This window comes from Chiloscyllium plagiosum, unplaced genomic scaffold (assembly GCF_037043375.1).
Source record: "Chiloscyllium plagiosum isolate Xiang-an unplaced genomic scaffold, Cpla_swu_hap1 HiC_scaffold_22, whole genome shotgun sequence".
Classification (NCBI taxonomy): Eukaryota; Metazoa; Chordata; class Chondrichthyes; order Orectolobiformes; family Hemiscylliidae; genus Chiloscyllium; species Chiloscyllium plagiosum.
This window is the reverse complement of record NW_028270160.1, coordinates 50573898-50718076: the sequence shown is the minus strand read 5'-3', so window position 1 is coordinate 50718076 and position 144179 is coordinate 50573898. Positions and strand designations below refer to the sequence as shown.

The following is a 144179-nucleotide window of genomic DNA, read 5'->3' as shown; positions in this document are numbered from 1 at the left end:
GGCCTCCAGTCTGAAATCACCCCTCCACCACCACCCTCTGTCTTATACCATTGAGCCAGTTCTGTATCCAAACAGTTAGTGCTCCCTGTATTCCATGAGATGTAACCTTGCTAACCAGTCTCCCATGAGGAACCTTGTCAAACGCTTTACTGAAGTCCATATAGATCATGTCCACTGCTCTGCCCTCATCAATCCTCTTTGTTACTTCTTCAAAAAACCCAATCAAGTTTGTGAGACATGATTTCCCACGCACAAAGCCATGTTGACCATCTCTCGTCAGTCCTTGCCTTTTAATACAAATCAGTGGATAGAAGGAAACTGTAATTTATTACCATGCAATCAAACCTATACTCCATCAAAAACACTAATTAGTTACACACACAGACACAGACACAGACACACAGACACACACACAGACACAGACACACACACACAGACACACACACAGACACACACACAGACACACACACAGACACACACAGACAGACACACACAGACAGACACACACAGACAGACACACACAGACAGACACACACAGACACACAGACACACACAGACACACAGACACACACTTGCAATCACAATTTAGACAAAAGACGAATGGTTTGGCACAGATATAGAGTGGAAAAAGAATATAGATCAGGTTAACAAAGTTCAGACGGTGACAAGTCCAGATTTCAAGGGTGAGTTAACTCATCTCTCTGAATCATTTTTTTTAATTTTTTTTTAACAATGATGTCACACTGTTGTCTGTAGGTTGAAGGTCAGTCTTTGATTTGATGGTTGAGCAGGTGCCAAGCCCAGATGTGTTAAGAACCTTGTCATTCGAGTAGAAACATGCTGTGCAGTCAGTTCAGAGACAACAGCAACGCAAGTTATACCAGGGCATTTACCAAAGTTCCACAGCAGCATGAAATTAGTACAAGGCACAACATTTGCAAGAAAACTCGAGCTTTGACTCTTGCGAGGGGATTCTAGGATTTTAAAATCTCTCCTTCTTTAAGCCATCTGCCTGTTTCATTTACCCTCAACATCCCACTTGAAGCTGACAGGATATTTTAAGAGTCAGTATTGGGCTCTGGCGGGTGCTCATGGAATCAGGTTTTAAAGTCTCCACCAAGACATTGCAGGAACATGAAGAACAGAACACTATTTTTGAGAGAGAATAAAGAGAAGAGAAGAGGGAAAAAGAGTGGGAAAAAAAAGAACTTGAGCTGGGAGCTCTTAACTGTATTTAATTTGAGGGAGTGCCTGCAAGATAAGCAGAAAAACAGCACTGTAATACAACAAGCTCACCCATACTCTGCATCTCATTTATCTTTTCTTTTGCTAATGCAAAAGTGCTGTTCAAAGGACAGTGGCAGTAAAGAATGTGGTCTTCTGCTTGGGTCCGAATGCAAATTATTGATTTCTTCTTCCCACTCCTCTGTTCTCTGGTTCGGACTTCACAGCCCGAATTCATGAGCCAGACTGGGTTGAGGAGAAACCAAAAGGTTGTGAATCTGTGGAATTTGCTGCCCAGTGAAGCAGTTGAATGTTTTTAAGGCAGAGATAGATAAGATTTTTAGATTAGATTCCCTACAGTGTGGAAACAGGCCCTTCGGCCCAACCAGTCCACACCAACCCTCCGGAGAGGAACAGGAAAATTGACGTTTCGGGCAAAAGCCTTTCATCAGCCCCAATGAAGGACTTTTGCCCGAAATGTCCATTTCCCTGCTCCTCTGATGCTGCCTGACCGGCTGTGCTTTTCCAGCACCACTCTAAGCTTGAGGAGAAAGTGAGGTCTGCAGATGCTGGAGATCAGAGATGGAAATGTGTTGCTGGAAAAGCGCAGCAGGTCAGGCAGCATCTAGGGAACAGGAGAATCGACGTTTCGGGCATTAGCCCTTCTTCAGGAAGACCTATTTGGGTCAATTAGAGATTCCCAACTCAACAGTTGGATTGGATAAAAAGAAATCAAAGTGATTCCTCCATTAGATAGGAGGTTTTGTACTATTTTTAAATGCATGTAAGAAAATGGCCATTATAGAAAAGCTGACATTTGCCACCTATCCCTGATAACCCTTGAATTGATCTTTCCTGAAGAAGGGCTAATGCCCAAAACGTCGATTCTCCTGTTCCCTAGATGCTGCCTGACCTGCTGCGCTTTTCCAGCAACACATTTCCATCCCCACTCTAATCTTGGACTAGTAATCAAACCCATCTACTGTTTCACTGAATGGTGAACACTTTCCAATATTGGGGTAGCGTGGTGACTCAGTGGTTAGCACTGTTGCCTCACAGCATAGGGTCCCGGGATCGATTCCAACTTTCTGTATGGAGTTCGCACATTTTCTCTGTGTCTGCGTGGGTTTCCTCTGGATGCTCCGGTTTCCTTCCACAATCCGAAGATGTGCAGATTAGGTGAATTAGCCATGCTGAATTGACCATAGTGTTCAGACATGTGTAGGTCAGGTGCATTACTCAGGGTAAATATAGGATAACGGGGTGGGTTATTCTCCAGAAGGTTGGTGTGGACTTGTTTGGCCAAAGGACCTATTTTCACACTGCAGGGATTGTTTCTTATCTCATTTATTATTGGGGCCTGTTTTGTCAAGTCAAGTTATGGCACCCCTTTTTTCTTTCTCTCTCTGATACAATGAAGCACTTGCAGGTTTCATAGAATTTCATGGAAACATGGAATCCCAACATACACAAAGAGGCCATTCAGCCCATCAAGTCTGCACTGATCATCTGAAAAGCATCCCACTGAGACCCAGCACCCTAACGTAACCCTGTAACCCTGCATTTCCCATGGTCAATCCACCTAATCTGCACGTAGAGTCATAGAGATGTATAGCGTTGAAACAGATACTTCCATCCAACCCGTCCATGCCGGCCAGATATCCCAACCCAATCTAGTCCCACCTGCCAGCACTTGGCCCATATCCCTCCAAACCATTCCTATCCATATACCCATCCAAATGCCTCTTAAATGTTGCAATAGTCCCAGCCTCCACCACTTCCTCTGGCAGCTCATTCCATACGCATACCACCCTCTATGTAAAAAAGTTGCCCCTTAGGTCTCCTTTATATCTTTCCCCTCTCATCCTAAACCTATACCTTCTAGTTCTGGACTCCCCAACACCAGGGAAAAGACTTTGTCTATTTACCCTATCCATGCCCCTCATAATTTTGTAAACCTCTATAAGGTCACCCCTCGGCCTCCGACGTTCCAGGGAAAACAGCCCCAGCCTGTTCAGCCTCTCCCTAAAGCTCAAATCCTCCAACCCTGGCAACATCCTTGTAAATCTTTTCTGAACACTTTCAAGTTTCACAACATTTTTCCAATAGGAAGGAGACCATCTTTGGACTGCGGGAAGAAACTGGAGCACCCGGAGGAAATCCATGCAGCCACGGGGAGAATGTGCAAACTCCATCCAGACAGTCACCCGAAGCTGGAATTGAACCCAGGTCCCTGGCGCTGTGAGGCTGCAGTGCTAACCATTTGGGTCAATTAGAGATTCCCAACTCAACAGTTGGATTGGATAAAAAGAAATCAAAGTGATTCCTCCATTAGATAGGAGGTTTTGTACTATTTTTAAATGCATGTAAGAAAATGGCCATTATAGAAAAGCTGACATTTGCCACCTATCCCTGATAACCCTTGAATTGATCGGCTCTGTAGACCATTTCAGAGGGTGAGTAAGACAATGATTAAACAGTCATAAGAATCATTTGGATAGAAATAACATGTAATGGTATGGGGAGAAAACAGGAGGTTGTCACTAGGTAATGATGCTCCTTTAAAGAGACACTGTAAGTATGATGGTCATTCCGCATCATTATGATTCTAGAAGTCACCCATATTGATGTAGGTCTGCAGTCATGTGAAGCCCAGGCCAGGTAAGGATGACAGATTTCCTTCCTGACAGGATATTAGTCAACCAGATGTGTTCTTACAACAATCAGACATGTTTAGATGATCACTATTATACTGGCTTTTTATTCTCCATTTTTTTTTAATGAATTCAACTATCACCATCAGCTCCTGTCCTCAATGTTATTCTGAGATTCTGGATTACCTGCTTCAATGGCATTATCTCTGCACTACTGCCTCCCCTAAATGAATAGCCTGAATATTCACGGATGTATCAGATGATCATAGGAACAGGAGTAGGTATTTCAGTCCCTCAAGCCTGCTCTGCCATTCAATGAGATCATGACTGACCTGTGGCCTATCTGCATATGCCTGCCTTGCACCCATATCCCTTAAAACCCTTACTTAATAAAATAATTGCCTGTCTCAGATTTAAACGTAACAATTGAATCAGCATCAACCACTTTTTGCGGAAGAGTTCCAAACCTCCATTGCTCTTTCCACGCCAAAGTGCTTTCTAACACCTCTCCTGAATGGCCTGGCCCGAATTCTTAGATTATGTCCCTGGTTCTAGAATCTTCCACCAGTGAAAACACAGTATGTCTTTATCTAGCCTGTATTTCCCTGTTAATATCCTGAAGATCTTGATTACATCATCCATTAAATGCCTAAATTCTAGAGAAAACAGGTCTAATTGGTCTAATCTCTCTTCATAACTTAACCCTTACAAACCTGTACTGAATTCTCCTCCAGGGCCAAAGCATCCTTCCTAAGATGTGGTGCCCCTTCTTGCTCACAGTACTCTAAACAGGGTTTAACTCAGGTTGTGTAAAACGGCAGCATATTGTCTGCATCCCTATATTCCACCTCGTTAGGTATGAAGACCAGCATTTCAATCACCTTTTTAGATTCATAGAGATGTACAGCACGGAAACAGACCCTTCGGTCCAACTCGTCCGTGCTGACCAGATATCCCAACCCAATCTAGTCCCATATGCCAGCACCCAGCCCATATCCCTCCAAACCCTTTCTATTCATATACCCATCCAGATGCCTTTTAAATGTTGTAATTGTACCAGCCTCCACCACTTCCTCTGGCAGCTCATTCCATACACATACCACCCTCTGCGGGAAATAAATTGCCACTTAGGTCTCTTTTATATCTTCCCCCTCCTCACCCTAAATCTATGCCCTCTAGTTCTGGACTCCCTCACCCCAGGGAAGAGACTTTGTCTATTTATTCTATCCATACCCCCTCATGATTTTATAAACCTCTATAAGGTCATCCCTCAGCCTCTGGTGCTCCAGGGAAAACAGCTCTAGCCTAGACTATTTCCTGCACCTGTTCATGGCATTTTAAACGGTTGTGCATGTGAAACCCCAAAATCTCATTGGACATCCACTAAATTTCACTTTGTGCCCTCTAAAAGGCACCCTTATCTGACCTTTTTCAGTCCGAAATGGGTAACCTTACCCTTATGTTAAAATCCATTTGCCACAGCTTTGCCCATTCATCTCATCTACCAATAACCTGTTGTAATTTTAGGCTGTTGTCAACACTATCTACAAAGTTTTTCTGATGTGGAGGAGCCAGATTTGGACTGGGGTGGACAATGTTAAAAATCACACAACACCAGATCATAGTCCAACAGGTTTTATTTGAAAGACCAGCTTGTCCTTCCAAATAAAACTTTTGGACTCTAACCTGGTGTTGTGTGATTTTTTTTTAAACTTTGTGCAAAGCTTCCCACTTTGTCGTCTGCAACTTTGGATATTTTTATGCCATTATCTAAGTTGTTAATGAATATTGTGAATTCTTTGTGTTTTGATAAGTCCTTTCTTTTAGTTTTATGCTATCCTTTACCTCATTAGATGTACCTGGCTGTTTTGTTTATAAGGTGGAGATTTCCTTTTCTGGTACAAACTGCTTCGGAATAGCATTACAGGTTTGTTTGAACACCCTCCACTGTTGTATTACCGATTAGCAGTACTGTGGATAGTCTCTGCCTCATCCCATTGAAGTCTGCCCTACTTAAACCCAAACTTCTAGTATCCAATCTTTGCTTGTTTCTGATAATGTTACATGAAACTCAATGTTATGATCACTATTTGATAAATGCTCTATGGCCTTGCACCCTACCTATTACTGTAATCTCACAATTCCCTATGACCCTCCTTGGACTCTACTTCTGTCCTCATGAGCATCTCTGATTAGAATCTCTACACAATGGCTGCCAAATGCAAAGACCCCAAACTCTGGAATTCCATTGGAATTGCATTCTTCAGTTCATTGCAATCATACAAATCGATGAACAAGCATCGGTAACGTGATATTGTGGCAACTTGTATTCCAGTGGCAATGCTGTGAAGGGAACTTGTGTTGGCCACTAGGGCCCTGACGGAGCACTTAACAGGAAGAACTGTAAAGTTGAACATGTTCTTCTTATTTCTTCATTTTTCTGCCTTTATATTCTATATTTTGTTTTATTTTTATGTATTAAGATGGCATTGGAGCGTGGTGACAGTGCACAACACTCTTCACTGTATTTTGAAACAGAATACGTGTGATAATAAATTAATCCAATAAATCAAATATTGTGGGTACTTAATTTGAAGACAGGTCTCTCTGTCTTTCTCTCTCTCAAAATATATAATTGTGATGCTATGTAGACATGTCTGACCTGTAGGGCTATTGCATCATTCTGTCCACATACAGATATATGTGGGTCATGATCATGATAGACACAAGATTAACATGTGGCTTTAAGGATACAAGTGTATCACATAGTAATCACTCTTATTCCCCTATCTCTGTCACTTCTTTTAAGGCACTCCATTAAATTTCCCTCTTAAAAAACAAACATGTCCTATCATCCTCTTAATTGGCTGAGTGTCAAATTGTGACTGATGCTGCTCCTGATCTGCACTTTGGGATATTTCACTACAATAAGGGCAGTATATCAATGCAGACTGTTGGCTCTGCTGTATTTTCAGATGGATGTCAAGCTGATGGTGGGAGAGCCAGAATTAATGTCACAATTCCTGGATCCTGGAAATCAAAGCTCACCTTGGTTCCTGACTCTGATTATTAAGCAGCCGTTTTTGCATGAGTTGCTTATATACACGTGTTGGAGGACAACGACTTTGGACTCAGCTGTGACAGACAAAACATGTGAACCCTCTCAAAATTACAAAAAGAGACAAGAATTCTGAGCAAAATTAAGCCTCAGACATGATTTGAGAATTCTCAGGATTTTTCCCGGTCATTCAAAATGACCGATGATCAAGAGAAGGAGTGCAGGTTCATAGCTCCTTGAAAGTGGAGTTGCAGGTAGATAGGATAGAGAAGAAGGCGTTTGATATGCTTTCCTTTATTGGTCAGAGTATTGAGTACAGGAGTTGGGAGGTCATGTTGCAGCTGTACAGGACATTGGTTAGGCCACAGTTGGAACATTGCATGCAATTCTGGTCTCCTTCCTATCGGAAAGATGTTGTGAAACTTGAAAGGGTTCAGAAAAGGTTTACAAGGATATTGTCAGGGTTGGAGGATCTGAGCTACAGAGAGAGGCTAAATGGGCTGGGGCTGTTTTCCCTGGAGCGGAGGCTGAGGGGTGACCTTATAAAGGTTTACAAAATTATGAGGGGCATGGATAGGGTAAATAGACAAAGTCTTTTCCCTGGGGTCGGGGAGTCCAGAACTAGAGGGTATAGGTTTAGGATGAGAGGGGAAAGATATAAAAGAGACCTAAGGGGCAACTTTTTCACGCAGAGGATGGTACGTGTATGGAATGAGCTGCCAGAGGATGTGGTGGAGGTTGGTACAATTGCAACATTTAAGAGGCATTTGGATAGGTATATGAATAGGAAGGATTTGGAGGGATATGGGCCAGGTGTTGGCAGGTGGGACTAGATTGGGTTAGGATATCTGGTCGGCATGGACGAGTTGGACCGAAGGGTCTGTTTCCATGTTGTACATCTCTATGACTCTAGATGCTAGTGGATGTGCCATTGGAGATTTTGACTCTCGACCATGGATTGGGGTTAGATTGCAAATGCTGCACTGAGGGAGAACTACACAGCATCATGGAGAGGTGTGAAGAGAACTGATGGGGGATCAGGGACTGGGCCAACAACAAGGGACATATTTGCAAGGGCATGTTAAGGTTGAGATGGGAGAGGTGGGGGTAGTGTGATATGTGCTGTGTCTGACAGGGTTAGATAACAATGGACCCCTTCAGTTCTGGTGGTGGTGACAGAGTCTAAAACCCTGCACTCTGACATGATATTTCCCATTGCCCATGGCTCAAACATGCCAGTCAATATAACATGAATAATATCCTAGTCTTTGTGCACAGTGCCTGTAACATAAAAGTGTCTGGAAATGAGTTAGAATGTTCAAAGTTCGGGAGACGATTTGTAGCTTGGGTGCTGGTTGTTGTGGTTCTGTTCGCCGAGCTGGGAATTTGTGTTGCAGACATTTCGTCCCCTGTCTAGGTGACATCCTCAGTGCTTGGGAGTCTCCTGTGAAGCGCTTCTGTGATTTTTCCTCCGGCATTTGTAGTGGTTTGAATCTGTCGCTTCCGGTTGTCAGTTCCAGCTGTCTGTTGCAGTGGCCGGTATATTGGGTCCAGATCGATGTGCTTATTGATTGAATCTGTGGATGAGTGCCATGCCTCTAGGAATTCCCTGGCTGTTCTCTGTTTGGCTTGTCCTATAATAGTAGTGTTGTCCCAGTCGAATTCATGTTGCTTGTCATCTGAGTGTGTGGCTACTAAGGATAGCTGGTCATGTCGTTTCGTGGCTAGTTGGTGTTCATGGCTGTCTTCCTGTTTGTCCTATGTAGTGTTTTGTGCAGTCCTTGCATGGGATTTTGTACACTACATTAGCTTTGCTCATGCTGGGTATCGGGTCCTTTGTTCTGGTGAGTTGTTGTCCGAGAGTGGCTGTTGGTTTGTGTGCTGTTATGAGTCCTAGTGGTCGTAGTAGTCTGGCTGTCAGTTCGGAAATCCTCCTGACGTATGGTAGTGTGGCTAGTCCTTTGGGTTGTGGCATGTCCTTGTTCCATTGTCTTTCCCTTCATCATCTGTTGATGAAATTGCGCGGGTATCCGTTTTTGGCGAATATATTGTAGGTGTTCTTCTTCCTCTTTTTGCAGTTCTGGTGTACTGCAGTGTGTTGTGGCCCTTTCGAACAGTGTCTTGATGCAACTTCTTTTGTGAGTGTTGGGGTGGTTGCTTTTGTAGATCAGGACTTGGTCTGTGTGTGTGGCTTTCCTGTATACCTTTGTGGTGAATTCTCCATTCGGTGTTCTCTGTATCATCACGTCTAGGAATGGGAGTTGGTTGTCCTTTTCTTCCTCTCTCTTGAATCTGACTCCTGTGAGTGTGGCGTTGATGATCCGGTGTGTGTTCTCTATTTCTGTGTTTGTAATGATTACATACATGTGGGTGGCACGGTGGCACCGTGGTTAGCACTGCTGCGTCACAGCGTCAGAGACCCCGGTTCAATTCCCGACTCAGGCGACTGACTGTGTGGATTTTGCACATTCTTCCCGTGTCTGCGTGGGTTTCCTCCGGGTGCTCCGGTTTCCTCCCACAGTCCAAAGATGTGCAGGTTAGGTGAATTGGCCATGCTGAATTGCCCGTAGTGTTAGGTAAGGGGTAAATGTAGGGGTATGGGTGGGTTGCGCTTCGGCGAGGCGGTGTGGACTTGTTGGGCCGAAGGGCCTGTTTCCACACTGTAAGTAATCTAATCTAATCTGACCCAGAGTTTGGGTTGAATTTGCGGTAAGACTGTTTGTTCTAATCTTTGCATTACCGCTTCTGCTATGAGTTCAGAGATGGGTTAGAAACCTCTCCCACAGACAGCTCACAGACACGGAAAGAACAATACTGGCCAAGGGACTCAACTACAACCACAGGGACGCCAAGACAGCAGACTTCCTAGCAGCACTAGAATGCACACTCAGGAACAATGGACTGACAGAAGAGACACAAAAAACAGTGAGACAAAGTACCGCTGATAACAAGGAAAAGACAAACACATAACCTCAACACCAAGTAGAGGGAAGCACTAAAATCACTAAGAAACGATAAGAACAATCATACTACCAGCAGACAAAGGCAGAATGACGGTCATCCTGGACAAAGCAAGTACATCCAAAAAGCACAACAACTACTTGCAGATACCAACACCTACCAAAAGAGGGAGTTTGACCCCACCCCACAGCTCACCAATAGGATAAATAACACACTAAGGAATCGACAAAAAAACAGACAGATAACCAGGTCGGACCTACAAAGAATGGAACCTGAAAGCAACAACACCCCCAGATTCTATGGACTACCTAAAGTGCACAAACCAGACTTCCCACTCAGACCCATAGTATCACTACCAGGGACACCATCACACAAACTGCCGAAAGAACTACAGCAGAAACTGAAACACCTGATCAGCGGATCCAGACACTCTATACAGTCAACACAGGAATTCTTGGACATCATCAGAAATATACACATCGACAAGGAGGAAGCCATGGTCTCATTCGATGTAACGGCACTGTTCACCTCTATCGACAAAACCCTAGCCAGAGAAACAATAGCCAACCTGCTGGACATACAGAACAGACAACAGGATGGTGAACCTATCAACAAAGACGGCATACTCAAACTACTGGACTTGTGCCTCACTACACACTTCACATTCAACAACCAAATTTATGAACAAATCAACGGCACACCCATGGGCTCACCCATCTCTGGACTCATAGCAGAAGTGGTAATGCAAAGATTAGAACAAACAGTCTTACCACAAATTCAACCCAAACTCTGGGTCAGATATGTGGATGACATCTTTGTAATCATTAAAAACACAGAAATAGAGAACACACACTGGATCATCAACGTCACACACAGGAATCCGATTCACTAGAGAGGAAGAAAAGGACAACCAACTCCCATTCCTAGATGTGATGGTACAGAGAACACCTAACGGAGAATTCACCACAAAGGTACACAGGAAAGCCACACACACAGACCAAGTCCTGAACAACAAAAGCAACCACCCCAACACACACAAACGAAGCTGCATCAGGACACTATTCAAAAGAGCCACAACACACTGCAGTACACCAGAACTGCAAAAAGAGGAAGAAGAACATCTCTACAATGTATTCGCCAAAAACGGATACCCGCGCAACTTCATCAATAGATGCCTAAGGACATGCCACAACCCAAAGGACTAGCCACAATACCATACGTTAGGAGGATTTCCGAACTGACAGCTAGACTACTGCGACCACTAGGACTCATAACAGCACACAAACCAACAGCCACACTCGGACAACAACTCACCAGGATGAAGGACCCGATACCCAGCATGAGTAAAACCAACGTAGTGTACAAAATCCCATGCAAGGACTGCACAAAACACTACATAGGACAAACAGGAAGACAGCTAACAATCCATATCCATGAACATCAACTAGCCATGAAACGACACGACCAGCTATCCTTAGTAGCCACACACTCAGATGACAAGCAACATGAATTCGACTGGGACAACACTACTATTATAGGACAAGCCAAACAGAGAACAGCCAGGGAATTCCTAGAGGCATGGCACTCATCCACAGATTCAATCAATAAGCACATCGATCTGGACCCAATATACCGACCACTGCAACGGACAGCTGGAACTGACAACCGGAAGCGACAGACTCAAACCACTACAGATGCCGGACAAAAGATCACAGAAGCGCTTCACAGGAGACTCCCAAGCACCGAGGATGTCACCTAGACAGGGGACGAAACATCTGCAACACAAATTCCCAGCTCGGCGAACAGAACCACAACAACAAGTTAGAATGTTCTTAGTGTAAAATTCCCCTTCCCCCACTACGTCCCACCCCCTTCATGGCCTACCAACATTCCCTCTTTGGTTTCTATGACATTTCCTATAATCAGTCATCCCAGTTATGATGAACTTTGCTCCTGCTTGATTGACATCCAGTGCCTTTGCTGTAGGTTCTCCCAGAGAGAGGAGCCACACGCTGAGCTCATCCCAGATGGACAGTCCACATTCTGTACCTGACAAAAGGGCACAGCGTCAGAATGAAACAAAGAGGAAAGTCTTCAGCCAGAGGGTGGTGCATCTGTGAAACACGTTGCTGCAGAAGTTTGTGGGGAGTGTCTTTAAGACAGAGCTAGTTTCTTGATTGGCTAGGTGATCAAAGGTTACAGGGAATGTGGCTGAGAAACATATCAGCCATGATTGAATGGGCCGAATGGCCTAATTCTGTTGCTATATATTATGGCCTCATGAGCGTGTCTCAGACAGATAGGGTGCACTCTGCACCAGAGTGTGTCGCTGACAGACAGTTAGGGTACACTCTGTATCAGAGCTATTCTGTAGAGATGAGCTGCCCCAGATGGCATACCAAACCTTACTCTGTTCTGAATGTTTATTAGAAACCCACCAACTGCTACAGCTACCTAAATGTTCTATCCTCACACTCTGCTTCCTACTTAGACTCAATTCTATTCTTCCAGTTTCTCTGTCGCCTTGCAAATTTTCTCCTGATTCCACCTTCCATAATGATGCCTTCCTTTTCCCTAAACAAAAGGACAGACTACCCCTGCCCCAAACTATAGTTTACACACCTCCAACTGTATCCAACCCATTTCCTACTGTTCAAACTATGCAATTGCCCCTCCCTCCTGGAACAGTGAGAGGGTTTCCTTTGTCTTCACCTTCCAGACCACCAATGTCTATTTTCAACAAGATCATCCTTTCCCTTTTCCCCTCACCTCCAGCCTCCTGGCAGCACCAAACATTTGGGTCCTACCAGCGCCACTCAGCTCCTGACCTTGAGTACAGCCTTGGTCCAATAGAGCTGAATTCCAGAGGTGAGGTAAGAGTGACTGCCTGTGACGTTAAGGCTGCAGTTGACCTAAAGTGTCATCCTTTACCTTAATAAATATTAAAATACACTTCTTTCATCAACGTTTCAGGAAGGCAGATCCAAAGACTTGTGATCCTCTGCTAGAAAAATAATCACATAATTTCAATGATGTCTGATTCTTAAACAAAGAATCCTAGACATAGATTTTCCAACTACCTTGTCAATAACCCTCAGGATTTTATAGGTTTCAATAACGTCATCTCTTTCATATCTAAACTTCATATTTATGCCTATACTGTCCAATATTTCCTCATAAGGCAACCCATTCTTTCCAGATTTTACCTCAGTAAACCTTATCACACCATGTCTAATGCACTTACATACCACAGTACTTCAGATGTGGTCTCACTATAGTCCTGTAAAACGTAAGCATAACTCCCTTACTACTGCATTCATTTCCCTTCAATAACTGATAACATTCCATTAACTTGCCTGGTTACTTGCTGTACCTGCGTACTAACCTGTCATTATTCATGCACAAAGCTGTCCACCTCCCTCTGTATCCCAGAGCTTGGCAATCACTCACCATCTGGCATTTTTATTTTTCCTGCCAAAATGGACAAATCTACATTTTCACTCCATTTATCACACCTTTGCCAGCTCACTTCACATGTCAATATCTTTTTGCAGCCTACTCACGCCTCTTCATAATTTACTTTTTTACTGGGCTTTTTGCAATCAGCAAACTAGACAACCTTACCTTCCTCCCTTCATCTGAGTCTTTCATAGAAGTTGCAAAAGTTTCTGGACCTGGCACCAATCCCTGTTTCACACTACTCATTGTATTCTTGCCAAACTGAAAAAGATCCACTTATTCCTACCCTCTACTTTCTGTTAGCCACCTAATCATTGATCTATGCCAATATATTACCACCTTACACCGAGAGCTTTCATTTTCCTCAATAGCCTTTCATGTTGCATTTTGTCAAATCAATTGTCTTCTAATGGCTTGCTTTACTCTTGCCCAGTCAGGAGAAAGTGAGGTCTGCAGATGCTGGAGATCAGAGCTGAAAATGTGTTGCTGGAAAAGCGCAGGTCAGGCAGCATCCAGGGAACAGGAGAATCGACGTTTCGGGTTCCGGAAGAAGGGTCGATTCTCCTGTTCCCTGGAAGCTGCCTGGCCTGCTGCGCTTTTCCAGCAACACATTTTCAGCTCTTGCCCAGACAGACTTATTTGCAGATCAGAATTAGGCTCAACTGTTTGACCCAAAGACCACCAGCTTGTCAAATCCACACAGGTTAATCAATGAGATTCTTACCTCAATCATCAACCATTGACTCCAGCCGCAGGCAGCACTGTGTCAGAGCTTCAGCTCTTGATGATATATTGAACATTTGCCATCAGGCAACTACACGTAGCACTGAAGCTGATTAGATATCGTTGAGTAATAAGAGCACAATTTGAGACCGTTGATACCGCGGACTTTCAGCTATTCCTATAGAAGGGGATAATTTAATAACTTGTCAATGATAAAAGAAAAATCAACTTGAAACGATCGAACATGCATACATTGATAGTTCAAAGCAACAGCCGCTTAGAATTCTAAAATGGAGTAAATTAAAACTAAACTGAACTCAGTTTTGCTGTTTTTAAAACTACACTAAATTAATTGCCGTCTTCTTAAAACTATGATCAGAAGTTGCATAATCCAGTTGATAAACTGAGTTCATTGAGCAAGTACATTGCTAAGCTCTATCTTGCAATCTTAAGCAAAAAGGTACAAACTCCCACATGCGTGATAATGTTATTTACTGCTGGTCTGTCAACTTCTAATAAAAAATAAACTAGAGATGTCACTGCTTCAGCTGCTTCACAGTTCCAACACACATTCACTACTTTTATGTGAAACGTCAGTCATGAATTTCTTGGCATCATGAAGTTAGGATATTGATGACATGCCCTGAAAGGCTGATGAGACCTTCTGGACAAACTGTAACCTGTGATTGGATTTAAGGCATTCAGTAACCTTAATTTTGAAATGATTTTTAAAGAGCCAAGGGAGATTTTCTTCACAGAGAGCATCAATAATATTCAAGAATTGGGTATTTCATCTCTCTAAATCTGAGATTCCATTGTTTCGGACATTGTTGGCATGCCTTTGTCTTCAATTATTGCGAAGATTTCAACCTACCTATTATTGTCTGTTTTTTCTTTAGCTTCGTCTTGCTAGTGTTAGACCATTGGTTGTGTTTACTGAAATAGAAATGTACAGGAATTTAACATGAAGAATCAATAATCTAATTGAAAAGGTAGAATTTAAAGTCATTAATACTGTCTGTCTTGTAAATTAGGGATATGTAGCTGCATTAACACCCAGTACAATGACAATACTTTAAGCCATCCAATGGAACTTGAAGCAAAACAATTCAACATCTATACCTAGCCTTTAGAATTTATCAAACATTATTTCACTGAAACAGTGCTATCAAGATGATCTGTCAAAACACAAAGGCACAAGCCAGTGTTTAATGAGTTCAGAAGTGATATTTGAGTTAAACAATATTTATAAGAGGTTATAATGGTTTTACAAAAAAACTAATCAGAGCCTACCAAATGGCTACTGAAATATCCGTGCAACCTGAGCAAGAGAAAGATTAAAGACAACGGGCAGTAAGCAGGAGGTGGTCAGGAAACAAGACAGAAGCAGTGCCATGCCATCAAGAATATGCCCGTTGATACTGTGGTCACACTGCTCTATTCCTGAAAAAGCAATGCACGGTGGCACAGTGGTTAGCACTGCTGCCTCACAGCGCCTGAGATCCAGGTTCAATTCCCGCCTCAGGCGACTGACTGTGTGGAGTTTGCATGTTGATACTGTGGTCACACTGCTCTATTCCTGAATAAGCAATGCAGTAAATTAGCTCAAGCCTCTGGTTTCCCTTCCAATTATGTTGCTACATCCTCCATCAGCACAACGTTTTAATACTGGGAGGCTCAGTAACACGGCAACCTTAAGTCTGTGTTCACGCATTAACGTCGCAGAACACAAAAGCTTTAGCAATATTAGCAAAATCTAATACACAACAATGTTAAGTTAATGAAAAAAAGTATGAAATGTTATTCCTGCATATTCCGAGTTGCATGACTCTATAATCCTGTCTTGACTCTACACAGTCCCCACTATTATACCTCCTTTTAATTGCAATTTCATTTGTTGCTCCTTCCAGAATTTAAATTTTTTTAAAAAATATTAGAACACTTAATTTTCTCATTGAATTTGACAATGTGTGAACTCAAGTACCATTCTCGCTGTGGAGTGGAGGCAAACAAGTGAATTTGTCAGCAGCCCCAAACTATGACAGCAAATAAATGAATATATCCAGGATATGAAAGGATTAAAATGTTAGCCATCTTAGTTGTTGATAAACATACAATAAAAATAGATAGTAAAAAAAAAATTACTCTTATCTGGATGCCAAGGTTTCTTTTAATCAAAAGGTTTATGAAACATAATCAGAGGAGGCAAAGTCCTCAGTTACATACCTTTACATCTCTGCAAATTCTGAAGAATATGCGATTCCTTGGGAGTTGCCATCATTTTATACTGCGCTGTGATAATAAGATGGCATTCGATAAGTTGCAAGTCTTAACTTATCAAGAACAAAATTTTTATAATGCAGTTTTGCAAAGGATTATTACTTTATCAAAAGATTCAAAGGTACTAGCTCATATTGCTGTGTTAGTCTACTGAAATGATCAGGTGACTCCTAGTTCTCCACCGAACAATTATGGTACTTCAAGCCTGAGTGGTATTGACTGGCAAGAGAAATACAGACAAGTTAATGGAAATAACGCAAATGTTGTTGAAGTTAAAGCCAGGCATTGCAGGCTGCTACAACAACAACTAGCACATAGCATTAGGTTAAAAGAACCATTCACATTTTAGGCCTAAACTGAAGCATTGGATAAAAATATATTTTCTATAAAAGAGTCAACTTAATCTTCACACATTCATTGCACTGAGGCCAGTTATGTCCAATACCCCAAAATTCAAATATCTCCATCTGGTTAACCATCAGGCCCGCTCCAAAAAGATGCAGTATGGTGGGACACAAAACTTGCGGCTTTATTTGACAAACTCTGCCAAATATCCAGAATGGAGTCACAGTGAGGTGATAGAAACAGGCATCTTTCAAGTTTTATGTGCAGGTTTGGTTCCTTTATTTGAGGAAAGGTGTACTGACTTTGGAGGCAGTTCAAAGGAAGTTTGATCTCAGAGATGAGGTGTTTGTTATATGAAGAGATATTGAACAGTTTAGGCCTATACTCTCCGGAATTTTGAAGACTGAAGGGAGATCAAATTGATGCATTCAAGATGATAAAAAGGTGCGAATAAAATAGAAGTGGAGGGGATGCTTTCTCTTGTGGACCATTCTAGGATGAAGGGTCTTGGGATAAGGAGTTGATGAAGGTAGCGAACCCCAAAAAGTAAAATGTTCTGTTTCAATGGCTTAGCCTAGTATTTAGAGGCAGTGGGAATTCAAAGGTTAAAGGTCACCTATTGGAATGATTCTCTATGTATTCGACCGTATGCCTGCCCAGTGGCAGGCAGAGACCAGAGATTACCACAGGGGTCTGGCTGCCCCTGAACCACCAAAACCATGTGGAGCCACACGTGTGCATTTCACGCCCAGCTCAGAGTGAAGATACTCGCTTTTTGAATAGGACTGGCAGCCCTAATCAGGCATCCCATTAACTACCTCCTGGTTCCATTCATATACTTCCTTGCCAGTGAACAAGAGTATGTAAAGACTAACCACACTACTGATTCTACCCCCTTATCAATTAGCATGAGATTGAGAACAGTACTGTCACAAGGTTCGGTGATTGGTTTAATATTATCACAGGAATCCAGCGATCTCCAGCTATTGAGTGTGAAAAACACATTGTTAACGAGATTTGTATTCCACCCCGTGATGTCAGAAACTTTTCTATCAATTATACTCAAACAATGTATAAAAAACGTTATCAACTTGTAATGTCCAGCGAATGCCTCCTCAAGAAGGCTGCCTGACTCCTTTGGTGGCACTTGGGATCTCTCTCGTGGTTTTCAGAAATGAAGTATCTAGGATCTGAAGCTGGTGTCATCCGAAACTTACTTTAGCGGAGTAGCAAATTTAAAACAGAGTTGAGGAGAAACAACTCTGAGTTGTGAATCTGTGGAATTCATTTCCACGAGGTGAGGTGGATACTGGGTCAGTGAGTACATTTTAAGAGTTAGACAGGGGTTTAATTCATAATGGGTTCAAGGGATACGGAGAGAAAGTAGGAAAATGGGGGTGAGAAGCATATCAGCCATGATCGAATGGTAGAGCAAACCCGATGGGCTGAATGGCCTAATTCTGTTCCCATGTCAAATGAACTTATAGGTTTGCTAGAATCCATTTTTTTTTCTCCATGTTGTAGTATCTCATTCATAACCTAACTTAGTCAGTTTCCATCTTCAGGAATGAAGCCCAAAATTGAGGAGCCCGTTTCCATGCTGAAGGACTCTATGAACTCTATTTTAAAAGTTTTGATCATATGCCTGTAATTTGTTTTAGTCCTGCAAACAGCAATAAAGTGGTGGCATTCATAGCAAAAAGAGTCCCAAACTATCCTTGTCTTGTTTACTAAATGCTGCCTTTCTTTATTGCCCTTACACAAGTAGGGTGCCTAAACATTTCACACAACAGATGAACTACACATCACCTCGTGTTTAGAATAATGCATGATGTGTGGTTTTCTGCAAGCCTGAAGTGAGGATATCCATCTTTCTGGTCTAACTAGAACAACATCCTTGAGTAAACAATGAAGCTTATTACATCACTGCAACAATTTAAAAATTACAGGATTATTAGAAAGGTCGAGCAGCTCACAAACCATCGGTAAATCTCCTACAAGCTTTCTTTACTGTGATCTAGTCCCCATGATACCATTCAGTCAGGTTTTAATCCTTTCAGACAAACACACACACACCCCAATGTTTTTGACAATTGTGCAACTCCAGAATGCCTAACTTTGTATGACCTACTCAGATATTCAATATCTACTTTGAATCTGGACAATAAATGATACGTCCAAACTGTGTTTGCTGTATAGACTGATGGAATAATAAAAACGGATAAAATATCTCATTTCCTTAACATTATTATCCTCAAAATTCACAATTCTAAACCAGGGAAAGAAAAATATGTTGAGACTAGCTTTAAATTACATTAGTTATCTCATTATATTTCATCTGATAAATTCTTCCCAATTACTTAGACATCTTCCCTTTACTGCGTAGAAGTATTTTCCAACCTTGCAGAAAAGCTGCCATTTATCCTGATCTTCCAGTAATTTGATTCTACTACAACTTTAACAAGAGTACTGTCATGATGTTTTGCCAGCCTTGTACCTGCAGATTATGATTTACTGACAAGCTAAACAAGATTTTGAGCTCCCTGTATAATCATTAGTATAAATCTAAATTCTGACTGTACTTTGAGATCGATGGACAGGAACCCTTCATGACCAATGTTAGTTTTGAGACCATACCTTTATTATTTGAATGATTTTCCCCTCAGTTTAATGCTTAGCAATAATGAAAATATTCAAATACTTATTTCAGTGGATTAGAACATTCTCAAATGCAAATGAGTTCTTGTTATATTAAGATGCAGTTTAAAAATGGCATCATTTACCAGCTCAATTTTTATGCCTTAACGATCACAGTCTTATTTTTTTAAAACACTTTTTAATAGATCTGAAAGATCTATACACCAATTTTCACAAATATTATCTTTCACAATAACAGAACAAACAAGTGGCATAAATCTTCAGCTGTGTTTAATAGTCCAGTTCAGTTGTGCTTCTTGTGTATTACAGTCTATCAAATGAATGCATTTGTTAATGAAGTTGAAGATGACTGAGCAGTTCAGATAGAACTCAGATGTTTAGCACTCCAACAACCAAACTTTGCACTCAGTCTGAATCCAACCAATGAAGAATTTGCCACTCAGCTCCTCGAGGTCACACTCATCTCCCTCGAGTTCAACTCATTTGATTATTTTTGAACCAAGCCTGAGAGGAGATCAAGAGCCAATTGATGTTATGGAACCAAAACTGCATCTGCAAGCAGTTATTACTTTTACTTCATTACTGAGTAAATGTCGCATGATAACCATCGACTACAAAATGAAGAAAATATTTTAATTAATGAATCATGACAGTCCAGAGTTATTTTATTAAATTACATTGGGTGACTAATGCAGGTTATTTATTATCAGTTAGACTTATATTGAATATAATCCACTATGTATATGATTTCTGTATAATTTACAGCAAATGATTTATTGAACAATCTTGTTGTGACTCATTTCCATAACTATCATTTGATGATATGCTTGAAACTGGGAAAGAAGCACAAATACTAATGGGCGTAAACATTCTGATCCATCCAACTCAGCCCACACCATTGCCTCACTCTGTATCACAACACATGCGTTTTACTTCACCCAATCAATGTGATCTCCTGGGAGGGTGTAAAAATCAGACTTAAAAGAGAACAGGTCAAATTTGGCAGGAGAAGAATATTGGCAAGTTTCTCTCCAACTCAAAATAATCAAAGCTAGTCCACATCAGTCTGGCCCCATTTCTTTGAAGAACTTAGGTATAGTAACGAGTGATGTCTTCTTCAGAGTCAAAAATCATACAGCACCGTGTTATAGTGCAACAGGTTTTATTTGAAACCACAAGCTTTCGGAGTCCCGCACCTTCGACAGGTAGTCAGTGAGAAAGAATACACTGGAGACAGAATTTAAAAGTGGTCTCTCCAAAGTATTCGCTCTCTGCATATCTGAAGGGACGGGGCTCCAAAAGCTTGGTTTCAAATAAATCTGTTGGACTATAACCTAGTGTCGTGTGATTTTTGCCTTTGTCCACCCCAGTCCAACACCGGCGCCTCCACATTATTCCTCAATCAGACACAAGTCAATTTCTCAGAGAAACTCTGTGAATGTATACCCATGGCACAAGACAACAGCCTGATCTGGACATTGAGTATTCTCTGGGCAAAAAATAACTAACTGATTTCTGTTCTAGATCTGGTCTGAGACAACAAATTTCTGACCTAACTTCTCACAAACCTACTTTATTAGAACAAATTCTCAACTGGTACATGGTATATTCTCTTCATCATCATTTAAGCTCATGTCTGATCAGCCCTCCAGTTACTTCTTGATAGCATACAGTCTTAAGTCTGTTAACCCATCTGGATCAGGTTTTATGTTGAGAATTAGTCTAGTCATTATCCTCTGCACCCTTTTCAAAGCCTCAATATTAGCCATCAAGCAAGAAACCCATAACTGTGCACAGTATTTCAAGTGAGGTCTGACATAGGTCTTGCGAAAGGATAAAATAGTATGCTAAGGCTTGTGTGTAATTGTCTAATGAATGCATTAAGCTGTCCTCATCCACATTAGGGCTGGTAAAATAGGAGAGAAAAGGAAGCATTAACTACGAACTGGAGTATCAAGGGATAAATTAAAGAGCAGGATATCATAGGTGATTATCTTGTGATCATTATCTGAGCCCACACGCAAATTGCCATAAGGATACGCAGATTAAAAAGACAAACATTTGTTGTTGGACGGAGATTCATGTTATAGGACACTGGCACCTGTCTTGGGCAGGGAGTGACTGTACCGATGGCACATGCTGCACCAAAACTGAAACAGGATCAGGATTCTATGATTCCATCATAGGGCTGCTCAAAATCGGGGTTCGGATCCCATGTGGAGTCATGAGCTGAAAGTTTGGGGGCACAAACTCAAAAGTAGCAATGATTGTAAAGAAGGTTTGACTAAATTCTAACAACTATTTCTCACGCTAATAGACAGTCCCCACCTGCACAGGGATCCCCCTTGTTTTTGCAGGTCTCCTTTATCACGCACACTCGGTTCTCAAATAGGGGGGATCATGTCAACTTTCAGGTCTTAAAATGGGGTCAGTGGGAAAAACATTTTGGAAGCACAGTCCTAGCAGAAAGAATAAGAATCAAGAACAGAAGTTGGCCATTCAGCCCTTTGAGTCCAGACATCCAGTTCGATTACAACTAATCTTCTACTACAATCTTCCTGCAGTACCTTTGCGTTTCTCATGTTTGAATGTGTAGAAATCTATCAATTTCAGTCTTGAACTTACTCAATGACTCAGCTTCAACAGCCACCTGGAGGACAGAATTCCAAAGATTTACACAATAGGTGAAGAAACACCATTTCATTTCAGTCCTAAATGGCCTGAACTTTATTCTAAGGCTGTGTCCCTGGATTTGAGACCCTCATTCAGCAGAATTACCCTTCCTGCACATACCCTGTAAAAAAAATTTCTATTTTCAAAGGAGTTCATCTTTTAAACTCCACAGATTAAAGGACCAATTTCCTCATAGGAAAGTTCCTCCATCCCAGGAGTTAGTTTTGTGAACCTTTGTTGCACTCCCTCCATTAACCACACGGTAGTGAATCTGTGCAACTCAATGCTGCAGAAATCTGAGGTGGTCAAATCATTGAGTACATTTAAGACAAATATAGATTGGTAAGGGGATCAAGAATTATGAGGACTAGGCAGAAGAATGGGCTTGAGAAGCATATCAGTCATGATTGAATGGTGAGTTGATTTGCTAGGATGAAAGGCCTGATTCTGCTCCTCTATCTTATCATCTTAGTACAAGTAGTTATTTCTATAGTTCAGAAAACCAAAATTGCACACAATGTACACATTGATCCAACAAACAGGATCAAAGGTGCATTTTAGATTTTAAACTAGCTTTAAAAGGAAGAATCTGATAGAATTAACAGTAAGCAAGGATAAAAGAAGAAGATGGGAGCAAAGATCAGACCATGCTAGCCAATAACAGTAACAAACTTTCAGGGAACAGAAATACATAACACAAAATTAACCTTTAAAATAAAAATGAAGATTGATAAAAACAAATTAAGGAATCTACTTGGCAAAAGACATAACATCTAAAATAAAACGGAAAACTAATTGTGTTAATTTGAAAAGTAGGAAACACATAGCAAGGATAATTGGAAAACAGCTTCCTAACGAATAGGAAAAGCATTTACCAATTTAGGAATGATAAAATGAAGGGTTCACTGGTGTAGCTGTTCAAACAAGTAAATATGACTAACATGGAGATAGAAGCAAATTACAAATACACTGAGATAAAGAATGAGAAGAGACCACATGTTGGTAAATGTGTACAAACCACTCTCACATTGGAAGAATATGAAGCTGAACATATTAAAATAATAAATGATACAGATAATCATAGGAGGGGAACAAAGGTAAGCAAACTAACTTTTTGCGTTGTGGGCAGGGCTCTTTTGGTTCACAGCCAGAACTATTGTTCAATCTAGTTATAAGTTATGAACCTGAGTAATACAGAGAGCAGTGCGACAACAGCAATCACAACATAAATGCTTCACAGATGTACCTCGCGACAAGGGAATAGATTGGGAAAAAAACCCAAAACAGTTAGCAAATAGATCCAGGGAACAGTAACAGGAAAAATATTAAAGTTTGTGAGAAGATTTGTAGCTCGGGTGCTCGTTGCTGTGGTTCTGTTTGCCGAGCGGGAAGTTTTTGTTGCAAACGTTTCGTCCCCTGTCTAGGTGACATCCTCAGTGCTTGGGAGCCTCCTGTGAAGCGCTTTTGCGGTGTTTCCTCCGGCATTTATAGCGGCCTGTCCCTGCCGCTTCCGGTTGTCAACCGGAAGTGGCAGGGACAGGCCGCTATAAATGCCGGAGGAAACACCACAGAAGCGCTTCACAGGAGGCTCCCAAGCACTGAGGATGTCTCCAAGACAGGGGACGAAAAGTTTGCAACAAAAACTTCCAGCTCGCCGATCAGAACCACAGCAGGAAAAATATTAATACAGTAATATTAAAGATGTTTTCAAAAATTGATGAATACAATTTGAAAACCAAGTTCGCAAATATTGAAGAGGTCAGGGTAAAATTGATTAGAAAGAAAAAGACTTGCTAAGTATGTGAACAATAAACATTGCAAAGTTGAGAAAATGAATTCCAGGTTGTTAGGAAAGCTAATAAGAAAAGGCAAACTACTACTTTAGAAAAGGAGAGTAAACATAAACAATATTAGTTGGATTCATACCTCGAGGAAAATGAACAAAGGGATTGGGACAGTCCCTGAGGAAAATCAAAAAAAAAGTCATATCACACCAAAATATTGAATTATATTGTCTATTTGCCATAGACAATTAGGATGCACAGAACATTCAAAGACATAAGGGGGGCTATCCCAACGTTAGGATTGAAAGGAGGATAGGCTAAAAGAGGATAAAATACATACCTAATCTAGATTGATTGTATTTATGTATACTAAAATAAGCACAGAAGGCAGCAGAGGCAGTAATACCTATAAATATCATAAAAGGTAAGTGATGCCAGGGGACTGGCATCTACAGCTACTATTCTTCCAGTTCAAAAAGGAAAAAGAAGTCATCGATGGAATCACAGACAGGTAAAAGCAGAACTCAGTGATAGAAAAGATATTGTAGCCTTTACAAACCTTATTGAACAGAGAAAACAGCTTGCTATGCAGTGGGTGCAACATGCATTGATTTACAGAAGACATTAAAGTACATAATAAACTAATGACAAGGTCAGAGCATTTGAACTTGGTGGGCCAAGCAGTAGAATTGTTACTAAGCTAGTTACAACAACAAAAAAAAAACAAGCTCACAGTTACGGATAGAAACAGGAAGTATTTTATGGAAATACTTCCTAGCCACAGTGTTCTAGGACCACTGTGGCTCACAATTTATATAAATGCACATTTCAAAATCAAAATGTGCTGCAGATACCAAATTAGTAAAGACAATTAGTAAATGATTAACTAGAGAAGGCAGTAGTATAGTGAGGATATCACTGGGCTAGTGATTTAAAGTCCTGAAGATTAATGATCTGGGGACATAGTTCTGAATCTCACCGTGGCATATGGTGAAATCTGACTTAAATAAAGTTAACATTAACAAAAGGAAGTCTAATGGTGATCACATAACCTTTTTGACTGTTGTAAACACCCATTTAGTCATTGACATCATTTTGTGAAGAAAACCTACCATCCTTAACTGGCCAGATTCAGACTGAACTCCTGATTTACACTCCTAACCGTGTTCTGCAATGGCCCAGAGAATTAACCAGTTCAAGGATAATTGGGAAACAAATGGCAGCCTTGCGAGCAATATCCATGTCCCACATAAGAATCAAACATTGAAGCAGTCTGCAACAAAGAAGTGACCAAAGTTGCAGATATTTCAAAATAAATGTATTTTGTAGTAGTATCCATTAGTAAGCAAAATAAGGATGCCACCTACTTTTCACAAGTGAGAGCTTAAGTGGGGTAAAGACAGATCCAAGGGTAAAAGTTCTGGTCTCCAGTTTACAAGAATGCAGAAGTATGAGAAAAAGTACAAAATAACTACACAGATGATATTAGAACAGGGTAAAACTATCCAAACAGGCCAAACAATCTCTTCTCCCTAAGCTGACCGAGAGTTGGGCCAGTGAAGATAATTTAAGATATAAGGAATCCAGGGATGACCTTTGCAGAGCCATTAAGACAGCCAAGGACTAATACCAGTCCAAACTACAGACCCAGACAGACACCCAGAGACTATGGCAAGGACTGAATGGCAACACAGGTTCTAAAAAGAGACAGTACAAGAGAGTAGACGATGACACATCCCACCCAGATCGTCTCAATGCCTTCTGCTCGCTTTGAGCATAATTTCAGCAGAGAGGTAACACCTATTCCAACAAGTCCTGACAAACCTATTTCCCAACAGTCACTGCATCAGAGGTCAGATCAGTTTTCCTTCATGTGAATCCAAGGAAAGCAATGGGACCAGATGGAGTACCAGGCCGTGCACTCAGAGCATGCGAGGATCAACTGGCAGAGGTCTTCTTGGACATCTTCAACCTCTCCCTGCAGCAGGCCACTATCCCTGCCTGTTTCAAGAGGGCCAACATCACTCCTGTGCCTAATGCAGCTCATGATCATCGCCCAGTGGCCCTAACGTCAGTGGACATGTAGTGCTTTGAAATGCTGGTCATGGCATTAATCAACTCCAGCCTCCCCACTACTCTTGACTCACTCCAACTTGCCTATCAGACCAACAGACCCACATCAGATGCCATATCAGTTGCCCTTCACTCCTCCCTAGAACATCTTGACACCAAGAACAGCTAAGTAAGAATCCTACTTATTGACTACACTTCAGCCTTCAACACTATTATCCCCGCGAGGCTGATTACTGAACTTAGTGATCTCAGACTAAGCCCCACTCTCTGCAACTGGATCCTCAGTTTCCTGACCCACAGGACACAATCAGTATAGTTTGGGGACAATATTGCATCCTCACTAACACTTAACACTGGAGCCCCCCCAGGGGTGCGTACTCAGCCCCTTAACTTACTCACTGCATACCCATGATTGCATCACCAAATACTATAATAATGCCATTTCCAAGTTCGCCGATTACATCACCATAGTTGGTTGAATCTCAGATGGGGACAAAACAGACTACAGACATAGGTGGAACACCTGGAAAAATGGTGCACTGAGAACAACCTAGCTCTCAATGCTGGCAAAAACAAGGAACTCATTATTGACTTTCCACTGGATGTTACTTATGTCCCCCTACACATCAACAGCACAGAGGTGGAACAAGTGGAGTGTGTCAACCACAACAAGCTTTCTTAAGACTCTTCATGTGGACGCACTGATTACAAAGGCCCAACAATGTCTCCTCTTCCTCAGGCAGCTTAGGAAATTTGTCATGATGGCAAACACCCTTGCAACTTTAATAGGTGCACCAGCAAGAACATTCTGTCTGGATGTATCACTACCTGGTATGGCAACTGTACCGTTCAAGATCAGAAACAGAGTTGTGAACTTGGCCCAGACAATCACAAAGGCCAACCTCCAATCTATAGAATCCATCTACCAGTCCCGCTGCCAAGGAAAGGATGCCAACATTCTCAAAGATCCATCCCACCCTGGCAATGTTTTTCGACAACCTCTACCATCGGGGAGAAGGTACAGAAGCCTGAACACACGCACCAGCTGATTTCGCAACAATTTCTACCCTACTGTTGTTAGAATACTGAATGGACTCAAACTCTTAATATTCGCCTGTACCAGTGTTTCTGTTCTTGCTGCAGTGATTATTTACTTACCTATATTACTTATTGTGTAATCTGCCTGTATTGCTCGCAAGACAAAGCTTTTCACTATGCCTCAGTACATGCGACAATAAATTCAATTCAATATTATGGAGTCTAATAGAGTACACAAAGTTAATGTTTCCGCTTGTGGGAGATATCAAAACTGGGGGCCATTAATAAGGTATTCACTACAAAAAGTTTGATTAGAAATTGGGTTGAAACTTCTCTAGTTGACTTTGGTAAGAATATGTAACTCAATTGAGGTCAATAGAATAGGTACATTTGCAAGCGAGACAAGGGCCTGAGTGGGAATACATTGACAAGGTCAGATGGATTAAGATCGAAGGTGCATGAAGCATAAACACTTATGCCTGAACGTCCTGTGGTTGTGCTACAAATTCAAACTCTATGTTCATGCATTAACATAAAAACATATCACATGAAAGTTAAAATGATAGGAAAATTAGGGGATTAAAAAGGAGGAAAATCAAAACAGGCAAAAATAATTAACATTAAATGTGCTCTACACAATGACAAGGAGGCACGAAGGTAATATTCCAAGAGGATTTCCTCCCTAAATCTTTCACCAGAATAGATGAGTAACACTCAAAAGCGCATTTGCTAAAATATGCGATAGCATTGTGAAAACTATTTGTTAAAATAATCAGGCATTAGGAAGTATACAAATATCAAAATCTCCTAGGGAATGAGGTAAATATTTAGTGGTTGAGATACTGTGGAAAGGATGTGAATTACTGCAGGGATAAGAAACATCAGGCTTGAGAAAACAGACCAAGTTGGGACTGATTTCCTTTGAGAAATTTGATGGAAATGTTGAAAAATGATGAGGGGTTTGGAAAGAATAAATACAGGGAAATGATTCCCCACTCTTACTCAAAGAGCTCAGATTTAAAGTGTTTTGTAAAAAGATGCACACAGCTCAGAGCTAGGGGCTAGAATACATTGTCCGGAAGTGTGCAGGAGACAGGTTCAATTGAGGCACTCAAGAACATTGGATGATTACTTAAATGTAATCAAATGTGCAAGAGTTGTGGCCAAAAGGCAAGAGAATAACATCAAGTTAAAATGCTCAGAGACCCACTGCAGGAACATTGGTGAAACAGTCTCCTCCTACATCGGAACAATTCAATCATTTCTTTGTATTTTGTATTCTTCCTTTTCATAGCAGTTTGGCATTTTGGGATATCTCAATTATTTTCAAAATTTCAAGTAGTAAACGATAATCTAAACCTTTAAAAAAAGTCAACCAACTGAACTATTAAAATTAAATTGAAGTCATTAATGAGATAATATGCAAGCTTTTAGTTAATTCAGAACTCAACTACTGTCAAAGTTGACCAATAACTACTGATTTATACGCACAGGATACGACTTACCTCAGACAAAAGAGAAAATAAGAGAACATGGCATGGTATGTGTGCTGTGCAAGAGGATACATAAATGAGTGTATGAACCAAAAAGTAATTTGATTTACACAATGGCTTTCATGGCATTTTGAAGGGTTTGCTTTACTGTAATGCCAGAAAGGCATCGTGGGAACAGTAGGTTCCCACAAAAAGCAATGTGATAAGGATTGAAGGATAAATATTGGCTAGGACACAATGGGTAACACTTAGGCTCTTGTACAAAATGGTGCATTGCGATTTTTTACATCGAAGGGCGAGATAGTATCTTATCCAAAAGATTTTTGCTATTACAACACCACCACAGCACCCTCTATCTTCTCACTTCAGAAAAAACTGTTGTAAGCAAGAGAGAAGGAGGCTATATAAATTCAGTATCAAAACAGTAAACCATCTCTACAGTAGGCCGGTTAACGACTGGTAAGGGAATCCTAACTGCTAACCTTCCAACAGAAAGTGGGAGGGAAAATAAGCAAATATCATTTGCTGGATAAAGATTAATAATTACCTAAGTGAGTCAACAAAAAAAAAAATCAGTCAGTAATCACGCACATGTCCAGTTAGGTCTGTTTACTTCATCATCCTTTCCCCCAATCAAAGGTCACATGAGAGTAGGACTGAGTCAGGAAAATTAGTCAGGACTAATTGCCAGGCAGGAGCAATTCATTAAGAGGATTTCAACTGAAGAAGAATCCAGAAAAGCATTTTGAAATGTTTCCCAAAGATGATAAAAAGAAAAGAAATACTTACATTTAAAGCTTTTTTATTATCCTTCACCATAATTGTTTTACAATACAAATATCACCTTGTGAATACACAAAACTACAGAAAAGAACTTTCTTTCACATAAAATACAGAATGGAGATCATATAATTTGCAATAAAAAACTATTTCTCACGTTGGCAAATAGAGACTTCATTTTCACTTGACTTTTGATTTGGGTGAGACTACATGCATTATTTGCACAAATATAATAAAATTTATAGAAATAGAATATCTTTGTAGCTGATTTACCAACTAATGGGTCAGAGGAGCATGAATACTTTGCTAGTACTTTAACCTCTGTACATAAATTTATTTTTTTTTGCCTTCATGTTATGACTTGATATTTAAGAAAAATGCAAAATCTGTAAAAAGGAAGTTGAAATACAACAGTTAGATTTGCTGTGTTGTACTTCCCATTTATATAATAAAATAATTTACCTGTACAGTTATATATCTAACAGGACATGCCCATAGTTAGTAAATTGAATATTACCATTTTCTTTTATTTTGCACCCAATATCTCAAATTATTCAAGACAGAGTGTGCACAAACATTAACTACAAAACTGAATGCTCACTGTTGAGCTTACATTTTGCAATTCTGCAACAGTTAATTATTAACTCAATACTCAAGGTAATATACATATAGGCTTTTTGAGTTTTCATATACTACATCTGAGACCACCTATTGACCATACAATCAGGACAAGAAAAGGCACTAGAAAAACAAACAATCAGTCAAAATTTCCACTCAGTGCTGATTTCATTCTTGCTATAATGTTTGTGTTGGAGTCCACCATCCCATGCAGATCTCATTTTAAATACTTGAAAAACCATTGTGTAGATTTTTTTGCACTGCCACATTCATTTAACATAAATAACAAGAATGATTACTACAAAACATTTTTGCACTTAAGTTTCTTTTGCCACAATGGTTCCAAAATGCACAAGAATTTGTTTGCAAACAGAACCTAATCGTTATATTCATCAACAGTTTTTTTTTAATATCTAAACATTGCTAAGAAAATGGCTTTTAAGCCCAGTCTTTGGGGCAAGGATTATTAAAGATGAATTTCTGATTGAAAAAAATACAATTTATCTCAGACATCTTTGCAGACATATGCGAAAGAAAACACTAGCAGACAGGACACAATTGCCACTGATGCAGTTAATATCAAATACAATTAAACGTGATTTTGTGTTTATGGCATATACCAAAGACAAAAAGACAATTAACAAAGGAAGATTATACAGTGCATGTCAATCATTTTTGTTCTCTGTAGTCCTTTGGAAAGATCACAGTGCTGACCAGTTAATTGGAACACTTCAGTAAAAGTGAATGTTGCAGGACATGAATTAGCAGAAAATTCACTATGGCATCAGCTCAACAGGATTTTTCAGCACTTTGCACAGTCCCTTAGATTATCTAGTGTTATGTATCAGTCACTAATCTGCTGTATTTAACTTTTCTCCCAAAGAACTGTGATATGGATGACCAGGAAAGTGGCAAATGATATGTGCGAGGCACAATGCCTTGAACATTGCTTTCCAAAAACCGAAAGAACTTATACCACCACACTTGGGATAAAAAATTAGTCTTGGAGGGTTCCTTTAGTACCTTAAAAAGAAAATAATTTAAATATGTTAGTTAGATCATACTTGTGGGAACAATTTACAAAAATAAAATACTTATACAATCGGGAGTAATATACAAGGGGAGAATGCAGCAATTCAACAAAATTGTCTTATATTGAACAAGCAGTTTACAATCATTTTGCTACAGAAAGCCTTTAAATTCTTTTGACAACAGACTGGAACTTTTAATATTTTTACACCCAGTTAACCATCTTCCCGATCATCTGCCAGAATATTTGTGCTTAAAGTCAAAGCAGGGGAGTATTTTTTTGTTAAATTACTTTTTACAGGATCACTAAAGTTCAGATCTTATTTACTAACACTATTTCCTTTCATTCCTAAACCAAGACAATGTTCGATATACACACACATGGAGGATCAAAACTTCTGTAACTCCCAATTATGTTAATCGGTGACCCACTGCTGGGGAACATGACATGGTGGAAGCAAGCAAAAGGGGTCTATTGAAGATCACAGAAGGTCCAGTGTACTTTTAAAAAAAATCTACAGAGGTTCTCATGCAATAGTAATTAGAACACCACCAAATTGAGCATTAACTGCCATGCTAGTCCTCTGTAGAGCAATCCAGACAGTACAATTTCAGTATTCGATTCCTGCAAGATTATTTTCCACAAGCTCCCACCCAATATTCTTTTGAAATTATTTTGCCACTCTAGTAGGAAATGTCTTTAAGGCCATTACCACTTGCTGTCTAAAAAAGACATGTTCTTTTTCATATCCTTCCTGCCCAAAACCTTAAATCAGAGTTCCCTTATTATGTCCCATTCATTAATGGGACAAGCTTCTTTGTCTAATTTGGCTAAACCTATCAGCATTATACAAATCTGTCAAATCTCCCTTCATTTCCCTTTGCCTAGGTTTCCCAAGCAGACTTTGTAGCTGAATTCCCATTGTAAATGCCTCTGCAGCCTCTCAGGAACTTTCACATACTTCCCAATAGTTTGACAAGAATCAACATTTTAGTTGTGACAAAGGTTTAATAAAAATTCTCCATCTTTTTAGCCATTGCCCCTATGTATGAAGACTTCAGCTGCTACTTTAATCACTCTCAATATGTCCTGAACCTTCAAAGACCTGTGCACTTCAATTCCTGGTCCCTCCGTCCCTGCAAAATGAGTAATTGCACCATTTAGTCTATTGTTTGTGCCAGGGAAGTAATGGGTGCCTGTTTACTAGAATTCAGCTCCATTCTCTTCAGACTGAAAGGTGAAGGATGGCCAATGTGAGGAGGAATTCAAGCAATAACACCTCCAGAACCACCTCCCAGCATGTGTCAATGTGCAGCAGCAGAATTTAGGGTTAACAAATTAAAAAGGAATCCAATTGCCTCAGCCTAATAGATGCATTGAATTAGTAATTATTTGGCAACAATGAACCAAAATTCTAACCCTTGAGAAAAACAAACATTTAAATCCTCATGGAGCAGGCCAATACACTTGTCTTATTTTTGATTTTTCAAAAGAACATGCTGTGCCTCATTATAACCAAACCATTTTGCAGTGATGAAGAAATGTAGCGATACCTTTCTGTACAGTTAAAAGGAATGGCATTTCAACCCAGCTGAAGAGTTTTATTTTTCTCCCAGAAGGATGAGAGAATAGCAAAAAGCAAACAGGAACTTGTTCTTTGTGTATAAAGGAACTGACAGCCTTAATATAACATTGAAAAAAAATTAACCGCTTACATTTGTTGAGTTCAATATAAGCAATTAAATCAGGGAGACGACTAAATGGATAATAGATAATCCTCAAACATGCATTCATTAGATCAACGTAATCAGGGTCAGCCATTTAAAGATTAGTGCGTGATATTCTCACTTTGCTCCAGACACTAGTTTCAAATTCTGATCATCTTGAATAGCTGAATATTTAAGTTTCCACCAGAGACATCTTACACAGTCATTAAATACACTAGAAGTTGAGGTTATTCATAAGGGAGGTTGAAAGGCAAATGCCATCTTAATTGTGAATCACTGCACTAAATGATATGGTAGACTACAGGGAGAGCAGGCTCACCTGCTCCTGGACTGGATGCCGCTCTATTCTGGACTCTCCACTGCTATTCACATCCCTCCAGGCCATACTCTCTTCTCTCTGGCTCTCACTCTCCCACTTCCCTTCCATGTGTGCAGTTGTCGCAGCATGTGGAAGAGTCAGCACACATTAAAAAGTCAAGTTTCCCACTGAGGGAGCTAAGGTGACTGATCATGCATGTTATCGGTGGACAAGAGATTTTTTAATTAAAGGATTCTTGATTAGAACATATGTCATCTTACACAAGATGTATTGCATTTATATTGCAAGGTCCAAACCAGGACCTTCTCATTTCTGGTCCATTCAGTTTACAGCTTGCAATATAAATAAAGCAGACCACCCCACAGATTCCATGAAGATGTAAGTAATCCAATTTAGTCAGAGTTGGGATAGAGCCAGATTAAGCCACAGACATACACATTTCAAAGAGGACTTTTTGTTGTATAGATGCAGGAGTTTTTATTTAAATATGTTAACAAACTTTGCTAATATACTGATTTCACAAGGAGGAACTTACTTCTTGGTTGGCCATAGTATGATACCACCAAAAAAGACGTGTAGTAATATAATATGCCACTACTACATCCACAGTGTAGTGGTCATGTGCGAGAAGAATGCAGAAAACCCCAACAATACTGAGAATCCAGCAAGACCAGTGATACCACCACCATCGCTTTGGAGAATCTGAAAGAAAACGGAAATTTATTTCCTAAAATGTCAGTGGTCTAAAATCCAATGAACAGATTTTACTTACACAGTGTCTTCAATGTAATAAAAATTCCCAAAGTCATCTCCCAAAGGAAGCATTATAAAACAAAATGTATCACAGAACCACAGCAGATTAAGACAGATAAGGATAAACGAGGTCAAAGTTAGTAGGTTTTAAGAAGCCTGAAAGGGGGAAAATACGGTATAAAAGATTTAGGAAGAGAATTCCAGAACTTAAAGAGCTCAGGCAACTTAAGGTGCAACCCAAGTTGAAAAATTGAAATAAAGGATGCCCAAGAGACCAAGTACCTGTGAGTACTTTGTATTTAAATACAAAATGTGAAGAAATGTAGTTATCAAATGAAGTGATAGAAATAATATGCATTATAGCCATTAAACTGTAGGTTCATAAAACGTGAAGACAATACATGAAAAATCTCTGTTGATAATGTGACTATTTATTGTGTGGTATGTATCAAAACATCATTGGGTATCAACATTCCCTGGGGTAGGAGAGTCCAGAACTACAGGACATAGGTTGAGGGTGAAAGGGGAAAGATATAAAAGGGACTTACGGGGCAACTTCTTCAGGCAGAGGGTGGTACGGGTATGGAATGAGCTGCCAGAGGAAGTGGTGGAGGCTGGTACAATTACAACATTTAAAAGGCACCTGAATGGGTATACAAGTAAGAAGGGTTTAGTGGGATATGAGCCAAGTGCTGGCAAATGGGACTAGATTAGGTTAGGATATCTGGTTGGCTTGGACAAGTTGAACCGAAGGGTTTGTTTCTGTGCCGTACTTTGTGCCTCTATGACCAATGTTTTTTACTTCTTGATCTTACATCACCTTATGACAACACCTTCAGTAGTGTTACTGATAGTGCTGATTTGTAATGATCAATTGCTTACAGCAGCATAAATGCACCAGCATTTTCCCACTGCTCTATCCGAGTTTAGATTAGTGTGTATACAACCTGTATTCCTGATGAAAGGCTTTTGCCTGAAACGTCGATTTTATTGCTCCTCGGATGCTGCCTGAACTGCTGTGCTTTTCCAGCACCACTCAAAACTAAAGCATCTCAGTCATCGTTTTTACCCACTGCTCTATCAGTACTTTATTTATATTATTGATAAGGAAAATAAAACTCTTTCAAAATACAATATAAATCCTACATAGATACAATATAGACAATTTCTTGCTTCCAACTGCTCGAATTGCCCAGTACTTGTCCAAACTTATTAATTCTTCCCAACTCTCCCAAAATCTTTTTCATTGGTTACATAGTTACACAAGATTTTTCTCACACTTCCTCCTTAGTGGATTTGTAACATATCTGTACAACCCGATTTCTAAAACATCCATAAGGGGCCAATCTAGTTAAAGGTGCTTTTTATACTACTATATTCATTTTGCTGTATATTGCTAAAATATCTTGACATCTCTGTGCACATTAAACACTAATATCCACAAGTGTATCGCTGCTGTATTCCTGGGGCGCCACTTCTACACTTTGGCTCTCCCAGTGCCGCTCCAGTAATTTTAGTACCTTGAACAGTTTGCCTATGCATCGGAGTCTACTCTCTCATATCCCAAGGTATCATAATCCTTCATCTCCTGCTCATTATTTGCAACAAGCTTGGCTCAGTTCATATTTCTCCATTCACTGTTTTTCAAACACTTTCAACTAGGATTTGAAGTCAATCTATGGTTAAAACAATCTATGGTTGGTGAGGCTGTTACAAGTGCTCATTATAAATTCCACGACATTAACATTTTTTCTTCATCAATCTCAACTGGCTTTTAAAATGCCTGGACATTTTATAGTTGTAGAACAGAGACTACATTCTAAGCACTTAATTGTTTAAAGTACTTTGATATATTTGATGTAAAAACATTGAGAATTTAAAATTTTTATTGCTCTGGTTAAGAAATAACATGTAAAATGTTCCAAGACACTTAAAGTCTTAAATAAATCATTCTTAATAGAAAACCCCTCAACTCATCATCACTGTAACATTTGCCTCTGCCATGGCAACAGTACAGCAATGTGCTTTACAGGGAAAAAACTCAACTGATTGCCTTTGAATACTGTTTTAAGGGAAGAAATGGAATGTAACTAGAGGAAAGGCAAAATGATGGGGTGATAATATGACAACAGTAAGTGTCAAGAGGATCAGCAAGAAAGTCACAATAATTAAGAGAAAGAAGAACAGAAACACAAGAGGCAGAGGGATCTCTCTCAGTGCAAATTGGGACATAGTTATCACTCTGATCTCTTGGTTAGAAAAATTGTCCTATGGATTCCTAGGGAACAAATACTGAACAGATTAATAGGCGAGACAACTCGAACACTGCCCTCCAACTACAACATCCATACTTGGTCAAACAGTGCTCATCATTTGAGTGGCGTGTGTGATTGTGTTTTCCTCCTCTCTGGTCTGGGGTTGAGACTAACAATAATGCTTCCGCTGTGGTCCCTTCTGAATAGAGTCAGAGTCATAGAGGTGTACAGCACGGAAACAGACCCTTCGGTCCAACCTATCCATGCCGACCAGATATCCCAACCCAATCTAGTCCTACCTGCCAGCACCAGGCCCATATCCCTCCAAACCATTCCTATTTATATACCCATCCAAATGCCTCTTAAATGTTGCAATTGTACCAGCCTCCACCACTTCCTCTGGCAGCTCATTCCATACACGTACCACTCTGCATGAAAAAATTGCCCCTTAGGTCTCTTTTATCTCTTTCCCTCTCACCCTAAACCTATGCCCTCTAGTTCTGGACTCTCCGACCCCAGGGAAAAGACTTGGCCTATTTACCCTATCCATGCCCCTCAATTTTGTAAACCTCATTAAAGGTCACCCTTCAGCCTCCGAACGCTCCAGGAAAAACAGCCGCAGCCAGTTCAGCCTCTCCCAAGAGCTCAAATCCTCCAACCCTGGCAACATCCTTGTAAATCTTTTCTGAACCCTTTCAAGTTTCACAACATCTTTCCTATATGCACGCAATATTCCAACAGTGGCCTAACCAATGACCTGTACAGCCGCAACATGACCTCCCAACTCCTGTACTCAATACTCTGACCAATAAAGGTAAGCATACCAAACGCTGCCTTCATTATCCTATCTACCTGCGACTCCACTTTCAAGGAGCTATGAACCTGTACTCCAAGGTCTCTTTGTTCAGCAACACTCCCTAGGACCTTACCATTAAGTGTACAAGTCCTGCTAAGATTTGTTTTCCCAAAATGCAGCACCTCTCATTTATCTGAATTAAACTCCATCTGCCACTTCTCAGCCCATTGGCCCATCTGGTCAAGATCCTGTTGTAATCTGAGGTAACCCTCTTCACTGTCCACTGCACCTCCAATTTTGGTGTCATCTGCAAACTTACTAACTGTACCTCTTATGCTCGCATCCAAATCATTTATGTAAATGACAAAAAGTAGAGGACCCAGCACCAATCCTTGTGGCACTCCACTGATCACAGGCCTCCAATCTGAAAAACAACCCTCCACCACCACCCTCTGTCTTCTACCTTTGAGCCAGTTCTGTATCCAAATGATCAGTTCTCCCTGTATTCCATGAGATCTAACCTTGCTAATCAGTCTTCCACATGGAATCTTGTCGAACACCTTACTGAAGTCCATAGAACATAATCAAAGCTGGGCTCTTTCACAGTGATGTGCATCTATATTGCATCAATTTGTCCACTATTCACAGAGCTATTGGGAGTGCTAAATTATTTAAATTTTTTGGTACACTTATTTGGTACATTTCCACAAAAAAAAAGTGAAAGTAAAGGAATATTCGCATAACTTATAAAGACAGTGGGACCAGAATCTCAAAATGAAACCTCAAATATTAATCAAAGTTGACTTGAGGAAGCAGAAATAAAGGATAACACTAAAGTTCATTTTTCAACAGCACAGGTCAATCAACATGTTACCACCTTGTTAGACTACATTCATATGAAGGTCTTTTAATTGTTTCAAATTCTGCTAAAGTGTGTTTTAAAAAATTAGATTGATGGCAATATTAATAAAACAATGATGGCTTCATGAAAAGTAACATGCACAATCTGAATTTGCATTTCAATGAAAACAGAAGAGTTCAAGGGCTTTTTAAAACAGTCACATTAAATTTCTTTGGCACTGGAGAACATCCAGGAAATGTTAACATACTACAAATATTTGAGAAGGAGTTTTGACAGAAATGAAGCATGGCCGTATATGTAAGTGCACAAAACAAAACTGGTAAGAGAACAAACATTAGAAATGGGAAAAAAACAATGTATTATTAGAAGAAATGAGGCTCCGCAATCCAATTTGCATTCAAATGAGCAACTTGTTGGGCAGCCTACACATTTAATTGGAATGTTATGAATGTGGAACCCGTAACACAAGCTACATCATTAATGTCAGATGAGCTAAATTTGAAACGGTCAAAGTTACAAGGTACACTGAGACCACAGGATAAACTACAGTAAATGGAATATTAGGACTGGTGTAATCAAAATCGCTTGTTTTCCCAATAATGGAATTTGTGGCACACTATAGATTTGGTAGCGTGTGTGTGCCAGTGACCCCTGCTCCATATTGTGATATGCTGCACTTGTTCAATGGGCAAAAAGTAACGACAAGAACAAATTGATACCAGCATAAAGATCTTTGCATTCCACAGAGCTGTCTGGCTTTCTACTGTTACAAGCACTTCGAAATCAAGTTTGCACTGAATCTCAATTGCACCATCAAGAAATGCTCTCACTCATCACTAAATGCAGAGTATAGAACCTCCATCATTCCAGCATACCTCAGACATAAGGAAACATGTCAGAATCACTTGAATCTATGGTTTTGGGGAACCTTCAGCACCTTAAAACCACTATCTTGTTGCCCCTCAATTTGGCATGGAGGATCAGTGAACTATCTTGATAAAGTACAAACACATTCAAATTTAAAAAGAAAAAAAAATAGTCAACATAATTCTTTTTCAAAAATAAAGGAACTTACACTCTTTGATAAATAAGTAGGTGAGTGTTAACATAACAGTGTGGCCACTGTACAGGTAGTCTCCACACATGGTGTGCGCCCCTGTGATTGACAGCCCACCTCCAGCTATCATCTTCATAATTCTCCTAAACTGTGCTTCCATATCTCCAAACAGCTGCAAAATAAGAAAGAAAAACAAATGTCTTCAATCAAACTGAAATAAAATTACTTGGGCTAATCAAATATTACACACAAAACGTGAAACAACATGGCTCTTGCAATAGCCTGCTTTGAACCACAACAAACTATTTGCACTCTGCTGGGTACAATAACTTTGCTTCAATGAAATGCAAATTTGGAGTGTTTCAAGGGGCATTCTCCAGGATGAGAAACCATTCAGGCTTCGTGATGACGTAGTGATCAACAGTTGCTAATTGATGCTGACTGGTTTGACTCAATCCTTCTCCAAGCACTAAGTACTCCACATCATTGTCTTAACATACAAATTAGGTCAGCATTTAGCCATATACACACACTCAGACCCATCTCAAAAGGCTGTTTCCTTGCACAGCGCTCGATTACTTTGTCCCCAATTACTGGCCTCAAAGAAATGGCTTTCACGAATTTTGTTGGAATAAACTACATGATGTTTTTCTCTCCTTAGTTTGTAGACTGCAACACAGCAAATATTAAAAAGACACAATGCTATTGTACTTTATTATTTTTCAGACATTTCTCAGATGCACTACGATCCAAAACATCCAAACTAGTTAAAATCAAACTAACTTTATATTTCTGGTACTATGGCATCAAGTTGCATACATTTACAATGTAATCAATTTGTTGCTCTTAAGAGCAACAGCAAGTAACACAACACAATCAGAAGGGGAATTAACTGACAAGTGTGGTCATATTTTTGCAACATCCTCTCTCATCACTTCAGATCTAGACAAACCATATCGGTGCGATTAAAGCCTTTACCTAGGTCCTATCATTTGTTCATTTCCGACCATAGAACAGAATGTGTTCCTCAACGTTCCCATTTGCATGGTGCATGAATAGGGGAAATAAGTAGATCTTTGATTTAATAAATAGCTCAAAAGACCAAGTTTAAATTCTACTACCAAAACTGACTTCCATAAATCAGACAATTTGTAAACTGACTTCAGAATAAGAAAGATGACCATGGATGTTACCTAATGCTCTCTAGGGAAGGAAACCAGATCTGGTTTTAGTTGATTAACTCTTGATGCTCTCTAAAATTGCCCAACAAGCTGCACAAGTATGAAAAAAATTAATACTCTAAGCAGCCAATAATCACCTTCTCAGGCAACAAGGTCCTGGCAATAAATAATTGCAGCCTTGGCATGAAAGCAATGTAGAAACTTAAAGAAACTAATGTTCTCAGTATGATTTAATTCCTATTATAGCATTTGCTCATGGATGTTGCTTCTTGCCTGCAATCTCATACCTCATTACCACTTTCTAGGAATCCAAATGATAATGGAGATCACATTCCTTTCAAATGAAGGACAAAGACAAAACTGTGGACGCTGGAAATCAAATAAAAATGTGAAGTGCTGGTGAAGTTCAGAATGTCCAACAGCCCATGTAAAGAGAAAAACGGGGTACACGTTGGGAATCCAGTGACCCTTTGTAGAGTCAGTTCGGATGAAGGATCATTGGACTCTAAATGTTAACCTTACTTTTCTCTCCACATATGCTGCCAGAACTGCTCAGTGTTTCTAGCACATCTGCTTTTCTTTCAAAAATATAGGAAAGATGCTTTTGAATATTTGCACTGATCAAAAATAGTGTGGTTATTTGGTTGATCCTGCTTTTGAGCAAGTTTGTGAGCTGATACGAAGGGTGTTCAATATCTAACACTCAAGCAAATATAGTAGGTTTCTACATGTTGATGTCTTTTAAAATCAACCTGTTCAGATGCATTTCCAAAGCGGGGCGGGGGGGGCACTTGAACCCAAGCCTCCCGGCTCAGATACAAACACTAACCACTGCATCAAAAGAGCTCTAGTTTCTGTACATATGCTGATAACATCCAATTTTACCTTCCTACTTCACACCTCTATTTCAACACTGCTTTGCACAATGTTAACTGTTAAGCTCAGTAGAGGCAAAGGTGAAGCCATCATTTTTGTTTACTGTTGGCTCTTACCATTCCGAGTTTTTAATACCAGCAGCCTTCCCAATTGTCATCTCTGGCCAACTCTTATGGTGTAGCAATTTGAGCTGGCTTCTAAACCCTCAACTTTTTTAAGACAACTATTTTTTTGACTATTGAAACATTCTGTATGTCAGCCTTATATTTTCTGGCTAATATCCTGATTTTCCATTTGTTAATGTGGGCACAACTTTGATGGATCAAAAGTTTTATCCGCTACAAGAGTACATCCTTAATCTTGCACATTTGTTCCTTAGCTGTGGCCAGTGGAATCTATGCTTCGTCAGTTATACTTTCTTATTAAACTAATGATAATATGTTTCAGAATTATTCGTGCCTTTTGGTCCTTGACCTAGCATCAGGATTCAGAAAGCAATATGTTCGAGTCCGCTTGAACACATTTCCTAGGCTGACACATTAGCTAAGTGCTAAAGGAGTGCTGCATCATTAGCACTGTCACCTGTAAGATAAGATGTTAATGATCTGTCTACCTGATCAACCTTAAAACAAAGAACTGCATATGCTGGAAATCTGAAACAAAAACTGTAGTTGCTGGAGAAGTTCACTAGGTCTGGCAGCATATGTTTGAGGAGAAAGTGAGGTCTGCAGATGCTGGAGATCAGAGCTGAAAATGTGTTGCTGGAAAAGCACAGCAGGTCAGGCAGCATCCAGGGAACAGGAGAATTGACGTTTCAGGCATAAGCCCTTCCTGAAGAAGGGCTTATGCCCAAAACGTCGATTCTCCTGTTCCCTGGATGCTGCCTGACCTGCTGCGCTTTTCCAGCAACACATTTTCAGCACTGGCAGCATATGTGGAGAGAAAACAGAGTTGAAGTTTTGAAATGTTACATCTGCTTTCTCTATCTTCACAGATGCTGACAAACTTGCTGAATTTCTCCAGCCATTTGCTTCTGTTGAATAATCTAGCTTTCCCAGTTTTGCCCAATACCAACATAAACAGATCACTAACCCTGTTTGTGGATATATTGATAGCTAGTACGTTTGTCAACAATAGCAGCAAATGCACTGCAAATGATTAAAGAAATATTAAAATCACTAAAGAGATTTCCCTTGAAAATTTAAGTGCTCTCTTCACTATTCTTCACATTGTTAGAAGCCAGAGATTAACAATTGTATCTTGATATAAATCATTCAAAAAAAAAACCCAATGACATGTCCAAATGATTACAATATTTCATATGTGGGTAGATCTAATTTTTGCTCCTATAACCTCCAACAGGAAATCCCAAGTGGGAGGAAAGACCAAAGATCAAACACTGAATTCTTCCCATATCCAGTTAAGTCTGGGATTTCTGAGAAATCCAATTTGCTTAAAAACAAAGCCATAAGCTAGAAATGTGTGCATGGTTTTGCAAATGACAACTAAAAACCAATACTCCAGTAGCTAGAATAGTAAATATAGTACACATAGAGGAGAAAGTGAGGGCTGCAGATGCTGGTGATCAGAGTCAAAAATTGTGGCGCTGGAAAAGCACAGCAGGTCAGACAGCATCTGAGGAGTGGGAAAGTCGAGGTTCCGGGCAAAAGCCCGATATAGGATATTCATTTACACACTGAATTATTCCCTTATACGTTGAGCTGATCAGTAAATACTTGATATGCACTCAAGTGCCATCACACACTAGGTTATAGGATACAATTGCCAAGTAGCTGCTTTTCAGCTGACAGACATGAAGAAATGAAAAGCCTCTTTCTGTGCTGTAAACTTCTTTAATTCTAAATCCATTGGAAGTTCATAAAAATCATTCTGCGCAAGAATCTTCAATTGCTCCGGATGAATTTCCAGGAGTTCATACTCCATTGGCACTCTGCAACAAAACCTGCGCGTCTCCGGATAGATTGGCATCAAACTGACATGAAACCAAACCCACATTTAACCCAAAATCTCTCTTAGTCCTGTTTAGAAACGAAATGAGGAAATGCATGCAAATGCATAAAAATATTTACTTGATCTGTCTGTTTATGACTAACATTCTGGGATAGTGAACTAATAAACGTACTGAAATAGTATTTTCTGGTTGTTTAAGCTAACTTTTTAACTGAGTTAATTCATTCCTTCTAGTGCAAACTCAAAATGCTCAAACAGTGATCACATTTAGCTTGTACCAATACTCAAAAGTAAAATACATTATAGTCACACAATTCTAAGTGATGGCTGCAAGTTGAGCTTGAACAGTCTGAGCAGTCACAAAGCACCTGAACACACAGCACACAGACAGACATGAATGTGACATAGGACACAGTGCAACTCAATCTGACTGGTGCCTCTTCGTCTGAATTATCCAAAAAGCACTTCACAACTGCTTATAAAGGCAGGTACTGTTTTATTCCAAGAAATAGCTTTAAATTAAGGGGTGGTAGGTATAGGACAGATGTTAGGGGTAGGTTCTTTACTCAGCAAGTCGTGAGTTCATGGAATGCCCTGCCAGTAGCAGTGGTGGACTCTCCCTCTTTATGGGCATTTAAGCAGGCATTGGATAGGCATATGGAGGATAGTGGGCTAGTGTAGGTTAGGTGGGCTTGGATCGGCGCAACATCGAGGGCCAAAGAGCCTGTACTGCGCTATATTCTTCTATGTTCTATAAATAGTCTGCATCAACAACAGCAGAGAATAATATCCTCAACAACGTAAATGTCAAAATAACTCATTAAAACCTATAAATAATACTTTAACTGTCAATCTCTTAGATTACATGCAATGGATCATTTGTAAAGTCTGTCTTAAATTTTCTGTAATTTTGATTGTGGACTGAAAAGCAAAAAAAAAAACTGCTTTCAAATCCAAGTATTTTTGAGGGATATTTTTGAAACTAACCTGACATTGGTACTGTTTACACAGCTATTGATTTAAGCAGTATTGAAAAGGTTTGCAGACTAGGTGCAGTCAATGGAAACATACAGGGAGATTCAGCTGGCAACACATAGCTGATTTGTCTGTGGATTCTCAATGATAAAAGACCTTCAGTCTGACAAGAGATTTGCTCCCATGCAGCTGAACAGCTTTGGGCTGTGAACCAAGGTAGGGACAAACGGACAGATCTTTGCAAGCTCAGGTGCTGTCCATATTCTTGCAGCTAAAAAAAAGGTACACTCAGCCCGAAAAATAATGATTTACTTCAGTAGTTGCTGCGAACTAGACTTTTAATAAGTAAGTGAACCAGTGTTAACCAGTTAACCTGAGCCTCCTGCAAACAAGTGAAAGCATCTAGAAAAAGACTGAGAAACAGCATTCTGATCAGGATATGAATCATCTCAGCAAATCTTATGAACAGGGACTATGGAACTGCCTTCAGAGTCTTCCCCTCTGCCTATAAAGAATTTTAACAGACTTTGATGAAGACTATTGATCATTGTTTATGTTAGAATCTATTTATTTGCAAAAAATTATAATTCTTAAGTACAGAACTTGCTCAATGCTTTGTCAACCTGACACTGAAAGACAAGTAAATTGAGGAATTCTAGGTGCTTCTCAAGATCTTTAACTTCTATGTCGACTCCAGGTACAGTGATAGTGGGCGAGAGCACATCCTTTCAGCCTCTTCCCACCTTTGGGAGGGTGAAAAACCTTGAATGTGGGACAAAATGAACTGAAAGCTAGGACTGGAATAGGAAGACTCTGACGTGGCTAGAAAAATATTTGAAAATATTAATGTTTATAAAGATTCACTGCTAGTGGGAGAAAGAATCCTTGCATGTGCTTAATTTGACTGTCACAGAGAGCAGGAATGATAAAGTAATTTTGAGGCTAACAGACAGTTACTTGTAAAAGGCTCAATGCCAGGAATAAAAACAAAGTGCTGGAAAAACTCAGCAGTCTAGCAGCATATGTGGCAAGAGAGACAGAGCTAATATTCGGAGTCTGATGAGAATATTTTTCAGAGCTCAACACAAAGATTCTAGCTACTTACAATCAATTTAATCTTGGTTCTAGGAAAGCTTTTAAAAGTCACTTGACAATTGTGGATCTGTTAAGGGAAATCGCAGGTTGGAGGCTGATCATCTTTATCCAACTTGATTGACTTTTCCTGCTACCTCATGAAAAAAATCTCAATATGGAAAATGCAGTTGATGCGATGTAAACAGACTTACAAGAGGCATTTGATAAAGTGTTTGCCTAAAGGACTTTTGGCAGCTTTGAAGCTCATGGAATAAAATGGCACCAGAATTACATGGATTCAAAGTTGGGTGAATGACATGAAACAATAATTGTGAATGGTTGCTTTTCAGCCTTCAGGAAATATCATAGCACTCCCGAGCTCAATGCCAGGGTGAAACAACTAGCAAGTGATTTCCACTTATGGGGGAATCTCAAACTATGGGACACAGTTTCAGAATAAGGGGACACATTTAAAACTGGGATTGGAAGGAATTTCTTTTCCTAGAAGGTTTCTGGAATTTTCTGCCCCAGGGAGTTATGGAGGCTAGATCACTACAAATATTCTTTTCTCAAAAAACAAAAAGAGGCAGATATATTTTTAAAATAGTGAATTGAGGCCTGGGACAGGTTTGAGGGGCCGAATGGCCTACTCCTGTTTCTATTTCTTACAAATAGTTCTTATGAAAAGTAGTGCAAAGAGCTATGAAGTGATACAGCTCGAGAGGAAGAGGCAACAATATAAATGACTGACATATTTTTACATGTTTATATTTAAGGGCGACTAGGAAACAGTGTAAGATTATGAACTATTTGTTACATTTTCAACAAGTCTCTTAACTTAATATGATCTTCAACTTCCCTGATAGCAGCAGAGGCAGAGGCATTGAATATTTTTAAAGGCAAGTGGTAGGAGATTAATGACTTACAAAGGATAGGAAAGTGAAGTTGGGACCAAAATCTGATCATTTACTTCCAGGTACCTTTATTTCAACTAATTGTCCCAGCCAATCTTGAACCTGACTATATGCATATTTATTACCCATCAGGTTAACCATAACTCTGGGTCCAAGGCAGGTGATAACAGTGCGATAACAATCAGCACAGCACTATCTGCTTGACATTTACAAAACATGTCTTAAACCTCCCCAAATTATCCTTCCTGTTGCAACAGGTCACAACCAGCCTGATCACTCAAACCTTCTGCTGCCAACTTACAAATATCCAACACATCTCAGAACTTCTAATGTTCACAAAACTTCCTTGTGATTACATAATTCCAAGCAACAAAGTTCAGACCTGTTTACATCTTTCAGCTAAGATAAATCTTGGACTTTAACCTTAGTAACAGGCTCAATTTTAGAAAGAAAAAGCAGAATTTTGTACAAATTATACTTTTATTAAAGCAAAGCTGTGCATCAGCTGAAAATCTGAAACAAAAAAGGCAAATTTTGGAAATTGAATAGGTCTAACAGCATCAGTCAAGAAAACAAAAGTTAACCGTTCAGGTTAACATGATCACACACTTGAAACATGACCTGTTTTTCCCTCCACAAATTCTATTTTTCAAGTTATGAATTTGCACTGGGTTCCTGCTACAAAATGTATGGTAATCCACAAAAACAAATTTATAACTTACCTAGCTCTGCCTTTTGCATAAGTTCACAAACTGGCAGCTGTCTATTCTACTGGAGTTTGCAAAACATTGAAGTAACTCACTTTTCCCTCAGCAGGGTATGGCAGTGGAAAAAACCAACAAGCATTCAATTTGAAAAAAATGTTTTTATTAATTCATTCAAGGGTTATGGGAGTTGCTGACTGGGCCAGCATACACTGCCCATCCCTAGTTGCCTTCAAGGTGATGAGCTGCTTTCTTGGACGGGATGCAGTCCATTTGGTATGGGGCAGGATGGAAAGGGTCATGATCGTTTGGGCTACATTACCTTAAGGGATATCTGCAGAGATATCCTAGAATGGAGGTGACTAGCCTTCAACAACCACAAGAATCTTGCTTTGTGATAGATTTGACTCCAATCAATGGAAAACCTTTTTCTCCTGGATTCACATCGACTCCAGCTTTGCAACAGCAGTTTCCCGATTCACTTGGTCAAACGTGACATGATGCCAAGGGCAGTCGGCATCACCTCACCTCCGGGATTCAGCTCTTTTGTCTATGTTTGAACAAAGGCTGTTGGGAGGTCAGGAGATGAGCGGCCCTGGCAGCAAGCAAAGAGCATCAGTGAACAGGTTATTGTTTAGGAAGTTCTGCTTAATAGGTTTAACTGCTCATTGAGTAGATTGATGATGTAGTAATTGGGTTAAGTGTCTCCTGCTTTTTGCGCACAGGATATATCTGGACAATTTTTCACATTGCTGTAAACATAACCAATAAAATTCTGGAATTAAACAGAAGCAATATTTCCATGATTTTTAAGCAAACGTTAAGTAAAGTCACCATAATCTTATCAGACCATAGGACTGCACTCTCATTAGAGAGCAATGACTGGTCGTGGTTTACCCTGAGGGTCACCACACCTCAGCTGAAGGGAGAGATCGAGAAGGAGAATCCTTCATGGTAACTCTGGCTGGTGAGAGAACTGAACTATGCTGTTGGCACCCTGTGCACCCCAAACCAGCCAACCGAGTAAACCAACCCTCAATAGGGGGACTAGCCTGGATCTCACTCAGTAATAAAGGCTTTTTTTTAAGCAATTTCCAGGCATGAGAACTAATATTACCTTATGCCACACCCACACCCACCTTTAGGACACCATTCTTGAACCTCCAGTCCTCAACATCTGTCAGCCAGCTAACTCACCCTCACTTTGCCTGCTTGAGCTCTGTAGACTTTCAAATAACCAAAATGATGACTTTTTGTTTTTCAGATGTCACATTTTAAAAGTTGTTTTTGCTCTTGCAAAGCTCTTGCCTGATCTTTTGTACAGGACTTTAATGTACACATTAACATTCACATTGCAAAGGCCTCTATTTTCTTTCACAGATCATTACTTACTGTCCGAGTTCCTAGGCTACACAGAAAAGTGGATTAAGTGTATCATAGGAGTTTTCTTTGTTAATCTATCTTCCATTTTCACAAAGGGACTTCTGGGCATTCTACTCTTCTTCAAACAGATCTGCTACTTTGTGTTATCATTTGTCTTAACAGATAAACTCATTAATTTGTTCCAGAATGGCACCATCCACTTCAATCTAATTTCTTCAAAATCTATTCCTTTTAGCTACCTTTGTTTTTGATCTTTTTTGTTTGTACTCAATTCCCAATCTAAACTTCATTGAATCTACAATATTTGTAAGGCTTCTTCTAATTCTGCAACAAGTGTGTGGTCAGTGTGTGGCAAGTTTGTTAACAAGCTACGGACATTGAATTAATCCCGGAAGCAGCCTTGTCAGACAGTGACACTCTTTACTTTCTCCGCTAATTAGAAAAATCTAATCATCAATTGCAATATAAGAACGTTTTTCTTCCGCTCTAAACAGCACTGTGGATGACCACAAAGTACTAGTGTTTCACTACTAACTTCAAGGGCTGTAAATATTGGCCTCATCAGCCATGTCCATATCAGAAAACAGACTTTTAAAAAAATCCTTCCCTGTTCCCATTCAAGAGCACCATCATAAATTGCTCTGAAGGTACAGACCGGTAAACTATATCTCTAACAATGTTCAAAAGGTCCCTGAACTCAGAAGATGAAGAATCTTAGGAATAAATCAAGTGCTTAAACAGGTCTATTTTGGACAAAATTAACCTGTTATTCTGCCCACAACAAACTGAACTGGCAAACAATTACCCAATTAATCTCACTCAGCAGCAAAGTGATCGAAGGAATCGCTGGGCATTACTTTCAAGCAGCAATTATTCAGTAATAACCTGTTCACCAGTACTCTACTCCAGATCTCATTAAAGCCTTGGTCCAAAGAACCATGGACAAAGATCTGAATGCTCAAGACATACAATTGCTTTCCCAAATCTCTCACCATCTTGACTTGAACACATAATTGTGTTATTTCATTTCAAAGGCAGGAACATTCTACTTAGCTGTTGGTGTATCTATACCACACTGACTGCAGCAGTTCAAGTCAGGACCCTCACCACATTTCAAGGGCAATAAATATTGGCCTTGCCAATGAATGAACAAAAAAAGTTTATAAAACATTTCCACACTGTCTACACCCAACTCTGATGAGATACGAGGGTAAATTCACCCAATTTTGTTCTCTTCGATGCATGTCCACACAATTTGCTACAAGTAAATGAAAACAAGTTTCACAGAGCATCGAAGCTTAATTTCTGTCTTCAATGCTGAATAGATTTCAACGCATATGGTCCAACTACAAAATTCTTCAGAACATATCAAAAAAGTTTAATTTTCTCATGAAATAAGTAAAAATGTTGTACTTTCTTTTCCATTTAGCTTTACCAGTAACACACAATTCTACACTTTCAGTGGCGTGAAAATTGATAGCTTGTTATCCTCTATTGTGGCGATTTAATCAGACTTACCTTTGGAGAACAGCTGAAGTGCATGCCAGGCACTGGAAGTGTTGTTACATACATTGTAATGCATCTGTACAGATAAAGCGTGCCAACTATGAAGAAGAATCGCCTGCCCACGATAGATCTAATTGGCAGAGTGCATGGGGACAGAAGGAGACAGAGAGAGAGAAAAAAGGGGTAAATAAATATTAACATTTCAAACTAATATAATTAAGTTACTATTAAACATGGCAGTATTGTTTTAATTTTCCAAGGCATACAAACATTATAAAAGGTTTTATGAAGCTCTCACCCAAGACTGATTTTTAAAAAACATTTAAAAAAATCTTACCCAGAGAGAGCAACCTACCAAAGGATAGCACTCCACAGATATGCACTGACTACTTCTGTAAGGCATTACAACCAAGTTGAACTTGTTTTTAGCATTCTGTAGGAGTATAATTCGAGAATAATCACCAATAGTGTCCAGTTGAATTTCCCTTGCCCTGACAAAGTCTGCTATTTCATGTAGTTCTAACTCAGATGCAATTAATTCATCACAAATATAGAATCAAAACTGGAGACTTCCTGCTATATACAGCTCACCCAACACAAAATGCACTCATTCACTAAGATGCCAAGAAAAATCCTTATTTTGTCCATTTTTAAAATCACAGAAAACTCAATAAAATAAAATTGAAACCTTCATTAAGATCTTAGGCTCTGTATAATGTCCTTCCTCATTCCTGCCATAAAAAAACACTTTTGAACATTTGTTCAGAACTCTCCTCCCTTTCTACAAACCATATGGTTTGCTTTCAAAAAGATAATTCAGAAAGCTACTATTCTGGTGACGACAATCAGAACATACACAAATATTAACATATCACTATTTTGTAGTTGCAATCTACACATGGCATCAAAAATATTCCACAGAGCAAAACTTAGTTTCCCAAGCAAATAAGAGTTGAGAATGGGCACTTTCATCAATTCCTAACTGAAGTGTGGTGCAAACAGACTCAAGTGAATCTTGTAACTGAAACTGAATTTCTGCTCTAACCTTACCCCGAAGGTCAGCTCAAACAAACAATCTATTCACCAGAATGTAATATTCATCTCCAAAGACCTTAAGAAATAGGAACTGCAGTAGGCCATTCGACCCCTTCAGCCTGCTCAGGCATTCAACAAGATCATGACTGATCCGACATTCCTCATGTCCATTTTCCTGCCCTTTTCTTGTAACCCTCGATTCCCCTGACGATCAAGAGTCTATCTTAGCCTTAGATATACATGAAGGCTCTGCCTCACATTTCGCTCTAGCAAGGTATGCCAAAGACACTCAACCCTAGGAAATTTCTCTTCTTAGACAGGAGTTAGCAGCTCTTTATTCTGAGACTAGGCTCTCTAATTCTTGGTTCTTCCATGAGGGAAAACATCCTGTCAGCAGTTACCCTCTCAAGCCAGTTAAGAGTCCTACATGTTTCAATCAGATCATCTCTCACTCTTCTAAATTCCAGAGAGTAATCACAAGCTGTTTAACCTTTGCTCATAAGGCAACCCTGCCATACTACAGGAGATCCTAATGAACCTTTGCTGAACTGCCTCCAATGAAATGTTATCGTTCCTAAAATAAGGGGACCGAAACCGCTCTCAGTACTCCAGACACCTGGTCTCACCAGCACCTTGTACAGTTAGCATATTACTTCCCTACACTTATATTCCAACCACCCTGAAATAAGGGCCAACATTCCATTAGCTTCTCTGATTACCTGCTTCACTAATGTCCTAACCTTCAATGCTTCATGCACAAGTATCTTTGTGTTGCAGCTTTCTGCAGTTTTTGTCCATTTAAATAATATTCTGTTATTTTGACAACTTTGCATTTTCACACGTGCCAAACGTTTGCCCACGGAACTATCAATATCTCTCTATTAACTATTTGCATCCATCGCACAAAGTACAATTCCATCTATTTTTGTGCCTTCTACAAATCTGGTTACAGTGCATTCACATTCTTCCCCCCCCACACACACACACACACACACACACACACACAGTTGTACTCCCAGCACTGATCCTTGTTGGAACCCCACTGACCCCACAGCTCACCTGAAATTGAACCCTTTATCCCCATTTGGTATTTCCTGCCTATGAGCCAATTCACTATTTATGCCAATATACTATTTCTAATAGCATAGGCTCTTATTGTACAAATTAACCTTGAGGTACTTTTTGATTGCCTTCTGTAAGTCCGAATATAACACATCTATTGGTTCCCCTCTATCAACTCTAGTTGATAGAGGGGAACCAATTGAAATATAACAATTATGTATAAAATGTAACGTTCAAATTAAATTTGGTTTATTCATGGCTGATATATTTTAATTTTTGTTATTATACCCTCCAATGAGAATAACTTCAATTGGGTTAGTCCATTATAATACATGCAGTCTTTGTTTTCATTAGAAAGCGGCAACCTAAAATTCCAATTGTTCCAATGTTACATAACAATGATTCCTTATCTGAAAGGATGTAGCCCCAACCTGTATTTGATTCCCTGCCTTGCTCTATGTTATGGGAAAAATAACTATAAGCTAAAATACACAAGAATTGATGTAGTCTCAGTAACTCATATTTGGAGGAAAAGTTACATAAGACTTCAAAAAGGAAAACCAAGTCATTGCTAATTTTACTTACTTGTATTTCATTAGCACCCACTGAACCAGCCATAATCCTACAAGTATCATGCCATTAATTTCACAGATGGAAAAGGCCCATTCCACCCTGTTAAAGTAGTCAAAAAATTTGTCCGGTAGAGGAGGTTGCTCCTCTTTGGGAGGCACACGTTCATGGACAACTGAGATCATCACTGTGGTAAGTAGAAAACAAGAAAGTGCATAAAGGAAAGCCACACCAGTCTTCCACCATTCCAGAGAGAATCGAAGTTGCTCCAGTTCTGGCATGGGGATTTTAATCATGTCTTTTCGGTAACCATTTGCTAAGCCAGTTCTTTTGGTTTTATTATGGATGTCATTCTCACTGTCAGCATTTAGAGAACCCATGTTAAGATGACCATTGGCATGACCATTCTTGTGCACTTCAATGTGATGCTCCATCTTCAGTGTTTCTATCTTTTCTAGCAGTTGCTGACCATTGTCTGATGCAACAAGAGACAGAGGTGGTCTTTGGAAATCTTCTAGAGACAGTTTTAACAGGCCTTGGCCATCGAGCTTGTTCTGAAATGCATCAGTGTACTCCTGCATGCCATGTTCAGTGAGCCAGGCCAGCACATCTTTGGGTGACCATTCTACCACCTCCATTGCCATTATAAACAATCAAGTGTCAAGTGAACTAAAAGTGGGCACTAGTTGGCAGCAGCATCTTCAAAAATTATTTTACTCTTCCCAAGTGAAAAAAAAAACGTTCTCTCCATGGCTTGTTCATTTTGTCTTGAGAACATTAACAAAACTTGCTTTTCAAGAATCCAGTTTGGCACACAAAATGTATCTGTTGATTTGGTTTTCTCTTAGCTAGTACATCGTGGCATCCTCATTGCTGATATCTTTCACTGCAATAAAGTTCCGTCAAATGAGGTGGGACGTGAACCTAGTGGGCAAGATTGGGTGAAGGGAAGTGGAGAAAAAATAAGGAGAAAATTAGAAGTGCAGAAGTAAAGAACTTTTCTGTAAAAACACAAAAATAAGCAGAACATTAGTACCAAAAGTGAAGTCAAACGGCTAATTTGAAATCTCCCTCATGTTTAAATTTAAATTGATGCCATTATGTGCTCAACATTATGATTTTCCAGTAAAGGTAAACCAAAAAATGCTAGACTTCTGAAAGGGAATTTAATAATACAGAAGACTTCAGCAGACGTATACACCTGTATTTGATTCTATATTAAATTGCCCTGAGTTTAATTAAATTTGCACCAGTAAACAAAGATGGCTAGGAATGATCTCAAGTGCTAAATGACAAAATGAAAAATCTTCCCACAACTACATTTTAATCACCTTATGAAGGTGGAGGGAGAAGCAAAATGGCAAGGGAAGGGCAAAGTGATAAATGGGAAAAATAAGGAGCAAAGGAGAGAAAAAGGGAGAAGGGAGAGAGAGATCAAGCTAAAGAGGGTGGAGGAGCAAGAACATTGAGAAGCTCCTTTTGCATCAGGAAGACAGAAGTGTCTATAACCAGAGGGAGATGGGATAAGAAGGGATAAGAATTGAATGGGAACCCACAGAGATCATCAGGAGAGCGAGGGAACCCTGTTAGTACCAGAACAGCAAAGTCCACATTCATAAAGAATCACAGTGAAGCAGCTAAATGATTGTTTGGAGAGCATTTTCTCTGATATATATAAAAAAAAAATCAAGGAATTACAATCAAGTAAAATGTTAACTAAAATAGGAATTATAAACAAACAGGTTTATAACAGGGGCTGTTATGGCACAGTGGCAGTGACCCTCTCCAGAGTCTGCTTAAAGTTCCACCTACCCCAGGGGTGTGGTCAAAATATGTCCAAACAGATTGATTAAAATAATGATACACAAATAGGACCAGAGTTTTAATTAGTTCAGAATATAATTAGCTACTTTAAATGCAGTTAGGATGGTTGGGCGGGTGATGTTATATTATGAGAGGGCTACTGAATGCCAGAGGAGGTAGAAGTGGAGGGAACCTCAACCTTTTAATTGTGAGGATTAAATAGGAATACCGTGGTAGTAAGGGATAGCACACTTAGGAAAAGAAACAGGCAGTGTTCTGTGACTGGTTCCAAGGTTTGGAACCTCAGACCATGACAACTGGATCCAGATAGGACAGGATAAGGAGAGATTGGGATTATGACCAGCAAAAGGCCCAGTGAGAAAAGCAAAGCTATAAAAGGTACTAATCAAATCTCTGGATGAAACCTAAGCCATGAGCAAATTGGCAAATGGTAAATAAGATTAGAGTCTAAGACATGGTTCAAAGGCTGGTGTGCAAGAAATGGGTTTTGATTCATAGAGCACTGGCAGTCGTCATTATGGCTATCCCTAAAGGTTGAGGGTGATGGTCTTCGTTCCATTGATCTATTTATGGGCTCTCAGGTGGCTTGAGTGTCCAATCTGGGATTTGAAAGTTCTTCTGCATTCAGGACAAGTAGTTCCAGATGGCCGATCAGGCTTTTGTTACTGTTGCTTTGTTTTCCATTTTCTTCTAGTTCTGCACATCTGTTGGCTTCCAAGTTTACTGTTCCTTCTCAGATGATGGTTTGCCAGAGTTTCCTTTCCTTGGTATTGGTTTCCCAATTGTTGATGATGTTGCATTTCTCCATGTTGGCTTTTGAAATGTCTTAAAAGAGATGGACAACAGAAGAGACTTAATACTTGCTTTCTTTAAGCTGGGAGTAGAAGATTTGTTCTGGCAGATACTCGTCTTTTATCTGAACAAAATGACCACTCCATTTTAGTTGGTTCTTGATGATGTAGGTTTCAGTGTTTGTTGTTTTTGCTTCATTCAGTACGCTGACGTTGGTTCTGCAATCTTCCCAGCTGATATTCAAATGTTTCAAAGGCATCGTTGATGGAACTTTTCAAGTGCCTTCAGATGTCGCTGGTATGCTGTCCAAGTTTCAGATGCATACAGGAGCATTGGGATCACCACTGCTTTGTACACTAACATTTTGGTGTCTGGCCAAATGTCACATAAAATGACTCATTTGGAGACATCCAAAATCTGTTTCAGCACATTGAAGACAATGATGGACCTCGTCATTAAAGTTGACATAGGAGAAGAGGGAACTTCCAAGGTACGGAAAGCGGTCCCTGTTTTCTAGGGTTATTTCAGTGGCTCTATCCGATTTGTCTCAGCTGTTGACGGGTTGATACATGATCGGAGTCTTCTTGGAATTGATGATAAGTCTACGTTTTGTGTATGCACAGTTGAAGGCAGTCAGAATCTGTTGTAGGTGGTTTTCTGAGAGAGCTGAAATACTGTTGTCCTCTGCGTATTAGAACTCTGAGGGAACTCAGATGGTCTGGTTTTTGGACTTAAGATGGGTAAGATTGAAAAGCCTGCCATCTGATCTGTAGACAATTTCAAATTCTGGGGGTTGGTTGCCCTTGATGACTGTTCACCATCATTACTGTGACAAAGCTGGGGTAATTACACATTCCTATTTTACTCATGATCTGACTTGAAAAGGTTCACAGTTACTGTTGCTGACCATGACTGTGGCAAGCATGCCATCGTGGAGGAGTCTCCAGATTCGAATGCACTTTTCAGGGCATCCATAGGTGAACAGGACATCCCATAAGAGTTCCTATGATACAGAGTCAAAGACTTTGGTGAGGTGAATGAACATCATATACAAGGTTGAAATTGTTCACAACATTTTTCTTGTAGCTGTCACATAGTGAAGATCATGTTGATTGCTCCACGATTATCTTAAACAGGTTTGTGTCTCTGGAAGGATCTTCTCAGCTAAAGGCTTGAGCCGATTGCTCATGATACAGGTGAGGATCTTTCCTGTTACTGTTAACAGGGAACCCCCGCAATAAGTTACCACACTCAGATCAAGCACTTTTCCTTTTGTAGAAGGTAATGATTGCTGACTCGCTAAAGTCTGCTGAGACATCTTCATTTATCCAGATCTTGATGAGTTGGTGATGCAGTTGATAATGAAGCAGGTTACCTTCAATTTGTACACCTCAGCTGGTATTCCATAGAGTCCAGCGGCCTTGTTGTTTGTCATGATTTTGATGGCTTCCTTGACTTCAAGTGTTGGTACATTGCTAAGGGAGCCATCAACGGGCTGTGTTGGAATGTTGCTGACCACATTCCTGTCAGATGGGACAGTTCGATTTAGAAGATCTTCAAAGTACTCCCTCCATCCAGGACTGATGTCAGCATTGCTCTTCAGGGCTTGACTATGACTGAATGGGCCAAAAATAGCTTTAGTTGCGTTGAAGCCTCGAGTGTTGTTGGCATTTGCTAGCTGTTGGATTTCCTGATCTTTCTTCCTCCACCATTGGTTTTTCAGGTTTTCAGTACTCTTCAGGGCTGCAGCCTTACATTCCTAATAGCGTTGCCTTTTGGTCGCCGATTGTTGGTCATTTTGTAAGGGGATGAAAGCACTGAATTTCCATCGTTAAGTTGTTGGATTAGTTGGTCATTATCATTGAACCAATCCTGATGATTTTTCGTCTTGAACCCAACTGTTTCTTTGCAGGTGGTGATGATAGCGTTCTTCAATTGATTCCAGAAATCTTCTATGGATGGTGGGATTTATTGAGGCAGTTGTTCTTGAAGATTTTGTTGAAACATCCGTACATGGTTGATGTCTTGGAGGATGTCAACATTGAATTTCTTGATAGTCTTCTGATTTTGATGTTTCCCTTTGGGCCAAATTTTCATTCTCATGGTGGACGAGAGGAGTCCATGGCCCGCCCAGTCAGCACCAGTAACAGCTTGTTATCAGTATATCTCGTTGGTTCCAAGATTGTATGATGATGTAGTCAATGAGGTGCCAGTGTTGAGTGTGGATGCTGCCAGGAAACTTTACGCCTGTTTTTCTGGCGAAATAGGGTGTTTGTAATCAGCAGATTGTGTTCAGCACATTTGAAGATGAGTGTTCTATTGGCATTGACCTTGCCAACTCCTTCCTTGCCTATTATTCTGGTCCAAAGCCTATAATCTTCCCAGAATCTAGCACTAAAGTCACCCAAGAGAATGATTTCCTCATTGTTGGGAACAAAGGAAAGGACGTTGTCAAGTAGGACATAGAAGTTCTCCTTTACTTGGTCTTCAATCTCCAGAGTTGGAGCAGAGATACTGATGGCAGTAGCATGTTGGATCTTGACTAGCTGGATTCACAGAGTCATGAGACATTCATAGAATCCCAGTGGTTGCTCTGTCAGCTTCTGCAGTAAGCTGTTTTGGATGACAAAGCCTACTCCAGGGATCCTATGTTATTCGGGATCAAGTCATTTCCAGAAAAAGGTGTATTGACCTTGCTCTTCCTTTAGTTGCCCTTCTCCAGCTCTGTGGGTCTCGCTCAGAGCAACGATGTCAAAGTTGAAGTTTTGGAGTTCCTGGGCACAAAGGCAGTTCTCCTATCTGGCTGGTCTGAGTTTGGGTTATCCATCAGAGTTCTTATACTCTAGACTCCAAATTTCATAGTTTCATTTCTTGATGTTTTTCAACCACATAATGGCAATCCCTCTGGATGCGGCTTTCTAGACAGGATGGGATGAAGCAGACTATTTTTAGGGCACCTTTTCTAGCCCCCTCCCAGTTCAGGGTGAGCAGAGTGGATCCTTAATAGGGCTGCTCAGACATGAATCCTGCTACTGAACAACTTTCTTGCTACTGTCCAAAAGTTGAGTGACTGAATCAAGTATTCACTGCTTTCCTGCCGGTTCTTAACTAGGAGCTTCCAGCCATCGCATCACCTGCTCCCCTCACCCTCCACCGATCGTCCAAAGACTTGAAGTAGCCCACAGAGCAAAAACGCCTGTGCATCTATTTGCTTAACGTGTACTTGATGTTGCACTCCAAGAAGCGCACACAGTTCACAAATCAACCAACTGATTCCAATGACATGGAGACCATGACAATTGGAGCTGATGGATTTGTTGCAGCCTTCATCCAGTTTCACAGCTACAGAGTTTGAAGTAACTTCGTCTGCCTGTTCCATGTGGTCTTGATTGGACTGTTCTTTGTCAGGGACCTCACCCTCTACCTTACCGCCATGGGTGACCTACCAGGAGCATAGCTCCAGACAGCATCACTCAGGAGAGCTCAGGACCACACAAGCTTCTCCACCATGACAAGGTGATAAGCCACAGAGAACAGCAGTAGAAGAAGAAAGTGGGATCTGTGCTGTTGAAACAGTCTTCATCCAAACCACGCTGGGGCCAATGTCCTGGCAAGTTGTGTTACTAAAAAGTACTGTCAGAGTTTTAAATTAAATAATGAAGGTGAAAGGGATCACATGGTAAATTGAAGTGAAAGGATAAGACATTAGAACTGGGGGGGGGGGGGGGGGGGGGGGGGGATAGAGGTATGGTTAACTATAATCAGAATCTGGCTGGAAAGGGCACAGCACAAAGTGCTCAAACAGATAAGAACAGAGTTTGAGAGAATGGCAAAAAAAAGTGAGAATTCAAGACTTTACACTGCTCTCTATCTGAATATATGCAGTGTTCATGACAAAACACATCAATTGATAACACAAATAAAAAATAAATATTATGATCTGATAAGCATTTCAGAAGATGTGGCTGTGGGTGACCAAAGCTGGGTGCTAAATAGTCATGGGTACCTGAAACTACAGAAGCCACAGGAAGCTAGAAAAAGGTGATAGGTATTTCTGCTAAATAAAGATAACATTAGTACAGAAGTGAGAGATCAGCTTAGCTCAAAAGATCAAGGTGTAACAGATTTGCAGGGATATGTAGCAAAGTATTCAGAGATTAGTGTAGTTAAAGACATGGTCTGAAAAATGAAGAGAGGTGACAAATCAAGAATGCATTTTTGTACAAAGTGGAAAAGTCACTGCAATGTGAAAAGCAGAAAATTACAGCACTTATGATCTGTCATGAAATCCAAACACATCTAAAGTCATTTCAAATGTCAGACTATGAGTAGACTTATTGACTGCAGTTCTGCTTTCAACACCATAATTCCAAACAAACACCTCGAAACTCCAGGACCTAGCTCCAGGCTCCCCCCTCTAACTAGATCCTTGACTTTCTCAACTTCAATCATTAAGAATAAGCGATAACACCTTCTCCACCATAATTTTCAACACCAGTACCCCGCAAGGCTGTGTACTCAGCTCTCTATACTTTTATACACTTATGACTGTGTGGCCAAATTCTGCCCCAATTCCATTTACAAGTTCGCTGGCAGCACCACTGTTGTTGGTCAGACTTAAAACAAGACAGAATACTGGAAAGTGATTGAGTGCTTAGTGGCATGGTGTAAAGACAACAAGCACTCCAACATCAGCAAAATGAAAGAGCTGGTCATTGACTTCAGGAAGCAGAGTGGAGGGCACAGCCCTATTTGTATCAATAGTGCTGAGGTGGAGATGGTCGAGAGAGTCAAGTGCCTGGGAGCGACGATCACCAATAATCTGTTGATTTTACCAGTAGCAGCAGCAGCAGTGGGAGGAGAGACAGCGAGGACCAGTGGCCTGCCGGGAAGTTATATAAACTTACCTTGTGAATATGCGGAGCGCATGCTGAGCAGGAGCGGACACAGGACTGCTGAGTAAGTGGAGTAATGTACTTGGGTAGTTGCGTTACCCGAAACTCTACTTAGTGTCATAGAGACTTATAGCACAGAAACGGACCCTTTAGTCCAACTCATCCATGCAGACGAGATATCAGAAACCAATCTAGTCGCATTTGCCAGCACGTGGCCAATATCTGTCCAAACCCATCCAGAAGCCTTTTAAATGTTGCAATTGTACCAGACTCCACCACTTCCTCTGGCAACTCATTCCATACACGCACTACCCTCTGCATGAAAAAGTTGCCCCTTAGATCCCTCTTATATCTTTCCCCTTTCACCCTAAACCTATGCCCTCTAGTCCTGGACTCCCCCATTCCCCAGGGAAAGATCTTGTCTGTTTACCTTATCCATGCCCCTCATCATTTTATAACCTCTATAAGGTCACCCCTCAGCCTCCGACGCTCCAGGGAAACAGCCCCAGCCTATTCAGCCTCTCCCTCCAGCTCAAATCCTCCAACCCTGGCACCATCCTTGTAAATCTTTCCGAACCCTTTCAAGTTTCACAAATTCCTTCCAATAGGAAGACGACCAGAACTGCATGCAATATTCCAAAAGTGGCCTAACCAACATCCTGTACATGACCTCCCAACCCCTACACTCAATGCTCTGACTAATAAAGGAGAGCATACCAAATGCCTTCTTCACTATCCCATCTACCTGTAACTCTACTTTGTTAGGTACTGTCACCCACCCAACCTCCTCCTATAACCAAAAAAAAAGGTTCTGTGCGCAGGATTGATAAGGTAATTAGTTTCTTCTCTTTATTTTTCTACAGTATCTTTGGACATTTACAACAGTGAGGATGGTGGTTAGGGCTGGTGAACGTTCCTCCTGCAGAATGTGGGAGGCAAGGGTCACCACTAGTGTCCCTGCTGACTTCATCTGCAGGAACTGCACCCAAATCCAACTCCTCGAAAACCATGTTAGGGAACTGGAGCTGGATGAACTTTATATCATTCAGGAGGCGGAGGGAGTTATTGAGAGGAGTTAAAGGGTGGTAGTCACACCTCAGGTAAAAGAAAAGAGCAGATGGGTTACTGTCAGGGGACGGAAAGGGGACCCCTGTGGCCGCTCCCCTCAATAACAAGTATACCATTTTGGGTAATGCTGAAGGAGACTACTTACCAGGGGTAAACAATGGGATGCAGATCTCTGGCACAGAGACTGTCCCTGTTGCTCAGATGGGAAGGCAGGAGATGAGCAGTGCATTAGCCACTGGGGACTTGATAGTTGGGGGGGGGGGGGGCATAGGAGGTTCTGTGGGAACGAGACAGATTCATGGTTGGTGTGTTGCCATCCAGGTGCCAGGGTTCTGTCTCAGATCGTGTTTTCAGGATCCTTGGGGAAGTGGGAGCAGCCCCATGTCATGGTCCATATGGGCACAAAGGACACAGATAGGAAAAGGGATGGGGATGTAAGACAGAAATTCAGGGAGTTAGGGTGGAAGCTTTGTGTTAGTGAGGTGAGAAAGAGATAGAGAGACAGGAGTTGAACATGTGGCTACAGGGTGTGCAGAAGGGGGGGGGGGGGGGGGGGGGGGGGGGGAAAGAGTGTCAGATACCTGGATATTTGGGGCTCATTCTGGGGCAAATAGGACCTCTACAAACAGGATGGTCGACACCTGAACCGGGGGCAGGGGCTGGTGTGTGGATTCAGATGTTTCATTAAGAGCAGAGGTTGTGGTAAAAGAGGGAGAGGTGTGGCATTGCTAGTCAAGGACAATATGACGGTGGCAGAAAGGACGTTTGAGGACTCATCTACTGAGTTAGTATTGGCAGAGGTGAGAAACAGGAAAGGAGGTCACCCTGTTGGGATTTTTCTATAGGCCTCCGAATAGTTCCAGAGGTAGGGGAAAGGATAGAAAAGATAACTCTGGATAGGAGTGTGTGTAACAGGGTAGTTGTTATGGGGGACTTTATTTTTCCAAATATTAACTGGAAATATTGTAGCTTGAATACTTTAGATGGTTCAGCTTTTGTCCAATGTATGTAGGATGGTATCCTGACAGTATGTAGGCAAGCTGGGTAAAGAACCTTGGTACTGGGTAAAGAACCTGGTCAGGTGTTAGATTTGGGAGGTAGGTGAGCACTATGGTGACAGTGACCACAATTCAGTTACGTTTACATTAGTGATGGAAAAGGAAAGGTATATAACACAGGGCAAGAGTTATTGCTGGGGGAAAGGATATTATGATGCAATTAAAATTTAGGATGCATAGGATGGGGAAGGAAACTACAGGGGATGGGCACAATTGAAATGTGGAGCTTATTCAATTGTCTTTGATAATTATGTACCTGCCAGGCAGGAAGGAAGTGGTCCAACGAGGGAGTCATGGTTTACCAAGGAAGTTGAATCTCTTGTCAAGAGGAAGAAGGTGGCTTGCATCAGGATGAGACGTGAAGGCTCAGTTAGGGAGCTTGAGAGTTACGAGTTAGCCAGAAAAGATCTAAAAGAGAAAGCTAAGGGGAGCCAGGAGGGGATATGAGAAGTCACTGGCAGGTAGGATCAAGGGAAACACTAAAGCCTTCTATACGTATATCAGAAATAAAAGAATGACTAGAGAAAGATTAGGGGCAATCAAGCATAGTAGCGGCAAGTAGCGCAAAGAATCCGAGGAGATAGGGGAAGTGCTAAATGAATATTTTTCATCAGTATTCACACTGAAAAAAGACAATGTGGTCGAGGAGAATACGGAGATACAGGCTACTAGACTAGACAGGATTGACGCTCGCAAGGAAGAGGTGTTAGCAATTCTGGAAGGTATGAAAATATATAATTCCCCTGGGGATGGGATTTATCCTAGTAATCTCTAGGAAGCCAGGGAGGAGATTGCAGAGCCTTTGGCTTTGATCTTTATGTCCTTATTGTCTCCAGGATTAGTACAAGACTGGAGGATAGCAAATGTCGTCCCCTTGTTCGAGAAGGGGAGTAGAGACAACCCTGGTAATTATAGACCACGGAGCCTTACTTTGGTTGTGGGTAAACTGTTGGAAAAGGTTAGAAGAGATAGGATTTATAATCATCCAGAGAGGAATAATTTGATTAGGGATAGTAAACACAGTATTGTGAAGGGTAGGTAGTGCCTCTCAAACCTTATTAAGTTCTTTGAGAACAGGTGGATGAGGGTAAAGAGTTTGATGTAGTGTATATGGATTTCAGTAAGACATTTGATAAGGTTCCTCACGGTAGGCTATTCCACGAAATATGGAGGCATGGCATCAAGGGTGATTTAGCGGTTTGGATCAGAAATTGGCTAGCTGAAAGAAGACAGAGGGTGGTGGTTGATGGGAAATATTCACCCTGGAGTTCAGTTATTAGTGGTGTACCGCAATGATCTGTTTTGGGGCCACTGCTGTTTGTTATTTTTATACATGATCTGGAATGAGGGCATAGAAGGATGGGTTAGTAAATTTGCAGATGACACTAAGGTCGGTGGAGTTGTGGATAGTGCTGAAGGATGTTGCAGGTTACAGTGGGACATAGATAAGCTACAGAGCTGGGCTGAGGTAGCAAATCAATTTTAATGTGGAAAAATGTAAGGTGATTCACTTTGGAAGGAGCAACAGAAATAAAGAATACTGGCTAATGGTAAGATTCTTGGTAATGCAGATGAACAGAGATCTTGGTGTCCATGTACATAGATCCCTGAAAGTTGCCACTCAGGTTGATAGGCTTTTATTGATAGAGGGATTGAGTATGAGCCACAAGGTCAAGCTGCAGCTGTACAAAACTCTGGTGCGGCCACATTTGGAGTATTGCATACAGTTATGGTCACCGCATTATAGGAAGGATTTGGAATCATTGGAAAGGGTGCAGAGGAGACTTACTAGGATATTGCCTGGTTTGGAGGGAACATCTTATGAGGAAAGGCTGAGGGACTTGAGGCTGTTTTCATTAGAGAAGAAAGGTTGAGAGGTGACTTAATTGAGACATAAGATAATCAAAGGGTTAGATAGGGTGGACAGAGAGTCTTTCTCCCTGGATGGTGATGGCTAGCACGAGGGGACTTAGCTTAAAATTGAGGGGGGATAGATATAGGACAGATGTCAGAGGTAGTTTCTTTATTCAGAGAATAGTGGGGCATGGAATGCCCTACCTGCAACAGTCGTAGACTTGCCAACTTTAAGGGCATTTAAATGGTCATTGGATAAACATATGGACAAGAATGGAATCGTGTAGCATAAGCAGGCTTCAGATTGGTTCCACAGGTTGACGCCACATCGAGGGTCGAAGGGCCTGTACTGCGCTGTAACGTTCGATGTTCTGTCTTGGTCCACCGACAGTGACACTATGGTCAAAAAAGCACAACATCTCTACTTTCTCAGGAGGCTAAAGAAATGTGACATGTTGACAAGGACTCATTTTTTATAGCAAGCATCCTATCTGGACGCATCAGTGTGGTCTGGCAACTGCTCTTCCCAAAACTGCAAGAAACTACAGAGTCATCCCAGTCTATCATCAAACCAGCCCTCCATCCATTGACCCCATCTATACTCCTTGCTGTTTCGGGAACGCAAGCAACATAATCAAAAAGCCATCCTATCCCAGTTATACTCTCTTCCATCAGGCAGAAGATATAAAAGAACATATAATTAGATTGTAGAACAGCTTCTTCCCTGCCGTTATCAGACATTTGAATGGATTTTTCAAATGTTCATTCTGATCTGTTGACATTATCTTTGCTACCTGGGTAACATATTTCCCTCAATGCATTCCTTTCAATATCAATCTTAAAAAAAAAGTCATGACAAAAATAGAAATTGATGGAAAAGCTCAGCAGGTATGGCAGCATGTGTGGAGAGAAATAAGAGTCAATGTTTTGGGATGAGTGACCCTTCTCAGAACTGATGGTAGCTGGAAAAATGTTGGTTTACAGTATATGTGGAAGATAGGATGGGAGAAGGAGTAAGGAGTAAACAATAGGCTGGGTACAGCCCAAAGAGAAAAAGCAGTTGGACAGACAAAGGAGTGGATAATGATCTGGTTAGGAGGGTGAGTAAATATTAACGGGAACTGTTAGTGGCTAACAATGGATTGCATGTAATTTGAGACTATGTGATAATGAGGACTAGAGTGGGGGGGTTGTGGTGCAGACATGGGAGAGTTCATGCCTGAAAGCTATTGAACGCGATATGGAGTCTTCAAGGCTGCAGGGCCCCCAGGTGGAAAATGAGATGCTGTTCTTCCAGCTTGCTCAGAGTTTCGCTGAAGCACTGCAGCAAACCTGATACAGAGATATTGGCCAGGGAGCAGAGTGGTGTGTTGAAGCAACAGGGTCTTTTTTGTGAACAGACCAGAAGTCTTCACTCAATCCCACTGTAGAGGAGACCACATTGTGAGCAATGAGTGCAGTAGTCTACATTGTGTCAAGTGCAGGTAAAGAACTATTTCACTTGGAAGGTGTATTTGGGCTCTTGGAGATTGAACAGGGAAGAGATAAACAGACAGGTGTTACACGTTCTGCAGTTGCAAAAAGGAAGGTGCCATGAGGCTTTTTTTAAGGTGGGGGGGGGGGGGGGGGGGGGTCTTGGGAGTGAAGCAAGAGTGGACCAGGGTGTACTGGAAGGAGCAGTCCCTGCAGAAGGTGGACAATGAAGAGGAGTCGAATGTGTGTCTACTGTGGTATCTCGCTGGATGTGGTAGAAATGGTGGCTAATGATCCTCCGAATGTGGATATTGGTGGGATGGTAGCTTAAGTCAAGGGGACCCTTTCGCTGTTGCGGGAGGAAAGTCACAGGGTGAGGGCTGAATTGTAGGAAATGAATCAGACCCGGCTGATGGCCCTGTCAGTCAATAACAATGCTGGGAAATCCTCAGAAAAGGAATTGGGTGGATACTTTGAAATTGCCACCATTGGAATGTGACGGAGAAACTGGGAGAACGGAATACAGTCTTTACAGGAAGCAGAGTCCGAGGACGTATAGTCCAGGTAACTGAGTCGGTAGGTTTATAATGGATAGTGGGGGGCAGTCTATCCCCAGAAATGGAAACAAAGATATCGAAGGAGGGAAGGAAGGAGTCAGAGATGGACCAGGTGAAGATGAGAGCGGGGTGAAAATTCAAAACAAAATTCTGATTCCAGAAGAGACAGGGAGGCAGCACCAATAATTTCATCATCGATATGCCAGAGAAAGTTGTGGGTGGGAGCCAGAACAGGACTGGAACAAGGAATGTTTTGGGTCACTGAACCTGAAATGTTAACTCTGATTTCACTCCACAGATGTTGCCAGACCTGAGCTTTTCCAGCAATTTCTATTTTTGTCTCCAATTTACAGCAGCTGCAGTTTTTTCAGTTTTTTTCTGAAACAGAAAGGTAGTGATCATTCACATTATTTGATCTTTGTAGGACCTTTCCTTTCCTGCAGATGATGACTATGGGATAATACAAGCATCATGATGTGCATCATTTAATCTATATTTCAGATAACTCAACCCTTTATACTGCCATTATAAATTATAAAATACAAATACATGCATTCCTTGAAAACTGCTATATCACTGATATTTTTCACAGCAGGATGTGTAGTAACATGGATCTTCAGAGTGTTTATGTTGACAAATACCCTGAGACATTCGCCTAGAGCTGCAATAGCTACATGGGTACATCAACAGAAGTCTTGAACCTTGGGCCTGCTAGATAGGTCAGAAAAGCCCACTAGTCTTTCCAGCCATTCGGTGCCAGGGACCCAGGTTCGATTCTGGCCAGGTGACTATCTGTGTGGAGTTTGCATATTCTCCCAGTGTCTGCGTAGGTTTACTCTGGGTATTCTGGTTTCCTCCCACGATTCAAAGAATTGGCCATGCTAAACTGCTCATAATGTTAGGTGTATTAGTCAGGGGAGAGGGTCGACGTGGACTTGTTTGGCCAAAGGGCCTGTTTCTACACCGTATGGCTGGAAAGATTAGATTAGATTCCATACGAGACAGCACTTCTCTAAAAACTTACCTGGAAAATCAAGCTTGAAGAACCTTGGAGGAACATTGCCTTGTCGCAGCATTTTTGGTAGACAGCACAAGAGTTAAAGCATTAGAAAATAAGTGGCAGCACCAGAGACCAAGTGCATTAAGTTAGAGAGATTGTTACATAAGAGACATAAAAAGGACAAATTGTTAAGTGCATACATTAATGCTTTGTGAATTCAGGTTGGGAACACTCATTGAACAACCTTTGGTGTATGCTTCCATGATGACTGGGTGTTGCAAGGGCTAGAGTTTTTTTTAAATCACTTACAGAGTGTGGGTGTCACTGGTTGACAAGCCCAGAGATGCCCCTTGAGGTGGTTGTGAGCTGCTTTCTTAAGCCACTGTAGGTTGACCCACAATGCCCTTTGGCAGGAAATTCCAGGATTTTGACCCAGCAACAACGAAAGAACGATGATATATTTCCAGGTCAGGATGGTGAGTGGCGTGGAGGGAGACTTGCATTTGGTGCATTCCCATGCTATCTGCTGCCCTTGTCCTTGGAAGGGTTTGGAAGGGCTGTCTAAGGATCAGTAGTGAATTTCTATATGCATCTCGTAGGTTGCACTCACTAAAGCTACTGAGTGTCAGCAATGGAGGGAGTGGCAAGGGGCACATTGCAGTGTCAAGAAAATTAAAATCAGGCAAGGTTCCCAAAACCTAACCACTAGATGCAAAGTATGTGCATGTCAGAAGACCCAAACTGGGTTACCTATGCTGATTAGATGGCCTGCACAATGGTTTCCTACACAATAACAACTCACTACAGCAGACATTTGGAACTGCAGCACAGTTAAAACTCTGTGCCAGTGGGCATTAGGGACTGCAATCTTGGAGACTCCATGCCAAACAGTGACTGTACCTCAGCAAATTGAATGCCTTCTTGTAAGAAGTGTAATCAAGTAAAACATCTTTGCTAAGAGGTGAAAAACTGCAATTATGAAGAGCTAATATCTCATTAGTTTTGATGATGAGTCATTGGACTCGAAACATTAGCTGTCTCTCTCTATAGGGGCTGCCACACCTATGTATCTCCAGCAGTTATATCCAAGTTAGATTCCATGGCAGGGAATTCAATACCCAAAGTGGTCTGGAATGGGAAGAGTGGGGTACCTTACCCTATGCCAGATTGAGCGAGTTAGGCCAAACAGCATGCCTTCTCTGCTGCACTGCTGAAGTCATATTATGTCACAACCACTAAGATGATGAATAGTCTCCAGTTTATCAAAGACTAGAGATACCCCAGAAAGTGGTACTACAGGACCCCTTGGAAGTTTTCACTTCTTTATCCTTTTATGGGATCTGAGCATTGCTGACAAGGTCAGCATTTGGTGCCCACCCCGAGTGACACCTGAACGCAGTGGCTTGCTAAGCGGTTTTTGAGAGCAGTTAGAATCAACCACATTGCTATGGGCTTGGAGTCAAATGTAGCACTCGGATGTCCTTCTCTAAAGGAATTTAGTGAGCATGTTTTTTTTCTGCCAATTAGTAATAGTTTTATGGTCAGAATTACTTGCACCTACAGATTTTAATAAAACTTAAGTTCCATCTGATGCCATGATTGGATTTAACCAATGTCCCAAAAGGATTAGTACGGGCCTCTGAATGACTACTTCAGTGGCATTACCACTATACCACAACTTCCCCAGACACTAACTCAAAAAATTGCCCAAGTTACAATTTCACATAGAAATGCATTTCTCCCTGGGTTGTGCGGACACTGCATTGAAACATTCATCTTTTTGCATTATAGCTTGCATCATGACTGGTATGCTTGCACTCATCAGTGCATCGAGCGTAGAAGTTGGGATGTCATATTGCAGCTGTACAGGACATTTGTTTGGCCATGTTTGAAAGACTGCGTTCAATTCTGGTGACCCTGCTATAGGAAAGGTGCTGTTAAACTTGAAAGGGTGCTGAAAAGATTTACAAGGATGTTACCAGGGTTGGAGGCTTTCAGCAATAGGGAGGCGCTGAATAGACTGGTGCTAATTTCACTGGAGCGTTTAAGGCTGATGGGTGACCTTTTAGAAGTTTATGAAATCTTGAGGGGCCTGGATAGGTGATTAGCCAAAGCCTTTTTCCCAGGATAGGGGAGTTCAAAACTAGAGGGTATAGGTTTCAGGTGTGAGGGGAATGATTTAAAAAGGGACCAAAGGGACAACTTTTTCATGCAGAGGATGTTGCATGTATGGACTGAGCTGCTGGAGAAAGTGGTGGAAGCCAATCCAATTACAACTTTTAAAAGGAATCTGAAATGGTTTATCAATACCAAGGGTTTAGAGGAATATGAGCGAAATGTGGACAAATGGGACTAGATTAATTGAGGAGATGTGGTCATCAACGAGTTGGACCGAAGGATCAGTTTCCATTCTGTACAACTTTACAACTCTGAGGAAATCCCCAGTCTCTGAAATAGTCAGCAATTCAGAGTTACTTACCTGGATAGTTACACAATAGAAAAATCTAGTCCAAATCATGGGTAACAACAAAACTGACAACACAAATCTCTCTCTGGCCAAACATGATTCAACACAGCCCCACCACCTGACACATTCCCTCCCCCCACCTCAAACCCTTACTTTCCCCAAGCTGACACCCAGGCTCTTGGTTCACACTATCCAGCCTGACCACTTGCCAGCCTACCCACTAACCTTTCTTCTATTGCTTTTGAAAAAACTCGGGGACATTTAAAACAAACATATAAAATTCCTTAATATCTATATTTGGTGGAACAGTCCTTCAGAGATACTAGAAACTCTTTTCCTTGTAAACTCCTCTGCAAACTGTTTCAAAACTGTCAACTAACTCCTGTTTGTCTTTTGTAGACCAATTAATTTTGTAATTGATACCTGTGTGCAAATCAATCACAATGTGCTCGTTTCTAAAGAAAAAAGTAACTGTGCACGAATCATACAACTCGTAAAAGTTGAAGTCAGCTATCTCTGATATCCACAAGATAAATGACAGCACCATTCTTTACCCTTTCAGAAATACTGTCAAGATCTTACCCAACTTCATATTAGTTGTACCCCAGCCATGACCAAAACAAATGGCAATTACAATCTACCTCGAACAGAATGGCCTGGTCCAATTGCCAGCCAATGTGGAGAGATGGGAGCACACACAACATTCTGGCAAACAGCTGTGTTACTATTATTACCTGCTAGGACTTGGACTTCATTTTCCAAGGTTGACACCATCCCATTGGTTCCTCTGTGTACACCAAGCAGCTGCAGCCCCACCACCCCCCTTCTGGCCCAGGCTCTTGTTCCAAAGCCTCTTGTAAGCAAGATAGCAGGCCAAAATGTGACTTATTACTGCTACTAAAACTGAAATAACTCCACAGAGGCCTGTATCCTATCACCAAGTCACCCTTTATTTACACGTAGAGTGTCTTTGACACTGATCCAGCTCCCTCAAGACCAGCTCAGCGTGAACAGAACCTCTGACACTTTTTTCTTTTTCTTTCCCCCTTTTTTCCCCTTACACTACCACCTGACAGTAATAGTTCTCATTTTTCCCCAGCACCCATTCCGCATGTGTGCCAGTGTCGCACACAGTGAAAAACAAGTGTGTAGATCTTTATTTATATTCCACCACTAGGAAGAAAGGAAACACCAAGTGCAATGCTGTGTGATCAAACAGTGAAAGGAAGGGCAGGGATTAAATCAAAATAGAGTTGGAGGGGGAAATAATACACTCCACTTCCTGCGGTGCCTACCTCTCCCTGAACACTCAAGGGTGTTGGTGAACACCACGTGCTCCTTCGCCAAGGACACACGGGCTCTGACATTTTGTAACTTTTCCTAAGGCAGTTCAGCACCAGGTCAGGTTCTTCCATCTCTGCCTCTGGTATGGTCAGTGTGTAACGCACAGCTTATCTCTTGCACAATGGGAGTCTTGGAAGAAATTCATCGTCCTCTTCAGGAGGCATTTGGATGGCTATATGAGTAGGAAGGGTTTGGAGGGATAAGGGCCAGGTGCTGGCATGTGGGACTAGATTGGGTTTGGATATCTGGTTGGACCGAAGGGTCTGTTTCCATGCTGTACATCTCTATGGCTCTATGACTATGACTCTATAACTGTGAAGGAGGGGCAGGAAATCATCCCTAATGACCCCCTCCGTGGCCCGCTGTCTGGACCTGTTCAGGACTAGTTTGGCCATTCCGACTCTTATCTGTCAGCTAGGGAAACAGCCCCAATCATGGAACTCATTCTGTGAGATCCACCTAGTTCCCTCCCCAAGTCAGAGAACATGGGCCAGTTCTTTTATTTTGTAACTTCTCCTTAGGCAGTTCAGCACCAGGTCAGGTTCTTCCATCTCTGCCTCTGGTACGGTCAGTGTGTAACGCACAACAGCTCATCTCTTGCACAATGGGAGTCTTGGAAGAAATTCATCATCCTCTTCAGACAGCAAAGGCATTGTCAGCTGCTGTGTCCATCTCAGATTCCAAGATAGCTTCAATGCTTTACGAAATGGGAGAACCTACGGGTTCCAAAACAGTCGGAAGGGCTGTCAAGGAGCCAGGTACGTCTCGCTCCCACAGTCCACCAGTTTGCAGCTTGCACATGATCCACCTGGTTCTAATAGAGGTCAGTATCGGTGCAGCTGTTTCAGTGATCATAGGACAAGTCTTTAAAATTCGCTCTGGACTCCAACCCTTAAGCTTGTGCAAGATCTCAGCTAGACTGAGAACCTGTACTGGTGAATCTTTATAGATTAAAGGTACAACTTTGGTTCCAGTCTCTTACGAGAAGTAGCTGTTTCAGTTCCCAGAGTGTAGTAAAAGGCTTATGCCCAAGCTTGATGGGGTGAAATTGGTTGAGAAAGATTCGCCTCGATTGGCTCAACATTTTGTGATTAGAAAAATGGCTGCCTGAGTGAAGTCCTAATTAAATACCTGGAAGTTTTTCCAGGAAAACCTAGGGACTATCAAAGTGAGGATCTGAAACCTGAATACAGGTTGAGGTAACTAGTTATTGTCAGGAACAACCACTTATTACATGCTGTAACTAACTTAGGTGGTAATAAAATGGCTTCATAATGCAAACAACATGACAAAATGGCTTCTAGGCTGCAAATTGACAATTCTACTTAAAGTTGTATAAAATGGCTTTTAACCCTGCTAAAGCTGTATAATTGACTTGACCACAGTGCGCCTCTACAAAGATTAGCAGACAAGACTTCCTTTACAACACAAATAACTCGATGAGATAAGACATTACTGGCCATCCTAACTGACTTTCAAGTGCAGGTGCAGAGACTAGGTTCATGAATTAAGAGTAGCTTGGATGTTGGAAAACAAGGTTGATTCCCAGGAAATATCATTGGACTGAGTTGCTGTCAATAAAATCATATCGTTAAATTGATTGATAATTGTTTAAATGAACTGTACAATTGCAACCAGAACCTCTCTAAGCAAAGTATAAAACGTCTTTGCTTTAAGTCATGTGCGCAATTCCTCTGAGGAACATGGAAGTGTTTAACCTCTGTTTCTGGGTGATCTGTGCCCGACCATGATTAATATGAAGTCTTGAAGAACCAGACCAATTGCGAGTGTTTATTGATCAATCATGGAACAGAGACACCCCCCCCCCCCAACACTCCATCCCCAGGGGTCCAGATCTTCAAAAGAAACCAAGGCCACCTTACATATTGACCAGCAAATAATTCCATGATTCTGCAAGGTCTGCCCTGTGCAAATTGCCTTATGGGTGAAAATAGAGGCAGAAATCAGAAAGCTGGAAAGCAAAGGGATCATCAAACCAGTCCAGTTTGCAGAATAAATAGCACTGGTCATATCAATCTTGAAACCCTCTGGGTCAGTTCCTCTTTGTGGGAACTTGAAACAAACGGTAAACCACTTTTCACAGTTGGATAAATATCTAATCCTTCACAGAGGATTTATACTCAAAGTTGGCAAGGGGGCTGTCCCTCACATAAAGCTGGACATGAGCCATGTGTACTTGTAACTGTGGTTAGATGATGAATTACCAGAAGAGTGCAGCCATTAAGACCCACAAAGGCCATTCAAACAGTTCTTACATCAAACTTTATCTCTCGAAGTAAACTGTCTCTCTCACTTTGTAGAGTCTTGTAGCCAGCACGGACATTCCTGATGCCATTTCAAAAACCACCCTCAAAGCTCATTCAAACATCAAACTTTTAGTCTCCTCCCCATCATTTCTCCCACCTACAGACACCACTCATTCTCACTACTGAAGTGCCTCGAAATGTCTATACCACATTAAAAATGTGTAAAAATGCAAGTTGCAACCACCCGGCTGTTTTAAACAAAGTAAAGCTTAAACCAAAGTTCAAAGTTCAATCTGTTTTGGTAGAATTAAGGTCCTTGAAACAACGCAATTAAGTTAAAAGGCATTTTAAACAATGATCAAAACAATAAAATAAAAAATTTCTAAGTGACGGTAATGAATCTTTCCATTTCCAAATCACCTTCTGCATGTTAGCAAATTCTGTCAGAGGAAATGAAGCACCGCTGAATCACTGCTGTGACTAATGCAGATTAGAATCATTTCCACTCAAAAGACAGAAGTGAAAATTAAACAGTATTCAAAAAGTAGGAAATGTAACTGGCTAACTAAAACTGGGTGTGTTGCATTAAGTTATTACTTTTGTTCTGGGTCCATACATTAAATTATGTTTCAAAATGATCACATTTCCAGCAATTTGGTATATTTAAAAATGACTCATAACTTAGTTCCATTTTATCATCATTTAATACAATAGTGACAAACATGCACGTGGAGAGTTTCAATTTAACACTGCTCGCTACAGATTTCCTGTGCAGCCTGCATCTGTCAGTCCTCAACACCTTTGCTTCTTCCCCTACACTTAGTCACTCTGGCCTTCCTCCAGTTCCTGCCCCTGCCTTCAGTTCCTCTGCAACCTCCCTCAAATTTTTGCCCCAGTTACAAATGCCAATCTCTGCTCTCAGCTTTAACGTCTCTGTCGTTAGCACCTATTCTGGCTGGTATTCTTAACCTGCACCAAATTTCTGTACCCTACCTCGGGCAGATGTGGCTCAGAGCTTCCGTCACTAGATGGTGCAAGTTTCCAGTTTATAAGGGGTGGGGTTGGGGAACAAAGAGGGAGTTTCCTTCATGTAAAAAGGGCTATGTTTGATTAAGGGATACATGGTTATGGGGGAGGGGGGGGGGGGGGAAAGAGGGTGAGGAGAATACTGAAGGCCTACATCTCACCTCTCTCCTGCCCTTCCCCCTGCCAATTTCAACCTGTAACCTCCATCCTACCTTTACACATTTTTGGCCCGAAATCGTACATTGTCTCCCAGTCTCTAATAGGTACATTGCCATCAGCTCTCACCACTCAACAGCAATGTTTCAATGAAGAGTTCTCAACTTTTAGTTGGTCAGCAGTTCTCTGGTGACAGGATTTACATCACTGGTTTTCTTAGTCCAAGGGAAGACCCACACTGGCCACTAAATACCTAGTTTCCTATAAAGTATTGTCAAGCTATTGTATACAAATGCCTTTGCACTTCTGCTGGGTTTTGGTGATGGTTTCAAATGTTAACTTGTTGAATATTTTGAGGTAAAATCAGATCAAAACAGCAGATAGCTGGGTTGCTAGTACCTCATTTGGTAAAGCATAATAGCAGGCATCTTTCAACTAAGGCTTATTTTTATCTTCCAGCTTTTACAACCTCAAGACATCTCAAAGCACCTTGCAGAAAATATACTTTTTGCAGTGTGGACACTCAATAAATTGGATATGTTATGACACTTCTTCATGGCAGATGGCACAGAACTTCTCACCCAGAGGAAGTGACATCACTGCCGCAACAGCCCCTAGTTATTGAAAGGCACAGACTTGCCTTGGCTAGCAAAAAAAAATGCAGATACTGCTCCTGTCTAACACTCATATGTACCATGAGGGATTGCACAATGAGGCCAGCTGAGCTAATGAGGGGAGAAAAGATAGGATCTGGGGATAAATTCCTAATTACGTGGGTAGCAAATAATGAGGAGTAAGTGTACTTCTGATCTGGAGGTGCTAGTATTGGACTGGGGTGGATAAAGTAAGAAGTCACACAACACCAGGTTATAGACCAACAGGTTTATTTGAAATCATAAGCTTTCGGAGCGCTGCTCCTTCATCAGGTGAACGTAGTCAGATTCACCTGCCAAAGGAACAGCGCTCCAAACACCTGCGATTTCAAACAAACCTGTTGAACTGTAACCTGGTATCATGTGACTTCTGATTGTGTGTACTTCCAGCAGGTCATTGCATTCAGGTCAATACAGCATAGCTTATATCTCTTGCTGTATTTGCTGCACTGCTACTGCACATTAACTATCATATGTTATTACGCTAAGTCATGCACTTTCTTGCTGAGCTGCAACCTGATCTGAAAGGTTTAGTGACTTGTGCGCATCTTTTTATCTTCCTTAGATGCTTCCCAAGAGGCTACTGTCTCCCGAGCATATTTATGTCAATCCATTTGGGCATTTACAAGCACTACTACAGCAATTATCATCCAATAAGATTTATCACCAATGTCATTTATTCCCTTCAAAGGAATTATACACTTTAAAGTTAGGTTAAGAGGAGTGCTGTTACACACATGGAAAGAATGAAGACATCAATATTCCAGATGTGGGTTTTTCTTCCATTTGTGGCCCTAAAATTACTTTCACAAATTTCATAACAGGTGCACATTTCAACAGGGGTGGCATAGTGGCTCAGTAGTTAGCACGGCTGCCTCACAGCACCAGGAAACCGGGTTCGATTCCAGCCTCGGGCGACTGTCTGCGTGGATTTTGCACGTTCTCCCAGTGTCTGTGTGGGATGCCTCCAGGTGCTCTGGTTTCCTCCCACAATCCAAAGATGTGCAGGGCAGGTGAATTGGCCATGCTAAATTGCCAATAGCATGAGGTGCGTTAGTCAGGGGTAAATGTAGGGAATGGGTTTGGGTGGGTTACTCTTTGGAGGATCGGTGTGGACTGGTTGGGCCGAAGGGCCTGTTTCCATACTGTAGGGAATCTAATTTAACAATTCCTGAGATGCTCATTTGTGAAAAATAGGTCTTTTGTAGATTTATATCTGAACATGCCAACATTGTCCCATCAGGTCTGCTCTTTGTCTGGATATTAACAGAGCCTGTTGTTCTTTTTTAAAGAGAGAACTGAAATTCTACAGCTCATTTCAAATTTATAAGTCAGTTTTTTTCTAATGGTGGTATGATGGCTCAGTGGTTAGTGCCCTTGTCTCAGAGTACCTGGGATCCAGGTTCAACTCCAGGCTCAAATGACTGAATGTGGAGTTTGCACGTTTTCAATATCTGCGTGGGTTTCCTCAGAGTGCTGCGGTTTCCTCCCACAGTCCAAAAGACATGCAGGTTAGGTGGACTGTCCAGGATAAATTGCCCGTGTCCCAGGATCAGCAGGTTAAGTCAATTAACTACAATAAATGCGGGGTTATGGAGATGTATGGTGGGGTGGGGTGAGTGGGAGATGTTGGGCCCTTCAGAGGGTTGATGTGGACTCAATGGGCCAAGCAGTCTCTTTTCACACTGTAGGGATTCCTATGATTCTAATGATAAGTAAACAGGCACATGTACTATTTTTGGCAAAAGTGAGAACTGCAGATGCTGGAAACCAGAGTTTAGATTAGAAAGGGTTTTTGCCCGAAACGTCGATTTTCCTGCTCCTTGGATGCTGCCTGACCTGCTGTGCTTTTCCAGCACCACTCTAATCTAAACATGTACTATTTTGTGAGATGTTAAGAACAAATTAGCAAAACAATCAACAACTGTGTGGACATGATTTAATTCAAGTTCTGTGAAGTCTTTGGACTCTCAATATTAACTTGGTGTTTCTCTCCACAGATGCTGCCAAAACTACTGAGCTTCTATCGCACTTCTGGTCTTGATTTCAGATTTCCACCATTCATGGTATTTTGTTTCTAAAGGATTTCAGATATTTGTTAATTGTGGCAATTAGTTGAGGGGCAGAGGTTAAAGCCCTAACCATGACGTGCTCCAAAATGTACCTCATTCACATGCCTTATTTTTCTAAAAAACAGGAAAGGCTGGAAACTCTCAACGTGGGTGACTCTTCCACGTTGTCAGCAATTGTTGACAAAAGATGTTGAAATACCAACTGTTTCTCGCTCTCTTCATAGATGTTGCTAGACCTGTACATTTCCAATAATTTCAATTTTTATTTCCATCACACAGAAATTGGATTAGGCTATTCTTTTGTGCATTAGGGAAACATGAGCCTGACCAAGTTTCTCTCAAAGTTGGTGAATACAATTAACAGGCTCGTTAATTTTAAAAGCAGCTTCGGGACAGGGTGGCATTACAATACACCACCCTGTCCCGGCCAGGAGAAACCACCGCTATCATATTGTCTGACTTCAGACATTAGCTTTCCAACCAGGATCCAGTGTTCTTTTCCCATCACGACTCTTGAAAACTGCTTTCCCGCCAATGCAAAAGTTCAATAATCGAACCTAATGAGCTACACGACTCTCAAAATTCAGTACAGCCATAGAGTACCTACTGTGTGGAAGCAGGCCATTCAGCCCATCAAGTCCACACAGACTGTCTGAAGTACTTCCCAGCCAGATGCACGCCCACATCCCTATCCTTGCAACTGTGTATTTCCCTGGGCACTATAGATGATTTAGCATGGCCAGTCCACCCAACCTGCATATCTTTGAACTGTGGGAGGAAACCAGAGAACCTGGAGGAAACCCATGCAGACACGGGGAGAATGTGCAAACTCCGCACAGTCATCCAAAGATTAAATTAAACCTGGGGCCCTGGCGCTGCGAGGCAGCAGTGCTGACCACTGAGCCACCCTGTAATGATATGAAAGAGGATTTCAGTCATGATACCAAAAAATTGTATTTGATCAGGTTGAGAAGAGAAGTTTAGTTTAAAGAGTTATTCAGTATAGAAAGTAGAAATATTTTAAAATATACTCATTAAGTTTAATGAATCTGTCTGCCACACAAAGCATCATATGAATTTCACATAAATAGTTAACGTTAGCAACGAGAAAAGGCTGTCCAACAGTCCTGGAGGACGGTTAAAGTCGCCAAAGCTGCTTGGACACTACACTGTCAGAGATCTGCCAACAAAATAGTCTACAGCAGTCAAATTTCTGCCAAAATTTAACTGAAAGTTATATACAAGATTTTATACAAAATTGCTGTTACAATTAAATAAATAATTTGGAGTCCTGGCCAGAGGCTTCTTCCAAAAGGAATTAAATGTAATTCCAAATTCCACACATATGTCCCAAAGGGCAGTCCATTCTAATATTAAAAAACTATGCATGGTTTTACTTTTTAAATAAAAGTCAATTTACGTGAAGTTTACATGAAAAGTAATTTTCTGAAGAAAGGTAACATGCTTCCATTGATTTCCAAGAATGACAATTCACACCGAACAATATTTTCAATGACAATGAGCGTCAGGTTTTATTAGGGAAATGAAGGAAGGAAAAAATCTTGTTCAGTAAGCCCATACTGTAGCTGCAAAAACACAACTTAGCATTTCATCCACTATCGCAACAAATCCACTCAAAGAACTGTTTGAACCTATGATATTAAATCACAACTCAAGTACCCTGCACTGTTACAATAACATACTAAAACAAATCACACCATAGAGAAGTACTGCCGTTAAACATGCAACTCCAATACTTCACAACTGAATGTAGGCAAGGTGTGGCAGCTTGGATGGCAACAGTAGGAAGTAGAGAAAAACAAGCTCTCACTGCATGCAAGGAGATGTATCACACAGCGAGCAGTAAAATGCTCTAGGAGACTGAAACTTGCCAAAGCTTTAAGAAATAATTCTAAATACATTTAAATGGAGCCAAAACGTTGGCATCAAATGGAAAGAATAAGTCTCAAGATGTCCAACTGACTACAAACAGCGCACAAACCTATCATACTGGTTAATGTAAACGGAGTGCTCTCCGGTAAACAAACCCCTTAGGATCCCAGAACAATTAGACAGCAGAGGGAGACACTCAGTACACTAGGTCCAAGATGGTTCTGTCCACCAGCTCTGCTCCACTACCTTTTGCCTATAACTGCACAATAAAAATTTTGACTTGCAGATGCTAACCTAATTTACTCTCAAAGCCAAAACTGAATCCTTCACCATTTTCCTCATACCATATCCTATCCGGACGGTTTTATTTGCCTCCCCCCGGCTGTCTTTTTCCAAGCACCTTAAATCTTTGGTTTTTGACATCCCTATCACCCATCAAATTGATCTGGTTTTGTCTATTTTATCTAGATCCCTGGAGTTTGAACACTTCTTGCAAACGTCTGCCCAATTTTCTTTCCATTGAGAAGCACAACCACCAAGCTCAAACGAAATCCTCCACTCCTGTAAACACACAAATCTTTTCTACACCTTCTCTAAAGACTTAACACCCTTCCTAAATTGCTGTGCCAAAATTGGACACAAATCTCTAGCTGAGGTCAAACAGATTTTTAAAAGGTTCATCATAAAATCCTTTTTATTGTAATCTACAAGTCAGTTCTTAAAAGCTCAGGATCTTCCCACTCTCATATACCTTGTTAATTATCTCAATGTGAGCTGTCAACTTCAACAATGTGTGCATGTACAAACCTCTCCGGTTCTATACTTGCTTTACAATTGCCCTTCAATTTATAATGTCTCTCCTTTATAGGCCAGTTCACATTTCTCTGTGCTAAATTTCATCTTTTGTGTGTCCACCATTCCAACTTGTCTATATCCTTTTGGAAGCTCATAACACTTAAGTTTTGTGCCATCTTCAAATTTCAAAAGAAAAAAAAAGCAGTGGTCAGAGTACTGAACACTAAGGAGTGTTACACTGTACCTTCTTCCAGCCTGAAAAACAACTTTTACAACTATCCCCAACATTCTGTATCACCACCAGGTAATAAATGGGGGACGACAGATCCCATTTCCCACACATGACTTAAGCTTTTTTCTCAAGTCTTCCTTAAAAAAAAATCACATTTATTAAATAGGCAATGTTCAACTGTCTATATGCTATGACTATGAAACACAGACTTTCTTAAAATATATTTTAAAAATTAGTACTTATTATCCTTAATACATAATAAATTAATAAACACACTCCAACATTCCCTCCCCCTCTCTGTGGGAAGATAAACTAAGCAATTTGATTTCCAGTGAAATAGAAGAGTTGTTGAATGTTGGCAACTTGACTGATTTTAGGTGGAACATGGTGATCATGCGAAGTTCAATATTAAGATCATTTGAAGATGCAGATGGATGAAATTGTTTGTTCCTTTGGAGGATAGCAAGTGCTGGATTGAGTTCTTTTTAAAATTTCTTCAAAGTTGAAGGCAAAAGTATATTTTATTATGGGCCAGTTTTCCTCCCAATTCAAGTTAGTTCACTTATAGAATTAGCATCTGCCCAACATTGCTAACTTATCTAAAGGTCAGACACAAAGACTCAAAACAACCCATGACCAGACAATGCACTTTATTGGACAGGAACAGTTGATACCCACTGTATTATGCCAACTCATTCAAGGATGTGACAATATTAAGCTTATTTTAATACAATGCACAAAGTTGAATAACAATGGTGTATTAGTTTAATGATTAATTGAAAAACACAATTATTAGCCAATGAAATATTCACTGCTGTTGACTGGGAAAAAGTCTTATAGTCACTAAACTTGAAAACAAACACTGAACTAAGAAAAGCAAAGAAAATTGGTAAGATTAGATTAACCTACCAACTTGATGCCACTTTTTCAAGCTTAAAATGAAACCATGGTCGACTAAGGCTCTGGAAAAATGGCTCTGTAAAACAAAGTTTTCCAAATCATTCAGTATAAGAATTTAAAATGTGGTGTCAAGCCAAGACATTATTTCACATAGCAGCATTTTTGTTTTAAACAGGATGGGAAAGTCAACTAGTCTAAGTATCCTGCAGTACAAAATACTTCCCCTTACCTGCTATTCCTTTGTACTGATTCAACAAATGTTACCTTCATTTGTAACCTAAACGCTGCACTATAATTAACAAAAATGTCTCTTGCATACTAGCAATAAGGCTTATTTATTAACAGGGGTAGTTAATAATAAACTGGTCTAGGTCAGCATCCCTGTTATCTCTTATGCAATAACCAGGGATTCAGAAAACAAAGTTTAAACTGAAAAACATTTTCACATTTCCTTCCTGTACATCAAGCACATGAATTTAGTTTAGATTTGCTGTGCATAAAAAAGAATGCTATATTTTAAAACATTACTTCAGTGACTGTACTTCAATAGCAATGAAGTCCTGTAGGATATCCTGAGACATTGATAGCTGCAAATTCTTGCACCAAAATGTAGTTTACATTTGAGCATTAAATTCCCAAGGCAACACACAGCCAGTGCCGAAAACAACTCTACAGAGGAACAAAATAAAGTTCAGGAGTTCGGAGAGTTGATAACGCAGTGGCAACGTCACTGTACTAGTCATTTGGAGACCCACACAAATGGTCTAGACATAAACTGGAAATGCCATCATGGCAAAATGGGGAAATTTGAACTGAATAAATTGAGCATGAAAAGGGAGTCTAAAGGAGACCATAAAACGATGTTAACAATCTGATTTGTTAATGGACTCTCTTTAGGCATCAAAACCTGCCACCCATTTCCAGTACCGCCTATATGACTTCAGACCCACATGGTTTACTCTCAATTTCTCTGAAATATCCTCATAAGCCATTCAGAAATATCCAAAGAACCACGAAGCCTAAAGAAAGGAATAAAATCTGATGGACCACCCAACATAGATGTACGCACTAGAGACAACATGAGTAAATCCAGCTATCAACCCTGCAAAGTCATCCTTACTAACACTTGGAGGCTTGTGCCAAAATTGGGAGAGCTGCACAGATTAGTCAAACAACAGCCTAACAGTCTCACTTTCAGAATCACAAGGGTCCAGTGTTACCAAGTGGCATTTAGAGTCAGAGATGTACAGCACGGAAACAGACCCTTCGGTCCAACTCATCCAAGCCAACCAGATATCCCAAACCAATCTAGTCCCATCTACCAGCACCCGGCCCACATCCCTCCAAACTCATCCAGATGCCTTTAAAGGTTACACTTGGAGGCTTGTGCCGAAATTGGGAGAGCTGCACAAATTAGTCAAACAACAGCTTAACAATCACACTTTCAGAATCACATGTTACAGACATGTGTCAGACACAACCATCATTATCCCTTGGGATGAATGTCACAACAGAACCATCAGTCTGTGTTGTTCTAGGAGTTATCAACTTTTAACCCCCTAAGACCCATGTCTCATGTTACCATTTCAAACACCGAGACAGAATACCACCAACAGCTTATCCCCACCAACCTCTTAACTAATGAATCAGTACTCCTTCATGACAAAGATCAATCTGAATAAACACAAACACACAATGAATTCGCCCTCCATGGTGTTCTGTAACACTGGAGAAATGGGATAATTTCAAACATGCCTAGCAAACCAAATCTGTGCATTGTCAGAACTGTATTTAATTGTAATGTGCAAATTCAAAGCTTGGTATCTTCCACATGCTGTCATTGCTGTCAAGACAGGGGACCAACATTGGTTCAATGAGGACAGCATTTCAGACGCAACAGGCTTACATAAAAATGAGATGTCAATCTAGTGAAGGCACAACTCAGGACTACTTACACGCCAGACAACAGAATCAATGATTGACAGGTGAGGCTAAGCAATCCCACAATCAATGGATCAGATGCAAACTATGTAGTCCTGTCACATCCATTCATGGATGGTGGTCGACAACTGAATAGGAGAAATAGCATTCCACAAACATACCATCTTAAAGGTGCAGCGACCTGCACATCTGTGCGAAAGCATTTGCATCCATCTTCAGCCAGAAGTGCTGAGTGTATGATCAAACTCAGCTTCCTCTCGAGATCCCCAGCATCACTAATGCCAATCATAAGCCAAGTGATTTTATTCCACTTAATATTAAGAAACTGATGAAAACACTGGATACTCTAAGGCTTTGACTACATTCACTGAAGGTGTGTCCTGCAGAATTAGCTATGCCTATAGGTGAACTATCCCAGTACAGTTCCAATATTGACACCTAATCAATGAGAAAAATTACCTAAAAAGCAATATGCAGTCCATAATAACAAGGTAGATCCAACGCCAGTTGTTTCCCAGACTACTTTTGATTATCAGCAATCTGATGCAAGGGTCCATCAGTGCTAGTAAGTGGCATTTAGAGTCATAGACATGTACAGGTTCGATCCAACTCGTCCATGCCAACCAGATATCCCAACCCAATCTAGTCCCACTTGCCAGCACTTGGCCCATATCCCTCCAAACCCTTCTTGTTCATATACCCATCAAGATGGCTTTTAAATGTTGCAATTGTATTAGCCTCCACCACTTCCTCTGGCAGCTCACTCCATACACATACCACCCTCTGCATGAAAAAGTTGCCCTTAGGTCTCTTTTATATTTTTCCCCTCTCACCCTAAACCTATGCCCTCTAGTTCTGGACTCCCCCACCCCAGGGAAAAGACTTTGTCTATTTATCTTATCCATGCCTCTCATGATTTTGTAAACCTCTATAAGGTCACCCCTCAGCCTCCGATGCTCCAGGAAAAACAGCGCCAGCCTATTCAATCTCTCCCTATAGCTCAAATCCTCCAACCCTGGCAACATTCTTATAGATGTTTTTTGAACCCTTTCAAGTTTCACAACATCCTTCCAATAGGAAGGAAACCACAACTGCACGCAATATTACAACAGTGGTCTAACCAATGTCCTGTACAGCTGCAACATGACATCCCAACTCCTGTACTCAGTACTCTGACCAATAAAGGAAAGCATACCAAATGCCTTCTTCACTATCCTATCTACCTGCGACTCCACTTTCAAGGAGCTATGAACCTGTACTCCAAGGTCTTTTTGTTCAGCAACACTCCCTAGGACCTTACCATTAAGTGTACAAGCCCTGCTAAGATTTGCTTTCCCAAAATGCAGCATCTCACATTGATCTAAATTCCATCTGCCGCATCTCAGCCCATTGGCCCATCTGGTCAAGATTCCGTTGTAATCTGAGGTAACCTTCTTCGCTGTCCACTACACCTCCAATTTTGGGGTCATCTGCAAACTTATTAACTATGCCTCTTATGCTCAAATCGAATCACTTATGTAAATGACAAAAAGTAGTGGACCCAGCACCGATCCTTGTGGCACTCCAGTGGTCATAGGCCTCCAGTCTGAAAAACAATCCTTCACCACCATCCTGTCTTCTACCTTTGAGTCAGTTCTATATCCAAATGGCTAGTTCTCCCTGCATTCCATGAGATCTAACCTTGCTAATCAGTCTCCCATGGAGAACCTTGTCAAATGCATTTGCTCAGCAGTAACATGATTACTGATCATCAGAGCTCCCAACCTCAGTACAATCTTGGTCCAATCATCTACAAAAGAGTCTAACTCCAAATGAGGATAACGTTTGAAATCACACAACACCAGGTTATAGTCCAACAGGTTTATTTGGAAGCACTAGCTTTCAAAGCAGTGCTCCTTCATCAGGTGTTTGTGGAGAGTAAGATTGGAAGAGACAGAATTTATAGCAAAAATTTACCATGTGATGTAACTGAAATTATATATTGAAAAAGACCTGTATCGTTTATTAAGTCTCTCATCCTTTAGAATGACCATGTTGGTTTCAGTTCTTTCATACATAAATCGCAGAACTTTTTAAAAAATAAGCTACATTCTCAATTGGTGTCATGTCAGCCCAGATAACACACTGAAGGGGTGAGCTTCCCTATGAGGGTGTGCTCGATGGTCAGACTTATTCTAATTTAAAACACAGATTTGCAGACTGTTACATGGATTCATGCAGTTTTTGAGCAAAGTAAAATGTAATTCTGCAAGTAAAAATTCACCACACCAGCTTGCGTGTTTGTGGATGTGTTTGGGGAGTGGGGGGGGGGGGGGAAGGGGGGGAGTTTATGAGTGTGTGAGAGAGTGCGAGTGTATGAGTGTAATGGGGTATAAATCTGTGAGAGGGTGTATAAGTGAGCATATGAGAGGGTGTGTGTGTGCGTGCGTCCACACGAGTGTCTATGTGCGTGTGTATAGTGCAATGGGGGTCACCTATAGTTTGACATGAACCCAAGGTCCCAGTTGAGGCCATCAACCGGGACACTGGGTTCATGTCACAGCACGTGACTCCATTGCACTATACACATACACACACACACACACACACACACACACACACGCAGACCCTTTCATATGCTCACACATACTCCCACATACACCCTCTGACAGATTGAAACCCCTTTAGACTCTAATGCAGTCACTCTCTCACAGACACAACCCGCTACCACCACCCCACCCCCACCCACAAGTTGGTGTGGTGAATTTTTACTTGCAGAATTACATTTTACTTTGCTCAAAAACTGCATGACCCCATGTAACAATCTGCAAATCTGTGTTTTAAATTAGAATAAGTCTGACCATCGAGGCACAGCCTCATAGGGAAGCTCACACCTTCACTACATTATCTGGGCTGACATGACACCAATTGTTAAAGTTCACTTGAGAATGCAACTTTTTTTTTTAAAAAAAGTTCTGCGATTTATGTATGAAAGAACTGAAACCAACATGGTCATTCTCAAGGATGAGAGACTTAAATAATCCAGGTCTTTTTCAATAAATAATTTCAGTTACATCACACCGTAAACTTTTGCTATAAATTCTGTGTCTTCCAATTCTATTCTCCACAACCACATGAAGGAGCACTGCTTTGAAAGCTAGTGCTTCCAAATAAACCAGTTGGGACTATAACCTGGTGTCGCCTGAGATAGAAATAGAAAGGTCGAGGAAGGGGAGGGAGGAATCTGAGACTGTCCAGGTGAATTTGAGGTCGGGGTGGAAGGTGTTGGTGAAATGGATGAACTGTTCAACCTCCTCGTGGGAGCACGAGGCGGTGCCGATACAGTCCACCCCGACCTCAAATTCACCTGGACAGGCGACCGAATCAACACGGACATCTACAAACCGACCGACTCCCACAGCTACCTGGACTACACCTCCTCCCATCCTGCCCCCTGTAAAAACGCCATCCCATTCTCCCAATTCCTTCGACTCCGCCGCATCTGCTCCTAGGAGGACCAGTTCCAAAAACGCACAACCCAGATGGCCTCCTTCTTCAAGGACCGCAATTTCCCCCCCGACGTGGTCGACGATGCCCTCCACCGCATCTCTTCCACTTCCCGCTCCTCCGCCCTTGAGCCCCGCCCCTCCAACCGCCACCAGGACAGAACCCCACTGGTCCTCACCTACCACCCCACCAATCTCCATGTACAGCGCATCATCCGCCGTCATTTCCGCTACCTCCAAACGGACCCCACCACCAAGGATATATTTCCCTCCCTTCCCCTATCAGCATTCTGTAAAGACCACTCCCTCTGTGACTCCCTCGTCAGATCCACACCCCCCACCAACCCAACCTCCACTCCCGGCACCTTCCCCTGCAACCGCAGGAGGTGCAAGACTTGCGCCCACACCTCCCCCCTCACCTCCCTCCAAGGCCCCAAAGGAAACTTCCATATCCGCCACAGATTCACCTGCACCTCCACACACACCATCTATTGCATCCTCTGCACCCGATGTGGCCTCCTCTATATTGGGGAGACAGGCCGCCTACTTGCGGAGCGTTTCAGAGAACACCTCTGGGACACCCGGACCAACCAACCCAACCACCCTGTAGCTCAACATTTCAATTCCCCCTCCCACTCCACCAAGGATATGCAGGTCTTTGGACTCCTCCATCGTCAGACCACAACAAAACGACGGTTGGAGGAAGAACGCCTCATCTTCCGCCTAGGAACCCTCCAACCACAAGGGATGAACTCGGATTTCACCAGTTTCCTCATTTCCCCTCCCCCCACCCTGTCTCAGTCAAATCCATCGAATTCAGCACCGCCTTCCTAACCTGCAATCTTCTTCCCGACCTCTCCGCCCCCACCCCAGTCTGACCTATCACCCTCACCTTGACCTCTTTCCACCTATCACATTTCCGACACCCCTCCCCCAAGTCCCTCCTCCCTACCTTTTATCTTAGCCTGCTGGACAAGCTTTCCTCATTCCTGAAGAAGGGCTTATGCCCGAAACGTCGATTCTCCTGTTCCCTGGATGCTGCCTGACCTGCTGCGCTTTTCCAGCAACACATTTCCAGCTCTGATCTCCAGCATCTGCAGACCTCACTTTCTACCCATCATATTCAATATGAGATAACTCTCAGGAAATTACAGTTTAGTTTGCTGAGGTTGATTGCATTGGACAGCTAAAGGATAAATCCTTAATAAATCAGTGGGAGACACTAAAAAGTGAGTTTTTTAAAAAAAGGGCACAAAGCAGACATTTCCCCTCCAAAAATATAAATGGTACTGCCAAATCTAGGTTCCCATGCTTGTCTAGAAATATACAGCGGAAGATTAAACAAAAAAAATGTAAGCTTATGATAGCCACAAAAGAAACTCAACAATGCAGATAGCCCAGAATATAAAAGGATCACGTAAAAAAAATTGAAGTCGGGTACTCACAAGACATGGCATGGAAAAAAGTACGAGCAAGCAACATGAAGGAAAACCCAAAAATGTTTTATCAGCATATAAAGAGCAAAAAGGACAGTTAAGGAAAAAGTGGGAGCCATCAGAGATGAAGAAGGGAAAGTGTGAGTAGAAGCACAGGATATGGGATGAATTTTAAATGAGTGTTTTGTCTCTGCATTCACAAAAACAAAGCATGATATGGCTATAGTAACCCAAGAGGAAATCTGAATGTGAAAGGTGTGCAAAATATTTAACAAAATACTTGTAATGGGAGGGAAAGTGGTAGAGAAGTTGGAATCCTTAAATGTGGATAAGTCACCAGGACCAGATGGACTGTTCCCTAGCATGCCAAAGGTGATCAGGGAGGAAATAGCAGGTGAGGTGCCAGAGGACTAGAGGAAGGTAAATGTGGTTCTGTTGTTTAAAAGAGGGTACAAAGGAAATGCCAAAAAATTATAAGCCAGTTAGTCTTAAGTCAGTGGCAGGCAAATTATTAGAATCAATCCTGAGAGATCAAGTAAACTGTCACTTAGAAAGGCATGGAATGGTCAGTATGGCTTCATTAAGGGAAGGCCATGCCTGACAAATTTGATTCAAGTCTTTTAACAAGTGACAAAGAGGATCAATGAGGGTAGTGCAGTGGATTTTATCTACATGGATTTTAGTAAGGTACTTGACAAGTCCTTGTGGCAGACTAGTCAAAAAAAGTAAAAGCTCATGGGACACAGGATAAATGTGTCAAAGTAAATCCCAAAGTTGGTTTAGTAACAAGTGATGACTGCCCTTGTGAATCAAAAGCTATTTCAAGTGGTATCCCACAGGGCTCAGTGTTGGGGTCCATTCGGTTTTATACATTAATGATTTGAACCTGAACGTCAGAGGGGAACAAATGGGAAATTTGCAGATTATACAAATATTGGTTGTATAGTAAATAGCCTAAAGGATAGCTGTAAGCTCCAAAATGATATACATGGGTTGGAGGAATGGGCAGATCCAGCTCAATCCGAACATGTGTGAACTAAAGTGTTGCTGGAGGTCACACAGTAAAAGGGAATACACAATAAGTGGTAATATGCAGACAGAAGTACATGATGTAAGATACCTTGGCAGGCAAATGCACAGGTCCCTAAAGGTGGCAATACATGGAGATAAAGTTATAAAGAATGTTTCCTTCATTGGCAGAGGTGGGAAATACAAAAGTAGGGATATAATGATGAAACTGTCTAAGACACTGGTAAGACCACAGCTGGAGTATTGTGTACATTTCTGGTCGCCACATTATAGGAAGAATATAATTGCTCTGGAGAGATTGCAGAAAAGATTTACTAGAATGCTGCCAGAGCTGGAGAACTGCAGCTATGAGGCGAGATTGGACAGGTTGGGGTTGTTTCCTTTGGAACAGAGAAAGCTGAGGGGGGTCTTGATTGAGGTTTACAAAACTGAGAAGGTTAGAGATAGAGTAGACATGAGGAACCTCTTTCCTTGGCGAAGAGTTCAAAAGCAGAGGTTATAGATGCAAGCTAAGTGGCAGAAAGATTAGAGGGGACGTGAAGAAACACGCTTTTTTTAAAAAAAAATGCAGATGGTTGTCGGTGTCTGGAATTTGCTGCGCTAGTGGTGAAGGCAGAAACACTAAACTCTTTTTAAAAGTAGCTGGACCTGCACCTTAAAGGGCTGTAAACCAGAGGGCATTGGGCCATGTGCAGGAACATGGGATTAGAAAGGGCATCTGTGTCTCTTCAGGTCTACATGGACAAAGATGGGCTATATCATTTCTATGGTTCCACTGTTCTAAATGGACAGGCTTACCCAAGACAGACAAAGCTGAAATGAACAGAGGAGGATTGTTCTTATAATCTTCATCCCTTCCCATTTCTCTGTATTACCAAAATTAATAGTTGAGACATTGCCCTTGTATATGCCTGTGAATTGACATCCACTTATTCCTGCAATCTACAAAAATTCAAGATTCTCCACCTTCATCACTGCTTTCTCTTGTTCGCTTCTCCTGCTAAAATATTAGTTCAAATAACATGCACAAAAGGTTATTCATCCTCATTGCCAAAACCAATTCCAAAATTACTTGTTACTGTAAAAACTTTTCCACTTTAGTCTTTAACTCAAACTTATTCAGTCATAGAGTAAGCCCCTATGAACCCTCCCAGGAAACAGACCTTCTGGTCCAACTTGTTGGATCATCATCTGAACCACTTGAGCTTACCCGTTCTCCTCCCTTCAAGTTCTAAAACTTTTAAACAGGTGTATCGAGAACTATATGACATTTGTAGCACATTCCATTTTCATAAAGTATGAGATTACATTTTTCTGATTTGATTTTCAACATCTCTAATGTGAAAGTATCAACGTGCACTGTTTGATTTTTGCATTTTGATTAAATTCATGTAAAATATTTATAATATAGAATAAGAGTGCTTGGAATTTTTTGAATTCCACATAAAACATTAAATATAATTAGAATTCCCACAGCATTGCTCAGCGGTAGATTAGGAGTTCAGATGTATTAGGTTTAAATAAATTCCAAAGAAAAGTGGTATCAGAATTTTTATTGATTTAAATTATTTAAAAGTTGAAAGCCACTTTATTTTTGTTGCTCTGCCACACACCTTTGCAATTTCTCACATTTAAAAATAGTCAGAATGCTGTACTTGCACAAGAACAGAAATGAAGCACCTGTTCCACGCACAATCTCTCAGAAGGCATTTGAGTGTGGGAGTCCTTTGCAAACTAATTGTCTCATAATAAATGTTTTTTTTCTCTGAGATACGACAGCTCACAGGCAACGTGAAACTCTGGCCGTGATCTGTTTCAGATGCACACAGTCCAGTACCACTTGCAGTCAAATGAAATTTTCAAGCTAAGCCCCAGGCTCCAAGTAGTTGTGTAGGTAAAAGCATTTTCCGTCACCCAACATCAAAATGAACTGCTTTTGAGAAGAATTAATCGAATCATAAATTGACTTACATTTTAAAGCTTTTCCTATCTAATCTTTTTTAGTTTTCACTTAGATTCTTTGAAAACTGTTACAATTGTCTTGTCAATACAAAACAAAGAATACTCATTAACTTAAACACAAATTTGATGTCATCCAGCTATATATCAAAGTCTACCCTGCACAATAATTTAGAGTGATCTTAAAAAAAGTATCTAAAGTAGAAAGACCGAAGCATTCAATAGAAAAGATTGTCCAAGCTGTCCCATTTCCCAGTTAAGAAAGTAAGTGAGAAAGGATCAACTAGAAGGAAATTCTAAATTATATTTAACATGAAGAAATGTAACACACTGGAACTAAACAACAATTTTTTTTACTAATTGAAGTTGCATGGTATGTACAATATCTAGCTAGTAAAATGCATAATCAGTGTAGGGGAAAAAACTGCAATATCAGAAAACACAACTTTCAGTTATGGAACAACATTCACAATTTCAGGATATTCCAAAGTACTTCACAAGCAAATAAGCACTGGCGTCATTTCATACACTGTGCAGAGCACTTTTTAAAAACTATCAATACATTTCAGAAATTATCTAGAAAGTATGAAAAGAATTGCCGGACCGACAGAGATCATACCAGGTTTTAGACTTGAGAGCTCCAAAAACAATCCAAGTAAATCAATTCTCAGCAGATCACAATCAGAAGGGAGAGGTTTTTTTTTAATTTTTAAAATGGCAAGGTTCAGAAGCTTGGATGCTTACACATGTACAAATCATGAGCAGCAACAAACACAAGTTAATCATAAGCTAACAAATAATGGGTAAATAGCAACTCACTGGAACATTTAAAAAATAATCAATTTCTGCTCAGACAACATGATGGCATACAGCCCTTTGATGTGGAGAACTGTCACATTTGGTTTGGAAAGTTTTTCCTCCTTTACATTCTGCCTGAATTTCTTTCAAATGACTTTTGAATCCTGACTGGAAGGTCAGCTCTTTAATAAGACAGTAAATTTTCTGCAGTAGATTAGACATATTCTGCACCAAACACCTCTAAACACAAACCAAAATCTGATTACAAGACACTATGACATTAAAGTTGTGACTGCCACAAAATCAAATAGTAGTGAAATGCATATTGCAGCTACTTTTGAAAAGGCACACTGGTGATAAGAAATTGTATCTTGCACACCTCTACAACATGGAAGAAAACATTCATGCAATTGACAGAGGCAACACGCCCATTCTTTCCCACTCTAGTATGCGCTATTTGGTCCACAGAGGTTTCTACACTGCAATAAACTAAGGAAACCAAATATTTCCTTTCATCAAAGCATAAAAGTTGTTAACAGTCATGTTTGTGGAAATGAACTAAATATACAAAAAGCAACTAAGAAGAATGTAGGAGACAAATATTTAAAAACAAAAGACAAAACTGGACTAAATTAAAAGAAAATTACTCCAGATTGACACTTTTGTAGTGAAAGAACTAAATATTGCTTGGTGAGTCACAGGCTACCCAAGTGTTTGGCCTAGCATAGAAAACACATCCTCAGTACCACTGAAAAGTTTCTGGAATGATGTTAGCAAAAGATCTCCCAGAGTGAAAACTTTTTTTAAATGAAATCAATTCCTGAGGAAAAATGAGATCTTTACACATCGAGATATAAAACAAAATCCCTGTAACAAATGCAGTTCCACACAATGAGGAAAAGGATTTTCACTGCTGAATTTGACTTTTCTTTCCACCCTAGAATAAGGGAACAGGTAAAATAGTGAACTTGCACTCAAATATCTCAAACAGCATTTGCTGCTGCCAAGATATTCTACTCATAACCATGAGTAAAATTAGGATTTTACTTCAGTCTTTTAAACTCAAAAATTACAAAAACCACTGCCGAAGTTGAGATGGTTTGAATAAAGGGTTTCAGTTCGGAGAAAAACAAAACTTCAGCTGCATATCATCTGAAATATATTACAAAACACAAATTTGTCTCAGTTTACTCCTGAATCCTGTGCCATTGATTACTTCTGAGCTATATTGGTCAGCACATTTCCTCTAATTAACTGTGACTATTCAGGTCAGAATGTATATTTGCGTCCAAAACGTACCAACTGTTGAACTTTACGCCTTGCTTTCATTAGTTTACCAAACATGCAAGCAGATTCAGCAGTTCAAGACAGCTAACCACCTTCTCAAATGCAGCAAGGAATGGGCAATAAATGCTGAGTAACACCCACAACCTGTGAATGAGTCAATTAATGTGATGATAATATGGCTTTAACAAGTGCATTTTGTCTTTGTTTTCTTTTAAGAAGAAATGATACAGAGGTACCAAACAGTCTACTTCAAAGCCATTAAAGCAAGCAGCTTGAGACACCTTAGGCAATTTTTTTTAAATTTGGAAAAATACAAGCAGCCTGAATGGGTAGGGTCAAGCTCCCACAAAACCAGGATGTTTGGCTTTAGCTTTCATTAGCAGTTGCTGCTGCTGGGGTCCTGAAACTGGATGTGGATGCTGTTTTTTTCTCTCTGTGAGAACTAAAAACACAGGGTTGTCTTCCTGCTACTAGACACAATCTATTTTATTGAATTTGCCTTTGCCAAGGGTGTGTTTATGGGCTGTTAATGTATTGGAAGAGTTATTGCTTAGGAGTTAAAAAAAACTTAAGTTTTACAACAGAGTTAAGTTATTCCAATTCTTTCTTTTGATTTCTTTTAATGATAGTGCATGAATAAAGTGTGCTTTGCTTCAAGACTGGAAGTTTGATCAATGGAATTGCAGCTAGAATACAACACCTTAAAGTTATCTTTAAATCAGAAAAAAAGAGTTTAGGCTACCTTCTTAGTGTACTTTGAGGGGGTTTGGTAAGGTCCATAACACATACACCAGACTAAAGGGATGATCTATTCAGTGATTAAAATAGTGATCTTAAAGAATTTCAACATGAAATCTTTAGAGTATTTTTTCATTCACGAGATGTGGATATCACCAGCTGGGCCCTTGACAAGGTGGAGTGAGCTGCTTTCTTGAATTGCTGCAGTCCATCGGCTGAAGGTTCCCCCTTGTGTTATTTAGGCCAGAATTCCTGGATTGAATTAACACAGATTTGACTATTCTAACATTCAATGGCCAGCCTCTATTCTAATCTGACCTCTGCAAGCCTGAGTTTATTCAAAATCTTGCTGTTGAACTGTGTCTTAAACTGCACTATGTCATGCTCACAGATCACCCCTTGACTCAAATGATCTACACTAGCATTGGGTCAAATTCATCCATGGTTTTGCTCTTTGTTTTTGTAATCTCCTTCAGCTTCACAATCCTTCACAACTCTAAGATAACCTGCACTCCTTTAACTCTGGGTCCTTAAGCTTGCCTGGTATTAACTGACCCATGATTGCCATTTTTCCCAGCAATTTTACCTTAATGAAAGAACATTCAGCCTTTCTAGGTCATGTTCCAACATGCCTTTAAAAAGCCTCATTCTGAGAACACGTGTAGGGTACAAGCAAGTAGGGAAAGAGTTAAGTTCTGAGTTTTGTGAAACAAGAGATTCAGTTGAGCATGACTCAGAACAGATAAGAACGTACAGTTAACAATGAGGTACTGGAGGCAAGGGTAATGGGTTAACAAGGTGGAAAAGCAATCATTATGTAGAGCCATTTTACAATACTGTTCAGTATGCAAGGTCAGTTAACAAGGGGAAAAGTATCCATTATATGAATCCAGTTAACAAGGTTAAGAACGTTCTTTGTATAACAGTAAAAGGCTTAATCTCTACTACTGACACTCGCTGATTGTAACGGTCACCCAATTAATATATATGTTGCCTTATCTGGATGCTCCTCCCTGTAAAATGACTATATAGGTTCATCAAGAAACTGTTGTTCAAGAGAAGACCAAAAACTCATATCCATGCGCACATGGATGATCGTTCTCTCTCCCCCCCGGGCCCAGAATAAAGATGGAGGTAAAACTATACTGCATCTCGAGCGTTTTGCTTCGTCTGAGGAGGATACGGGTCAACAATACAGCCTATCATTCTAAGTAAGCTTCTTTTTTAAAAAATCCGCATGCCATCCATTGCTTCCCATGAGAAACACATGACATATTTTAAAGATTCTTTAAAGAAATAAGCAAGTCAGATATCTCAAATTTAGCAGGGTACGTCCTCTCTAGAAAGATATAATTGCATTCTTAAGGGATTTAAACTATTTACAGAAGCAAATACATCAGTACAATGCTCTATGGTTTGTTCTGATCGCAAAATTGGACAGGATAACATACGTTTAGCAATACAAGAAAATACTTCAGCTTCTCACCTCTTCCTCTTTCATACTAAATGACATTTCAGTCGTGTCTGGAAGTGTTAAAAGTGACAGGAAGTGTTAAAAGTATGTTATGGCACAATGTCTTACCACTAAACCTTGCTGCAGTTTCTCTTCTTGATGTGAAGAGAGTTAAGCATCGACTTAGCACTGTTATTTACATTATGCAACTATGTTTTGGATGATTTTATTGCTAATTTAAAAACTTTAGCACAAAAGGCAGACTTATAATTTCCAAGAATACATGAGGCATTGCAGACTTGCAGACCTGTGAAACACTACCACAGAAGGTTGTGGAGGCCAAGTCACTAAATATATTTTAGAAAAGAAACATTTCACGAGGTTAAAAGATGCCAAAGAGGGTAAGGAGAGAACAGTAGCACGGTACTGAGCTGGATGTATAGTGATTATCATGCTGAATGGTGGGGTAAAATCAATGGGATGAATGGCCTACTCCTGTTCCCTTTTCTTTTCCAAGTTTCTATTTACTGTGCCCAGCTAGGATAAAGTTGAAAACTGCATTTCAATTCTCCTTAGGAACAACTTTCAGAGCATAAAGCTTAACTCCTGTAATAAATTTGTTAAACTTCACAGTAGAGTTGTACAAATACTCCTGGAAGACAGCACCAGTTTTACAGCCCTTACAGTATTGAAACACTGAGCTACACAACAGCTACCGCATCTACAAGATACTGACACTTAAATCTGCAAATGTAAATTCAGCAAGTCAACTAGTAGCAAAAGGGAACCAATGAGCCTCCAGTGAAGCACTGGTGGTTTGGCCCACTTTTTATTTGTGTTTAGGTTTCCTTGGGTTAGCTAGTATTGTAACAAAACACCTGAAAACGAACCTTTCAGCTCAGTGAGCAAATTTACATCCAGAATGTTTATTACTAAATATAAAATGTTACTTATTACAAAAGTCTGTTGGCCTACAGAGCACAATGTTATCATCTAAAGACCTAAACCAAAGCTGATAATTTTTAACCTCAGGATATGGAACAAGAATTTCACTACATACCAGAACAAAAGGATGGAAACACCAAATTATTTTGATATAACAAGATTACCATCGTAAAATCAACCCAAAGTATTTCAGAGGAGCATAATTAAAGAAAATTTCATACGAAGCCCCATTTGAGGATATGCCAGTAGTGGAGCAATTAAAACCCCCACTAGCTCACGGCATCTTAATTCAAGTCACTAGCTCTATTTAGCAGTGCTGATGTCATAGAACATGAATAATGGTCTTTTCACAATGAAGGTGGGATTTAATCTCCACCAGACCTTTGTACAGTCATACTTCTACCAACCCAGTTACAGTCAGATGCATCTGTATATTGTAGACAGGTGAGGGGGAGACCTTACTTGCAACCCTCACTGCCTGCCACAGCCCCAGCCTAACAGACTTCTGGACTTGGAGAAAATGAGGAGTGCAGATACTAGAGAGTAGGAATCAAAACATGTGATGTTGGAAAAGCACAGAAGGTCAGGCAGCATCTGAGGAGCAGAAGAGTTGAAATTCCGGTCATGAGCCCTTCATTAGGGACGTGGAGGGGGACAGTGATAAACAGTGGGGTGGGGTGGGCGGTGTGTAGGTGGAATGATGATAAGTGGGAGGTAATTGTGACAGGTCGGTGGGGAGGGTGGAGCGATAGGTAGGTAGGAAGGTCGATCTTCCTTCCTACCTATCGCTCCACCCATCACCTCCACCGACCTATCACAATTACTACCAACCTACATCCATGCATCACCATGCCACCTACCTTCCCCACCTCCCCCATTTCTCTCAGTCCCTTCCCCCTCCACATTCCTGTTCCTTGGATGTTGCCTGGCCTTCTGCGCTTTTCTAGCGCCACACTTTTTGACTCAGACTTCTGGAGTCCAATTGGCCAATTCTACCAATTGTGGTTTGACAGAGGCACCCAAGGTCGGGTTTTGTATTCCTGGTGCATACAATGCTTCTTCCAAGTGGGAAGTAGTATGCAGCAATTTGGATTCACCAACTGAGGAGAGCCAGGAGGTGGTAATCCATTGCAATCTGCTTTGCCCACATTTGACTGGATGCCATGAGACTTCATGGGTGTGAATACTGATTGCCAGCGCAACCCCTTCCCAAAAATATACGACTGTGCTGTGCGCTGCCGTGTTTGTTCTGTCAGTGAAACAAGGATGGCGATAAAGGCACACTGGTTACATGGTATGGTTCAGTCAAGTCCAAATAATCTGTGCAACTGCTCAGACGACTTTACCAACAGGTTTGCAGGTTCGACTGGACATAGTATGCTGTTGTAGGTCCAAATGCCTGGTTTGATGTTTGGTGACATTCATGGTTTCATTCCTTTTTCACTTTTCTGTAGTGGGTTACTACAATTGATTGGCTTAATTAGCCTCTCAAATGACCTAGCAAGAGGGGGGATGGACAGTTAATTTCCTTTCCTACCATCGGTTAGGAATAAAAGAATAGATGAAACTTGAGATTTCTAACTCAAGCAAATTTTTTCACTCTTAAAGAAGCCTGAACAGAAAAGAAAATTCTTCTGTCATTGTGAATAACAACAAGAAACATTCTCATGAGAAACCTGTACTACAAACACAGCAATACTTCTGTTTAAAAAGCAACGCTAACACACAAGGCATTTCAATAACATTTCCAGGAGAACTAAAACAGGAAAAGGGAATGTGAAATTAAAACTGGGAGACCGAATGTTAATTTGATGTTTTAAAGTGGTGAACAACACAGGCATTTTCGAAGAGAATCCAGAGTACAACTGAAATATCTACCCACAACCAAAATGATCTGACAAATGGTGGAAAATGTGTTCGAACCAGAGGAATAAATTATGGGGTCGAGGATTATTCCTGGAAAATATTGCAGAAATAGTATGGAAGGGATGACAGTAAAACTTAAAAGATTTGAAAATGTAATTTGTCTGAGACAGGACACCAGTAGAGGTCAGTAAGAACAAGGAAGTTGTGCTAACGGAAAATGTGTCAGACAGGTAATTGTCATGTTTTTGCCCTGATGGACGTTTAGCAAGTCTAACAAAAATTTCAGAAGATACAAATATTTTATCAATACAGAAAATACTGCAGAAACAATTTAAGCTGTACTGTTTCCAGTAGTCTCATATAATGTAATTCTCAAGTAAATATTGCACAAATATTGCCATGATGCAAACAAAGAGGATTCAAGTGAACATCTGACTGCGAGCCATTGATTTTCCCCATATTCTGCCATGTCATTTTAACAATTGTCCACGTAATGCAGTAAACAGAGTAGCAGAAGCCCCATAATGTAGAAAAAACCCAAAAAATTGCTACACAATGAGACACCATACAATTATAAATTTTATTGACAGTATTTTCCGGAAGCAGGAAAGATCTACAGGAAATCCTGAAAAAAATTCAAGGCAGAAAGCTCTACTTTTACTGATCTCCAGTTCTCAGGAAAAGGCCAGTGTAACGAAACTGCCACACTGTCATATGATCCGTAGATGAGTAATTTTGAAACTGATGCCTCTGGACATTTCTTGCAACACAAGCAAACAAAACTTGTTGGGCTGTGGGAGATAAACTTCAAGTTAAGAGACTTGGGAAAACAAGACAGGATAGCTTTGTACCTCACTAGAAAAATAAGAGTTTTGAATAAAAAATAAATTACTTTGGCAACTGAAAATTCCACTAACACTAGAAATCATTCAAGCATGTGCAATATCTTTATGGGAAGTAGGTGGGAACAATTATTAGATTAGATTACTTACAGTATGGAAACAGGCCCTTCGGCTCAACAAGTCCACACCGACCCACTGAAGCGCAACCCACCCAGACCCATTCCCCTAGATTTACCCCTTCATCTAACACTACGGGCAATTTAACTTGGCCAATTCACCTAACCTGCACATTTTTGGACTGTGGGAGGAAACCGGAGCACCCGGAGGAAACCCACGCAGACACAGGGAGATCGTGCAAACTCCACACAGAGTTGCCTGAGGCGGGAATTGAACCCGGGTCTCTGGCGCTGTGAGGCAGCAGTGCTAACCACTGTGCTACCGTGCCGCCCAAATTATAACAGACATTGATTAATAAGAAGAGGATAAACAAAACATTTTATACTAACCACAAGAACATTTAACTCAAAAAGCTGACTCTGGTGCAAAACCGTAACAATACAGAGGAACCTCGATTATCTGAGTTTCGGATTATCTGGGAAGATCACAAAATCCCGATGTTTAGCTAAACGGTGTTATCCGGCATTCGATTGTTCAAACATTTGGTTCTCTGACAAAACCCTCCTCGCCCATGTCGTTCTGATAATTGAGGTTCCTCTATACATGCAATGGCCCCAGGATACTCCCAATCTCTTACTCTATCATCTTTGGCTTTTATCAACTGCACTTGAGAAAGACAGTGGAAACTCCTGATTACCAATGATAGTAGTTGAGATTTCTATGACATTCTTTGCATGCAGGAATACATCTCAAAGCACTGACCATAAGGACAGCAAAACTGTAGGTGTTGAGCAGAGGGGAAAAAGTAAAAAAAAACAGAAGGATGAGGCTGCATAGCGAGTGAAAAGGCTGCGAGACATATTTGAAGACATTTTGAAAATGCAAAAGTGAGGTGACAAAGCAAAGTGAATTTAAGATGGAAGCTCAGAAGGGATGTGCACAATGGTTAAAAGAGGAACTACAAATGATGAAATGGAGGCAAGAATGGCCAAGTAGAAATGTACGTTAACACTGCAAAGGATTTTTTACTCTCTACTCTTTCACGATACGTGGACACCACAGGGAAGGTCAGCAATTATTGCCTATTAATAAATTGCCTGCAAATTGAATAACTTGCTAGGGTTATTGAAAGGCAATTAAAAGTCAACTACATTGTTGTTGGTCTGAAATCACATGTAGACCAGACAAGGATGAAATATTTCCTTCGTCAAAAGGACACGAGAAAATCAGACAACCTTTTACAATTGATGATTGGTGTGCTAGATCGAAAAGCATAATGCTGGAAAAAGCACAGATCAGGTAGCATCCAAGGAACAGGAGAGTCAACATTTTAGGCATGAGCCCTTCATCAAGAATAAAGGCCATTAGAGATTAACTGTACATTCCAATTGTAAAAAGAAACTTTAAATTATATCCGCTGCTGTGGTAGTTTTGAACCCATTTCCCCAAATAATTAGCCTGGCCTCTAGATTACTAATGTAGTTACATTAACAATACACTATCATCTCTGCTGAAAACATTTTTTGGGGCAACTGACAGCAAGTTCTCAGACAATTTGCTTTTCTTTATCTTTACTGGTGATGTTCACATCTCGTGAAAAAACATGCATTTGTAGCCCATTCTTAATTACCTTTGAACGAAGTAGCTTTTCAGGCTATTGCAGAGGTACAATTAAGAGAATAAATCAATGCTTTAAAGGCTGTTTAACCTTTGCTTTCAGGCATGAAGGTCAGGTGCAAGTGGTATGCATTTCTTGTCAATGACCACAAACTTCAAGCTCATTTCTGAGATACAACAAACCTATTTTTTTCCTTTAAAAGACACAGAACATAATTGTTATTCATACCTGCGGCAGTGTATGCAATTACAGCTTAGTAGCATTGTAGAAAAGTTTCATTCACGAAGTGCAACTTGAATCCAGCAAAAGTATTGGCTAACCTGAAATAAAATTAAAAACACAAATTAGTTTCATGATCTATTCAGAAGTATGCTCTCAATTAACTCAGATCACAGTACGCATTGAAAAACAGGTTTCCTTTTTATTTCAACTCCTGATTTTCTTCAAATATTCAACCCACCCCAACGTAGGCACTGAAATAACCTGAAGCACTACCCATGCAAACCAAGTATTTCCATTACCCCTCATTTATTGATATTCAAAGATATCTTGAAGTTAACCATTGAAAATTCTACTGTTGTTGAGTGTAAAATAGGTACTGAATTCATAGTATAGAAGATGATATCAACAAATAATCCTCTTAGTTCGACAGCATGAACTTACTCATATCTTTCTGAAAAGGCAAAGGTCTCAATGCCTCTCAGAACTTTATCAAACAAAATCCAATACAGCAGGTGGCCACAGATTAACTGAAGAGGTAGGATTTAACAGCATCCCTAAAGGATGAGGGCAGAGATATTTATGGCAGCTTTAAGGGTTGGTGGAAGAGAAAATCAGAAGATTTCAAAAACAAAAGAAGAATTTGTGTTAGTTATGGGAATATAATTCAAAATTTAAAGAAACTACTATTACAAAATCATGATAAAGAAACAGCTTGGGAAGATTATCTAGACAGATCCATGTTCTTGCTTATACAAAATATCACTCTTACAGTATTAGTAAATAACTCAATTTATCAGAGTGTGAATCCTAGTGCTGTATCTCTCATATCAGCTCATCATAAAGGCTTCGGTTAGGATCTGCCTTGAAAAGTACAAGATTTAAAGGCAACATCTTAACACTGACCACAGTTACAGTAATGCTTGCAGTTCTGGTTGCCATTTTATGAACAGGATATGTGCTAAGCCAGACAGTGAAGTATGAAAATTAGATCAGACCCTCCCGTAAAATCATTGCACCTTTTTTCTGCTCAAGTAAATCAAATGACAACTAAACTAATAAACAGCTTAGAACGGGCACTGTAACAAAACTTGAATTAAATTAAATCAGTATTTTGGGTGGAGATAATGTAATTTAGCTTGTGATGCCCACTGGTCATGAAGACCTCAGGAAGTTCCAGTGGTCACTGTGCTCCCTCACTAAGGGCATCCAGACATCTATATAGCTGCATTTTATTTTTTTTAAATCAACTTGCTTGGTATGTCATTGAACCTCTGACATCTGGGACTTGAACCCAGATCTTCTAGCGAAACGTGGAAGCACTACCCATGAGCCAAAAGGCCTTAGTGAAACTCAAGAAATACTTTCTTTTTAATCTTATTACATACCTCTGGAGCAGATGCGACTGGAATCAAAGTCTCTAGGCCTCAGGAACCTGAACAACGATCAAGAGATATTTTAACATTTCTGTACAAAGCAATGAGATGAGATATCATTACTTTGGAACAGATAGGATTTGCACCCAGGTCTTTTGGCTCAGAGGTAGGGACATAACCACTGTGTCACAAGATCCCAAATCAAGAACAAATCTTTTCCTATCCACCTGGAGCAGAACAAATTGCTTCCTGTTCAGTCTTTAATGTAAATATTTTCTAATTAACATGTTATTTCATACTTCTAGAGCAGGTGTTCAGAGATGTCAATACACACCTCTTGAGCAGGCGAGACTTGAACTTAGGTCTCCTTGCTCAGAGATAAGGACACTATCGCAGCACCACAACAGTCCCACAAATCATCCCCAAGATGTTTCATCAAACAATTGTTATCTTTCATCTCGAGAATACAATTAACATTACATGAGCAACAGAGGCATTGAAGAGGGAGTAAGGACGACATACAAGGAAAATTCTAGGAATTTGTGGATTATAAATATAAGGAAACATTGATAGCTAGGGTAATTTCATGCCCGAAACGTCGATTCTCCTGCTCCTTGGATGCTGCCTGACCTGCTGCGCTTTTCCAGCAACACATTTTCAGCTCTAATTTCTCTCATCAAAAGACTAAGATGTGAAACAGTTGATAAATATCTTAGAATCTGTAAAAGGTGTGGAATGGGTTCCTGTTCAAAGAACAATCACATAAAGAGCATAATTAGAGGCGAGCAATAAAAGACGATCACCAATAAAAGATCTAAAAAGCAGTACCGAAGAAACAACTTTACCTCAAGAGTGCTGTAAATGTGGAACTCCACAACAAGGATAGATACAATCAGGGAAAGTTAGACAAGCATTTGAGGGAGGAGACAATGAAAGATCAACCTAATAGGTTTAGTTCAGAAAAGACGGAAGCTTGGCAAATGTGATGTCATTATTTGGGAAAGGTAATAAGAAAAAGCCAGGGAACTATAGACCAGTGAACCAGACGTCAGTGGTGGGTAAGTCATAGAGATGTACAGCATGGAAACAGACCCTTCCGTCCAAGCCGACCAGATATCGCAACCCAATCGAGTCCCACCTGCCAGCACCCGGCGCATATCCCTCCAAACCCTTCCTATTCATATACCCATCCAAATGCCTCTTAAATGTTGCAATTGTACCAGCCTCCACCACTTCCTCTGGCAATTCATTCCATACATGTACCACCCTCTTCCAAGGGACAGGACTAACATGCATTTGGAAAGACAAGGGCTGATTAGGGATAGTCAACATGGCTTTGCGAGTAGGAAATTGTGTCTCACTAATTTGTTCAGTATTTTTTTTCAAGTGACAAAAAAGATTGATGAAGGCAGAGCGGTAGGCATTCTCTATATGGACTTTAGCAAGGTGCTTGACAAGGTTCTGCAGGTTGGACTGGTCAGCAAGCTTTGATGACATGGAATCCGGGGGAGCTCACCAATTGGATAATAAATTTGCTCGAAGGTAGGAGACAGAAGGTGATGATAGAGGGTTGTTTTTCGGACTGGAGGCCTGTGACCAGTGGTGTGCCACAATGATCGGTGCTGGATCCATTATTTTTCATCATTTATATAAATAATTTGGATGTGAATATAGGAGGTATGGTTACTACGTTTGCAGATGACACTAAAATTGGTGGTGCAATGAACAGTGAAGGTGGTTACCTCAGAGTACAATGGGACTTTGATCAGATGGGCCAAAGTGCCGAGGAGTGACAAATGGAGTTTAATTTATAGATAAGTGTGAGGTATTCCATTTTGGCAAGGCAAACCAGGGAAGGACTTTACACTTAATAGTAGGATCCTGGAGAGTATTGCCGAACAGAGAGACCTGGACGTACAGGTTCTTAGTTCCTTGAAAGTGGAATCACAGGTGAACAGGGTGGTGAAGGCACACTTGTCTTCATTGGTCAAAACATTAGAGTACAGGAGTTGTGACCTTGTGCTGCGGCTGTACAGGACATTGGTTAGCCCACTTTTAGAAGACTGCATTCAATTCTGGTCTTCCTACTATAGGAAAGATGTTGTTATACCTGAAAAGGCTCAGAAAAGATTGACAAGGATGTTGCTGAAATTGAAAGGTTTGAGCTATCAGGAGAGGCTGGTGTAGACCTTATAGAGGTTTCTAAAATTATGAGAGGCATGCATTGGGTGAATAGAGGAGGCCTTTTTCTTAGGGTAGGGGAGTCTAATACTAGAAGGCATCGGTTTAAGGTGAGAGGGGAAAGATTTAAAAGGGACCTAAGGAGCAAAGGTTATGAAGGCAAATGGCACCGGATCACTTTATGATCTTTGGTTGGCATGGACCATTTGGACATAAGGGTTTTGTTCTGTGCTGTATAACTCTACCACTCCATGACTTGAAGGAGCATAAAACAATTAGACCAAAATACTGAGTTTCTACCATGTATATCCTATTTTTCATAGCCTAACAAATTGTCACCGGATTATATAAATTCAAGACTTCCGTGATGGCACATAGATTCATAGACCCCACTTCTAGCCACACTTCCTCTTTACACCATTCTCTCATTTCTGCTTTTGTTTATTTTCTCCACTCCAACTTTATGATTTTCTCTGAAAGTGGATTTAATTTTAGAGATTCCTACTAACATGATTATTAGCAAAGAGAAAGGGAGTTGAGGATAGGTGGCTGAATGGTAACTTGGAGACAGTAAGGACTGCAGATGCTCGAAGCCAAAGTCAATAGATGTGAAGCTGAAGAAGCTCTGCAGGTGGTGAGCAGAGGAGCAAAAACGTTGACATTTCAGGCCGGGACCTTTCATCAGGCCCAAAATATCAACTTTCCTTCTCCTCTGATGCTCTGACCTGCTGTGCTTCTCCAGTTCTACATCTATTGAGCCTGGCTGGATGGTCAGCAGCATTAACAAGTTAAAATACTAATTTTAGAAAAAGCCCAAGGAATCCAACTGACAACCCAGTTCATATACAGTCTGAAGCTATACTTGTGTTGTGCAACATATTGCTTGCCTTTAATGCACAAAATTATATTGCAATTTTTGCATTAATACACTTTCAAACCACATTCCATTGGTACACAAATGTCTCTTAAATGTCCAAAGACGATGGCAAACAACTCAGTTCACCGCACAATCGTAAAGGTTTCTAGAAATATCTGTCCATCTTCAAAGTTTTTCTGAAGAAAGATAGATATCAGCAATGAAATGACATCGCAAATGTCAATTGTGATAACTTTTTTTACAACTTCACACTTGTAATTTCTGCTTTGGTAGACTGGTAAAATTAGATTGCATGGGATTGGAATGTCGGATTAGAGTAATAGTGCGCATAGATTTAAAAAGGTGGGCAGCACGGTGGCACAGTGGTTAGCACTGCTGCCTCACAGCGCCAGAGACCCGGGTTCAATTCCAGCCTCAGGCGACTGACTGTGTGGAGTTTGCACGTTCTCCCAGCGTCTGCGTGGGTTTCCTCCGGGTGCTCCGGTTTCCTCCCACAGTCCAAAGATGTGCAGGTCAGGTGAATTGGCCATGCTAAATTGCCCGTAGTGTTAGGTAAGGGGTAAATGTAGGGGTATGGGTGGGTTGCGCTTCGGCGGGGCGGTGTGGACTTGTTGGGCCGAAGGGCCTGTTTCCACACTGTATGTAATATAATCTAATCTAATCTAATCTGGGGGAGCTAGACACAAAATTGGCTTGAAGGTAGGAGGTTAGAGATAGAGGGTTGCTTTTCGGACTGGAGGCCTGTGATCAATGTGCACAAGGATCGGTGCTGGGTCCACTGCTTTTCATCATTGATATCAATGACTTGGATGCAAATATAGACAATAGGTGCAGTTGGCCATTCTGCCCTTCGAGCCTGCACCACCATTCAATATGATCATGGCTGATCATCCTTAATCAGAAGGAATAGTTAGTTTCTAGATAACACTAAAACAGATGGTGCAGTGGATCATAAGCATGATTATTTCAGAGTACAACAGGACCTCAATCAGTTGGGCTGAGTGGCAGATGGCGTTTAATTCAGATAAGTGGGGGATGCTGCATTTTGGTAAGGCAAGCCAGGGAACGACTTATACTATTAATGGTAGAGCCCAGAGGAATGTTGCGAAACAAAGAAATGTAAGGGCGCGAGCGCATACTTTCTTAAAAATGGACTCTCAAATAGACAGGGTGGTTAAGATGGCACGTGGTATGCTTGCCTTCATTTGGTTGGAACATTGGTGAGGCCACTTTCAGAATACGGTGTACAATTCTGGTTGCCCTTCTTTGGAAGGATGTTGTTAAACAAGAAGGTGCAGAAAATATTCACAAGGATGTTGCCAGGTCTGTAGGGTTTGAGTTATAGGGAGAGGCTGGATAGGTTGAGGCTTTTTTTCCCTGGAGCATCAGCGACTGAGGGGGGGGGGGGGGGGGGCCTTAAAGAGATTTATAAAGTTGCAAGGAGAATAGACAGGGTGAATAGCCAAGGTTTTCTTCCAAGAGTGTGGGAGTCTAGAACCAGAGATCATAGGTTCAAGATGGGGGAGTGGGGGGTTGGGAGGATAGAAAAGGAACCTGAGGAGCAACTTTTTCATGCTGAGGGTGGTGCATATATGGAATGACCTGCCAGAAGTAGTGGTGGTAGGGGATGCAATTACAACATTTAAAAGCCATCTCAATGCCTATGTATGAATAGCAAAGATTTAGAGGGATATGGGCCAAATGCTGGCAAATGGGACTTGGTCAGATTGGGATATCTGGTTGGTACAGCCAAGTCAGGCCAAAAGTCTGTTTCCGTACCATACAACTTTATAACTGAAGAAAGCTAAAGCCAACAAGTGAAGTTCTACTCGCTGCTTATGGAAATAAGACACTCGTAAATGCATTAGAAAATATTAATTTGCATCATTGAAAATTTAAAGGTGCTGCTTGTAGATGCTAGAAATCTTTGATGAAATAAATTACTGTTTCAGTTTTTATTTACTTTACAAGTCCACTTTATTTTGGCAGAAGGATCAAGAACCAGAATACATCAATTTAAGATAAGTGGCAAAACAAACAATTGGTGACAAGAAAAACTTCTGCAAAAACACGGGATCTGCAATGCAATGGCTTATGACTGGTAATGGCAAACTCAAACTCCCAGGCTTCCAACTAAAACATAGTTCTCTACATGAAAAGAAAATACTTGGGAGTGGCAGTAGACGAACTGCTCTTGCAGAAAGGGGCAAGGACACTATAGGCCATTGCAGTATTTAAAAGGACACGTAGTACTTTTCATTCTTTCGGGACTACAAACACTGAAAACATGTTGAGGTCAATCCAAATGTGTTTCCAGCCTAATCAGGTTCCACCAAAGCAAAACATTTGCTGTATCAAGTTACAATACTACTAATTCTAAATTAAGTAACATCATCAGTTACTACAAACATCCAAAGAACTTGTGACCCAAATAATCTAAATTAGCATCACACGATGCATGAGGTGGTTTAGTACACAGATTTATAGGGCACACATTCACAACTGTACAAGTCCACTGCCAAAATGCCGCTGGCAAACCCTAGAAGCCCATGTAATAATAATGGAATTCTACTCTTTGTAATAAAAGCAAAGTATCACAGAAATGCAGCAAATCTGGTAGTGTCTGTGAAGACAGAAATAGAGTTAACACTGAGTTCAAATTGATTCTTCTTCCAAAAGGTGACAAACTCAAAACGTTCAATTTTTCTTTTTTAAAAAAAACTGGATATTCTGTACTTGCCTCTATTTGCCTGGATGAGTGCAGCTCCAACAAGAATAAAGTGTGACAGGACAAAACAGCCTGTTTCATTGGCACCTGTTTATCACCAATGCACAGCAACAGTGTACACCATTTACAGGTGCACCTCACTCATTGACTCAGGCTCTTTGAAAAACACCTTCAAAATCTGTGACCGCTTCTATCCATGAAGACAGGGGCAGCAAATGCATGAGAACACCAATACCTGCAATTTCCCCTCCAAATCACACACCAGCCGGATCTGAAATTATATTTCCACTCTTTCACTAGTCAAAATCCTGAAACACACTTATGAACAGTACTACCAGTGTATCTACACCCCAATGACAGCCATGGTTCAAGACCACTGCTCATCCTGGCTACCTCAGAAGTTAGGGACAAAGAAGAAATACTGGCCTGGCCAACACTGCCACATCCCAGTAGGAATTTTAAACAAAACATCTCAGCACGTTAAGACAGACATACAAAAACATACCCTAACATTTGTTTGGGTTTCATGCCAAATACAATAGAGGTTGTTCTGCTATAAGGAGACAGTTGTGTTCCTCTGCAACCCCATGCTTTGGAAAACCATGATCGAAATTCGCTAAATCCGTTCTGTAGAAAATTTGTGTTACCCAAACAATGTCCATAATTGGTCAATTGCATTATATCAATTCGTGTTAACAAAATACACATTAGACCTGAATGACCTGTACACTAAAAACACAAAAAAATCAACACAAGATCTTTTGACCGCCTTGGGAAGTTTATAGATCTTAATAGTCACTGTGGTCTACAAGTAGTATTCACGATGTCCACATACTCTTCTATAACAGACGTTCCTACTCCGAGATAGCTGCTAGGATTATCCTTGACAATCCTTTTAATCGCTGCAATCAATTTTACCCATTTGGACTCTATCAGTGGATTGATTAATCATTATTTCTTAGTGCTTCGCCAAAATATCTGACGGTCTGCAAATAAGCTAGTGACTCTCTCCCTCCAAGGTACACCTCTGCGTCCTTGCCTGCTCAAGAATCCTAACCTCATTCTCACCTCTTAGAAAATCCTCATCCTCTGCCCACACCTCTACTGAAACATTTCATTGCCAAACTCCTACCCATCCTTCCTCTACCTCTGCAACTCAATTCCTTACTTTTAGTCATAGACAGAGGCATACAGCACAGAAAATGCACCTTCGGTCCAACCCGCCCTTGCTGACCAAGGTGCTGTCTGAGGATCTTTAATGAATTTCCACAGTGCATTTGTTGATAGTCGACCCAGATGACCACTAATGAGTGCTGGTGATGGAAGGAGTGGATGTAGTGCAAGCAAGCAGGCCGTTTTGTCCTAGGATGGTCTCAAGCTTATTTAGTTTGTTGGAGCTGCACCTATTCACATTCTATCTCACATGTGGGTGTGCCATCAATTTTTACTTTTCAGAACTCTCCATCCCGAAATCGTCCACCTCTCCCATCACATTTAAGTTGTTCCTTAAAGTGTACATAAAATGACTGATTTAAAAGGAAATATAAACAAACACTACTAAGTCACAAACATGACAATGAATCAGGCATTGAAGAGGTGGAAACAGGAAATTGGCAATTCCTAATGTGACCCAATTAGAGACATGCTGCTTATCGGTTAGGATAATGATTTCGTCCTCAAAAAAGTTGCTGCGTTCTTAGGCACGTAGGTGGTGGATATTACAAAAATCCTAAAAACAAAAATCACTGATGCACATCATGCATCTAACACGTTACAGCTGTACACAACAAATATAATTGAAATAAATCAGCTGAATATCAAAACTAAAATGAAAGAAATTCAAAAATCATAAAAAAAATCCAGCCATTGCTACACTCTTTCTCGAATTCCTGCTGCTTTTTGCATCTTGGTCCAATGACCAAAGTTTTTAAAATTGCTTTCAAAATCTACAATAGTCATAGAGCCATAGAGATGTACAGCACAGAAGCAGACCCTTCGGTCCAACTCGTCCATGCCAACCAGATATCCCAACCCAACCGAGTCCCATCTAGCAGCACCAGGCCCATATCCCTCCAAACCCTTCCTTTTCACGTATCCATCCAGATGGCTTTTAAATGTTGCAATTGTACTAGCCTCCACCACTTCCTCTGGCTGCTCACTCTATACACATACCACCCTCTGTGTGACAAAGTTGCCCCTAAGGCATCTTTTATATCTTTCCCTCTCACCCTCAACCTATGCCTTCTAGTTCTGGACTCCCCCACGCCAGGGAAAAGACTTGGTCTATTTATCCTATCCATGCCCCTCATGAATTTATAAATCTTTATAAGATCACTCCTCAGTCTCTGATGCTCCAGGGAAAAAAGCCCCAGCCTGTTCAGCCTCTCCCTATACCTCAAATCCTCCAACCTGGCAACATCCTTGCAAATCTTTTCTGAACCCTTTCAAGTTTCACAACATCTTTCCGATAGGAAGGAGACCAGAACTGCACGCAATATTCCAACAGTGGCCTGACCAATGTCCTGCACAGCTGCAACATGACCTCCCAACTCCTGTACTCAATACTCTGACCAAACGCCTTCTTCACTATCCTATCTACCTGCAACTCCACTTTCAAGGAGTTATGAACCTGCACTCCAAGGTCTCTTTGTTCAGCAACACTCCCCAGGACCACACTGTACAAGTCCTGCTAAGATTTGCTTTCCCAAAATGCAGCACCTTGCATTTATCCGAATTAAACTCCATCTGCCACTTCTCAGCCCACTGGCCCATCTGGTCAAGATCCTGCTGTAATCTGAGGTAACCTTCTTCGCTGTCCACTACACCTCCAATTTTGGTGTCATCAGCAAATTTACTAACTGTACCTCTTATGCTCACATCCAAATCGTTTATATAAGTGATGAAAAGTAATGGACCCAGCACCGACCCTTGCGGCACTCCACTGGTCAAAGGCCTCCAGGCTAAAAAAAACAAACCTCCACCATCACCACCATCTGTCTTCTACCTTTGAGCCAGTTCTGTATCCAAATGGCTAGTTCTCTATATATTCCATGAGATCTAACTTTGCTAACCAGTCTCCCATGGGGAACCTTGTCAAACACCTTACTGAAGTCCACACAGGTCACATCTACCACTCTGCGTTCATTAATCCTCTTTGTTACCTCTTCAAAAAGTTCAATTAAGTTTGTGAGACATGATTTCCCACGCACAAAGCCACGTTGACTATCCCCAATCAGTCCTTGCCTTTCCATAGGCATGTAAATCCTGTCCCTCAGGATTCCCTCCAACAACTTGCCCACCACCGACATCATGCTCACTGGTCTATAGTTCCCTGGCTTGGCCTTACCACCTTTCTTAAACAGTGGCACCACGTTAGCCAACCTACTGTCTTCCAGCATCTCACCTGTGCTTATCTATGATATAAATATACCAGCAAGAGGCCCAGCAATGACTTCTTTAGCTTCCAACAGAGTTCTAGGGCGCACCTGATCAGGTCCAGGGAATTTATCGACTTTTATGTGTTTCAAGACAGAGCACTTCCTCCTCTGTAACATGGACATTTTGAGGTGTCACCATCTATTTCCCTACATTCTATATCTTCCATGTTCTTCTCCATAGTAAACACAAAAATACTCATTTAGTATCTCCCCCATTTCCTGTGGCTCGACACAGAGGCTGCCTTGCTGATTTTTGAGGGGCCTTATTCTCTCCCTAGTTGCCCTTTTGTCCTTAATGGATTTGTAAACACTCTTTGGATTCTCCTTAACCCTATTTGCCAAAGCTCTCTCATGTCCCCTTTTTTCCCCCTCCTAATTTCCCTCTTAAGTATACTCCTACTGCCTTTATACTCTAAGGATTCACTCAATCTATCCTGTCTATACCTGACATAAGCTTCCTTCTTTTTCTTAACCAAACCCTCAATTTCTTTAGTCTAGTAGGTACATCCACATACTGAAGCAAAATTTTCTTGTGCATACTTAAATTCCTCTCCATCCAAGCCCTTAACACAATGGCTGTCCCAGTCTATGTTAGGAAAGTTAAAAACTCCTACCATAACCACCCTATTATCCTTACAGATAACCGAGATCTCCTTACAAATTTGTTTCTTAATTCCCCGCTGACTATTAGGGAGTCTATAATACAATCCCAATGAGGTGATCATTCCTTTACTTCTCAGTTCCACCCAAATAACTTCCCTGGATGTATTTCTGGAAATATCCTTCCTCAGTACAGCTGTAATGCTATCACTTATCAAAAACGCCACTTTCCCTCCTCTCTTGCCTCCCTTTCTGTCCTTCCTGTAGCAATTGTATCCTGGAACATTAGACTGTGCCAGTCCTGTCCATCCCTGAGCCATGTTTCTGTAACTGCTATGATATCCTAGTCCCATGTTCCTAACCATGCCCGGAGTTCATCTGCCTTCTCTATTAGGCCTCTTGCATTGAAATAAACGCGGTTTAATTTATCAGTTCCATATTGATCTCTGTTTTGTCCCTGCCTGTCCTTTTTGACTCAAATTTGTTCTCAACTGTACCAGTCTCAGGTTGATCTCTCTCCTCACTATCTCCCTGGGTCTACGAAAGGCCTATTTTGCTTATTTCAATCTACAGACCCAGAAAATAGCCCTGTCTTATTCCTCTACAAAACACTGCTCCAGGTTAAATTAAATCTTATGGCTTATATTTTAAGTTTAATCAAGAGACATATCTCAATAAAACATATCTATGGACATTCGATGTTATGACATGAAACATCATTACTCTTAGCCAGGTATGACCACAAGCCACAAAACTCTCAGACCTACAGCTAAAGCAAATGGATCCAACAGAAAAGTTATGAATGCTGAAATCACAGGTGAGGATCTGTCAAGTAACTAGGTGAATATCATACTTAAAGCAGAAAACAGTTTAATATATCACTTTCATACAAATCTATTTGTAAAATCAAATGGCACTGTCACACAAGGTCTCAGATAGCAGTAGAAAAATTAATTATCTTACTGAGCTTCAAAAAGGTGCTCAGACGCTCATTCCATCCTTTTGTAGCTATACAAATTCTGTTATTATTTAAAAATTAAATCAGGGAGATGGTTGGGGGGCGGGGTGGTCTGAGGGACAGAGTGAATGGGGAAAATGTGAGTAAAGTGCAGTCTGAGTGTGGAGAAAGAAAAAGACCATGTGGGGAGAGGTGGAAGTAAGGAACTGGGGGGGGGGGGGGGGGGGGGGGAAAGAGGTTGAATGCATAGACGGAGAGAGAGTACACGAGATTGTCCGTAGAATCCCCACATACTGTCCCAAATCCCGTTGCACGCTTACAAAGTAGTTAGTACAATCCAATGCAGTTGCTCTTATTGGCACCATTTCCTCCCTACTTTTTTTCCCCCAAGTTCAATATTTTGAAGAAATGGTTTTCCATTGGATTCAGCATGGCAAAGTTAAAACTGCCTGGAACATAATAGGCCCATTGAAAGAAGAGACTCTTCCCTTAGGGAATGGATGACTGGGACAATATGCCTCAACAAAGTCCTTTATTTTCCAGCTAGGAAGAGATAAGAACAGCCTGAGCTCAAAGTTCCTTGATACGCTTCAGGCATCTATTAATGTTCATCTTACAAACACCACTATCTTCACAACAGTGATTTGCGTGCAAATTTCAGATTTCTATTACCACGTGAGAAAATTAACATTGTTTTTGCTCTTGAATAATCTTTATTAGAAAAGCCTGCACTTACATAGCACTTTTGGGACGATGTGGCATTTCAAAGTAGCTCTGAAGTCTAGTCTATGTTGCAGTGTAGGAATTGCAACACCTAATTGTGTACACAGTGAGCAAAGTGACAAGGCCCAGATAGTCTTTTTTTTGAGATGCTGATTGAGGGACAAATAGCAAACAGGTTACCAGAGACAACTTTCGTGTTGCTCTTTGTAACAGTGCCATGAGGTCTTTCACGGGCACTTCAGAATGCATGAGATAATGCAATTGCAAAACTGTTTTAGAATGGTGCACTTGACACGCTAAATTTCCTGGATTTAAAAGGACCTTATTTCATAAACAGAAATTGCTGGTCAAGCCTGCCAACAAGGGTGGTGCTGTTGTAGCCTAGTGCACTGGCCTCTACATTGTGGATTCGGGATACCTGCTCCTCCGGACGGTGACCCCACCAGTGAACACCAGACTATTGTGCCCACAATGGTCACTCGTCTCATTTCATCTGGTGATCTTTCCCATACTGCCTCCAAGCTCAGTCTCTCAACACTACACAGCCTCCTTCTACCTCCTACCCTAAATCCGTAAACAGGACTAGCCAGGTCGACCCATCACTTCTGCTTGTGCCTGCCCTACAGAACTCATCTCTTCCTATCTAAATTCAATTTTTTTCTCCTGGTCCAGTCCCTCCCTACTTAGAATGATGATTCTGCTGACGCTTAATGTTCCAGTTCACAGACTACAGCCGCCTCCACTTCACCATCGTTGTGCAATCCCTTTAGACATCCATCATCAAAATGGTCGCAGGGGTCTCCACTTCCTTCTGGAAAGAGGCTCAAACTGGCCACATCCACCTCCAGTATTGAGCAGTTTGAAACTTGACTTTGTTGTTTGTATTAAGTGCTTTTCTTCTGAGCTTCAAAAATATATTCAGATGTTAAAGAATATATGCAGACTCATATGAATCTGTTCCAGTGACTAATCACTATGGTAACCAACTGGAAAAAAAAACACTTCAGGGACTTGGACATGGTCAGTCAGCTGTTCAGTGGTCAGTGTCAAGAAACTCTGCACATGGTGACGGGAGGGAGGGAAAGGTGGCGCGCTGTTACTTTTGATGCATGTGTGGACTTGTCCTGAGGGGGGTGAGTAGGCTTTGCAGAAGTGATTCAGGGTTATTCAGGGTCAGATGTTAGTGACGATTAAAGTGAGTGGGAAAGATGCTGCAGGAAATGGTGGATACTGTAGCAGAGACAGAGTGTGCGGCATCCATGAGAAGATGGTGACACTTTCACTGGGCAGAGCGGTGAAAGTCATTCACCTTCTTCCTACATTCTGTGCATTCCTTCAGATGGTTGAGATTGCACTGGCCTGGATGGTAACCCTGGTCCAGGTTGGAGTGGTTCCAGTAGAGTAACATCTCTGTTGGCCTGGGAGAAAAGGATGTCCTGCCTCTGCATCACCCCATCCCCAACAGCAGCACCTCCATGCCCCTGCCCACAAAGAGAGGCAGAGATTTTCCATTGTCTGACACATCAAGGACCAATGTCAGGAACCATGTAGGGAGTTTCGAGCTGACAGCTCTTGTCTGGGTGCACAATATCTTTTTAAAGCTGGTGCTGCACCACAGATGTTGGACATTTCTGGGATATCCAGGAATTGGTGAGCTGTTTTGGAAATGGCACAGGGTAAGATGGCGCTAGAATGTGAGAGAGGGGCATCAAAAGATGGGGTAAGTAATAAACCAGGCAGGTTTTGTAAAATAAGGTGATAGACGTCTTCGAGCATCACGATGTAAAACCCTCCAAGAAACTTGACAAAACTGACATTTGGTGAAAGAAATTAGGATTCAGCCCTTGATCTATCAAGACAGGTTTCATTCTGGGATCTGACTTATGCAGTGTTACTATTGGATGGCTAGAATGTAGTTCAGCCAATTGAGTGTCATCAGTTGAAGATTCTGATGAATTACATTATATGGTACCATACAACAGTTCGGTTACAACAATTCAAAAATTTACTTAGACTGTGCTATCATTTTTGTTAGGCTAACTACTATCTTTGTTTCAATTTTTACGGGTATTTTTGGTGATTCGCCCCAACCCTGTTTTTCCCATAGGCCCAATTATTTCTACTGCAGGGCATTACACAGGAACACAGCTACAGCATTATAGGAGTACTACCTGTACAAGCCAGATAACCCCAGCAACAAACCATAAGAGTGACAAGTAAATCATTGACCTGCATACAAATTACATTTCACTTAGCTGCAAATTAAAAACAGAAATGTGGAATGCACCAAATCTGCAAGTATTACTGTCTTAATACAACATTATAAATACATAAGTGAGAAACATGCCTGCAGGATAAAGTACAGGATAATACTTGGAAAACTAAATACTTCAGCTTTGTCGTGTGGTCTGCTGGTCCAGTTGACTCTGGCAAGCTCTCCAAATGCTGACCCAAAGCTACTGTGGCAATTAAAAAGTCAAACAGCCAAAGGTAAAATCATTAATCATTTTTTCTTCCGATATCAATCTTTCATACACATACTGAATATGGAAACATGCCAAACATAACATCATGCTTCTGAAAATCTACCAAATATATATTTGGATAGTACATCTCCTGACACCACAGTGCAACGCAAAACAGGAACTGAATAATACATGACAATATAACAATCTTTCAAAGAGTGCAAACTGTTCTGTATCCACACAAGCAGCACAAAGAGAAAATGTATGCACAGTCAGTACACACATGGGGGACAGAAGGTGAAACAGTCTAGCCAAAAGTTAATGGCATTCCAGATACTCAATCACAGATTCCCACAGTAGCTGAGAGTGCCTTCGCTGAATTAGATTTGCTTCTAAGACAGTTTGAGTTCAGTCAAGGTTTTCTACAAAGCTAAGCACATTAAAAAAAAGTAGACCATACAGTCCTTCAAGCACATTTCACCATTTAGTAAAATAAAGATTTGCGTCTTTAAATGCACTTTCTCTCACAATCCATCAATCTCAGCCTTGAATGACTGAATACCCATCCTTTAGATTGCAGAATTTCAGAAGATTTACAATCCTAAATATAGAAATTTCTCATGTCGTTCCAGCAACACGGACTCTAAATCTACTTGCCATGTAGAGAGAGATGATCAACCCTGTCAAGTTCTCTTAAAAAATTCTGAGCATCACAATGCAATCACATCACATTCATCAGCCAAGAAATCTAACCAATTTTCTTGCACTCCCCCTCATGGCAAGTATAATTTTGCTCGAGTAGAAACCAAAATACTGCATTTTACTTGAGGTGTGGTCTGACAAAAACCTAATGCAACTATACACTTCTTTATTCTTGCACTGCAATCCAAGCAATTAAGTCAATGTAGTCTTTGCTTTTTCATCTTCCTAAATAAGTTCTGTACCTGCATGCTAAACTGTTTGGATTGTTCATGTTTATTTTTCCATAGAGTACAGCTGCCATGGTCCATCCCTAATTTCTCTCCAGAAGGACGTGACGACCTGTCGAGCCATTAAAGAGTTAGGTAGCAAATATACAACCACACATTTTTCATTGTAGAACTATAAATTGGGATAAAACTCAGACACCGCTACGTAGCTAAAACTAAATTTTGCAATTTGGAAAATCAAGTGGTGCACATTTTTCACACTTTGTTATCATTGCAGCAGTGAACTGCAATGTTTAACTCAAATAACAGATCAGTAATTTTTTCTTTTTCTTCGTTATATGTTAAAGAATAAGTGTGCTTAAAAGGTAGATTTATTTTCCTGTTAATGACAAAACCTGGTGTGAATTGCTTTTGGTCCCGAGTAGCAGGACGTCAGGCAAATTGACTACCTTGGTGGTTTAAATTGGGTTTTTACATATCTGCGAGGGACCACAGAATAGTGAGGCTTAACATCATCACACACTTCTCTGTTAAAACGTAAGCTTTTGGAATTAAAAGTGTGATATATTCTCCTTTGGTTATTGAACAAAGGAACCCAAATTTCTTTGATTACCAATAATGTAAAAACAGGAGCTGAAAATAATCAATGAACCTTTGGCAGAAGATTAGATTACTTTACAGTGTGGAAACAGGCCCTTCGGCCCAACAAGTCCACACCGACCCGCCGAAGCGCAAACCACCCATACCCCTACATTTACCCCTTACCTAACACTACAGACAATTTAGCACGGCCAATTCACCTGACCTGCACATCTTTGGACTGTGGGAAGAAACCGGAGCACCCGGAGGAAACCCACGCAGACACGGGGAGAATGTACAAAGAATAATACAACTGAAATATTCAGTTTATATCCTCGGACGCTGTATGATCTGCTCAGTATTTCTAGCATTTTCTGCTGCAATTTCAGATATTGAGCACTCAGGACTTTGTTCATCAATTACACTCCAGTAAAAGAGTTTAAACTATGAGCAGTATAGAAAATCAAAAAGTATAAATGGAAGGGAGGTTCTTATATCTAGAGGAACATAATATAGAAAGTACAAGTTTGAACTATACAAGTTCTGATTAGACCACTCCAGTATGGAGGTTAGTTCTAGACAATATTTCCTAACATATTGGCTGTAGCTAAAAGAACAATACTACACAGGCAGGGATAGTGCATGCAATGTAAAGTGTTAACAGGTGTTTTGAACAAAGCTTTTCAAGCTAATAAGCAGAGTGGGCACAGAGTTATTGAAAGAAACTATATGCACATAACTACATATTCATCATCTAAAATCCAAACCATTCAGGAGTGAGAATAGGAAATGCTTGCACACCAAACAGTGTCAGATCAAGTATAGACTGGGCCTCCCCTAGTGTTAAGGGTTGGATGGAGAGGAATTTAAGTGTGTACAAGAAAATTTTATGATTCAATATGTGAATGTACCTACTAAAGAAGCTGCAACCTATTCTTGGGAAGTAAGGCAGGGCAAGTGACTAAGCAGTGGAGGAGCACTTTAGACAAGCGTCCATAATGTTATTAGTTTTAAAATAGTTATGGGAAAGGATAGACTGGATGTAAACATTAAAGTTCTAAGTCGGAGAAGGTCAATTTTGACGGTATTAGTCAAGAACTTTGAAAAGTTCATTGGGAGTGGATATTCTCAAGTAAAGGGATGGTTAGGAAATGAAAAGCCTTCAAAAATGAGATGTCTAGAGTACTGAGAGAGTATGCTCCTTTTAGGGTGAAAGGCAAGGCTGGTAGGTGTGGGGAATGTTGGATGACTAAAGAAATGGAGGTTTTGGTCACAAAAAAAGGAAACATATGTCAGGTATAGGCAGTAGAAATTGACTGAATCCTTAGAGGATTGTAAAGGCAGTAGGAATATACTCAAGGGGGAAATCAAGGGCAAAAAGGGGACATGAGATAGCTTTGGCAAACAGGGTCGAGGAGAATCCAAAGGGTTTTTAACAAAAACATTAAAGACAAAGGGGTAATTAAGGAGAAAAAAGGGCCCCTCAAAGATCAGCAAGGCAGCCTATGTATGGAACCACTGGAGATGGGGGAAGATACTAAACAAGTATTTTGCATCGGTGTTTACTGTGGAGAAGGATATGGAAGATTCGAATGTGAGGAAATAGATGCTGATATCTTGAAAAACATTTGTATTAATAGCAACAGGGAAGGTGCCAAAAGAATGGAGGTTGGCTAACGTGGTGTCACTATTTAAGAAATGTGGCAAGGAAAAGCCAGGGAACTGTAGACCAGTGAGCCTGACATCAATGGTGGGTAAGGTGTTGGAGGGTATCCTGAGGGACAGGATTTACATGTATTTGGAAAGGCAAAGATGATTAGAAATAGTCATCATGGCTTTGTGCATCAGAAATCATGTCTCACTAACCTGATTTCATTACCTCTTCAAAAAACTCAGGATTGATGACAGCAGAGTAATAGACGTGATCTATGTGGACTTCAGTAAGACGTTCAACAAGGTTCCCCATAGTAGACTGGTTAACAAGGTTAGACACACGGAATACAGGGAGAACAAGCCATTTGAAATCAGACCTGGCTCAAAGGTAGAAGACAAAGGTTGGTGGTAGAGGGTTGCTTTTCAGACTGGAGCCTATAATCAATGTGTGCCACAAGGATCGGTGGTGGAACCACCGCTTTTCATCATTTATATAAATGATTTGGATGTAAACATAGAAAATACAATTAATAAGTTTGCAAATGACACCAAAATTGGAGGTGTAGTGGACAGCGAAGGTTAGCTCAGAGTGCAACAGGGTTTTGATTAGATGGGCTAAGGAGTAGCAGATGGAGTTCAATTTAGGTAAATACAAGGTGCTGCATTTTGGAAAAGCAAATCAAGGCAGAACATATACATGTAATGGTAAGGTCCTGAGGAGTGTTACTGAACAAAGAGACTTTGAAGTGCAGGTTCATAGTTACTTGAAAGTGGTGTTGCAGGTCGATAGGATATTGAAGGCAGCATTTGATACGCTTGCCTATATTGGTCAGAGCACTGAGTATCGGAGTTGGGAGATCATGTTGCAGCTGTACAGGACATTGATTAGGCCACTTTTGGAAGAGTTTGTGCAATTCTGGTCTCCCACCTACTTGAAGGATGTTGTGAAACTTGAAAGGGTTCAAAGATTTAAGGCTGTTGTCAGAGTTAGGGTTTGAGCTATAGGGAGGGGCTGAACAGACTGGGGCTGTTTTCCCTGGCGTGTTGGAGGCTGACAGGTAATCTTATAGAGGTTTATAAAATCATGAGGGACATGGATACGGTAAATAGACAAGAGGAAGTGAGGTCTACAGATGCTGGAAATCAGAGTCAAGAGTTGGAAAAGCATAGCAGGTCAGGCAGCATCCGAAAAGCATCAGAATCAACGTTTCAGGCCTGAGCCTTTCATCAGGAAGGTCTTTCCCCTGGGATGGAGGAGTCCAGAACTCGAGGGCATAGATTTAGGGTGAGAGGGGAAAGATGTAGATGGGACCCGAGGTGGACCTTTTTCAGGCAGAGGGTGGAGGGGGTATGGAATGAGCTGCCAGAGGAAATGGTGGAGGGTAGTACAATTACATTTTAAAGGCATCTGGATGGGTATAGGAATAGGAATGGTTTAAAGAGGGATAGGGGCCAAATGCTGGTAAATGGGACTAGATTAGGTTAGAACATCTCATCCATGCTGACCAGCTGGGCCAGTTTCCACACTGTACATTTCAATGACTCCAACCAGTGGAGCGAACACCCCTCCCCCCCCAATCCCTGGTTTTTATTCCATTTTTGAGACTTTCTAGCAACCGAGTGGCTTGCTAATCCATTTCAGAAGAGTTATGAGTCACTTTGCTGTGCTTTGAACTCACTTGCAAGTAAGACCAGGTAATGACAGCAGGTCTTTTCCCTAAAGGGTATTAGTGTTTTTCTGACAATTGACAACAGTTTCACAGTCAGTCATTCTTATAATGTTCAATTTCAAATTTTTTAAAAATTGAATTCCCTTTGGTGGGATTTGAACCCAGGTCCCAGAGCATTACCTGGGTCTCTGGGTTACAAGTCTAACAATAATACTGGTAGGCCATCACATGCCCTCATCTCAACCATATTGCCTCTAGGAAAGGAGTTTCAGGAACAGTGAAAATAAAGGAATAACAATACTTTTGAGTTAGGATTCTGCATGCGACTTGGAGAGAAATGTGGAGGTGGCACACCCCTCAGAGGTCACCATTTTAGAGGATGCCAAAGGTGGTGGCATCGTGAGATTTATGAAGCGTTAGTTCAAAATCAGGTACGATTATAACAGAATAGCAAACCGCATTCTCACGTTCCGATGTGCCATCTTCTTTACAACACAGAACTCATTTGTACCTCTTTGCAAACTCATTTCTGAGAAAATCATGCAAAATTTAATCAAGTTCAGTCATTGCTCTTTGCAACATTATTCTGTCATTTTCCTTGTGTAGTTCAGTCAATTGAAATATGAATTCTTCTGTTCTTCCTTGCACGTTCATCTCAATTGCTTGTAATTTTACAATTACTCCCAAGGGCAGGATGACAGAAACCTGCTGCTTGCAAACTTACATTAAAGCCACTGCCCCAGACAAATCCTTACCCATTGGCAAAACAAACCACCACAGCTGACAACACAATGGTATACAGTTATAAGGGAATTGCCCTGGAGATCCTCAGTGATTCCAGACCTCATGAAGTCTCATAACAATGACTATCTAATAACCTTCAACTAATGAGTTGGTTCTCACCCATATTGAATGCCATTTGGAAGAAACAGTGAGGATAGCAAGAACACAAAATGTGGAGTAGATGGGGAACTTAATATCATGTGCAAAATAATGTCAGCATTACCATCTCCATTACTTTGAGGGAGAATTTTTCTTTCCCACCACAGAAGTGAACATTTTATTGACTAACAAATCAACAACTCTATAGCAAGAAAATTGTTTAAATAAGGTTTCTTTACAATATAAATCAACATACACACATTTGGAAATTCTTCTATTGGTAAACAAGTCACACCAATAAACTGCTAGCTACATCGATTGCTAAGGGCACAGTTGTATCTGCTTGGTTATTTCAAAAGGATGGTTAGCATCCATTTACAGGCTTCATTTGAGAGAGAGCTGGACAGAGCTTTCCATTTGGGTGAAGCTGCCAAATCTGTTTCATTACAGCATTGCTTTAGCGCACTATGTGCTATTAGGCATTAGGAACACTCAGGGCAACAGCAGCTTGCAGTAAAAGTATCTAGTTTGAAAAGTTTTTTTTCCCCTAACAGAATGAATGTTGCTTTTGTCCTCTACATCCATATTGTTTGCAAGGCTGAGCATACTGTACATGCAATGTATATCAATAAAAACTGCTGAGGCCATAAGTATATTTGTAGCTTTGATTCAAATACCCATTAGTTCAATCATAACATGATTAAATGTAGATACCAAAGGAAACAGTCCTCTTGTGAAAACAGTGGAAGAAAGCTCAAGCTACAAAGCCCCTGGTTTGGCTGACAGCTTCGCACCAGAATAAGTTTTCATATCCTTGACTGCAGCAGATCTCGACTCAATTGTTTTCCATTGCACAACTGTGTCAAGGGATTTCCATTTAGTTTGTTGGCTGCTCTTTGTTTTAATAGCAACAGATGTACATTGGATTCATTAAGCTCTAAGTGGATCATTGTCTACAACAACGGAAGTAGAACAGAACAGCTTTAATGAACAACTCATGCTCAAGTGGCTCGGATTAGTTCAGTTTAACCCTGTAGTATGTTATTGCTCTGCCCAAAGTATCTTCTAAATTAACTGGTATTTTGACCAGTAGATGAATAGATTTTTCTTGAAGAACATTACAGTCACAAACAAATTTACTATCAGAAGTCAGCGTTTTCAAATATTTTTGAGTCCCGTTAGAAGTTGTGGTGGACAGCAGATCGGGGGGATGCAAAACCAAGATGTCACATTGTTGGCCCAAGGTAAAATCTTGCAAATTCACCTACTTCTGGTGAAATTATGCAAATAAAATGCATGTTTGCTTGCCTCCTGTATCTGGAGGCAAAACCTTCAGCTGGATTAGTCAACTAGTCTGAACCAACCAACACCACAATGTGCATCAACGACACTTAGATCAAAGCACAGAAGGACTGCTCAAGAGATCCAACAGATACAGCACAACTGTTCTCTCCATTGTCAGGTAGAGAATGGAGATCCTGTCTTCATCCTGAGGTATGATTCGATGACAAGTTCAGATTTATTGTATGCGCCATAATTATGTTTTTGATTATTTCAGAATTCATGAAGTATGGTGTACACACTTAATAAAATGGAGACAAGTTATTTGTTTAATTGGGATTGACAAAAAGAACTGATGACACTGTGCATATATTGGGTAAGATTTTTACAATGCTGGACATTTTTCAAAATTAATTTTGGTTTCCAAATTTCAACTAGTTTTGGAGGCTAACCAGTTTACCATATTTGACAGAGTGCATGTTTGCCATAATAGAATGATAAAATTTATAGCTAGTCAAGAAATCACAGAAGGTCCCTTTTCCGATCATCTCAACTGCAAGGTACTCTTTCACACTGTTACAGCCCTTCAATTACGAAGGGAGACTAGACAGCCTGGTGCTATTTTGCTTAGAACAGAGAAAGTGGAAAGGGGATCTCACTGAGGTGTACAAAATTTGAGGGGCATAAATAACATAGATCAGGAGAAACCTTTCTCCTTAGTAGAGGGGTAAACAACCAGGGGCAGGGTTTAGGCAATGTAGAGGGTACCTGTGAAAAGAATTCACCCAGAAAATGGTAGGTATCTAGAGTTCATTGGCTTAAAGGGTGGTGGAAGCAAGAATGCTCAAAACATTTAAGTATTTCAATAAGCACCTGAAACACCATACATACAAGGCCAGGAACCTATTGCTGGAAAATGGGATTAGAGTAGAAAGATACTTCATTGAATTAATGATGCATGGACAAGATGGGCCAAAGAACCACCTTCTTCATACTTCAAGACTTTGACTAACTCCAAAAAACATGCTAACCTATATCATAGCATTCAGAACTCAGTGCATATTCTTAAACATATATAATTCAAAAGAAACCAAATAAGCATTTATTTTACCAAATCACAAATTGTTGTATTTGGAGAGAGTAGCTTGGTCAATCTCAGTTGTCCTTCAACTATATGAAAAAGTCACTCCAAAGATAAACTGGAATGTTTTTGCATGATAACCAAAGATTACAAAGATAGAATTTAAACTTCAATATGGAAATCCCCTATCCTTTGGAAGTAACAACAGATTTTGAGAAAGAATATTTAAGACAGAGGTAAGAGTAGCATGGTAGAAGACATTTAAAGGACGGAATTCTAGAGAACAGGGCTGAGTTGGCTAAAGTTTAGTGTTACGGACCACACCAAATCCACTTCAAATATATCAAGAGAAACAAGCTAGACCCTAACTATTACTTATTTAAGAAGTGTAAGGTGCTGTGTTCCAGATGTAAGTCAATTAGTTAAACTACTCACCTTTAAACAAAACATACTTTATTCTTATTCTACAGTTAAAACACAAAATGAAATACTGGCCTTTCTTTAACATTATTGGAAAGCTAACAGAATAATAGATTATTTAACTACTAAACAGCAACTGTTCCAATATGGTATCACCCACAAACACCCTGGCGAATTCAGTAAAATGGATGATCTCACATGCAATAAGTCTCCGGTTCAGGAGCAAAGAACATCAAGGAAAAATTCCAGTAGCGAATTCCAGCTTTTAGCTGTAACAGAGAGAAAGACAGCTTCCATAGCCAACTTCAAAACCCAAACAACTACTGAAAGCTAAACTAAAACCCCAGTTCTGAGGGAGTCTGACTCCACCTATTCATGTTGCTTCTACTGTTCAACTTAAAGGAGAAAGTGATACCATCTATCAACCCCTCAGAAAACGAACAGGAAGTGACATCACCACAAACCCCAGGAACCCCATCCAGGACAAACATATAAATAGAAAGCAGGAGACAACAGCTTAGCTTCACTTGGAGGTCGCCATTGATGATGTTACCTAGCCAGGTAATGAAACGTCTGGATATCAAACCTACAGTTCAGCGAGCAAACCTACACCCTAAACCTCAACCTGAGCTACAAACCTTCACAAACCTTGCAATGACCATTAAACTATTATTAATTGTCATATAAACCTATCTGGTCCACTCATGCTTCCCAGAAGGAAATCTGTCGTCCTTACCCTGCTTAGCCGACATGTGACGCAAGATTTGCAGCAAGCGATTGATTCATAATTACCTTCTGAAATGCCCTAGCAAGTCATTTAAAAATAACTTGCATATGAGCAATGAATGGCTTAGTCTGTCAGACCCACATCTCATAACTAAGCTTCAGGGGGAAAATGGGACAAACAAATTTAAATCACCAAAGCCACTGCAAAGGTTCACCAGTACTACGACGATAGAGTTGGAAAGTTGGAACCTGTGAAGAAACACAGGTTAGGCAGCATCCGAGAAGCAGGAGAATCAACATTTCAGGCAAAAGCCCTTCATCAGGAATGTGTATACGACTATACAACCAAGCCTCAACACCAGAAAAAGAAAATGGAGCATAGTTTATTGTCAATTCAAAAATTACTAAAAATATAGTCCAGCTGCTACAGCACAACTCAGAGGGGATTGGAAAATCACAGATCCTGTTACACAGTACATCAGCTAGAAGTTGATTCTGCACAGTTTGCTAAAAATGTAAAATCAAACGTGCTTTCTAACTTAATTTTACTGTTCTGAAGTAGGGCTGAGCTCTGAAGCAGCAATTACTAGCAGGGAGCTCTAACCAAGTTTAAAAACCATGGTAACAGTCCCCTTTAATAGCACTTCCCCCCACGCGGGGGAGGGACAGGGTTGCAATCACTTTCAAGCCTCAAATTAGAGTCACAGTGGGAAAGTGTTAGGGAAGCACAACGGATGGAGAAACTCTGTGGGTCTGGCAGCATCTGTGGAGAGAGAAACAGAGTTAATGTTGAGTCCAGTGTGACTCTTCTTTAGGAATGCACTTGTCAAGAGGACTCAAAACCCTAGCTGTAGGTCCTGCATCAAATGCTGCCAGATTAGCAGAGTGTTTTATTGCAAAAAGGAAGTTTATTTATAAATTTTCTATCTACATACGTTACTTTAGTTCTGTACAGTCTTTCCCTATCAAAAACAAAAATTGTAATCTGACATTCCTGCAGTTGCAAAGATTAAAGGCATTTCTTACTTATGCAGCACACTATTTATATACATGGAGGCATCGATAATGATGACAATGATGCAAAAAAGATTCACGAAGACGTTACCGAGATTGGAACGTATGCTGGATAGGCTGGCACCTTTTGTCCCCTGGAGCAGAGGAGGCTGAGGTTCATAAAATCAGAAGGGTGTTAGATCAGGTGAATAGCCAAGGTCTTTTCTGCAAGGTATAGAGTCCAAAACTGGAGGGTATAGTTAAGACGAGAGGGAAAAGATATAAAAGGGACCTGCGACTTTTTCACACAGAGGGTGGTGCATATACGGGATGAGCTGCCAGAGAAAGTGGCAGAGGAGTTTAAAAGACACTTACACAAGTGGACAAATAGGAAAGGTTTAGAAGGATATGAGCCAAACGCATGCAAATGGGACGAGTTCATTCCGGAGATCTGGTAGCATGGATGAGTTGGGCCAAAAGGTCTGTTTCTGTGCTGTACGATTCTATGACTTCCAACCACACAGTCTCAGTATGCATACCTGGGAACAGCCTGTAGCACAGAGTACTACGTCACAAAAATCATTGCATCTCTCCAGACTTTTGTTGCATAGACACATTCCACTAGGAAGCGTGTGACAGTCTCCTCCCCCACACAGCTGCAATGGCTGAGGGGGCCCAGGTATATGCATGGAGGATCATACAGGTAGTATGATCCTTCTCACCACCAGTCAAGCTACATCTTGGTGCTTCTTGGGAAACAAGCTAATACAGACCAAATACCGAACAAAGAATTACCTGGGGCTTGGTTAGCTCAGTTGGCTCAACATCTGGTTTGCAATGTAGTGTGATGCCAACAGCACAGGCTCAACTGCCCTATACTCTAAGATCAACTATGAACGAACCTACCTTCTCAATCACAGCCAAGGTGTGATGAACCTCAAATCAAACCACCACTAGTCATCTCTCTTTGGATCAATGGCGACGTTATTTTTACTATGATATGATGGACCATTTAAAAGGATTATTTTTGCAAATTCAAGGAAATTGCTGAGTCTGAAATGAATGAGAAGTTAATGATTTCCGTGGCAAGAACAAATTAAATACTACAGTTACAAGAATATAATTCTTTTGGTTTCACAGAGAAGATATTTGATAATAGCTTTTAATTTTCATAAAATATTTGCAAATGTCTTTGTAGTTCAAAAATGCATTCATAAACAGTTTATAATACAATGCTGATAAATGCAGATCATCGTAATGACTTACAAACTATCAATGTTTCTTCATATTTGTTCAAAGATATTAAAACGCTTTTGGAACTGTATGTTTAATTCTATAATTCTTAAAATAATTGTGTGTTAAATATCTATATTTTTTCACAATCTTGTTTAGGAGACAGCCAAAAAGTTTTGAAATGGTGATTCTACCATCTTCCCACACACTACTATACGTAATGCAAAAGTAGGAATGGAAATCATTCGACTTTACAAAGCATTTTTGCTCAAACATGAAACCGTATCAGATTGTCCCCCATTATCTTGTTGGAAAGCAACAGTTAAATCCCTGCCTTAGAGATTTCACCTGATCTCCACTGACAGTAAATTCTTAGCGTGGACTCATTAATTCATTGTTCAGATATTAGGTGCCATTAGACACAAGTAACTTGCAGAGAACAGAAATAAATCTCAATTCTTTGGTAACTGGAGCTATGTTTACTGGCATGAGTAAACATTAAAATTCAATACACAAATCCATTAAAAGAATATTTTCTAAAACAACTCTGCACAATATCATTGTCCCTAAGTAGAAAGGCCAGAGGATAACACTAAGTGCAACACCTCATTGTGAACTGCATTTATAGTGTTAGGAATATCCATTATGAATATTTTATTGATACTGACATGGCACAGAACCAATCTGAGCAGCAAGTAATATGGACAATGCTCCAACTGGGTCATGGAGATTAATTCAAAAGACTGTCATACAGCAGTGATGTAAAAACAAAAGCAAAACCAAGCAATTTCTAATCAAATTCTTCCTATTCCAGTAACAAACAAACAAACCTTAGCACAAATATGAAAATTTCAGAGTAGGTGCACTGAATTTTGACTTATTAGCATTTACCTGCTATCAAAGTTTGGGCCATGTAATCAGTGAATAATTATAGCACACAAAAAGGGAGCTTGCCTGCAACCCAACCATAATACTGATGCTATTTTAATCAATTTGCTTGGACATGTGTGACACATCTGGGCTGGGAAAATTGAACCTATCTTCTGGCTCAGACATAGGGGCACTGCCACTGCACCACAACAGCCCTAATTATAAACACTTTAGGATAAATGTAAGCTGTACAAGGCATGCCTATTGTGGATAATAGGTGTCACGTGCTCATTTGATGAATTTGTGACCCAAATCCCCACCTTCACTGATTCATTTTATTCATAACGTTCCACTCACTCTCATGACCTCCATGTTATCTGTTTATTCTGATTGACATTTCAATTCTTTTAATATGCACATCAAGAGAAATGCATCCTGTATGAATCAATTCATTATTTAAAAAAAAACAAATTGTTTGTAGCAGAGCCATCAACAGTACAATATAGGGCAACTCCACTCAAAACAGATTCAATTGCTCGGACCAGATTACAATTTGAGTTTCAATCATTATGTTGTCCCAAAGACAGAATGATACAGCTGATCCTTGTCCCAGACAGGCAGATGGATGATTAAATACACAGATTAAACACTGGAAATAATCTACCTCCTGCAATACATCTTCTGTCACAGACTTCAGGGCTTTCACACATTTTATTTCAGCTTTTAAAATTTACTATTGGCTTCTCATACTAATGCCTGCATTAAGTCATTTACAAAATTTGCACCCTGCACCAATAAAACCTCCAGGGTAACAAGGTACAAAAGGTTGTTCAAGTTTATAACCTGTACAGAAAAAGATACGAGAACTCTACTTTGGAGTACTTGTTCAACACTGACATATTCTACAAGTAGATTACAGCTACCACTTATAACATTAAGAACAATTACATCTGTAAGTAGTTCTGTTTTACAAGTAATTAAGACACCATTAATGAAACTGTTGCTCATTCAAAAAAGGGATATTGGCATCAGAGTTTTGGGTATTGTGGAATCATATTTAAAATAATAAGTCATCAAGACGTTTCACAGAAGCATTACTTTGACACAGATCTCAGTCATTAGCACAGTGCAGAGGTAGGTTTTAAGAAGCCTATGAAGGGGAGAGGGGCAGCCATATACAGAGGCAGCAAGATCAGTACTGGATTAGAGAAACTAATCCAGAGTTTATCTATAGCAACGACAAAGTAATGGAAACCCATATGTCCAACAAGCCAAAATTGAAAAAACACAGATTTCAGAGGATTGAAGGGCAGAAGGAAGTGACAGAGACAAAGGGCAATACTGGAGAGTGACTTAAAAACAAGGGTATTTTATTTTTAAAAAAATCGAGGCAGTGGTAAACCAGGAACCAAAACATGTCAGTCAGAAAGCAAAGGAGTAAAAGGGTACAATATGACTTAGCAAGTTAGGTCACAGGCAGTGTTTGAACAAATTCAAGTTTACAGAGGATCCAAAGGAGAAGACCAGCCATTGGAAAAGTCACAATAAAAGACACAGATGAGTGTTTTAATAACAGATGAGCTGAGGCAAGAGCAGAAACAGTGTGTTACGGGTAAAACTTGGTAGCTCTGTGGTGGAGGATGTGGATCATGAGCTCATTTGAGAATCAAATGAGACACCAACACCCAACAGTGGACTTCATCCCCACAGAATGGATAAAGGAGATCAAGAAGGGGGTTCCACAATGATGCTTGTTGCTGAGAAGGATGACAATGACATCAAAAATCCCAGGCTAGATGCACATTACTCAACAATTCACATTTATATTATGCATTTAAACATGCCACGGCACTTCACAGGGGTATTAGGGAAGCAGAATATGACAATAAGGAAAAAAAGGTACATTGCTTTTCTTACCTTTTCAGATACACACAATGAAATTTAGGGAGAAAATTCCTGAGCTTAGAGCCCAAACAGCTGAAGACACAGCTACCAATAGTGGATCAGTTAAAGCAGAGATGCTCAATAGTGCAGCACAGTGGATACATCCAGGCTCAATTCCAGTCTTGGATTCCAGTGTGAAGTCTGCATGGAGTCCCTGTGGGTTTCCGCAAGGTGCTTCAGCTTCCCTCCAAAGTCCTAAGCAGTGTAGGTTAGGTTGACTGGCCATGATAAATGCAGGGTCAGGGATAAAGTGATGGGGTGGGTCTGGACAGATGCTGTTTGGAGGGCCAGTTTAGAGAGCTGAATGACCTCTTTCTGCACTGCAGAGATTCTATATTTCTATGATCCTAGATCAGAATTAGAGTGGGTGCAAATATTTCAGAAGGGCTATGGAATGGTAGGAAATTGCAGAGGGAGAGTGAAGGCTTCTCAAGAATTTAAAACTAAAAGTTGGAGTATTTTAACAAAGTTGGGCAATGATTAAACAGTGGACAGTACAGTCAGTGAATACAGGGATGATGCATGAATGGAATTTGGTCCAAGCTAAGATTCAGGTAACAGAGTTTTGGATTACCTCAAGTTTACAGATGGTAGGACATGCAAATAGTTTCACACCATACCTATCCTACTAGATGTATAAACATAATCGCACCTCACAGCTCAAAGGTGAACAAACAAACTTGAACTTAGTTCTGTCTATACTAACCCAAATGCACTACAAGGTTGAAACTTTATTGCTGGAACAGCACAGCAGGTCAGGCAGCATCCAGGGAACAGGAGATTCGACGTTTCGGGCACAGGCCCTTCTTCAGGAATGAGCAGAGAGTGTTCAGCAGGAGAAGATAAAAGGTAGGGAGGAGGGACTTGGAGGAGGGGCGTTGGAAATGTGATAGGTGGAAAGAGGTCAAGGTGAGGGTGATAGGTCGGAGTAGGATGGAGGCGGAGAGGTCAAGAAGAAGACTGCAGGTCAGGAAGGCGGTGCCGGGCTGGAGGGATTCGGCTGAGACAAGGTGGGGGGAGGGGGGGGATGAAGAAACTGGTGAAGTCCAAGTTCATCCCCTGTGGTTGGAGGGTTCCCAGTCGGAAGATAAGACGCTCCTCCTCCGACCGTCACGTTGTTGTGGTTTGGCGGTGGATGAGTCCAATGACCTGCATATCCTCGGTGGAGTGGGAGGGGGAGTTGAAATGCTGTGCTACAGGGTGGTTGGTTTGGTTCGTCCGGGTGGCCCAGAGGTGCTCTCTGAATCGCTCCGCAAGTAGGCGGCCTGTCTCCCCAATATAGAGGAGGCCACACCGGCTGCAGCGGATGCAGTAGATGATGTGGGTGGAGGTGCAGGTGAATCTGTGGCGGATATGGAAGTTTCCTTTGGGGCCTTGGAGAGAAGTGAGGGGGGAGGTGTGGGCGCAAGTGTTGCACCTCCTGCGGTTGCAAGGGAAGGTGCCGGGAGTGGAGGTTGGGTCGGTGGGGGGTGTGGATCTGACAAGGGAGTCGCGGAGGGAGTGGTCTCTACGGAAAGCTGATAGGGGAGGGGAGGGAAATATATCCTTGGTGCTGGGGTCTGTTTGGAGGTGGCGGAAGTGACGGCGGATGATGCGCTGTACATGGAGATTGGTGGGGTGGTAGGTGAGGACCAGTGGGGTTCTGTCCTGGTGGCGGTTGGAGGGGCGGGGCTCAAGGGCGGAGGAGCGGGAAGTGGAGGAGATGCGGTGGAGGGCACCGTCGACCACGTCGGGGGGGAAATTGCGGTCCTTGAAGAAGGAGGCCATCTGTGTTGTACGTATTTTGAACTGGTCCTCCTGGGAGCAGATGCGGCGGAGACAAAGGAATTGGGAGAATGGGATGGCGTTTTTACAGGGGGCAGGATGGGAGGAGGTGTAGTCCAGGTAACTGTGGGAGTCGGTTGGTTTGTAGTAGATGTCCTTGTTGATTCGGTCGCCTGAGATAGAAACAGAAAGGTCTAGGAAGGGGAGGGAGGAGTCCGCGACTGTCCAGGTGAATTTGAGGTCGGGGTGGAAGGTGTTAGTGTAGTGGATGAACTGTTCAACCTCCTCGTGGGAGCACGAGGTAGCGCCGATACAGTCATCAATGTAGCGAAGGAAAAGATGGGGGGTGGGGCCAGTGTAGTTGCGGAAGATGGATTGTTCCACATACCCTACGAAGAGGCAGGCATAGCTGGGGCCCATGCGGGTGCCCATGGCTACTCCTTTTGTTTGGAGAAAGTGGGAGGATTGGAAAGAAAAGTTGTTCAGGGTGAGGACCAGTTCGGTCAGTCGAAGGAGGGTGTCGGTGGAAGGGTACTGGGTGGTACGGCAGGAAAGGAAGAAGCGGAGTGCTTTGAGTCCTTCGTGATGGGGGATGGAGGTGTACAGGGACTAGATGTCCATGGTGAAGATGAGGCGTTGGGGGACCGGGGAAGCGGAAATCCTGGAGGAGGTGGAGGGCTTCCTTCGCTACATTGATGACTGTATCGGCGCTACCTCCCCCCTCACTTCTCTCCAAGGCCCCAAAGGAAACTTCCATATCCGCCACAGATTCACCTGCACCTCCACCCACATCATCTACTGCATCCGCTGCGGCCTCCTCTATATTGGGGAGACAGGCCGCCTACTTGCGGAGCGATTCAGAGAGCACCTCTGGGCCACCCGGACGAACCAACCCAACCACCCTGTAGCACAGCATTTCAACTCCCCCTCCCACTCCACCGAGGATATGCAGGTCATTGGACTCATCCACCGCCAAACCACAACAACGCGACGGTCGGAGGAGGAGCGTCTTATCTTTCGACTGGGAACCCTCCAACCACAGGGGATGAACTTGGACTTCACCAGTTTCTTCATCCCCCCTCCCCCCACCTTGTCTCAGCCGAATCCCTCCAGCCCGGCACCGCCTTCCTGACCTGCAGTCTTCTTCTTGACCTCTCCGCCTCCATCCTACTCCGACCTATCACCCTCACCTTGACCTCTTTCCACCTATCACATTTCCAACGCCCCTCCTCCAAGTCCCTCCTCCCTACCTTTTATCTTCTCCTGCTGAACACTCTCTGCTCATTCCTGAAGAAGGGCCTGTGCCCGAAACGTCGAATCTCCTGTTCCCTGGATGCTGCCTGACCTGCTGTGCTGTTCCAGCAATAAAGTTTCAACTTTGATCTCCAGCATCTGCAGACCTCACTTTCTCCTCAAATGCACTACAAGTAATAGGTCAGCAATAGAATACACAAACAAGTTCTCACATGTCCAACATATGTAACACAATTACCGCATCCTCCTAAATCTGCAAAACCACAATCTGCAAATACATCTGCCCTATTACACAAGTAACCACATGCACACAACAGTAATTTTTGGGCAAAAGAATTGGAGCTAAAAAGCACAAGAATGAATCCAACTCCTGCCATTTTGAAACACTTAATTGGATGGAAATACCACCATAAATTAAATTCTATTTTTCACAAGAAACCACAGAAGCTTGCATTTTTATACTGCCTCTAAACACAGAAAAGTACCCCAAAAAACTTCATAAAAATATCAAAACAAGGCAAAGCAATCACCTTCCAAAAGTAGTAAATATTAGCAAGAGGGCCTGATTCTTGATCAGAGGTGGCTTTCAGGAAAATCTTAAAAAGGAAAGGGGTGAAAGGGCTTAATGGGATGAATTTCAGAATTAAAACCCAGAAGGCAGAGCTGTCAGTGTAAAGGCAAAGGTTACAGAAGTGTACAAGAGACCAGAGTTGGAGGAACACAGGTGATCATACGCTGCAGAACATTAAAGATGGAGAGTGACATGGCTATGTTAAACATTCTCAGACATCTGTTCACAGTTTATGTGAGGGACAGGGGACGACCATTCAACGCAGATCAGAAAATATGGAGCTCCTGCATGGAACAACAAAACAGAAAATGCTGGAGAAACTCAGGTGGTCTAGCAGCATCTGTGGTGAAAGTTACAAAGTTAAGATTTTAACTCAAATGACCCTTCTTCAGTTCTGAAGAATAATAAGAATAATGGACTTGAAGCAGAAGAGATCATGAACAGCTGAGTTTGGATGAGCTGAAGTTAACTATTAAGGGTTAAGTAAGGATGAAAGGTTGGTCACCTAGTAGTGAAATTTCTCCATACACATTAACATCAACATTCAGACAATTTACAGTGACAAGATTTGAAACTTCCTGCTGTTCAGCTGCTTCCTCACCAACTATGACAAATAAATAGGCTAGAATATGGGCCTGCAACAGCAAGTCTGTCACAGTGCGCTCCTGGTCTATGCCTTCAAGGTGTAGTGAAGAAAGAATGAAATAATCACCTGAAGGCCTCAATGCAAGTCACACACACACTTGGTTCAAGCAGTATATAGAGATTCAGCAAACCAGAAGTAAACAATGCAACAGGCTGCAAATGCACTTCAAATGTGTACAGTAAATAACATAGCTCACAATCACAGCTTCCAGAGGGGATTTAAACTGTACATGAGTTCAAGTAATAGTAGCCAGATCCTTTGTCTAAATGGTTTTCTAAAATTATGGGCTTCAATCACACATTGAAGGGAGTTTTATATGCCAGAGGCTGAAAAGCCAGTAGATTTGAAAACATACATAAATGCAGAAGTTGTACACATGCAAATTTGGCCCCACCAGAAACCTTGCCATATCGACAATTATCAGACAATCCTGTAAAGTGAGCTGTAAATATAGCTTCATGTTATGTCTAAAATATTGCAACAAAAGACACCTGAAAGATATAATGCAGAGCTGCCGGTGTTGGACTGGGGTGGGCAATGTTAGAAATCACACAACACCAGCTTATAGTACAGGTTTATTTGGAAGTGCTAGCTTTTAGAGCGCTGCGCCTTCATCAGGTAGTTGCTGCTACGTCCAAATAAACCTGTTGGACTATAACTTGATTTTTAACCTGAAAGATAAACAACTACGTCTGATGAAAGGTATTTGGAAAATCCTACTTTTTCCAATTATAATATCAAGAGTCAGTGGATTTATCAATACAATTTCCCAGAAGCATCTCAATTTTGTATGAAATCAAAAAGTAATTCCCCCATAACTGTTAGCCAAATGCATATCAAGCAATGCCAGGTTACCTGTTAGCTGCAAACTTTATAGTCAAATGATATAGAATTACTGAGTCTTTGTTAGTCCATTTTTAAATGTGTTTTCCCTGCAATACATTTTAAGCTACCAAGCAACCTAAGTTCTAGGTTTTCATTGTTTGGTAACAACAGTGGCAATGCTAACAACCTTCCAGGTATATTCAAGTTTTCACCTTCTTTCATTGTACAGAAAGGTTTTCATTTATATCTAAAAATGGTATGAGTCAGTGACATTAAAAAGATGCAACACACAAAATGATCCACCAATCAAAGAAATGTGATTTGTTATGTGACTGTAATCAAAGCACAAGTATCAACTTTTTAAATGAAATACTGTCTATCTTCCAAGTTGAGTAACACGTCAAACTGGAGGGCAAATTATGCAAAGCAACTTTAAAAGTGTAAGATTTTACCTTGTACAGAAATAAACTTGAATTTTAACATGTAAATCTTCGATGTTTTCTCAACATCCTCGTCTGTCTATTCCTGAACAGCCTCAACCTTACTGCCCATCTCAAGATTAACAATACAGCAAAATGCATAGCTACTAGGGCCATGTGAAAACCACAGTAATGATCCACGCCCTGTAATGGGTCAGACTATAACAGTAACCCCAGAGATTCCAGAACATGAACGCATGTGATGCATGCTTACAAAGCACAGAAACTATGACTTGTGGTGAACAAAAGTGCCAACACATCCAAGCATTTTCAACATGCACGTTATGCATATTCACAGGCCCAAGACATAGTTCGACTGGACCTTCAAATTAAACCAGACAGCATTTGCGCCTTTACTACACTTTGTGGCAATGCAGTGCATTCAGTGGTATTTTGGTTTTGTCCTGGTTCAAAACTATGCTTTCATTAGCAGGAAACTTCAGTTGACCTAACCAAAGCATTGCAACACATGCTGACAGGTTTACACACAAGCTGATTTTAACTAAAGGGACTGAAAATGGCAGAGTTCAATGCAAAGTAGTGATAATATTGATCGTGCACACACATTCCCCCCCCCCCCCCCCCATCAAACACACACACACACACAAACACAGTAGCTTGACATGTGAAACAGTTCCCATTGCAAATGTAAACAGCAAGGTACCACCCAGACTAAAAACACCTTCGTGGGGGGGGTGGTGATGATGATGATGTTGATGATAAGTTCTCTAAGTTCTCTCCAACACAAACACACTCCTCACACTAATAGAGGTGTTTCTGGCCGTGAACAAATATTCAGGGTTGAACACTCTCCAGATAATAAATCTAGTGTGTCTATTTACATTTTTGGGGAGTTGGGGGGGCGGGGGGGGGGGAAGAGTAGGAAAAGAGAACTTGGGAACCCTAACGCTCAGACAAGAAAGGAAAGAAAAGAACAAGTTGGAGAACTTACAGGTGGGATGGGGACGTTCAGCGGGGGAGGAATGGGGATAGTATGAGAGGTAAATGGGGTGGAGGTGAGGGGGAAAGGGAGGGAAGGGGGAACGTGAGGGGAAAAATGGAGGTGAAGCGTGAGGGGGGGGGAACGTGAGGGGGGAAATGGGGAGAGTGATGGGGTAAATGGGCGGGAGACGTGATGGGGGTAAATGGGGGGGGGAGGAGTGATGGGGGTAAATGGGGGGGAGGAGTGATGGGGGTAAATGGGGGGAGCGTGAGGGGGGGTAAATGGGGGTGAAGCGTGAGGGGGGGTAAATGGGGGGAGAGTGAAGGAGAAAGGGTCGGGAAGGGGGAACGTGAGGGGGGAAAATGGGGGTGAAGCGTGAGGGGGGTAAATGGGGGGGGGGGGGGGAAGGGCAAGGGGGTAAATAGAGGGAGTGAGGGGGTAAAATGGGGGGGAGCGTGAGGGGGTAAAATGGGGGGAGCGTGAGGGGGTAAAATGGGAGGAGCGTGAGGGGGTAAAATGGGGGGGGAGCGTGAAGGGGTAAAATGGGGGGGGGAGCGTGAAGGGGTAAAATGGGGGGGGAGCGTGAAGGGGTAAAATGGGGGGGTAGCGTGAGGGGGTAAAATGGGGGGGAGCGTGAGGGGGTAAAATGGGGGGAGCGTGAGGGGGTAAAATGGGGGGGGGAGCGTGAGGGGGAAAATGGGGGGGGAGCGTGAGGGGGTAAAATGGGGGGGGAGCGTGAGGGGGTAAAATGGGGGGGGGAGCGTGAGGGGGTAAAATGGGGGGGGGGAGCGTGAGGGGGTAAAATGGGGGGGGGGAGCGTGAGGGGGTAAAATGGGGGGGGGAGCGTGAGGGGGTAAAATGGGGGGGGGGAGAGCGTGAGGGGGTAAAATGGGGGGGAGCGTGAGGGGGTAAAATGGGGGGGGGAGCGGTGAGGGGGTAAAATGGGGGGGGGGGAGCGTGAGGGGGGTAAAATGGGGGGGGGAGCGTGAGGGGGTAAAATGGGGGGGGGAGCGTGAGGGGGTAAAATGGGGGGGAGCGTGAGGGGGCAAAATGGGGGGGGGAGCGTGAGGGGGGTAAAATGGGGGGGGAGCGTGAGGGGGTAAAATGGGGGGGGAGTGTGAGGGGGTAAAATGGGGGGGGAGCGTGAGGGGGTAAAATGGGGGGGGAGCGTGAGGGGGTAAAATGGGGGGGGAGCGTGAGGGGGTAAAATGGGGGGGGAGCGTGAGGGGGTAAAATGGGGGGGGAGCGTGAGGGGGTAAAATGGGGGGGGGAGCGTGAGGGGGTAAAATGGGGGGGGAGCGTGAGGGGGTAAAATGGGGGGGGAGCTTGAGGGGTAAAATGGGGGGGAGCTTGAGGGGGTAAAATGGGGGGGGGAGCGTGAGGGGGTAAAATGGGGGGGGAGCGTGAGGGGGTAAAATGGGGGGGGAGCGTGAGGGGGTAAAATGGGGGGGGAGCGTGAGGGGGTAAAATGGGGGGGGAGCGTGAGGGGGTAAAATGGGGGGGGGAGCGTGAGGGGGTAAAATGGGGGGGGGAGAGTGAGGGGGTAAAATGGGGGGGGGGAGCGTGAGGGGGTAAAATGGGGGGGGAGCGTGCGTGAGGGGGTAAAATGGGGGGAGCGTGCGTGAGGGGGTAAAATGGGGGGAGCGTGCGTTGAGGGGGGTAAAATGGGGGGAGCGTGCGTGAGGGAGTTAAATGGGGGGGCGTGCGTGAGGGAGTGAAATGGGGGGGGGCATGATGGGATAAATTGGGGCAGCCTGAGGGGGAAAAGGGAGTGAGGGGGAGTGTGAGGGGGGTATACGGGGGGGGAGGGGAGTGAGGGGGGTATGCGGGGGGGGGGGGAGTGAGGGGGGTATGCGGGGGGGAGTGAGGGGGGTATGCGGGGGGGGAGTGAGGGGGGTATGCGGGGGGGGAGTGAGGGGTAGGCGGGGGGGGAGTGAGGGGGGTATGCGGGGGGGAGTGAGGGGGTATGCGGGGGGGTAGTGAGGGGGGTATGCGGGGGGGGGAGTGAGGGGGGTATGCGGGGGGGGAGTGAGGGGGGTATGCGGGGGGGGAGTGAGGGGGGTATGCGGGGGGGGAGTGAGGGGGGTATGCGGGGGGGGAGTGAGGGGGGTATGCGGGGGGGGAGTGAGGGGGGTATGCGGGGGGGGAGTGAGGGGGGTATGCGGGGGGGGAGTGAGGGGGTATGCGGGGGGGGGGAGTGAGGGGGTATGCGGGGGGGGGAGTGAGGGGGGTATGCGGGGGGGGAGTGAGGGGGGTATGCGGGGGGGGAGTGAGGGGGGTATGCGGGGGGGGAGTGAGGGGGGTATGCGGGGGGGGAGTGAGGGGGGGTATGCGGGGGGGGGAGTGAGGGGGGTATGCGGGGGGGGGAGTGAGGGGGGTATGCGGGGGGGGAGTGAGGGGGGTATGCGGGGGGGGGAGTGAGGGGGGTATGCGGGGGGGGGAGTGAGGGGGGTATGCGGGGGGGGGAGTGAGGGGGGTATTCGGGGGGGGAGTGAGGGGGGTATGCGGGGGGGGGAGTGAGGGGGGTATGCGGGGGGGGAGTGAGGGGGGTATGCGGGGGGGGAGTGAGGGGGTATGCGGGGGGGGAGTGAGGGGGGTATGCGGGGGGGGGAGTGAGGGGGGTATGCGGGGGGGTGAGTGAGGGGGGTATGCGGGGGGGGGAGTGAGGGGGGTATGCGGGGGGGGAGTGAGGGGGGTATGCGGGGGGGGAGTGAGGGGGGTATGCGGGGGGGGAGTGAGGGGGGTATGCGGGGGGGGAGTGAGGGGGGTATGCGGGGGGGGAGTGAGGGGGGTATGCGGGGGGGGAGTGAGGGGGGTATGCGGGGGGGGGAGTGAGGGGGGTATGCGGGGGGGGAGTGAGGGGGGTATGCGGGGGGGGAGTGAGGGGGGTATGCGGGGGGGGAGTGACGGGGGTATCGGGGGGGAGTGACGGGGGTATGCGGGGGGGGAGTGACGGGGGTATGCGGGGGGGGAGTGACGGGGGTATGCGGGGGGGAGTGACGGGGTATGCGGGGGGGAGTGACGGGGGTATGCGGGGGGGGGAGTGAGGGGGGGTATGCGGGGGGGGAGTGAGGGGGGTATGCGGGGGGGGAGTGAGGGGGGTATGCGGGGGGGGGAGTGAGGGGGGTATGCGGGGGGGGAGTGAGGGGGGTATGCGGGGGGGGAGTGAGGGGGGTATGCGGGGGGGGAGTGAGGGGGGTATGCGGGGGGGGAGTGAGGGGGGTATGCGGGGGGGGGGAGTGAGGGGGGTAAGCGGGGGGGGAAGTGAGGGGGGTATGCGGGGGGGGAGTGAGGGGGGTATGCGGGGGGGGGAGTGAGGGGGGTATGCGGGGGGGGAGTGAGGGGGGTATGCGGGGGGGGAGTGAGGGGGGTATGCGGGGGGGGAGTGAGGGGGGTATGCGGGGGGGGAGTGAGGGGGGTATGCGGGGGGGGAGTGAGGGGGGTATGCGGGGGGGGAGTGAGGGGGGTATGCGGGGGGGGAGTGAGGGGGGTATGCGGGGGGGGAGTGAGGGGGGTATGCGGGGGGGGAGTGAGGGGGGTATGCGGGGGGGGAGTGAGGGGGGTATGCGGGGGGGGAGTGAGGGGGGTATGCGGGGGGGGAGTGAGGGGGGTATGCGGGGGGGGAGTGAGGGGGGGTATGCGGGGGGGAGTGAGGGGGGTATGCGGGGGGGAGTGAGGGGGGTATGCGGGGGGGAGTGAGGGGGGTATGCGGGGGGGGAGTGAGGGGGGGTATGCGGGGGGGGAGTGAGGGGGGGTATGCGGGGGGGGGAGTGAGGAGGGGGTATGCGGGGGGGGAGTGAGGGGGGTATGCGGGGGGGGAGTGAGGGGGGTATGCGGGGGGGGAGTGAGGGGGTATGCGGGGGGGGAGTGAGGGGGGTATGCGGGGGGGGGAGTGAGGGGGGTATGCGGGGGGGGAGTGAGGGGGGGTATGCGGGGGGGGAGTGAGGGGGGTATGCGGGGGGGGGAGTGAGGGGGGTATGCGGGGGGGGGAGTGAGGGGGGTATGCGGGGGGAGTGAGGGGGGTATGCGGGGGGGGAGTGAGGGGGGTATGCGGGGGGGGAGTGAGGGGGGTATGCGGGGGGGAGTGAGGGGGGTATGCGGGGGGGGGAGTGAGGGGGGTATGCGGGGGGGAGTGAGGGGGGTATGCGGGGGGGGGAGTGAGGGGGGGGAGTGAGGGGGGTATGCGGGGGGGGAGTGAGGGGGGTATGCGGGGGGGGAGTGAGGGGGGTATGCGGGGGGGGAGTGAGGGGGGTATGCGGGGGGGGAGTGAGGGGGGTATGCGGGGGGGGAGTGAGGGGGTATGCGGGGGGGGAGTGAGGGGGGGGAGTGAGGGGGGTATGCGGGGGGAAGTGAGGGGGGTATGCGGGGGGGGAGTGAGGGGGGTATGCGGGGGGGGGAGTGAGGGGGGGGGAGTGAGGGGGTATGCGGGGGGGGAGTGAGGGGGGTATGCGGGGGGGGAGTGAGGGGGGTATGCGGGGGGAGTGAGGGGGGTATGCGGGGGGGGGAGTGAGGGGGGGGAGTGAGGGGGGTATGCGGGGGAAGTGAGGGGGGTATATGGGGGGAAGTGAGGGGGGTATATGGGGGGAAGTGAGGGGGGTATATGGGGGGAAGTGAGGGGGGTATATGGGGGGAAGTGAGGGGGGTATATGGGGGGAAGTGAGGGGGGTATATGGGGGGAGTGAGGGGGGTATATGGGGGGAGTGAGGGGGGTATATGGGGGGAGTGAGGGGGGTATATGGGGGGAGTGAGGGGGGTATATGGGGGGAGTGAGGGGGGTATATGGGGGGGAGTGAGGGGGGTATATGGGGGGAGTGAGGGGGGTATATGGGGGGAGTGAGGGGGGTATATGGGGGGAGTGAGGGGGGTATATGGGGGGAGTGAGGGGGGTATATGGGGGGAGTGAGGGGGGTATATGGGGGGAGTGAGGGGGGTATATGGGGGGGAGTGAGGGGGGTATGCGGGGGGGGAGTGAGGGGGGTATGCGGGGGGGGAGTGAGGGGGGTATGCGGGGGGGAGTGAGGGGGGTATGCGGGGGGGGGAGTGAGGGGGGGGAGTGAGGGGGGTATGCGGGGGGGGAGTGAGGGGGGTATGCGGGGGGGGAGTGAGGGGGGTATGCGGGGGGGGAGTGAGGGGGGTATGCGGGGGGGAGTGAGGGGGGTATGCGGGGGGGGGAGTGAGGGGGGGGAGTGAGGGGGGTATGCGGGGGGAAGTGAGGGGGGTATGCGGGGGGGAGTGAGGGGGGTATGCGGGGGGGGGAGTGAGGGGGGGGAGTGAGGGGGGTATGCGGGGGGGGAGTGAGGGGGGTATGCGGGGGGGGAGTGAGGGGGGTATGCGGGGGGGAGTGAGGGGGGTATGCGGGGGGGGGAGTGAGGGGGGGGAGTGAGGGGGGTATGCGGGGGGAAGTGAGGGGGGTATATGGGGGGAAGTGAGGGGGGTATATGGGGGGAAGTGAGGGGGGTATATGGGGGGAAGTGAGGGGGGTATATGGGGGGAAGTGAGGGGGGTATATGGGGGGAGTGAGGGGGGTATATGGGGGGAGTGAGGGGGGTATATGGGGGGAGTGAGGGGGGTATATGGGGGGAGTGAGGGGGGTATATGGGGGGAGTGAGGGGGGTATATGGGGGGAGTGAGGGGGGTATATGGGGGGAGTGAGGGGGGTATATGGGGGGAGTGAGGGGGGTATATGGGGGGAGTGAGGGGGGTATATGGGGGGAGTGAGGGGGGTATATGGGGGGAGTGAGGGGGGTATATGGGGGGAGTGAGGGGGGTATATGGGGGGAGTGAGGGGGGTATATGGGGGGAGTGAGGGGGGTATATGGGGGGAGTGAGGGGGGTATATGGGGGGAGTGAGGGGGGTATATGGGGGGGAGTGAGGGGGGTATATGGGGGGGGAGTGAGGGGGGTATATGGGGGGGAGTGAGGGGGGTATATGGGGGGGAGTGAGGGGGGTATATGGGGGGGAGTGAGGGGGGTATATGGGGGGAGTGAGGGGGGTATATGGGGGGGAGTGAGGGGGGTATATGGGGGGGAGTGAGGGGGGTATATGGGGGGGAGTGAGGGGGGTATATGGGGGGGAGTGAGGGGGGTATATGGGGGGGAGTGAGGGGGGTATATGGGGGGGAGTGAGGGGGGTATATGGGGGGAGTGAGGGGGGTATATGGGGGGAGTGAGGGGGGTATATGGGGGGAGTGAGGGGGGTATATGGGGGGAGTGAGGGGGGTATATGGGGGGGAGTGAGGGGGGTATATGGGGGGGAGTGAGGGGGGTATATGGGGGGGAGTGAGGGGGGTATATGGGGGGGAGTGAGGGGGGTATATGGGGGGGAGTGAGGGGGGTATATGGGGGGAGTGAGGGGGGTATATGGGGGGGAGTGAGGGGGGTATATGGGGGGGAGTGAGGGGGGTATATGGGGGGGAGTGAGGGGGGTATATGGGGGGAGTGAGGGGGGTATATGGGGGGGAGTGAGGGGGGTATATGGGGGGACGGGTTTGACGGCCGGCCCAGGGATGTGCCCGCCGAACCCCCGCCCCCCGGGGAGGAGACGGTCAGTCCCCGGGGACAGAGACAGGGACAGGCCTGGGCTCCGCCCAGACAGCGGCCCCGGGCTCTCCCCCGGCCAGCGCCTGCCGTGTCCGGGGTTATCCTCCTGCTCCCCGAGAGCCGGGGCTCCAGGCCGTGGGGGCGGCTGTTCCTCCCCCCGACCTCCCGCTGCGCAGCCTCGCCAACCCCGGGAGGGCATTAAACCGGGACCAGGGGCCGAGCCCGGCCCGGCCCGCGGACACACACACAGCCCCAGCCCTCACTCACCGCCCGGTCCCGCTCCACGTCTCGGAGCCGCCGCCGCCTCAGGGCCCGCCGCTGGAACACGGTGTCGGTGGCCGCGCGCTGGCTCCTTCCGCCCCCTGAGCACCGCCGGGTCCTACTGCCCGCCCCCTCTAATCCCTCAGCACCGCCGGGTCCTACTGCCCGCCCCCTCTAATCCCTCAGCACCGCCGGGTCCTACTGCCCGCCCCCTCTAATCTCTCAGCACCGCCGGGTCCTACTGCCCGCCCCCTCTAATCTCTCAGCACCGCCGGGTCCTACTGCCCGCCCCCTCTTCTCCCTCAGCACCGCCGGGTCCTACTGCCCGCCCCCTCTAATCTCTCAGCACCGCCGGGTCCTACTGCCCGCCCCCTCTTCTCCCTCAGCACCGCCGGGTCCTACTGCCCGCCCCCTCTAATCCCTCAGCACCGCCGGGTCCGACTGCCCGCCCCCTCTAATCCCTCAGCACCGCCGGGTCCTACTGCCCGCCCCCTCTAATCCCTGAGCACCGCCAGGTCCTACTGCCCGCCCTCTCCATCCTAAACAACGCCAAGTCCAACTGCCTGCACCTCCCCCCTTTTCCTGAGCACCACCAGGTCCTACTGCCTGCCGCCCGCTGAGTACCGCCAGGTCCTAATGCCTTTCTCCTGTGACCGCTGGGTCCTACTGCCCACCCCCACCCAAAGCACTTCCAGATCCCACTGCCACGCCCACTCTAAGCAACGCCGGGTCCAACTGCCCACCTCCTCCCCGAGCATCGTCGGGTCCTACTGCCCGCTTCCCCTGAGCACCGCCGTGTCCTACAGCCCACAGTCGAGCACCGCTGGGACCTACTGCCTGCCCCCTGAGCGCCACCAGTTCTACTGCATATTCCCTGAGCATCCCTGGGTCCTTCCGCCTGCCCGAGCACTGCCAGGTCCTACTGCCAGGCCCCCTCCACCCCGAGCACCGCCAGGTCCTATCGTCTACGTCCCTCCACCCTCGAGCACCGCTGGGTCCTATCGCCCAAGTCCCTCCACCCCTGAGCACCGCATGATCCTACTGCACACCCCCTCCACCCCTGAGCACTGCCAGGTCCTACCGCTGCCCCCTGTCCACTGCCAGGTCCTACTCCCTGCTCCTCTCCATGCCTGAGCACTGCCGGATCCTATAGTGTGTTCCCCCTCCTCCTCTAAACACCACCGGGTCCTACTGCCCACCCTTAAGCACTACCTGGTCCTACACACAAACCCATCTCTGAGCATCGCCCTCCACCTCTTCCACCACAAGATGCCCCTGCAGCATGGATGCTGCTGGGTCCTACTGCCCACTGTCCACCTCTGACAATCATTATGATCCACTGCCCTATGCTTCCACCACA

At 42.5% G+C, this 144179-nt stretch overlaps 2 protein-coding genes and 1 pseudogene across 7 annotated transcripts in view; all 3 read right to left on the bottom strand.

The window, feature by feature from the left end:
* asah2 (N-acylsphingosine amidohydrolase 2) overlaps positions 1–14969 on the bottom strand; it is a 92987-nt gene extending 78018 nt beyond the window's left edge. Inside the window, exons 1-2 of one of the 2 annotated variants that reach the window (XM_087999054.1) lie at positions 14954–14969; positions 14081–14257 (exon numbers count right to left, since the gene is read on the bottom strand). The gene's annotated coding sequence lies outside the window, so the exon portion shown is untranslated. Of the gene's footprint in view, positions 1–14080; positions 14410–14953 lie in introns of those variants that run through there. The other variant, XM_043712370.2, reaches the window with a different exon arrangement.
* A 14239-nt stretch (positions 14970–29208) lies between these two features.
* Positions 29209–142923, bottom strand: sgms1b (sphingomyelin synthase 1b). Of its 5 annotated transcripts, none has more exons than XM_087999048.1 (8): positions 142826–142923; positions 99940–100031; positions 80207–80273; positions 51887–52795; positions 49217–49334; positions 38639–38792; positions 33433–33599; positions 29209–30844 (listed from the first exon to the last, which is right to left on the bottom strand). In XM_087999048.1, the coding sequence occupies exons 4-8, from the start codon at positions 52513–52515 to the stop codon at positions 30659–30661; spliced, it is 1254 nt and encodes a 417-aa protein (XP_087855174.1). In that variant the 5' UTR covers positions 52516–52795; positions 80207–80273; positions 99940–100031; positions 142826–142923; the 3' UTR covers positions 29209–30658. The 5 variants fall into 5 exon arrangements, with proteins under 5 accessions (XP_087855174.1, XP_087855175.1, XP_087855177.1 ...); XM_087999049.1 differs by lacking the exon at positions 142826–142923 and adding an exon at positions 135049–135132; XM_087999051.1 differs by lacking the exon at positions 80207–80273.
* Positions 69144–69563, bottom strand: LOC122561050 (thioredoxin-like protein 4A pseudogene; annotated as a pseudogene).
* Positions 142924–144179: the final 1256 nt, after the last annotated feature.

What these genes read in the sequence shown, in the direction of transcription:
- sgms1b (XM_087999048.1), bottom strand. Translation starts at nt 52,515, where the DNA reads ATGGCAATGGAGGTGGTAGAATGGTCACCCAAAGATGTGCTGGCCTGG. An exon ending in CTACTTATTTATCAAAGAGT is followed by an intron (nt 33,600 to 38,638) that starts GTAAGTTCCTTT and finishes GTTTTCTTTCAG; the next exon opens with ATTCTCCAAAGCGATGGTGG. An exon ending in ATACTATGGCCAACCAAGAA is followed by an intron (nt 30,845 to 33,432) that starts GTAAGTTCCTCC and finishes TTTCTTTTTAAG; the next exon opens with GTACTAAAGGAACCCTCCAA.